Genomic DNA, 144,179 nt, shown 5'->3' with positions numbered 1-144,179 from the left:
GTTTGACAGGTGTCCCCGCTACCCACGGGTTCGGGTTGACCATTTTATTTATTATGTGATATTTTATGTTAAGAAATTGAGGGTCGTTACACCTATACATGTGTACTTTTAAATTGAAAGTCATTCTAACTTGTGCCTCTCACACGTATTGAAATTCATATCAATAAAGGCAATATTGGCTTAGCTCACTTAAAGAAATATCTATTGTGACTTTTTGGTCCGCTAAGCCTATTCATCCAAAGCCAAGCATATATCATAAAAAATCTTAAAACACTTGGCTAAAGAACTAGAATGTGAAAAAGACATAAATTGAATAAGTGCATAACTTAGGGGGAGCATTATCCTTCATATCTATATAAATGAAAATGCTCTCATATTCTCACATCATTTATGTCTTTGTGCCTTAATGAATAACCATGCTATACTAAACTCATAACTATCCACTGTTGTGTATTGTTTATACTATATATTGATGGATAGTGATTTGAAATTATCTAGTATTGTGAACTGTTATTGAATATGTTGTTTGATAATACTGGATTGCATGGAACGCCATCTGCAAGGCTGTTGCAGAAACTTATTTACTTGCATGCTTGTATGGAACGCAAACTGCATGGCTGATGCAGTATATTGTGTAGTGCATGCTGGTAGCATATATAGGTTCTCGCATGCTTAAACTGAAATATTTTGAATTGATTGCTTAAATCTATTAGGTTTTGGTGCATGAAAATTTGGGAAATGTCTGATTCATAGACAGCATGCTACCGAAATTTCGACAGGATTTTTCCCAAACCAAAACCTTATGTTAAAGATGATTATGATGAAATTAACTTTAAAATATTTTTGAAAGGATGAGTGAAAACTCAAGTAGATAATTAATCTTCATCCTAGCATAATCATCAATTGTTTAGAAAGGCTCAAATCCATCCCTATAGGAAGCGCATAAATGATCCATATGCATCACTTTCATTTATTGACATCAGCTAGTTATACATCCTAGGCAAATTTCAGTATTATCAGTTATATCAGACATTTCATGATCAGTATGAATTATTAGAAATTATGAAAGTATATGATTATTCAGTATGTTATGATGAATGTTTTCTAGCATATGAAATGTACTGTATATGTATTATAGCACTAAATATTTATGTTGCCACACAGCTGTATGTAGTTTATTTTCCCTTATTGAGAAGTGTCTCACCCTCGAACATTAAATAATTTTCAGGAAACCCAGAAAGATCAGTAGATCGAGACTGTTGTTGAGATAGTATGTTACTACCTCGTTAGGAGGGTAAGTTTTGATTTAAGAACACAAAACGTTTTGGGTTTCTAGATTTGTATCCATTTTTGTATTTTTGGGGAGATTGTATATAAACATAGTGTTTTGGATTATAGTTGACTCTGGTATTATGTATTTTGTGGTTATGAGAATGATGATTTACATTTACTGCTGTCTAGGTTTCGCTGTGTATGATAGGTGTCCCCGTTACCCATGAGTTTGGGTTGATTATTTTATTTATTATACTTTAATATATGATAAGTTAAGCAGGTCATTACAGTAGGAGGTGTTGTTCTCCTTTATATTGGAATGAGCTAGGTGAGAGGCGAGTTTTGGGGCTAGAAATAGTGCAGCAGGCGTACGATAAAGTTTGACTTATTCGAGATAAAATCAGTGTAGCACAGAGTCGAAAAAAAAGCTATGTAGATACTCGCCGCCGAGAATTGGAATTTAAAGTGGGTGACCATGTGTTTTTGAAAATAGCACCACTGAAGGGAGTTATGGGGTTTGGAAAGAAGGGTAAGTTGAGCCCTAAGTTTATTTGCCTATTTGAGATACTTGGGAAGATTGGGTCAGTTTCCTATCGACTAGCTTTACCACTAACTTTGTTCAGAATACATGACGTATTTCATGTTTCTATGTTAAGGAAATACGTACTAGATCCTTTCCATGTCATTAGTTATGCAGAATTAGAATTCAGTGATGCTCTAGTTTATGAGGAAGCTCCAATACAAATCTTAGACAGAAAAGAATAGGAATTGCGCAGTAAGAAAATATCACTAGTAAAAGTCCTGTGGAGGAATCATGCGATGGAAAAAACTTCTTGGGAGCTTGGAGAGGAAATCAGACATAAATACCCACACCTGTTTAGTGGGGTGCAATAGTGATTTGTAAAGTTCAAGTATGATAGTTTTATTTTGTATAGGGTAATGAATGTATAGTTGTATTTTAGATTATAGGGTAGGCAGTGTTTTGGTTTTGGGATAATTTTATTTATACTCCTATGAGTATATTTGTAATCTTCCCGAACCCTAAATGTAACCACGGTATTCCTCCATCATAAATGAAAGTAAGTAATAAAATAAGTAGCCTAGTTTTCTTAGTGGATGGTGTTCAATACAGATAGAAAATTTCAAAGACAAAATTTTATAAGGAGGGGAGAATGTAGAGACCCAAAGAATTATAGTAATTAAACAATAAAATAAAAAAGGAAGAAAAGGAAAAATTACAAAAAGGGACTCACAGGGTCTTGTTGACGAACACAGGGTTCTCGTCAACAAGCATCCTTCTTGGGCTCGTCGACATGGACACATGTCTCGTCGATGTGGACACGTGTCTCGTCGATGAGAATTTAGTAAAAGGGGGTTTAGAAGAGCTTGAAGTTCGTCGACGAGGAATTCGAGTTTGGTGACGAACTCCCTTCGTGGACTCGTCGACGAGGTGACGTGTCTCGTTGACGAATCCAGGATTATAAATATGCCTAATCTGGATTTTCCAGCTAGAAATCATGTAACAAACTCCTTCTCTCTCTAAAAACTGACCCTCTCCCCTTTTCTCTACTTTTTCGGCTTTGCTTTTCACCGGTTCAACGATCGGAAGCCGCCACGCTACTCCTGCGAAGATTCTCTTCAAGTCTGCTGGAGTAGATCGTTGGTTAGGCCAACTTGGGCATCATCCCAAAATTTGGGTAAGTTGAATATTTGAGTATTTTCAGTTGTATCAGGCTTATTTGAGTTTGGATTTTAAGTTATATGGAAATATACTGGAGTTTGGTGGAATAAAATTAGGATGTTATGATTCCAGGACTTGGGTGTTTTTGGGACCCTGCATGTAACGACCTACTAATTATATATATATACTGAAATTTACACTGCTCTAATACCTTCCGATTTAAATCTAACCATCAACCTAAGTAGCAAGAAGTTGAATATATAAAAACATATCCACACATATATTACGATACCAGAGTGTTAGAGTATTCCTCAAACTGTACATACACAACTGTTCTCCAAAAGTACTCCCTACTGAAACTAAGGATGTACAAAATAACTTCCCAGAACACTCACCCTTAGAAAGGGTAGTACTGTAGCCTCTCTACCTGCAAGCTTGATCTGCTCGCCTAGTTGGATCGCCTAAAAAATATTAAATCACTTGGATGAGACAACGCTCGGTAAGACGAAATATGTTATTGCTAGTGTGTGGCAAATGAGTCACATTTATGTAAAAATTTGATTTGAAAATATCATGAATAACTGAATTTGAGAATACAAGTATAAATAACATATAACACTGCTTTTATCTATGTTGCTTAACATATCTGTCATTACAAGTTTTCTATTCATAATACTTCTAATATACATAGGTACATCCTCTGTTTTTGTAAATCTGTATATACATATAATAACTAGAAAAACTTCCCTAAATGCATAACTATATGTCATGATTTAATCCCTCATGACGGGGTTGTGCGGCCCTTAGGCGAGACCTAATCTGGCTGGCCGACTAGGGTAAGTCATCTGAACTCCGACAGTCAGATCGGCCCCCTCAACCCATATCTGATGAGGAGCCTATTCACAACGTAGGCACGATCGACTTCTGAATTCCATATACTATCTGAGTAATGTGGTTGCACTCTGAACTGAATATAGCTACAGTACCGAACTCTGCTGACTGAATCTGGTCCATTAGGATCTGATACTATATAAGCAACTAATATCTCTAAAATACTGTTTTTACCATGATTTTAAAATAACCATAGCCCCATAAAATTTATTTGAAAACCTAAATAACTGACTGAATATTTGGTTTCTGTGTAACTGAATAGCTGTCTAAATATCTGAGTATTGGGGCATTATATTTTTGAGTATGCTGTATACTGAAAATTCATCATTTTATAAACATGCAAATATCATGATATTTCTGCTAAAAATCTGTAAACATGGTATTTGTAATTTGTATAAATACTATATTGTTCTATTACCAACTCATGCCACACAAATAAATATCAAAGTTATCAGGCTCTGAAAACTATATTTATGGTCTAAATAATAATCTGTTAAAAACATATAATTTGTACTAAAATCATACCAAGGTTTCCTAACATATCATATTTCCCTTACCTGATTCCTACTAAAGTCCCTTACTGTGACCGATCCTACACCCGCAGGGTTTCCCACTCAACACCCCGGAAATAACATCTTCCAGAATTAAATATCATTATTTCTTTGACTACTACATTTTCTACAACTGCTAGAAAGCCAAATATTGAATAAAAGACCTTACCCTGAATTTGGGATGAAATTCAACTCAGTCCCACCAACGATCCGCTCTAGCAGACTTGGAGAGAACTTTCCCAGGAGCGTCGTGGTGACCTCAGATCGACGATCCTGTGAGAAATGGGATCGGGATTGAAGAGAGAAGAGGGAGGAACCGTAGAGGAGAGAGAAAAAGAGGATTTTACTGAAAATTTTGCTAAAAATTCGAGATTAGGACTATTTATACCCTGGCCTTTGTCGATGAGCCATGTCACCTCGTCGACGAGGTCAAGAAGGAGGTTCGTTGATGAATGCCTTCTCTTCATTCATGAAGTTCATAACTTGGAAGACAGCCTCTCGGTATCTCCTCATCGATGAAATGTGTCCTCGTCGATGAGATCCTTATGTACCCTTGTCGACGAATCCCCTATGTTCGCCGACGAAGCCCTGATTAAATTTCTTGGGTTATTACACTGCAGGCATGAGTTGAGGACCTAGTGAATATTTTCAGGAGTTCAGGTAAATTATAATTCAGAAAATTTATGAGTATGTAGGTTCGGGGAAATATAGTTGATTTATTGGAAATATGTATATATGTATTATCTCAGGATTTTAGGGATAGTACGTTGTGAGCGTGAGGATAAAGTTGGAGGCGAGCCTCCCAACCAGTTAGGTAAGGGAAATATACTATGTTAGGAAATTTAGAAATGCTATTAGTAAATTATAGTATTTGTTTATTAATAAATAGGGTATAAATTATACAATTTTGTAGATTTCAGAACATGAGTTTTATTAATTATGTGACCTGAGTAGATATTTGTTAAGTACATAATATATATAGTTTTTCAGTATATCATGATTTATAGTGTATACATAGATAGATATATTTATATAGACATATATCTTCCAGACAGATATTTTACAAATATTATACAAACAAGTATTTTACAGTATTTATAGAATGCCATGTTTTCCAAAACCATAACACTTAAACATTACAGATTATTCAGTCAGATATAACAGTTAGATATTATCGTATTTTCATATCAGATTTATAATATTATGGTTAACTTGGAATCATGATGAAAATAGTAGGATATCTATAGAAATAGTATATACAGTATCAGACCCTGATGAATTAAGTTATGTTCAGTTAGCAGAACATGGTACCGTTGCTATTTTCAGATCAGAGTGCAATCACATATCTCGGATAGTATGTGGATTTCGTCAACCGTGTCTATGGAGAGATTGCAATCTATCCAGTATTCTGGGTTGAGGAGGCCGATTTGACGAGGTAGTTACTAGTTTCGAGCCTAGGAAAGGTTGTAGTTTGACTAGACTGAGGATTGGTAGAGTACAGCTGACTTACCTAATAGGCAAACCATGATTAAATCCCACCTGTGGGCCGCACAACCCTATCATGAGGGGTTAAATCATGACGTATAGTTTTCCAGGGCAAACATTTCAGTTTTACAGATTTACAGAATATCATCAATATAGTATGATATTAGAAGTATGAAAAAGTAGAAAACTCAGACATTACAGTTATACTTTAAACTATGATAAATACAAGTTACACTGTATATTGATTTACCAGCTTTTACAATTCCAGATCTTGTCAATATAACATTTATGAAATTCAGTCGCCGCACACTAGTAATAACATATTTTCTCTTACTAAACATTGTTTCATCCCAGTGGTTTAACATTTTTTTTCAGGTGATTCAGTTAGGCGAATAAATCAGGCTCGCAAATAAAGAGATCTTTTGTACTGCCCTATTTTAAAGGGTAAGTGTGTTCAGGGGAATGTATTTTTGGAGTAGAGGAAACTGGGGTGACGTATAAACATGTATGTGTGGTTTGGAAACAATGAATTTTGGTATTGTAAATATGAATGTATGACTTTATGTTTTCCGCTGCATAGGTGTGTTGATTTATGTACAGGGATACGTCAGTGTCATCTGGGCCCTGAGATGTTATAGTAGGTATTACAAGGGTATCAGAGTAAATTATATATATAAAATGGTATAATTTTTGGGTCGTTAAATCACCAATTAAACATTCAAATAATAAATCAAATCAAAAACCTCAATTAACTTAAACAAATATTTAATTTCAACATACTAATTAACACACTAATAACCGACCAATCATTCAGTTTCAACTCTAACTTTATTTGAAAATGACTAAACTCTCAACATTAACCCTAAGTGAAGGCGTACTAATCTTAATAATGAAATTAACTCAACTAAACACTTCGCACACTAATTAACTAAAACAAAACTCATATCCCAACATCAACTTCACATGAAGACAATAACCCAATCAACAATGTAAACGGAAATTAAAATCAACCCAACAATAAATTTGAACAAAAATAAACTCAATATCTTAACTACTAAAATGGAAAACAACATACTAAAACACAATAATAATTAAGAGCTTCAAATGAACTGAAATTAAAAATAAATATAACCCAACAATTATTTAAATTGAAAAGAGAGAATTTAAAGAGAACAAAATTGAATATAATAATAAGAATAATCCCAACCTAAATCTATTTCAACAATGATATTAAATAAAAAGAGGAGATAAACTGAACCTAATAATTATAACCCAACAAGAATTTAAAATTCCAATAAAAAATTTTAAACAAAACACAGCTAAAAGTAACAATAAAACAAGTATTAAAATGCGAGAGAGAGAGAGAGAGAGAGAGAGAGAGAGAGAGAGAGAGAGAGAGAGAGAGAGAGAGAGAGCAACAGAATTAGAGGTGGCTGGCTCGGGTCTTCAAGCAGCAGCTGCTCGAGTCTCCATGCTGTCCAACGGCGCAGCTCCCAAAGCACCAGCAAAAAGACTCCCACACGCCAACTCTCTTCTTCTAAACCCTAGCTCTCTACTCATTCAACGCCCTAGCCTCAAAAGCAACCTCCTAAAAGCTTCATTTGTTTTTCATTTTCCCCAAAAGCCCTCCAATGCCTATTGCCCTTTAGCACCTACACACGGCCATATATTCCTCTTGCATGGCCGGGTCACATCATAACCCGACCTTCACTTTTCTTTTTTTTTTTTTTCAATTTGGATCTTGTTCGGCATAGCATATACACGACTTTATCAGCCCACTTACGCATGTCAGTAGCTTAGCTCACTCTATTTTCAAGCCCACACACACCTCATGGGCTCCAATGTTGTACACGACCTAGCGCATCAAGCCAGCTACACTAAGACCCCCACGCACACACACAGCAAGGGCTCCCCTTTTTGTTCTTTGCATGGTTGGGTCACATCAACACCCGACCTCCTTTTTTTTTTTTTTCCAATTCCAGCGTGTACACGGCAAGTAGCCCTCTCTTGGTAGCCAAAAGCCCTTACACAAATTAAGCCCAGCGCACCAACTGTCCACGTAAGACCCAATCCGTTCCTTTCTTCTTTTTCCAGTCCACGGTTCTTCACTCGATGCTCAACTTCTTGTTGTATGCGCGGCATCTCCTTGTCACGCGCATGACTCATGTAGACGGTTTCTCTCACGCACGACTTGTGTACATATTTAATGTCCAAAAATTGTCCTGCAATAATAGGACACAAATGGTCGTAAATTTATGACAAAAATAGGCTATTTATCTCAAGATTATCAAATGAGCTTGATATTAAAATATTAGACATAATTAGGCATTTAATTAAAATTATAATAATCAATGCATGAATTTAAAAGCCTAATTACGCATATTTGACGTGTAATCACTAACCCCCATTTCTCGGCCTTTTCCGTCATTTTAAAGGTGGCATAAAGGACTTTATACTCATCAGTGCAGTGCAGCACTGCCAATATCTTCTCCATCTCTGAATCCAGTTTTCCATAAGAATTAGATCAGCTCCTCTCGCAAAAGTTGGAGGGTTCATATAGGTGAACTGCTTAATACCGCACCCTTAGTCGGCAAGTGGACAGTTCTGTCCCCAAGGGTTCCTCATAATTTCTACCATCACCTGGTGGACTAGCCCTTGTAACAATGGAGTAGAATCATTGTCACTCTCATTGATGGTCCCCACATTGTTACTTTCTCCAACATCCACATCCTTACCTCTGGGATCCATCCTGAAGATAGGACAAAGATCCATTTAGAATCCTAACGTCATAACACAATCGACACAAATATCATACTAGGAATTCAGAAGATATTCAACATACTAAACAAGATTACATAGACTCTCTTTTAGAGACTTCTCCCTCACAAATCAATCCTATTAACATTCAAGTGCAACTTTTCAAGTTTCCGTCTCACCGCTCAGAAACAAAACCGTCTATGGTTTGTCGTGACTTTTCTAAAATTTTCGACTACTTCAGAAAAACCACAAAAGCCATTAATGGATTTCTGTCTCCAAGCTACGAAACAAAAACCAAAACCTTCCAACTTGACCTACCCATTCCTACCCTCATTATCATTCATACCTATACTCTAGTAATAATCATCCCTAGAGTTTACAGAACCTATCAACCTAAAGCTTTGATAGCACTTGTAACGCCTTGAACCTGAAAGTGGGGTCCAGAGTGTTATTTAAATAGTTATAATCTCTTATACCACGATAATCCAACAAAAGCAGCGAAAATAATTTAAAACACCTTGAATACATTACTAGACTACTATACTATCACAAACAATAGTATCTCCAAATAGCATTATTACATCCCAAAAATTTAAAATAAACATAAAAAGTTCCATATCTTATAACCACTTATTGTAGTTGCAATAACTAAACCCTTCCCAAAGCTTTCTAAGTGTAATCTCCTGTAGGACCTAAAAAGTTAAATATTCAATGGGGTGAGACACCTCTCAGTAAGAAGGAATAGATTATCATCAATGTGTGTCTAACATGAGTTTTAGTATAGAAAAAATATAATCATTACTTTAACCTTAATTAAAAATGCATTTATAAACTGTAACTCACACCTACATAAATAAGTAAACTTACTTTCCATTTCATTCATAATATAGTTCTATAATTATACATAGAAGAACCTCTCTATCTGGAAATCATGTAACATCATGTATTCACCCAACATGATTGGGTTATGCGGCCTGAAGGCTGGACTTAACCCAATTGATTAAACCAAAGTTAATTCAATTAAGTTCTGTCTATAAGTACGACTTGCCAACCCTATGCTGACCCGTATATCGAGCGGATACAATCTCATGTTGACCCAATTACCAGGAGGGTACAACCCCATGCTGACCCGTATACTGGGAGGATACAATCCCATGCTGAGCCGCTTATAAGGAGGGTACTTTACTCTTCACAGGCCAAGTCGATTATCCCATACCAACACTTTCACACCAATGTGGCTGCACTATACTTCCTCTAGTAGCTTCGGTACCGAGCTTTCACGTGATCCATGCATTACCGTAATCATTTAATGTTTCCGTGGTCCATACAGCACTGTACCATTTATTATGCACATATGCATTTTTTAGCAATTCTAAAAAAACCAGTATACTACTATACATTTCCAATATAGCATCATAGAAATCACTACAGACTTTATAACATAAATTAATCTCATGCCACACGATTTGGATATTAATTCATACTTCCATAAATTAACCTGAGAAAAGGATATCATAATATACTCGTAAATTCTGCTGAAAATATAAGAATGATCATCTCCACAATTTAATTTAACAAAGATATATTTCGAATGAAAATGGAGACAATCAACCCTACTCACTTTAGTCTTTCTCAAATATACTTATAATAAACCAAGGTCCTCATTTCTATATGCCCGATTTATTCTGAAAGTCATTCATAGTATTCATGTAATCACATACTCTATTTTAAACGGTTCAATTTCAAAAATAAACTAATATAATTCAATTTCTTTACTTATACTCAACTTTAATCGGTTGGTTTTCCTAATAAAACTATCATAGTATTCATATGACCCTATACTACAGTTTAATTGGTTCAATTCAGAAAAACAACCTGATATAATCTATTACCTTTACCTGTTCCTGAAAATATGCCTATTGCACTCGGAAGATGGAAACCCTAGCTTCTTGAACTTGCCGCGGGAAGTAAGCCGGCAAGCCGAGAGGAGGGAAAAAGACAATCGGGGAGCGAGAGCAGACTCCGGATGGCCTTAGGAGAGAGAGAAAGACACGTGAGGGATGAGAGAGAGAGGGGGCAATTCGGAGCCCTAGGAGAGAGAATGAAATTTTCTAAAAAAAATGAGGTCACTTCTATTTATAAGTGAGCTAGCATGTGCGAAATTGTCGACGGTTTTCCTGAGATTTTTGAAACCGTCGATGGTTTTCCTAAATCTCCTGAAACCATTGAAGGTTTAGCCTGTTCCAAACCCACTTTTTTCTTTTCTTTTCTTTTTCTTTTTATTCATTTCTATTTTTTTTAATTTATTTTTCTTTTATTTTTTGGGTTCAAGTCCCTACACTTATACGGAAACTCAAAATACCCTTATATGGCATACTGTTATATTATGCCCTAACTCAAATGTATTGTAATATACCATAGGGGGGCTTTGCCCCCCACACCCCACTTACATTAGTTTAAGCAGATAGGAAGATCTCACACATGAAGCACAAAAGGCGAGCCCTCCTATTTGTGTTAGCTTTCAAGTGGATACCCCGTGAATATGAGCTCCAACTCAGTAATCTCCACCTTGGCGAATATTCATTCCTTTGGAGCTTCGAATTTGTACCTTTACTTGAAGTTGAACATGATTGATTCAGCTACTTGGAATATGGAGTAAGTTCAAGCAATTCAAGAGCTTCTCTTTAGTAACAATCTATCTTCAAGAGACTCCAATGTTCCTTACTTGAATTTGCCATAAACTTACTTACTATACTAATTGCAAGTGTAAGATTTGAATGAGTACAAACTATGGCACACATCAAGAAACCCACCACCTTGGCCTATAATACCCTTGACATCTCCTCCACATCCTCCTCTAATTGTAGACAATATATTGAAGATAGCTTGAAATAATTTGCAAATGGGTTAGACACTGGCGTAACATTGCTCATGCTAAATTTCTCCAACGTATTCTATATATAAGCCTTTTGAGAGATCCCAAGCTTCTAATCTTTCTTGTCTCTCCATAATTCCATCCCAAGGATCTTTTTTGTAGCACCAAGATTCTTTATCTCAAATCCTTACTTAATAAGGACTTTAAGCCATTGTCATCATGAATATTCTTTGTAACAATTAATATATCATCAACATATAATAGTAGAAAGATAAATGAACCATCAAATAAACTTCTAAAGTAAAGACAACAATCATACTCATAGAGGGTGTATCTATTACTCATCATGTATGAATCAAAGTGCTCGTACCATTGCCTTGACGATTACTTCAGGTCATATAATGATTTCCTCAATCTATAAACATAATTCTCCTTACCAAGTTCCATGAAACATTCTAACTGTTCCATATAAATTTTCTCTTTTAAATCACCACAAAAGAAATGTTGTTTTAACATCCAACGACTCTAACTCTGAATCAAATTGAGCTACCATGACCAATAAAACCCGAATTGAGGTACGTTGGACAATAGAATAAAATACTTAATCATAGTCTATCCCTTCCCTATGAGAGTGCCTTTGTTGTTTACCATCTCTTTCTTAAATATCATCTTTCTTTCTAAACACCCATTTACATCTCATTGTGGTCCTTCCCTTAGAAAGTTCCCCAAACTCCCACATCTGATTTTTATGCAATGGTTCCACCTCTTTTATTATAGCTTCAATCCACCTATTTCTCTTTGGATCGAAAAACTGCATCTTGGAAAGAATATGGATCTCCACTGCCACTAACTTGATCAAAATAGATCATATCCTGAAAACCATATCTCTGCAACGTATGGTTAGTGCATCTAGGTCTATTTGTAGCTATATTGTGGTCATCTAATTGCCACTATTCGTGCTGCTCAACTAAGGGCACCTTTGGTTGATGGTCATGAAGTTTACCAAGCTCGACCTACACCTATGGATCCTTCTTGTCAACTTTATTCCCTTGTCCATCTTTTTTGTATGTCAACATTAATGCCTTATCAAACACCATATCTCTACTTATAAATACCTTCTTATCATATAGATACCACAACTTGAATCCTTTAACCCCCTTTTCATAGCCAATGAAAATGTACCTCTTGGATGTAGGGTCTAATTTATATCAAATCTCACTAGGAATATGAGTGCATGTTGGACAATTGAAAATCCTTAATGTAGAGTAGTCAACCTCTTAATCTATCCAGAATTTCTTGGCCACTTTACTATCCGGTTTTATAGAAAGTGACCTGTTGATAATATAACAAGTTGTACTAATTACATTTACCCAAAAATTCTTAGAAAATTATGCATGTAGTCTTATACTCCTAACTTTCTTAAATATGGTCCTACTCATCCTTTTAGCCACCTCATTCTGTTGTGGAGTTCAATGAACCATAAAATGTTTGACAATTTCCTCAGGCTTGAAGAAGTTTAGAAACTCTTTAGATTTGTACTTTAGCCTATGATTTGATTTGAGACACTTTACTGATTTTCCCTTTCTTTCTCAACCTTTGCCTTCCATTGCTTGAATTTGGAGAATAACTTTAAATTTTTCTTCATGAAGTATCCCAAAGCTTTTTACAAAGATCATTAATGAGACTAACAAAATAGTAAGTTTCGTTCCAAGCTTACCTTTACAGACCCCCAAACATCACTATGAACATTATCCAGAATACCTCTGTTATTTTGAGAAGATAACTTGAATTTTACTCTGCATTGTTTACCCAAACAATAATACCTGCAAAAATTGACTTAGCACTCCTTCAACCCTTTCAACAATTTTCTCTTATGGAGTTCTATTATACTCCACTCTCTCATATGTCCCAAGCGTATATGCCAGAGCTTAGTGTCAAATGTGTTGGTATTCGATGAAGCGACTACTGTACTACCTACAACTGTATTGCCCACTCTCTCATATGTCCCAAGCACATATGTTCCAAGTGCATATGCTAGATTTTAGTGTCAAATGGGTTGGTTTTCAAAGTGACTACTCTACTACCTACAACTGTATTGCCTATTAGCTTATACAAATTGTTATTCACTTGTTTACCATTCATAACAACCATAAAACCGTTTGACACCCTTAGGATTCTACAACGTATTTTCCAAATGACCTAGATAAAGCAGGTTTTTCTTTAGTTTTGTAGCATGCTTAACATTTTGAAATACTTTAACAATGTCATCAAACATTCTAACTTTCACAATGCCAACTCCAATTACAAGACAATGATTGAAAGTTAAGGTGTAGTCCCAAGAGGGGGGGGGGGGTGAATTGGGTTATTAAAATTTTCTTTTAGTTCCTTATATGAATTTTTAACCTCTTGTTAATTTGACAATTACACAACAAAGACTTATTTACTTATTCAATCCACAAACCAACAAACACACCACAAGTAATCACAACTCAATCAACCAAATAACCAATCAAAAATTTAAAAATGAACAATCAAACCCAACTAGGATAATTTGTAGCACTTAGACAACTTTTAGCTTTTTTTGCAAGAACTCTTGTTTGCAGCCCTGTGTTTATGTGTAAGCCCTGTATTTGAATGGATTTGTTTACACTTCTTTTAACAAAGATTTCCTCAAACGATTAAATAACGTACTCCCTTTCTAGGTTTCCGCGAACGTTTAATCAAAATGTACTTTTTTTTATTAAGAGTCTTCTTGTTAATCTCAATTTTTAACTTCAATTACCTGCACTTTGCACACACACACAACAAAATATATAGATGCTGAAAATAAAGAGTAGGGAAAGAGAGACATCGAGATTTTATGAGGTTTGGCTTATCCCTAGCCTACGTCCTCGCCTTTCGCCAATACTGCCAAAGGATTCCACTATTGCACTCCTTTCCGGGCGGAGCAAACCATTACAAGTGATACCCCACACTTAGCCACTCCTTCAATAGGTTAGAGCAACGCCTCTCCAAGTGATACCCCACACTCAGTCAATGATCCAACAACTTGGAATCGTCCAAGAGCTACAAGAAACAAGAAATAATTTCTGCGTACAAAAATACTCTCACAAAGAGCAGATTAGTACAATTTCAAACACTAGATACTTCAATATTCAAATATCAAATTGAAATAAGATTGAAGCTCAAGTAAGAATTCACTAAGTTCCTTCTCCAGATGAGAAATCAGCAATGGGAACTCAGAGAATGATGATCAGCAATTCAGAGATTTAGAAATTTAGTTGAGCAATAATTTGAGCAAGAGAGAGCTTTGTTTGCAAGATAGCTTTCAGCAGATTTTTCAATTCTTGGTGTGATTTGATTTGTAAAACCATGAATTATAAACTTCTAAAAGTAATTTCATGTTGCCCAAGATTACTTGGAGTATCTTCCAAGTTTTTAGAAAATTTGGGGCACAAGAAACCATTATTTGAATTTAAAAACTTTTAAAATAATTAGCCATTAACAGTGTTCAAACGACTGAACTATCGGGTTCAGTCTTCTGATGTTCCTTAACACATTAAAAAATTTGAACTAGATATAGGGTCAGACGACTAAATAGAGGGTTCAGACTTCTGAAGTCCCAGATCAGACGACTGAACTGAGGGTGTTCTGTCTGTTCTATGTTTCAACAAATAAATCTTCAGTAGACTGAACTAATTCTTTAGTCTTTTTAAGAAATTCTTCAGTAGACTGAAATAAAACTTCAGCCTTCTGAGGTACATCTTCAATCTTCTGAGGATACACCTCAGTCGTCTGGACAGACCAAATTCTGTTTTTTCATTTTAGTTTTCAAAAATCCTTTTTGCTCTCTTACTTTGGAATCTTATAAAACATTTTTCGGGGTTTACAATAAGGTCTCTAAGTCCATAATTAACCCTAGAAGAGCTTCAAAAATATTTCATAAGATATTCAAAAATGAAGTATTTACATCATGGTCCTGAAACTTAAAACTCTATCCTCCAAGCCTTCCATGAAATTTTGTTTTTTGTTCCTTTTGACTTGAGCTTTGAGTTCAGCTTTAAGTGTCCACATATTTTGCTCATGTTGGAGTTGCTTTGAGCTATCTCTTGAATCTCTCTTCACGTGAATAAGACTTTATGAATCCTTGAGCTTTCATTCTTTTCTCTTTGAACTTTGTCTTATAATCAATCCTAAAACATCACCACTTAACTAACACATATTAAATTATTCTTTATTTGTTATCATCAAAACAAGATTGAAAAGCCATGTTAGGCCAACAATGATGATCATCCCCAAGAACTACCAACCCACCATCACATTCCCTGTAAGCATCAAACCACTCTCTATATGGATAATAATGAAAGGAGCAACTAGAATCCATAGTCTAAATGTATTGAACAGAATTTTTACCTAAAGCAACCAACAAGAGCTCTCCATCGTCTGAACTATCTGCCAAAGCACTTATAGAGCTTGAAGGTTGGTATTTCTTTTCTTCCTCTTTCTTCCAAAACGACAATCCTGTTTATAGTGCCCTTTTTATTTGCACTTGAAGAACTTAACTTTCTAGCCCTTGATCTATACTTCAATATGCCCATTTGCTTATACTTCTCCTTGGATTTCCCTCTCCTATGCTTAACCTTGTCAATTTAAGCCCTCTAGTTCATGGTCCTATTTGTCGAGTCTTCTTCTAGAAACGTTTAACCCTAAGAACCCCAAAAACTTCTTTGTAACTAAGAGTGTATTTCCTATAAAGTAGTCTCATAACCAAGTGTTCAAATAAAGAACATAGAGAAGATAACAATATTAGCGTTTTATATTTATTTTCAATCCTCAAATCCACTTTAAGCAAATTTCTAGGAATTTGATTAAACTGATTCATACGCTAATTCAGATATCCACTCCTTGGGTATACGAAGAAACAATAATGACTTCTTCAAGAGCAATTTGTTAGTTTTATTCTTCGACATATCCAGACTCTCTAGTTTCGTCCACAAACCCTTGACAATTTTATCTTTTATTACATTGAATATGGCATAATATGCCAAACAAGATCGAATAATACTGAAAGCAATTTGTTCTAGTTTCATCCAATCATCTTCATCCATATTCTCCAATTTCTCTCTTGTCAGAGCCTTGTAAACCTTCTCTTGAACCAATAGATCTGTTACCCACATTTGCCATAAGTTAAAGTTTGTTTTACCATTGAACTTTCAAATCTGGTCTTCATCACACTCATCCTTGCTACGATCCAGATTCAAACCCTAAAAAATTGAACACAAATCTTGTTCTTTGGTACCAATTATTGTGAAATTACGTCCTAAGATTATGTGCGCACATACACAAAAAATACAAAAAAAATAGAGAAAATGAAAAAGGAGAGAAGAAGAATACAAATTTACGTTGTTTGACAATGTGCTTACGTCCATAGGATCCCTATGCAATTTTCACTACCAAACAAAAAATTGTCATAGGGTTTCAACCCTTAAATACAATATGTATATATAGCCCCATATGAAAACCCCAAAATGTTCTCATGTGATATATAGTTTGATTGTGCCCTGACTCAACATACTATACCATAATCCTGGGAAAGGGGGGGAGGGGGGGGGGGGAGGAGCCTCCCTGCACCCCCTCAATGCACCCCACTTACATTAGTTTAAGTAGATAAGGAGGTCTCATGCAGGGAGGGCCCCTGAGCCTATTTAGTTGTAACAACTTTCAAGTGGATACCTTTTGAATATGAGTCATAACTTAACACACTCTAATTTTGACTCTCACAAAAGTCTTCAAAGAATACACATTCCCAAAGTCACTACCTCGTAACAACTTGTTAGGCTATTGGCGGGATTAAGATATATTTCCTTTAATGGATTGATTATGTCTTTTTTGGCACCCTCCACCTCTTGATGTCTTCTATACCAGAATAATATTGGAGGCAACTCTCCACAACATTATGAATTTGAGTCTAAAATTGCACTATAGGTTTTATAAATCATTTTAGGATTTAGTCGTAGAATTAGTAGTAAGACAACAAATGCGAATAAGACATCAACACATTCTCAATACTATAGTGTCAACAATCTATTTCATTCCTATTCCATTTCACTCTTAAATACCAAATGAGGTGTTATATTTATGAAAAAGAGAGTACATAAAGAAAATTTGATATTTTGAAACGTACCTTCTGACCATATAAATTGATTTGTTTTTGTGTACATCTAAATCAATTTACTCATGCACTATACAAAAGTTACCTTGAACATTAAGTTTAATAAAAAAAATCCTAACTTTCGTGTCCAAAAAAATTTCATTTATTCATTTGTATTTTGCTTATATTGGCTCGTCTTTCTATCTTTGATTGAAATCAAGGATTGCCAAATAGTAATTTATCTGAACATTACAAGTAGAATTAACTCCCATGAGTGCGAAATAAAAATCCTCAAAACATTGTTGGCAATATTGTGATTTGAAAAGTTGATTATCTTCTATATTTATCATTTTATAGCCATGTCAATATCACACTACCATTATGTCAAATTTACAAAAGACTAAGTCGTTATGGTGCCAAATTAGTAAATTTAGTTTTGAAAAATTAGGAATTTTTTAATCTTATTTTTTATTTTGTCAATTTTCATTTTCATCACAACATAGTAAAAAAACAAGTTACAACAATAATTTTGGTTGTGTTTACTAGTTTTTATTTTTATTATTGGTTTTCAGTCGTGCTAACAACTAAAAGCAACATTTACCTTACTTTTAATTTTCAAAATTAAATTTTGTAGATTAATTTTAATTTTTTTAAAAATGATAAACCAGTAAAAAAAAATATTATCACTATTTTTAACGATCATATACAGTCGGGCCATTATTTGAATACTAGAAAGTGAATTAAAAAATATATTGTTTAGCTCAAGTAATTATAACTAATTGATTTTGTAATATATTTAAACTCATAATATCTATATTTTATTATTTAATCATGTTATAAATAATTAATTGTTCCAAGACTAAAAAATAAAAATGCATTAAATCGAGTTTTTAATTTATTTAAATTTAAGAAAATTAACCAAACAAGTAACCACTTCGTAATTTTGATTAGTGATACCAAATAATTGTGTTCTATATATAAATGTACAATTACTAAGCATGGGCAATATTTGAAGGAGGGATTCATGTGGCTATATTTGGTTACATTTCTATTTTTAATTATTTGAATAAAACTTATCAATCATAATAAGTAGATAATATGAAGATTATGCCAATTGTTGATAAAGAAAGAAAGAGGCAAAAATACATAACATCATAAATATCATAGCTTGACAAAAATACAAAATATAGAATGTTAAAATTTTGCAAACTATCATTAAGAACTTAAACTTTTAACTAGGTGTCATACTAATTGGTCGGAAAATACAAGAAATCTTAGTTAAGCAATTTATTTAATTATTGAAATGCATTGATAAGACCTGATTAGTTTTTAGTCGGTATAATCTTAAATATCCTTTTTTTTTTTCATGTGATAGAAAAGAGAATGTTGGTTAAAATTTTCATGTTATTAGAGGGCTAAAATAAAAAGATTTTCTGAGGATAAAAAATAAAAAATAAAAAATTAGTGAACTCTATATATGTAATGGCATAAAATAGGAAAATAAATAATTATCGATATTAATAATTAATGAGTTTTAAAGTTTCCAAACCCCTTCACATATATACTCGGTGTTTTGTTGTATGACTTGTGTGATGCCCCAAGCCTGGTGGGGTTAGGGTGCCACTTTCCCTAAATAAATTCAAATGTAAGCAGCGAAAATAATTTAAATCTCAAATATCATACCTGTAAGAACCCGAACTGTGATCAATGGGTTAATTCTAAAGAGAGGGACATTTTGGTAAAAGAGCAAGATTCATCGACGAAGCCAGATTTCGTCGACGAAGCCTTTGTTCTTCTCGTCAACAAAATTCAGGGGCTCGTCGACGAGGAGAAGCCGAGGAGTCTCGGAAAAACCAGAGATGCCAGATTCGTTGACGAGGCCACCGATTCGTCGACGAAGTCAGTGAAAGATTTGTCAACGAAGGCACCATTTCCTCGATGAATTGGACCGGGTCAAAGGGCTATAAATAGGAAATTTCATTACTTCTTCATTAAGAAACTTCAAATATCTCTCTCTCTCTCTCTCTCTAAACCTCTCCCTACTCTCTCTCTCTTTAGATTTCTTCGCCGATCATTGATGGAATCAGAAATCTGAAGTTACCACGAGGATCGTGGATGGATTCTCTACAACTTCTACGGATCGGAATCTCGTTTCAGAGATTTTTGGGTTTTGGCGTAAAATCGAGGTAAGACTCGGTTATCAATTCTGATCCGGTAGTTTCGTAGGTAACTGTCTTGTGAGCATATTTTGTACTATGATTTGTAGATTTTGGAACTCGGTTCACTGTTTAGGAGCCTTGGAGTTCGGGATTTGGTATTCGGGAAAAAGGTAAGGGGAATTATGTTTATATTAGTTATTTTTGAAATCGGACTCGGTGGAACTGTGGTCCATGGTCCTGTGTGTGTTTTGACTACTCATTTGGGGTGATCTAATGGGGAAAACTATGAGTTTTTCATTATTATAGTTTTGGGAAAAAGGGGGCGACGGACTGCATCCCTGGTTTTGTTGAAAACCGAGGGTATATGTTGATTTATACTGTGATATTGGGATGACTGTGCCTTGACTTGTTTAAACTGTATTTGTTTGAAAAACCATGTTTTAGATTACCAAATGGGTGTGGTTTGTTTGGTTATATGAGCATGCATGTGTGTATGATATGTTAAATGGCTAGTAGGAACGGGGTTTTGAATTGTCTAGGTACTGAGAGTGTCCGGCTCTATATCCGAGGGCGTGTTTATTGCCTTCCACGTAGGCAAGGGTGTCCGGCTCTATATCCGAGCGCATGAGCCTATATCGAAAGATCAGGTTAAAGGGTGTGGATCCACCAGTTAGCGCCGGTACGATGCCATGGGAGTCGAGGACTAACCATGTGCCGGTGGCGCCGTGCTTCGCGGGTTGGCTGGGCCAACGCCGGATTGTCGCGGACCGGCTTCAGGCCGAAGGGTGTGACGACACCGAGATTGCTGATCATGTGTATGTGTATGTGTGCGTGTATGCACTGTGGAAACTGGTACTGGATTGCATTTAACTGCGTGTATGTTGCATCATGATAACACTCAAATGCCACACACCGATATAACTTGTGTTCTTCCTTATTGAAAGGTGTCTCACCCATGTTGTACATACATTTTTACAGGTCCTTTGAGTAATCGGAACTAGCGTCCTGGTGTAGGGAGCGTAGTGGCCGGTGTACTGCGTTAATGCTTGGGTAAGTGCTAAGACTGTATATTTTGTTGGGTTGCCATTTTGAGATGTACTTGGGCACCCGTTTGTATGTTTTGATAGAGCCCTGTGTTGCTCTTGTATAGACTATGATATGGTACTGTATATGTTTATAGAATGACATTTTTCCGCTATGTATATGTTTGTGATTGGATGTGTTTAGGGTGCCTAGGAACCTCACGGGGTTGGGCCCTCATCCTTTGTACTGTATATTTAGATGTTTGATCGGATACAGGGACAGGTTAGGTTACATTTTCACCATTGGGTCCCATTTCAGGGTTCGGGGCATGACAGCTTGGTATCAGAGCTAACCAAATTACTAGATCTTATAGACTTGGTTAGGCTTAGTTGTGAGTATATACCAGAGTATAGGATGTGGATATGGGTAGAGTTGGTTGAGGGTGGTTCGGTTGCTAGACCGAGATTCGTCGACGGTATTCTATGTTTTTCCTGGGATGATGATTCCAGTTAGAGCAGGGTAGATCATTGATGACTTTCGTGTCGGTGTGATAGGATAGACTTAGACCTAGCAGGGAGTAGTTAACGCAATTAGTGTTGATTATTCGGTGTTGTAGGGATACTGATAAATTCCTATTGTGTTGTAGCATGGAGCCCAAGGATAATAACCTGGGAAGTGGCTTCGAAGAGACTGCGAGTGATGAGTCTCCTTCTGTGCCTCGAGGTTTGACGAGGCAGGTATTACGGGAGATCGGGCGGAGTGTGAGGAGACGCGAGCACTCTCCTACTGCTGCGGGGTCCACCATTGAGAGGTTCAAACGCATGCACCCTCCGACGTTCTCTGGAGGACCTGACCCGACAACAGAAGAAGATTGGATGGAGAAGACTAAGAGGATTCTGGAAGTCTTGCACTGCACGGATAGGCAGTGAGTCCTCTATGCTACTTTCCAGCTGTCTGAGGCGGGTCGATGGTGGACTGCGGTGAGTCTGCTAGAGAAGCAGAGAGCCAGTTCTGAGGAGATGACGTGGAGCCGTTTCAAGGAGGCGTTCTTCAACAGATACTTCCTGACTTCAGTACGTGATGCGAAGGCAGATGAGTTTTCTGTGCCGACTCAGGGGAGTTTGACGGTGTAGGGGTATGCGGCTCGATACATAGAGCTGTCCCCCTTTGCACCATGTATGATCTCAAGCGAGTATGAGAACACTCAGAGGTTCGAGAAGGGTTTGAGGAAGGATACCCGTAGACTGGTGGGTATGCTTCAGATCCGTGAGTTCTCGGTGTTGGTGGATAAGGCCACGGTGATTGAGACCGGTATTCGAGAGGACGAGGTGGATCTGGAATCAAGGAAGAGGACATTACCTTCTAGTTCTCAGACAGGATCTCGTCAGGGATTGTGGAAGAAGAAGGACAGGTCGATTTGGATATGCATTGATTACCGTGAGACTAACAAGGTGACTGTGAAAAATCGCTATCCTTTACCGCGTATAAATGATCTCTTTGACCAGTTGCAGGGAACGCGGGTCTTTTCGAAGATCGACTTGCGGTCAAGATATCATGAGGTGAGGGTTAGAGCAGAGGATGTAGCGAAGACAGCTTTCTGAACCAGATATGGCGACTATGAGTTCTTAGTCATACCATTTGGGTTGACGAATGCTCCGGCGGTGTTCATGGATCTGATGAACAGGGTTTTCCATGAGTACCTAGATCGGTTCGTGGTGGTGTTCATTGACGACATTCTGGTATACTCGAGGAGTACGGAAGAGCACGTGGAACATTTAAGGTTAGTGTTACAGACTCTGTGGGAGAAGAAGTTGTATGCTAAATTGAAGAAGTGTGAATTCTGGTTGAGTCAGATTGCATTCTTAGGCCATATGGTTTCTGGGGATGGTATATCAGTTGATCCTAGCAAGATTGAAGCTGTGGTCAACTGGGTAAGGTCGAAGAATGTGTAGGAGGTTCGGAGTTTTCTAGGACTGGCAAGTTATTTTTGTCGGTTCATGGAGGGTTTCTCTAAACTATCTAGACCTCTGAAACGACTGACCAGGAAGGGAGTGCAGTTTGAGTGGACCAGTGATCGCGAGTAGTGCTTTCAGGAGTTGAAGCACTAGCTGGTTACTACTCTAGTGTTGACCATTCCTTCAGGGGATGGTGGGTTTGTGATTTATAGCGACGTGTCTCTGAAGGGCTTGGGATGTGTGCTTATACAGCAGGGTAAGGTAGTAGCGTATGCTTCTCAGAAACTGAAGGAATATAAGAAGAACTACCCTACGCACGATTTGGAACTGGCTGCTGTTGTGTATGCATTGAAGATCTGGAGACGCTATTTGTATGGGGTGCAGTGTGAGATCTTCACTGACCATAAGAGCCTTAGGTATTTCTTCACGTAGAAGGAGTTGAACATGAGGCAGAGACAGTGGCTTGAATTGATTAAAGATTATGATTGCACGATCAGTTATCACCTGGGGAAAGCTAATGTGGTGGCTGATGCGTTGAGTCGGAAGTCAGGGCCTAGGGTTGTATCTGCGGTTGTAACTTAGTGTCATATCAAATGGGATTTGGAAAGGTTAGGTATAGAAATGATGGTGGGTGATTATCAGGCTTATCTTGCTGGTTTGGTGGCCCAACCGACCTTATTTGAGCGTATAAAAGCCGCGCAAGCTAGTGTTGTAGAGTTGGCAGAGGTTATGGAAAAGGTACAGTAGGGACTGACTACAGAGTTTAACATCTCTGAAGGAGGTGTGTTGAGGTTTGGGACCAGACTGTGTGTTCCGAACGATGATGAGATCAGAAAGATGATTCTAGAGGAGGCACATCGTTCTATGTATATGGTACATCCTAGTAGCACGAAGATGTATTGAGACTTGCGCGAGACCTTTTGATGGTCTGGTATGAAGATGCAGATTGCTCAGTTTGTGGAGCAGTGTCTAACGTGTCAGTAGGTGAAAGCTGAACATCAGAGGCCGGCAGGGCCGTTGCATCCTTTGCCTATTCCGATGTGGAAATGGGAGCATATTTCCATGGATTTTGTGATCGAATTACCGCCAGTACTTCACGGCCAGAATGCTATCTGGGTAATCGTGGATAGATTGACGAAATCTGCTCATTTTATACCGATGAAAGTTGGCTATCCTTTAAGTAGGCTAGCAGATTTGTATGTGCATGAGATTGTGAGAATGCACAGAGTACCGATGTCTATAGTATCGGATCGGGATCCAAGGTTTACTTCTCGATTCTGGATGAGCTTGCAGGAGGCACTGGGGACGAAGCTTACTTTCAGTACAACGTTCCACCCCCAGACTGATAGACAGTCGGAGAGGACGATACAGATATTGGAAGATATGTTGCAAGTTTGTGTGTTGGACTTCGGTGGTAGTTGGATACAGTTTATGCCGCTTGTAGAGTTCACTTATAATAACAGCTTCTAGTCTAGTATCGAGATGACACCGTTCGAGGCTTTGTATGGTCGGAGGTGTCGATCTCCCTTGTGTTGGGATGAGGTTGGTGAATGTCAGGTGTTAGGACCTGAACTCGTGTAGTAGGCGTCTAAGAAGGTGGGTTTGATCTGGGAGAGGATTATATTAGCTCAGAGTCAGCAGAAGAGTTATGCAGATGTTCGCCGCCGTGAGTTAGAGTTCGAAGTGGGAGGTAAGGTATTTTTGCGTATTGCTCTAATGAAAGGGGTGATGAGATTCGGCAGGAAGGGCAAGCTGAGCCCGAGGTATATCAGACCATTCGAGGTACTTAAGTGAGTGGGTCCGGTAGCCTACAGGATTGCATTACCTTTAGCACTTTCGAGGGTCGACGATGTGTTTCACGTATCCATGTTGAGGAGGTGCGTGTTGGATCCTTCACATGTTATTAGCTATGATGAGTTGGAAATTGGGGATACTTTAGCATATGAGGAGATACATGTTCAGGTACTGGACCATAAAGTTCAGAAGTTTCGTACCAAAGATATACTGTTAGTGAAGGTATTGTGGCGGAACCACGAGGTTGAGGAAGTTTCTTGGGAACTAGAAACGGAAATACGCCGGAAGTATCCACAGTTGTTTTGAGTACTTGTACATGATCCTACTATGGGTTAGGATAGGTGGTTAGTCGTCGGGAGTGTGTGTGTGTGAATTCCTGAGACCGTTGTATATGTAACCACGGTATTCCTCCACAATAAGTGAGGGTATGTATGTGTATGCGTATGATGAGACTGCACTGTAGTGGTCGCCAGTTTTTTATTGGTAGTTCGTATATGTGTTCGATTGTATGTATGAATCTGGGAATGAGAGATGACAAATTTCGAGGATGAAATTTTTGTAAGGAGGGGAGATTGTAAGAACCCGAACCGTGATCAATGGGTTAATTCTAAAGAGAGGGACATTTTGGTAAAAGAGCAAGATTCATCGACAAAGTCAGATTTCGTCAACGAAGCCTTTGTTCTTCTCGTCGACAAAATTCAGGGGCTCGTCGATGAGGAGAAGCCGAGGAGTCTCGGAAAAACCAGAGATGCCAGATTCGTTGACGAGGCCACTGATTCGTCGACGAAGTCAGTGAAAATTTCGTCGACGAAGACACCATTTCATCGACGAATTGGGCCGGGTCAAAGGGCTATAAATAGGAAATTTCATTACTTCTTCATTAAGAAACTTCAAATATCTCTCTCTTTCTCTCTCTCTCTCTCTAAACCTCTCCCTACTCTCTCTCTCTCTAGATTTCTTCGTCGATCGTTGATGGAATCGAAAATCTGAAGTTACCACGAGGATCGTGGAAGGATTCTCTACAACTTCTATAGATCGGAATCTCGTTTCGGAGATTTTTGGGTTTTGGCGTAAAATCGAGGTGAGGCTCGGTTTTCAATTTTGATCCAGTAGTTTTGTAGGTAACTGTCTTGTGAGCATATTTTGTACTGTGATTTGTAGGTTTTGGAACTCAGTTCGCTGTTTAGGAGCCTTGGAGTTCGGGATTTGGTATTCGGGAAAAAGGTAAGGGGAACTATGTTTATATTGGTTATTTTTGAAATCAGACTCGGTGGAACTGTGGTCCACGGTCCTGTGTGTATTCTGGCTACTCATTTGGGGGGATCTAACGAGGAAAACTATGGGTTTTTCATTATTACTGTTTTGGAAAAAAGGGGGCGACGGGCTGCATCCCTGGTTTTGTTGAAAACCGAGGGTATATGTTGATTTATACTGTGATATTGGGATGGTCGTGCCTTGACTTGTTTAAAATGTATTTGTTTGAAAAACCATGTTTTAGATTACCAAATGGGTATGGTTTGTTTGGTTATATAAGCATGCATGTGTGTGTGATATGTTAAATGGCTAGTTGGAACGGGGTTTCGAATTGTCCAGGTATTGAGAGTGTCTAACTCTATATCCGAGGGCATGTTTTTCGCCTGCCACGTAGGCAAAAGTGTCCGACTCTATATCCGAGGGCGTAAGCCTATACCGGCAGATCAGGCCGAAGGGTGTGGATCCACCAGTTAGCGTCGGTACGATGCCATGGGAGTCAGAAACTAGCCATGTGCCAGTGGCGCCGTGTTTCAAGGGTTGGCTGGGCCAACGCCGGATTGTCGCGGACTGGCTTCGGGCCAAAGGGTGTGACGACACCGAGATTGCTGATCATGTGTATGTGTATGTGTGAGTGTATGCATTGTGGAAACTAGTACTGGATTGCATTTAACTGCGTGTATGTTGTATCATGATAACACTCAAATGCCACACACCGATATAACCTGTGTTCTTCCTTACTAAGAGGTGTCTCACCCCTGTTGTACGTACATTTTTATAGGTCCTTCGAGTAACCGAAACTAGCGTCCTGGTGTAGGGAGCGTAGTGACCGGTGTACTGCGTTAATGCTTGGGTAAGTGTTAGGACTGTATATTTTGTTGGGTTGCCATTTTGAGATGTACTTGGGCATCCGTTTGTACGTTTTGATGAAGCCTTGTTTTGCTCTTGTATAGACTCTGGTATGGTACTGTATATGTTTATAGAATGACCTTTTTCTACTACGTATATGTTTGTGATTGGATGTGTTTAGGGTGCCTGGGAACCCCATGAGGTCGGACCCTCATCCTTTGTACTGTATCTTTGAATGTTTGATCGGATACAGGGACAGGTTAGGTTACATTTTCACCCTTGGGTCCCATTTTGGGGTTCGGGGCGTGACAATACCGGAGTACTAAAACACCAAGTTTTCATGGGTATCTCCCTCATAACAATATTTACATCACGTGAAACATAAGAACATATTTAACTGATATTACACAAACACTTATTAAAAGCTATATTTTCTAACCCTGCCTAGAAGCTTGCTAGGTCTAATCTTTGGTATGTCCTGAAATATGAATTAATTAATGGAGTGAGACACATCTCAGTAAGTAAGGACTAGATTATTATCAATATGTGGCTAAAATGAGTTTTAGTGTACATAAAAATAATTTAATAATCATTTTATTTGAATAAAAATTTCATTTGTAAATTGTAGATTACATATTTAAATAAATATTCGTACTTTCTTTCAAAACATCATTTATGCCTATTAAAGGCTATAATCACATAAATATCCACATATGTATAGAGGATTCCTTTTTGGCCGATGCATGTCATGTTTAACCCCCATGATGAACTGTGCGGTCCAAAAACTGGACTTAGTTTGGTTGGTCGATCAAAGTTAAATCAAAATATTACGTTTGTAAGATCGATTAACCTACCACATCCTGGTCTGGAAACAGGTGGGTACAACCCTACTTAGGCCAAATGAACTATCCACCGTCAATACTTTCACAATAGTGTGACTACACTAATATTCCTCTGTAACTACAGTACCAAGCATTCACCACATCCGACCCATTAGGGTTCTTAAAATATATAATTGTAATTTATGCAATTAAAACAATATCATAATCTCATCAATATTCCCAACATAAAATTTGTACAAAAATATCATCCTTATTCCCAATTTTATCAATATTTGCAATAAATCACATATTAAACATACACCGCAAAAATTCTCAACTTGCTCAATTATGTGATAAAATAAACTAAACTCATGTCACACGATTTGTATAATAATTACAATTTCATAAATTACCTGAAATTTTTTTATAAATATATATATTTATATACGCAGTAAATTTAAATAAAAAAGCAGGTATGATCAATTTCACCTATTTAATTTAATTCCAATATATTTTCAAAAACTAGATTTGTTCAAATTCCCGCAATTTAATTTAATTAAATATATTCTCAGAACCCGATTTGATCAAATCCCCGTAATTTAGTTTAATTCAATTATATTTCCAAAAACCCGATTTAGTCAAATCCTTACAGTTTAATTTAATTCAAATATATTACCAAAACCCAATTTGATCAAATCCTCGCAGTTTAATTTAATTCAAATATATTCCCAAAATCCAAAATGATCAAATCCCCGCAGTATAGTTAGTTTAGGTCTGGCATATGAAAATAATTGAATTCACATATTTAATTTAAATCAAGAATATATTTAAAATAAACCCTGATATAATCTAATCTACTTACACTAGCCCTGGAGTGGTACTTATGACGTGCAAAAGATGAAATTTCTTCGATTAAATCCTTGAAGAGTGGAGTTGGGATCTGGGAATGATGTCTGTTCTTCAATTTCGCAGAGAAATGCACAAAAAATTGAGAGAGAGAGAGAGAGAGAGAGAGAGAGAGAGAGAGAGAGAGAATACTGTGGTTTATTTAGTGTTAGGCTAATTGTATTATGTCCGTTCTTCAATACAATATCCACATGTATATGTTGTTATGTTTTTTCTCTATTTTCTTCTTTTGATTGGTGTAAGAAATGGAGACGTTGCTACAATAAAATAAAATAAAATAGGGAGAGAGTAAGATTCTTAGGAAGCTTTGAAGTTATTGTGTCTTTTCATTTGAGATTTCAAAAGTACATACACATCTTTGAGAGATTATTTTTTCAAAAAATTAGTTTCAAAAGTGAAAATTTAGGGATTTGTCAAATGTGAAGATGAAAACAACTCATTATGCTAATCCCATTAGAGGTACAAGGATAAGGATAGTGAGACTTGTAGAAATTGTAGGAGGAAGAAAAGCGAGAGGAGAAAAGGCTCAAATTTGAAGAGGTAAGGAGGGATATAAAGGGAAGAGACTAAGGGAAGAAGGGAGAGAGAGAGAGAGAGAGAGAGAGAGAGAGAGAGAGAGAGAGAGAGAGAGAGAGAGAGAGCACTATGGTTTATTTAGTGTTAGACTAATTGTATTATGTGTGTAAATTGGTTGAGTGATCCTCTATCTTTCTCTACAAGATAAATTGTACACCTATTTATACTCCTTTGAAGCCAAATATTCATCAATTCTAAGTTTACAAATGATAAATTATAGCCATAAATCCTAATAATTAATTAAATTCATAAAAAAACATTAAAATCCACTAATAATTTGAAATCGTTTCATAACATTAAAGATCCAATTTATTATAGTTGACACGCTTGCTTGATGCTTGCTCGCCTTGTCACCTAATGACTAGGTGACCTTCGCCTAATGATGAGGTAACCTTCACCTAATAACTAGGCGACCATCATTGCCTTGTTGGTCTCTGTTGCTTGGGTGGCTATTTGATGTTCCTGATCTCCTAGGCGAGAAGTAATTCACCTTGTCTGGGCAATTTTCTCTTGTAACTCATCAATCAATTCTCCTAATTGGATGATTTCCTCCATTCTACAAAGGAGTGCACAAAGACTAAAGGATGACCCTTGCTAGACTCAATGTTTTTGCTAATGAATTTAGAAATCTAAAAATTAGTCTTGAAATCATTTTCATTCTTAAGACTGCTTTGACCTTTGGCAAGCTCTAAGTCATTAGCCAAAAAACAATTCTTAAATTCATCATTTTGTCTAAGCTATAGTTTTCCTCCTTCGTAATATTGTTGACCACTAAGGAGTCTTCATAATTTTCAAGTTCGGTCGAAAAGAAGATTTTGTAATCTTATGTTTGGTTGAATCTAAATCTTCTTTTTGTTTAGTATGTTCAACCACTAGGGAATATTCATAATTCTTGTTGGTGGTGAGATTGACCTCTTCGTCTTCTTTTTTATAATTGAACAATAGATAGTCTTTAGGACCAATGTTATTTGTAAAAAATCTGACCACGTGTTGTGTTGTTGTGCTTGGTCTCATCAAAAGCAATGGTTCGAGCGAAAGGAGATTGTGGGGAGAATGATGTTTGCCCCCTGGTATCCACCTATAAAAGGGAAAGTTAGCCGAATCCATCATTGTAATTATAAGCGACAATTGTCATACCCATAGGAGAATTGTGGTGAATGACAATGGAGGCTTTTTATAGGTGTTTTGATGGTGAATCCCGAACTTTAAACATGTATTTTCCTGTGATTTTATCCAGGATCTCATCTCACTCTTCAAATCTCCTATGATTATTTTTATTGTGGTTATCACCTCGTGAGAAGTGTCGAAATTGAATGAAAACTTTCTTCGACAAATTTGTCTTAATTGTTGCCAAATTTGTGATGGTGAGTCTAATTGGCTTTGGCAACATATTTTTTCACCTTGTACCTTTGGTAATTGTTAGCATAATGTGTCCCGCGCGGGTGTGCCAAATTATTTTTCAAACAATTAGTTCCTATAGTGAAAATTTGAGGATTTATCAAATGTGGAGGTGAAAATGGACTCATTAAGCTAACCCCATTAGAGGTGCGAGGATAGGGATAAAGAGATTCATAGAAATTGTAGGAGGGAGAAATTCATATTAGAAGAGGTAAGGAGAAATAGTGAGGCAAGAAACTAAGGGAAAAAGGAAGAGAGAGAGAGAGAGAGAGAGAGAGAGAGAGAGAGAGAGAAGGCACTAAGGCATGTTTAGTGTTGGGCTAATTGTATTATGCATGTAAATGGGTTAAAAGATCCTTTACAAGATAGGTTGTACCATTATTTATACCCCTTTACGTTAAATTTTCATCAATTATAAGGTTAAAAATGATAAATTCTAGTAATAAATTCTAATAATTAATTTGATTCATAAAAAAATATTAAAATCTAATAATAAATTGGGACCGATTCATAATATTAAAGGTCCAATTTATTATGATTGACATGCTTGCCTAATGCTTGCTCATCTTGTCGCCTAATGATTACGCAACCTTCGCCTGATGACTAGGTGACCATCATCATTTTACTAGCCTCTGCCACTCAAGTGATTACTTGATATTCTTGGGTCACCTACACGGTAAGTAATTCACCTCATCCAAGCAATTTTCGATTGTAATTTGTCGGGTGATACCATTCTACAAGAAAGTGTACAAGGAAGGTACAAAGACATATATAAAAAGTCGTCCCACATCCAAAATTTTAGAAAAGAATGATATGTTTGTATCGGTATATGTGTCTTAAATAAGTATGACTAATAGGCCTAGTCACAGATAGTCCAATTGGGTCACATAAAACAATGGAAGCATGCCAAACAAGTGTGTAATACGAGCAATGAATATATGTAAAACAATAGTTACACATTTTGTCACTTTTAATAGAGCACTTGGCACATTTGCATCATGCAAGGCTTGAGCTGTGAACTCTGTATAATTTTTGGTCGTGGTTCCATTAATTTGGATTTTCAGTTTACAATGTGTTCCTTTCATTTAAACATGGGCCTTGTTGGGTTATCCCACATCGGTTATGGAAGGGGCTGGTGGTCGGTTATTAAGTGTGAGGGAAAACCTCACCCCTTGAGCTAACTTTTGGGGTTGAGAAGGTCCTAAACCTCCCAACATTGGTATCAGAGCCTGGTTCACCAACATTCTCCCTAGTGCATCGTGTCACGGGAGACCCCAATGATTGCCTTGCCAGGAGAGACCCTGATGTGTGAGGGGGAGATTATTGGGTTATCCCACATTGGTTGTAGAAGGGGCTAGTGGTTAGTTATTAAGTGTGAGGGAAAACCTCACCTCTTGAGCTAGTTTTTGGAGTTGAGAAGGCCTGAAACCACCTAACATGCCTCTCAGTGATATGATTTTCTGTTGTGTTATTAGTCCACAATTTAAGGCAATCAATTTATGTTTAAATTTGAATTTCCTTTTTCTTCCTAACTTTCAAAATTGTTTCCCAACACCCATTTCTTCTAAATGAAAATCTATTTTCCATATATACAAATTTTCAAAGTAATGTGCAATATTTAAAAAAAAAAAAAAAGCTACCTTTAGACATATGTTATATCTTGGAGATGATTTGTTGTAAGACCTTTCTATAGTCTAGTAAGGCGTGAGCGTGAGCATGATCATGAGCATCATGCTTGATTTATAGAATAAAATGAAATATGAATAAAATCAGATAAAATTTTGAATGAAAAGAATAGAGAAATTAAGGACTCGTATAGTTAGAAAAAATAGTTTTGATTTTTCATTTTAATTTTCAAAATAATTATGAAAAAAGTTAGCTAGTTATTATTTTTGTGCATTAGTAGTAGATAATTTTGATACAATTTGCTTGTGAAAATAATTTTATTTTTTATTCTTAATTTTTCAAATAATTATAAAAATGTCATCTTGTTTTGTCCAAAATTTCAAGTTTATATAAGGTCTATTTGGATCAAAAAATTTGGTGGGAAAAGGAAAGGAAAGGAAAATGAAAAGGACACTCATCTTCCATTATATTTTTCTCTTTTTAACAAATAATTCTAAAATTAAAAGTTTGTTCTAATATAATTAAAAATTAAGGAAAATTAAAAGTAAACGGTATATAAAACCAAATTTTTGTTCATTTGATTTGATACATTTTTATTTTTTTTTTTCAATTTCCTTGATGACCAAACATGAAAAATTAGATTCTTTTATGCTTTCCTTTTCTTTCCTTTATATTTTCCAAGGTCCAAACCGGAGTCATAGAAAAGTAGAAAAATATCTTTTCATCACTTTTCTAGATTTCTAACTTTTTCTTTACATATAAGAGCACATAATTTGGATCTTTGTAATGAATCTGCTAGTATGAGCTGTATGAATGGATCAATTTCAATAGGAAAATGAAATGAATGGATGAATTTCAATAAGAAATTAGAATGAATGGAATGAATGATTGAATGGAGATTTACTAAATGCAATAAAAATGGAAATGAAGTTACAAGTTGGCTGGTTCGAGAGAGCCACTCTCCAAAAGAAACAAAGAGACAAACAGATTCCCAATTTTCTCCTCCCCTATATTCCCGCTGACTCCTAGCTTTATACATAACAAACTCTAATTAACTGTTCTGGAATACCCCATGCGCTCTCTACTACTGTTGCCCTTTAACACTTAAGAAAATGAGTCGTTAAGGGAGTTCGGACCAGCACCCAGCCTAGCTGCCACGTGATCCACGCCTCGGCCCACGACGACTCGGGCTGCGAAGAGCTGACGCGAATGGCCGACCCGCCCAAACCCCTCACTCGGTTCGGCCTCTTCTAACGACCTCACCTCAGAACCCTCAGTCTGAGCTCCCCTACGACTAGCCATTTCGTTCAAGCCCCTCAAGTCCTCTGCTCGAGCTCCCTTGCAACGAACCGCTTCGTCCGAGCCTTTCAACCTGCTCAGCATCTTCAATCTAACGATCAGCTCGGAACCCTACTATTCGAGCTCCACTGTAACGAGTTACCTTGTCTGAGCCCCTCGATCTGCTCAGATTCCCCTCTAGTTTGGTATCTCCGACCTTATTCATGTTTGGCCCATAGCAATACCCTCCCCTTGAAAGCACCTTGCCCACAAGGTGAGAAAACTACTCCTTCAACGTGTGATACCACTCCCACGTTGCATCTTCCTTCTCCTGCTGCAGGATTTCCTGGCGATGCTTCTTTGAACAACGCCATCTGTCTTCTCTCTCCCCTCTCACACTCACAAACCAACAGTAGCTTTGGATAAGAGAATTAAGTTTCACGAGAAGATGTTTCTCTAGGGTCTTTCCCCTACTTCGCATGGTCGATATAAGGTTTTCCACTACTAAGCCTTTGCTAACACCCTGTGGCTTCACTCCCACTAGGTGTTGACCTGTTTTAACAACTACAGGCTCATTAGTAAGATCACCTTCAAGCGCGCCTTCCTTCTGTTCTATAGAAGAGCCATAAGTTATTTCAGTGTAAAGCTCCATCACAGGTTCTGCCATCTTTTTCCAATCAAATTCCATCATTAATGGGCAAAACTCCCATTGAAAATCCTTAGTCCACCTGTTAAAGGAACCATGCTCTCCTGAAATTCCCAATTTTTCATATGTAGAAAGCCATTTGTTGAGAGAATCCTTCCCTCTACCATTGCTAACAAAAACAATGTTCTTGGGATCATTGCACAAAGCATTCGACACAGTAATAGCTTCATTGCTGGGAGTTTTGTCCACTAAAGATTCTGACATCATAGTCCCATCATAGTCCAAAAGTATCAACCGACTATTTGTATTCACATAGGCACTAATAATGTGATCAACGGAAAGCTTCTTGAAGTTAGGACCCATGGCAACAACCCCATCAACAGGAACTTTTGTTCTTGGAAAAATCTTAATTATCTCATTCCTTTGTATCAATTGAGTGTTGATTTCCATCTCTGAGACAATAGTTCCATCAATGTCCAATATAAGCAGACAAGCTGTCTCAGGGGCAAGATCTGTCAGTTTTGCCAATGCATCTGATGTCCTCCCCATAGCCACCACCTCCAAATATTTTCGTAGGAGAATAAAGGATATTAACATGGCACTAGTCTCAAAGAAATCTTGACCCTCAAATTCCTCTAAAGTCAATGCTTTAATAACTATATGCAGAGAATAGACATAAGCAAAATTGGTTCCTAGTGCGACCAGAACATCCATATTAGCATATCTCCGTCTCAGAGCATGGTACGATCCCCTATAAAACCTTCAGCCAACAATGAACTGCACTGGTGTACAAAGGATCCATCTTAGAAGCATGCCAACAGCGAGCGTGTTGTACACCATATAATCTAACCAGTTGCCATAAGGATGAAGCATGGGAAGTACCATAGAGAGAACAAAAACAGGAACTGAAAATAGGCAGCTCCAGAAGAACTGGTTTCTATATATTTGTATTTCATGCTCCCGCTCTCTTTTTCTTCATCTAGGAGGATGGAACAAGGTTGCATTGTACCTTTTGGTGTCACGCCTAGCTTCCTGAATGCAGTGAAAAAGAGATCTCGGGTCAGTGAGGTTCGGGTCATAACTAACAGTTACTGCACTTCCCTTCATGTCCATTTCAACTTGATTCACACCTTCAGCAAACTCAAGAGAGGATTGAACAAAATTCATTTCTTCCAGAGAACTCACTCCTTCAAGTTTTAGGTGCACTTTGTTAACATCATTGCCAGAGCTTATAAGATCGGCTTCAAAGCCGGTATCTTCTATTGCTTCAATGATGTGGTTAGTATTAGTGACATTTGGATCAAAATAGACCTTTGCTTCTTCAAGGGCAAGACCAACCATAACTTTCTTCACTCCATCAACCATTAAAAGGGCACGTTCAACAGACTCAGCACAGCCAGTGCATGTCATTCCTTTAATTTTTAGCCGGCATGCTGCTATATCTGACTCTGAAAACTCATCAACTTGAAAACTAGAACCTTCTACCCTTGCTTTTATCATTATTGCCTGGTGAATTTTTTTTTGCAGATAAGACGACATAGCCATGAGGTGATAATCATGTATCCAGACGAAGTCCTCATAAGGGTTGTTTAGCACCTCCAAGACCTTATTAGCAAAAATCTGGTTTGCCCTTACATAGGCACGCCATTGAGACTGGTTGAACTGGGCATCATTGATTGGTGAAACAGGCAATATATAATGAAACAGAGGCCAAAGGTAATACTTACAGAATCCATGGTAGAACTTGTCTTGAATTTCATTGGACAAAAAAGTAGGCACGCACCCAAACTTCTTCAGCAAGAATTGGGCAACCTCTTTCCGCTCTGCCAATTCAATCTCCGCCTTCAAACTCCCCACATACAAGACCTCAACCTCCGGTGGAAACCTATCCTTCAGCTGCAACACCAAGGCATCTATGTCCCCATCAAAGCACCACTTCTTGCTCTCGGGATCGTGAAAAGCCCGCACCGAAAGCTGGTTCGCGACCACGATCTACCATTCTGGAACGATTAACAAATCCCCATGTACACAGAACTGCTTAGAAACCTCCACATATTTCTCATCATCTTCATCCTCATAACACATTGTTCCCCTTTTATCCATTTCCTCAGCTACCGAGACCCCGCTAGCAGGAAGCGACTTCGACCCTTGTAAAAACTCCATTGTAGGAGGACCCTTGAACGAAGACATTTCGAAAACCCCCATAGAACTCGCTTTCGAGACACCCGCCGATGACTTCATCAAGGAAATCAAACCAAACACAAGATAGTGAGGTTTATATGATTGCAACCATGGAACGGGGGCGAGAACCTTGTCTTCTTGGTCTTAGCGTAGCTCAGTGATTTGGTGAGCACTTCTATGGTTGTGAGCTGATTTTCGTGAGCTTGCATATGCTTTCTCATATTGACATCTCGCTTAATCCCCTTTCCGCAGATCCCACAGAAGTGGATGTGCTCGGCAAGCGACTCCATAGCATCAAGGTCCACGATCTCGCACTGATCGTCACCGTCCATCTCATCAACCGCCTCCTCGTCAAGCACCTTGCCTTTCATCAGAATTTTTGCATTAGGAGCGCTGGTTCCAGCGACCAACTGTTGATTAGTAGGTGCCTTGACCGGACCCGACGGACTTGGTGCTCCCAGATTCTGAGTGCAGGCGAGTAAAGTTGCATCGTTGATGATGATTTGGTGAATGACAGAGACAAGCTCCGAGGACACCATTTGTCTCTGATCACTGCCAAGCAAGGTGTTGCTGTTGGAATTGTTGGTGGTGAGACTAAGGGGCTAGTTGATCTCCTGCTTGCCAAGCCGCTTCACAGCATCAAAGAGAGCTCCCAACTATTGAGTCACGGTGATAAGTAGCTTCTACTATTCGGCTTGAGTGATTTGCTGCTCTTCTTGTGATCTCTTCAGGGCAGCGATGGACTCTAACATCTGGTTCATGCGAGTTCCCTCTCCCATGGTGATAGGAGTTTGACTCTGATACCAATTGTAATGAATTTGCTAGTATGGGCTGTATGAATGGATCAATTTCAATAGGAAAATGGAATGAATGAAACGAATGGATGAATTTCAATAAGAAATTAGAATGTATGGAATGAATGATTGAATGGACATTTACTGAATGCAATAAAAATGGAAATGAAGTTACAGGTTGGCTGGTTCGAGAGAGCCACTCTCCAAAAGAAACAAAGAGACAAACAGATTCCCAATTTTCTCCTCCCCTGTATTCCCGCTGACCCCTAGCTTTATACATAACAAACTCTAACTAACTGTTCTGGAATACCCCATGCGCTCTACTACAGTTGCCCCTTAACACTTAAGAAAATAATGAGTCATTAAGGGAGTTCGGCCCAACACCCAGCCTAGCTACCACGTGATCCATGCCTCGACCCACGACGACTCGGGCTGTGAAGAGCTGACCTGCGAATGGCCGACCCGCCCAAACCCCCCACTCGGTTCGGCCTCTTCTGACGACCTCAGCTCAGAACCCTCGGTCCGAGCTTCCCTGCAACCAGCCATTACGTTCGAGCCCCTCAAGTCCTCTGCTCGAGCTCCCCTGCAACGAACCGCCTCGTCCGAGCCCTTCAACCTGCTCGGCATCTTCAATCTGACAATCAGCTCGGAACCCTTCTGTATGAGCTCCACTATAACGAGTTACCTTGTCCGAGGCCCACGATCTGCTCGAATTTCCCTCTGGTTTGGTATCTCCGACCTTATTCATGTTTGGCCCATAGCAATCTTGAACTTTAGTTTAGGTGGACTATGTATAGAGTTCTTCTAAATTCACACAAATCCATATTCAAATCCTAAAATCCATGATTCTAAATACTACCTTATATAATTTTTCAAAAATTAAAAAATAAGTTATCTTTTTTTTATTATTATTTTAAAATCTAGAAATAAAAAATAGAAAATTATTTTGCACATTTAAACAAATTTTTTGTTTTTACCTTGTCAATACAAATCTTGAAAAAAAAAAAAAAAAAAAAATTGAAAGTTTTTTAATTCTTTAAAAAATAAAAAATAAATTTTTTTTTTTTGCAAAACTAAATTCTTCCTTGGAGGACATTCTTGAAGAGTTAACCGTATTATGTGGCATTGGCTCTAGTAGCCCTACTTCTATCATGCAAAATGACCTGCACTGCCTGTATCATATATGGCAATCTTTTGCTATAGCCCAAAAAGTTCTTTTAGATGCCAAGCGTAAGTGTTCTAAATCCAAGGTCTCTTTGACAATCTTATTTTCTTTCCATGAAGCTTTGCTACTTTGCTGCCTTGGAAGAAGCTTGGCTCAGTCAACTTGGTTTTCTTTGTTCTGTTTGTATTTGCTCATACTCTTCATATATACTCTCTTACCTTACTTTCAAAAAAAAAAAAAAAAGGAAAAAAAAAAAAAGCAAAAGAAAAGAAACTTCTCACCTGCCAAATGGATGAGAAGAATGATTGGGAAGAATGAAAATCAGCCCACAGAAATCATGAGGGTTTTAAGTTATGTTGGATGATTTTGAAATTCTAAAAAATAAAAATAAAAAAATGAAGCCCCAGCAGTATGATCTTATTGTTTTTTAATGCTCACTACTGGAAAGTTGAAATGCCACTAGGTATAAATGACATAAATGGTAACCTAAGATGCTCCAAATGTTATATTTTTCAACTGTCGATCACAATAATATTAGGCACATTCTGTGAACCAACCGCCCCCCAGCTGTCAACTGAAACACCCCAAAATGCTTTCAAGGCATACATATTTACTTGGCACAGCAAGTTGTTTCCTCAATGCTATTCGCTTTGCTAGTTACAAGGTGTCGATGCAAGTGATAATAGAGGAAAGATAATGACCTCTGTTACTCAGAAATATATGCCCTCCAAGATTTGCGTCCGAAATATTATTTCTTTGAGCAAAGAATGCACTGTTACCTCGTTAATAAATAATATGAGCAGACCCTTTCCAAACATGTATCCTGTGACACTTGTTTGTTGCAAGCTATTGTGTGATGGTTACCTGCTATGTTCATCTCTTGCCCCTTACATGTAACAGAATGGATCCAATCTCTCTTGTCACTCTCACGCTATCTTAATGGGCTAGGAGACTTACATGATGCTCGTGCATATAAGCTTGGTCATGATTAGATTTAGCAAACTTGATAGGGAAGAGTTTCTTGACAAGTACCATACGAACTTGTCAAGTAGAAGGAAACTTGGGGTCCATAACACCAGACCCATCAAATTCAAAGGCATAGGGTCATTGCTTCACACTATGATCCAGCACTACAAATTTTGAAGAACCATAACAAGCACAAACATCACAGCTCGCTCTTATTCATCAAGATTGTGTAGATCCTGTTTGTATAATGCATTCATAAGCAAGACAACATTTGAAAAAAACCAACTTAGATGATTTAGCAGGCTGTAGACTCCAGAGTTTTGTATGCCAATGATGTGCTGCAGTTCTTTTGGCATGGATCCCCCAGACTACAGATAAGGTTAACCTGTTCCTGTGGACCTTCCCTTCACAAAGGACTCCAAAATCAAATATTAGACGCCACAACCTACAGAAACAGATAAAGCAGTGTTGTCTGTTGACACAGTCCTAGTATTTTTTTTTAATTTGACTCCCTGCATGGAATATTAAGCACTGCAACTATCAAGCATTGTTCTTACTACAACATTGCAGACGAGATATGGAGAGAGGTCAGACAAGTTTATTTCTGCATTTTTGGTCATTTTTTGGTTATAAGCAAAATTAACTTGAATAAAATATCCCAATCAAATTTAATATTACAGCACACAATAAATGGGAGATAATAGATTCTGAAGAATTGCATCCTAAACCCAGCCAGGTGGGTTGGGGGAGGGGGTGGAGGAGAAGATAAAACTCTGGACTCAGTTGTTCTGACACATAAGAAAGAACCATAACAATTGAGAAGATGTTCAACAATATGTCAAGTACAACAAACTGTTTTAATGCTCCTCAAAGAAACACTATATAACATCATTGCACACCTGAATTCTGGTGAACATTTGTTAATCATGTTTTGAGTGAAGATCCCAGCTAAGGATCTGCATCGCCTTTGAAAGTGTAATGGAAGGGGAAAAAACTCTGATAAAGAAGATATCTCTAGAAAAAGAACATTAATAAAATGGATTGAAAGCAGTATTAATTAGAAGTTCGAACAGAAATACAGTGAAGAACCAGACAAGAAGATTTGTTTTTGTTTGTGTATCATCCATTTCAGTGACAAGATCAAGCACATCTCAAGTTCCATCCTCTCTTCAGCCTGAGGAAGCTGAAAAGAACTAAAACTAATGGGAGGAAAGTCAGCAAGTAGACCACAATCCATAATTGCATCATACAGACGCTCCACAACATTCAACTCCTTTGGAAAAAATAAAGATGGCAAGGTCTTGAACGTAAATCATATAAAGGATTCTATCATAAGTAAATAAATCATATGAAGGAGATTGATGCCATTATCCTCTCCATTCAAACTGAGTTTGATAGAAAATTCTTATTTTTATTACTAATTGGCCCTCCATAACTGTTGAGTTTTAACAATAAAATAATGATTTCCAGCAAGACTGATGTCCACTTTTGGTTTTTCTTGCCTCTGATCATGCCATTTTGTACCCCCAGACTTATCTTTTGATATCTAATTACTTGATTTCTTTTGCTAACCCACGTAGTTAAGCCTCAAGTATTTGTTGTTGTATCTAACAACGGCAGCCTTTTCAATGACAGCAGTCAGAGGCAGATCCAGGGTTTTGTCGGGGGAAGGGTGGAGAGGCAAGAATAAACTTAGTAACAAAATTTATATCATTCAATGATCTATACAATTTTCACATTTTATTAGCCATTTGATGAGTTAATTATTATTTTGGGCTAAAGCTTAAAATCTTCATATTAAAAAGAATAGCTCTATTTTTATTTATTGAAAATGATATGAATATAGATACTAAATCACACTAATTATTATTATTGTGTACTTTTTCTTTAAGACATTTTATCCTTGTGAAATTGTTGATTTAACACCTAAAATTAAAATAAATACCTGAAGCCATTGAATCCCGAAAAACTAATGAACATATGGACTATATACACATGCGTGCGTGTGCATATAAAAAAAAGAAAAAAAACAACAACAACAACAAAACAAATCCATTAAAAGAGAAATCACATAAACATGCAGAACAAGCATGCTATCAAAATGTTGTTCTAACAATGTTACTGCTAATCTCTAAAATCCATTTATTGAAGAGAAAATGAAAGGTAAATGCTTTATTAAGGATTTCTTTATTAAGCGTTGATTTTTCATTTGCCTAATTGCAATTTATAACAATGTCCTAACCGTTTGAAGTATTAATGATTAGGAAAAGGAGAAGTTAAAACAAATCAAAATTTGACGTATGGAGAAGGATCTGGATTACTGATTGGCAGTGGCGAAGAGAGAGCTCTTCAGAGGGCAGATTGCAGGTTGCCAACAGCTGCAGAAACTGAGAAGAATAGGGTTTGCATTGGCTCCACAACTCTATTACAAAATGGTTGGGTGGACAGGATTTTGCACTAGCAGGAAAATTAAGGGGCTGCTTGGCATCTGTTTTCTATTCTCAATGCTGTAATGTGTTAACTTGTTTTCATAGTTTCTGTCTCCGCTGTCAGTTTTTGCAAAAACTATAAACCAAATCTTAAGGTTTTCAATTGTTGTAAAAACCTGTTGCTGCAGTCTAGCAATCTCCGTCTCTTGTCCTTCCAACCTCTTCAGCTTGACATTCTAACTGTTCCACAGCAACTCCAAACTCCAATTGACTTCTGCCGCAGATTCTCACCACACTTTACACAGAAATGCTCTTTCCTTAGCAACGCAACTTCCCTCCAACATCGAGGTGCGAGGTGCTCACTGCCCTGCACCAGAACTTCCATTAAGGTTATCTTCATTAACTGAATCCACCACCAACCGACGAAGCTCTCTCACAAAACTCCGCCACCTTCTGCCCACCATCTTTATTGTCATGTTTTGATGATAACAACCCATTCGTGGTTCTAGGTGAACTTATCTTTACATATCAAGCTATGATAAGTACAATCTCAAATACAAAGATTAAATAAAATCTAACTAGACATCATCAAAAAGGGGAAGATTGTTAGCCTTGGTGACTTCATAATCATATTTAATGTGTTTAGATGATATTAACCTATTTGTGATTCCTAGTGTATCCTATCTTTGCAGATCATGTTTAGTACAGGTACAAGTGATAAATACATGAAGTACTGGATCAAAGATCGGATAGAGCAAACGTTCGAATAAGGAAAGATAAAAAAGACACTCACTCGAAAGAACTCAAGCACATCCAAGGAAGATTATGTTGAATTATATGTAATGGGGATTGTCTGAGGTAGGAACATTTTGTAACTCTTGCCGTTTTGTTTCAAGCATGATTTCTGAGCATGAGTTGAGCAAAATTGCATGTGCATACTAGGACACATGAGTTTATATGATTTCACTAAGTCACAAACTCAACATTCATAGTTTTCAAAGATAAAACAAAGAGTTTGACAAAAGAATCCTATACTCAAAATATGTTTTCATAAGGGACAAGTTTTTGACATCTGGGTATTATGAACTTTTATATACTTGGTTCCGGTTGAGTCAAAACTTATTTTATGTACCTAAAGATTCAATTAAATCAAGTATATTTTTTAAGGACAAATTTTAAATCATATTAGTGTCATAATCTTTTACAAACTTGGTCCTGGTTGGGTTTAAAACCTCAGTTATGCACCTATCAAATTTCCTAAACACCCTTCGGTATTTGGGGCATAACTTTTGCTAGAAAAGTCCAAAAAGGACAATCTTGGCATCTATGGAAAGCTAAGAAAAAATCTCACAACTTTCATGTCGATGACTTTTTCTAGTTTGGGGTAATCGTCGACGATTTGGGGTAATTCGTCGATCATTTCAGGTAGAATGTTAATAGTCGATAAATTGGGGCAAATAGTCGACAAACTGGGTCAAATAGTTGACGATTTGCATCGGGATTCAGTCCCCAATGGCTATAAACGGCTAGTTTTCAATTTAAACATATAATATATCATCCCAACGGCCATAAAACGGCTAGTAGCCCATTTTGCCTATAAATACAAGTCCTTAGACTTGATTACACATGGTTTTAATGATTTTTACACGAGTTTAGTGATTAACATCTTTTGAATACAAAACCTAAGCACTTTGCATTTTAGTTCTTCATATCAAGTGCTCAATTTCTCTCTTACTCTCTAAATCTTGTATGATTCATTACTTGAGAGATTAGTGTGAGGTTGTGTTGTATTTGATATCAACTCAATTAAAGGAGCATCATTTTGTATCTCATCTTCTAGTTGTAAAAGGATTGGTTACTGTATTGAAGGTTCTTGGTGAACTGTTGTTAAAGGTTCTTAGTGGACCGATTTGCAAGGCTTCTTGGTGAAACTTGCGGCTCTTGGCGAGCATTGCGGGATTTGTTCCTGTGTTGTAAGGCTTTTCCGCCGGTGAAGGAGTTTGTTAGTGGATTGTGGAATCCTTGAGTTGGTCTCAAGGCGTAGACGTACACTTGGTGCCGAACCACGTAAAAATACCGGTGTTAAGCTTCTCTATTCTTTACTCTTCATTTCATATCTTGTGCATGATTTACACTTCATATATTATGATATAATTGCTTGCATCTTGCCAAGATTATTATTTTGTAGAGAAAAACAAAAATACGCGAAAAAGTCTATTCACCCCGCTCTTGACTCTATACTCCCGAGATGACATTGACTATTCCACCCAATCCTAATTCCAAAAATTTTCCCTTCCTCATCAATCTAATCACCATCCAACAATCCACCTTCCCATATTTTGTTTAACAGACCCCCCAATCACCCAAACACAAAAAGGCCGACAATCAACAAGCCATTGCACTGTCGCCAAAGGCACCCTAATCCATCAATTTTGAAGGGGGTTCCTTCGAAACAAAAAAATGAAAAACCACAATTCCTTACTCTCTTTAAACACATCTAAGGATTTCCCTTCAATATGGTTAGTTCGATAAGGGCGACCTTCTCTCTCATGGTGAGTGGGAGTCATGATGGAACACAAACCAGACAAACCCAAGGGCTATGTGAGATGGTGAGAGGAGAGAGAAGAAAGGGAGTGCATATACATTTCTTGATCGCATCAAGTTTACCTTTGCCACATAAAACCTTCAAATAATCTTCATACTATTTCGAAATATATACCGAGGTAAGAAAATTTGAAATGAAATCTTTTGCTTTGCATTCTCTGCCTCTTCCCTCATTCAGGCCACTCCAAGTCACAGATTCCTCATTTTGCACTATGTTTCAGAATCTCGGGGAAATGAAAACTGATTTCCCCTTTTTAGCATAGATATAAACCCATCCTGCTAAGTTAGCCAAGGAATGATTAAATCATCATAACTCATGCTCCCTTAGACCAAAATATAATCAATGAATCTCGAAGAAAGCTCCCAAAACATCACCAGGACTATAATTTTTTTTATAAAAATACACTAAAATGTAAGGAATCTTGAATTAAAGTCGTCTTCACTTAAGCACTTCTAGTCACTTGCCTTCTAACTGGTCCCCAAGTCCAGGTATGCTAATGGAATGTTCCACCAATGCCAAGCTTCACATTGAACAATCTAATTAAAACTTCTGCATAACAGTTATTATTGACTACATAAACGCAATACAAGCCTACCAAGCCAATGAAAAACCAAGATGCTGCATTCTATTGGGCAATTTTTCGAAGAATGGTCACTAAAGTATGTATCCTTCTTCAACATTTCTATGTTTCTCATTTGTTGAGTTTGATAAGACTTTGTTCCCTTTGACAAATACAGCATATTCTTCACTCAGCAAATCAAGGCAAACAAACTTCATAGCTGGTTTATCCAAAGACTGCTTAGCAAAGGTCGAAAAGTCAGCGTTCTTGCTCTTGTATCCACCAGTGTCAAGGGCCACGACACTTATCAATGGAATGCTTCACATTGTTCATGGCCTAATTCTTCTAACAATTTAGTCACCTATTTACGGCTGCATCACCTCTAACTCATGCAGCAGTTTATCCATCTTGCTTCTGTGACTGCCTGACTCAAAAGAGCTGATGCTGTTCCATTGTTTCTTATGCCTCTACTCATACAATTTACATAAATTCATCCAAGAGAAAGCCCAATACAACATTTAGCTTAACAGCAACTTTATAAAATATGGGGGAAAACAACTTGCACCAGAAGAGAATATTCAGAAACTATTACGCACTGTAATGGAGCAAATGGATAGCTTTCTTTAAAAAATAAAAAAACAAATGGAAAAACCAGTCACAGATAGAGATTCCAGGTACATAAATTGTAAAGAAAAACCCACTCAAATGATCATCTGACAGGGACCAAACACTAAAAAAAATTATGTCTTTTCTCACAAAAATCACCATTCACCAACTTTTCAAAAAGCCGAACATAATAATATAGCTAAATATTGAAAAATAAAGGGCTGCACTGAAATCAAAATTTAAACCATGGAGACAAAAATCAAAGTGATTAACTATCGTTAACATAAGGAAAATATTTTTCCTGCGGAAATCAAAAGTTTATCCATGCCATCTTCTGTAGTATACAGAAGAGCAATGTAAAATTAGTTATGCATATACACTTAAGGCTAAATATTGTAAGGCATTCTTCCCCAACTTTTCCTTGCCTAAAGAAACTATGACCAGAGTAGCATCAATTATCATGTTACAACATGAAACAGGATCATCAGCATGCACAGAATTAGAAAAGCTGGGCAAAAGTTAGGGCCTGTTTAGTTGTAGAATAGTTTTCCTTTTCCTTTTCCAGATTTTCAAATAGTTACAAAAAAGCCACTTTGTTTTCCAATTTCAAGAAATCTTCAAAACAACAAAAAATGTCTTCCAATTTTTCTAGGTAAATTTGAAAAACTGAAAAAAGAAAAAGAAAAAAAGAAGGTGGTATTTACATAATTATTTGAAAAACTCAAAATGAAAAATTAAAATGTTTTCCTCAAATAAACAATCCCTTATTTTATTTTATTTTTTAAAATAAAGATACTGTTCAGCATTGTAGCAGTTAGAGTAGTTAACAACTATTTGGTCTCATTATAAAGTGAATTATTTGAGTTTTTGTATGCAGCTTAAACTTTTACATTATAAATTTCAGTCTTTTGCCTTTTTAAGTTCTCTTAAGAACTCAGGCAACATTTGGAACCCAGAAAGGGAATGAGTGGGAGTCAAATCCCAGTCTAGTGATTCCCATTCCTAGAAAATGGGAATGATTCCCTTCCACACATGTTTGGATCATTTACATAGGATTCGAAAATATTAGGAGGTTCCCTTTCACTCATGTTTGGATCATTTATGTAGGAGTCAAAAATATTAGGAGGTGTAAGGCTGTAAGGTATCTTTATTTTCCTGTTATTTCAAAAAAGGGGAATATTTCTATTTTGAGTTATAAAAACCCACAACACCCATCTGGATTGGCATTTCCATACCTCCTCTATCTTTTCAATCCAAATTTTCAAGAATGGCAATTTGGGTTACCAATAAGACCCACTGCAAATGACTCTAAACATACCATAGTTGTCAAATCGAGATTTGAACTATGAATCGAAATTCCAATTTCGGGAACCAAGAATTGAGAATCAAATTGAATCATTAGAAACTTCCAAAATCAATTCTAAAAGACATGCATTTATTGACATATGAACAACAAGCAACATAGTAAAATACTTTCAAATTTTGACAATTAAAAAAATCATATTTCATGTGTAAGCTTTCCCTAAACAATGAAAAGGGAATGTGTCAAGAAATATTAATAAAAAAATGAACTTTATGCAGTTTAAGGGAATAATTGAGAAAAATTAATAAAACACTGAACTTTTAGTGTTTATCAACAATTAAAAATAATAATATTTCACGTTTTTTTTTTGGAAAAAAGAAGATGAAAATAACTAACTTAAAAAAATTATAATTATTAAATATACTTCTAAAATATTAGCTTTTAACAACACAACGAAAGACGAGTATATCTTAGACGATAAGTGTTCTACCCCTTCTTCTCAGTGGCAAAATACTAAACTCCTCCAAGAGCAATGAATGGTTTTTTAAGGCAACATAAGACCTAAAATTCTTTTCTTACCTTTTTCAGCACAAAACTGATGTAGACAAGGAAAGGAAGGTAAAACATGAAAATAAAAGCAATGAAAAATAGAATGTAAAATGGGATTCTAAACTAGTAGGGCTTTGTCAGGATATTATAGGTCTAGAGAATCATGTGAATCAATACATTTAGACTCACGAGGTAAATCGACAGATTTGGCAACGATTAGGTTGTTTTTAGATTTGCTAGTAAGATTTGAATCAATTTGGTGCGGAATTGATACGAGTCACATGAATCGAATTGTGAATCGTAAGATTCTACCAACTATGCAACATACCAAATCCAAATGCTGGATTTATTTCCAGTCCAAGTGTACATTTCTTACGGACTGATTCCTGCACACCAAGCATGGTCTTAACGTTTGCATGATTAAGAATAATGAATTTGTTTTCTCTTTGTTTCCATCTGAGAATTTGGGGCACTATGAGCATGCTAAGTAAATCCTTGGGTCATTGAAATCCCAACCATCACATTAAGATTAATAAAATATGCACATGCACGAGTTTACAAAATTGGAGATCTCACCAACACAGCTCCTTGCGATGTAAAAAATATATTTGAATATGCCGGAAAATCATTGTAGATGATATTGTCTTGATTGATAAAATTAGAGATGAAGTAGAATTGAGTTAGAATTATGGAGAGAAACTTTAGATTCTAGAGGTTTTAGGTCAGTAGAAAAAAGACAAAAAATATGAAATGTAATTTTAGTCATGGTAGGAGAGATATTGGAGAAAAGATTAAACTAGTTAAGAAATTAAAGCACAAGTAGATTTCAACGCTTTGAATTTACTATGCAAGCTCTAGAAAAAATCGAAGAAGATATAATACATAAACTTAAAGCTTAGTAAATGAAGAAGTGTTTTGACCTTGTTGTATGATTGTAGGATACCCTTAAAATTAAAAGGAAAGTTTTATCAGACAGCTATAAGACCAACTATGCTATATGGATAAAAATGTTGGACAACTAGGAAATAACATATCCAAAAAGTAAAAGCAGCCAAAATGAGAATCATGATTTTAAATAACTGTAGCAGGTAGAGTAGCGTAACGGAAACAATAACGGGTGTAGCAAGAAGTAGTAGTAGTGGATGTCACATTACAGGAAATGGGTGGAACCATTGTGAATTTTTTCAAGTGCGCACAACCTTATGTATAGTAGTATATTTGCATGTTTTAAGCTCTTAAGCCTTCTTAGAAAGAGTTATAGTATATTTTGGATTCTTTAGTTCAACTAAATTGTTTGGTAAGGACAACACCTATCACATTTGTTTTTAAATAACCATTGATTGAAAAACTTTAAATGTGTGTGCGTATTTCTCTTTTCATTATTCTTATGTGTGATTAATAAAATAAAATACACTAAACACTCCATTAATCTATTAGACACATAAGCCATATGAATAACAAAAATATACAATAAATTAAACAAGTTCTATTATTCATTTGTTAAAGTAATAAAAATTTAATAAACTTAGGCTAACAAGTTATACTATATAACTATAACCTAAGCTTTAAAATTATAACATATAATCATAAAATTCCAATTTGGTGCTACTTCAGTGGGTTTGAAAGGCTTGCCTAGGTTGGAGTTCCGGCCGGGTCATTAAAAAAAATATACATATATATAATCATAAAATTTATTATTAAATAAACAAATAACTGGAACACAACAAAAACTAGAAAAGATAAAAAAAAAAAAAAAAAAGGAAGGTTGAAGTTGAAAAATATAGAATAGAAATATCAAATTACTAATATTATCAAAATAAAATATTTTTTAAACAAATTTGTATTATCAATTTGCTAATTAATTCATCTCTTATGATTATTTAGAAAAATAGTAAATTTTGCATCATCACCGTCTTCATTATGATCTTTCCCCCTCTCTTCACATATAATACTGAGAATGATTTATGGATGGGGGAAAAAAGGTGAAAAGAAAAAGTAAAAAAGAAAAATAAATATTCTTTCAGTAGCAGTCTTGTAGCGGTTACATAATGGCCATCTTGGCCTTTATGTAATGGCTGCAGTTTGTAACAATTGCTATGGCTATGAATTTTTTGCCCACCGATTCGTAGTCTATAACAGTAACAGGAACCCCAAAAAATCATTACTTAATAGGATTATGTAACAATAGTAGTCACTATTTAAAACCATGATAGGAATGTTAAGATGGATAAGTGGTATAATATTATAGATAAATTAAAGAATAAACAAATTTGCAATAAGTTAGGGATAGCATAAGATAAGATATGGGAGGGGTAGCTCAGATGGTTTGGGCATCAATAACAAATAGTACTAATGAGGAAAAGTGAGCTATTACTAGCAGTAGAAGAGGTAAGATAAACTTGAAATAACTTGAAATAAGCTAGTGAGGATTTAATAGTCCTCAAATTGTTGGAAGAAATTGTCTGCTATTGTGTAAATTGGCAGAAGGATTTAAGCAATTGACTTTCATGTAGTAAAAATTAAGGCTAGGTTTGTTGTTGTTATTGTTGTTTCTAGATCAACTATAGAAGGACTTGTTCAAGCCACAACCAAACAACTTTTTTAAATAAAAAAATAAATTCAGTAAAATTTAAGACACGAGTTTGATGCATTATTTTTTGTATTTCTTCAATTGAGAATGAACTGACTAGCTTTTGGGCCCTGACCATACAAGGAAATGCAAATACAATGGTTTATAGAATGTCAAACAAAAACAAGCTGGCTGTTACCCTTTTAGCCCTTTTAACTTCCAATCCTTTATTTCATCATCTTCTCAAGAATTGTAAGGGATACCATGGTAAGAAAAAGCTAGTACGAAAGAAATAAAATAAAAAGGAACGTGAGGGTAATAAACGTACAAAGGTGTTTGTACCAATTACTGAAATCATAATTCCAATTTATCATATAATCAAGAATGTAAAAGTCTCAACACCAAAAAACAACAACCACAATTTTGTGGAATAAATATCCCTCGATGTTCAACATACAAACTCTTCTTCAATATGGCAATCAGAATTTTTCACAACCATTTAATATTTTTCAGCCCAAAACTAATATTACATCCACGAAATCAACCTACAAAGGCATATAGAATTGGGGGAAAAAAAAGGAAAAAAGAAATAAGAACAAAAGTTTCCAATATTACTTGAATAATTCTTCACTTAAAACAAAAAGCACTCACTTCAATAGGTGCCCCTGCTATTGTTGAGAATGGAGCCGAGCGTGCCCAGTACCGCAAAAGCCAATAGCGGGCTAACATCGAGCGCATCGAACAAAGGCGGAATGATGTTCCGGAACAAATTCAAGTATGGATCACAGAGGTCCCGAATGGCCGATAATGGCTGACGCTCCCAAGGTATGTTGGGGAACCAACTGAGCAAAACCCTGACCATCAACACACCACTGTATATGTCAAGCCATTTAGAGAGGCCGGAAGCCACCACCGTCAGCGGCGTATTCAGGTACCCGCTGGGGCGGTCCTTGAGCGCCGCGAAGAAGAGCGGCCCGGCGGCGCAGACCAGGGACCCGCTAAGAGACCGGATGCCCGCAAGTTCTTCCGGCGTGGGCTGGCCTGTGATTTCAGCGGCTTTGAGCGCGAATTGGCGAACGGCGCTGACGAGTAGTTTGGAAACGCAGAAGACGGAAGCGAGAATGGCGGAGACGGTGCGCGTGGAGTCGGAGAGAGGAAAAGAAGGTAAGTTAGGTGAATTAGAATTGGAGGCGTAGACTCTTCCTCGGAGAATTGGCAGTGGTTTGGATCGAAGGATAGTAGCAGAGAAGGGCTGTTGTCTAGGAACGTGGAGAAGAGAAGGGAGTAGTTTTGGGGAGGGAGAACGCAGAGAGAGAGAGATGGGTATGGGGCTACGCTGCCGGGAAGAGAAGGGTCGTGAGGAGAAAGGAAGAAGGGGAGAAGAAGGAGAAGGAGAAGGAGAAGGAGAAGGAGAAGGAGAAGAAGCAGTAGCAATTGGGGCAGTGATGGACGCCATGGCCGGCTGCTGAATAAGGGAGAAGGTGAGCTACAGCCTACGGAGAGCCAGTTGGTGGCCTTAGGGCTAACTCTTTGTGGAGATGAGCTTTAAATTGCTATGTTGCTTTTTCGGGTCGATTGGTTTTGTGCGAGACTTAGTAGAGTTGAATAGAGTAGATGAAACTTTTCAAAAATAGTTTTTATTTTTATTTTTTCTTAAAACTTCAAAATATAATTTCTAATTTTATTAATTATATAATAATTATGAAACCCTAATTATAAATTATATAATTTATATTTAATTTGTAAGGCCCCAACTTGGGTCTACTAGGAATACTGCGTCTCTCCTCCACTTGACTCAGACAACAGGGGGGTGGGTCTTTACCTTATCGGACTAATGACTGGTTCTACAAACCAACACGTGTCATGTTCAGTGTGTTTTGTCCTCATTCACACACTTTTTGAGAAAACTTTTTAAAAGGTCACCCATCCCAAAATCACTTCAAGCTAAACATGCTTAACCATGGAGTTCTTATGAGAAATATCCCAAAAAGAAAGGTACATCTTGTTGATATGGATAGTAACATCAAATCTTTTTTAAACTTTTCTTCCACTGAATATCACATTCTCCCTCACTTACAGAAAGCAACATTCTCATTGCAAACCCCCATTTCTAAACTCAGGCGATGTGAATCTCATCACATTTTCGCCTAGGTAATTTTTCTGATATCATTATCTAACGCCCCAACCTGGGTCTGTTAGGGAGCACTGCGTCTCTCTTCCCCCACCTGGACTAGACAACAGGGGGCGGGCCTTATTAAACTAATGAATGACCCCACAAACAAAAAGAACAGGAGAAATATGATCTTGATCTTCAAAATGGAGTACAAAATATGTTTGGGAATCAAAGAATATGCAAGTATGCTCCCAATATGTTTTTCTAACAATTTAAAAGTTATTTAAACTTGTATTTATAGGTCAAACCCAAAACTAACCGTTATATGGCCCTTGGGGGAAGATATGATATTTTATTTTGAAAACCTAGTTGTTTTCGCCCGTTGGAGTCATGTTCCTAATACGAATCATCAATGAGTCACAATCAGTTGTCAACAAGTGACCTTCAGTCATCGACGAGTTAACCTCTTTCGTCAACGAGTCACCTGATTTGAAAATCATTTAAAGCTATTGGAGTTTTTCGTCGATGACTCCATTACCATTCGTCGACGATTGACCTAGGCAAAAACTCAATAAGACTACCGACTTACATTAGTTGACCAGTGTAGTGCATTAGTTGACGATTACTTTGTTTTTCCACCTTAAATGAGCTAGCCCCATGCTAGGACAAGTGTATATAAATTATATCAAATCTAATGGTGATTTAAACTTGTCCAAATGATTTTTGGCCATAGTTTTGATTTCAAAACTATTTCAAAACCTTTTGTGTAATTTTAGACATTTTAAATAAAAAGGTTTTTCATGTACATTTGGTCCTAAGGTCAATCTAAGGTTAGGTGATGAGCTTCAATTTAAATCAAGTGATCATGCATGCACAATTGAAAATCTAATTACTATTACAACTGAAAACAACATAACTCTTCAAGCTTTGACTCTTCGGTTCTCATAAAATGCGCCAAGGTATGTGCTTGATTAATTGCTTTATGGCTTCCATTCTGCATCTGTCATTTGTGTTTTTTAAAAGATAAACCTATTCATAAACTTAACACACAAATTGAGATGCTGTCATTTATCATTATCAAAATGGGGTAAGACTCAAAAAGTCAATGAAAAGGAAAAAAGAAATTTTCATTTCACATTTGTTTTAGAACAAAATCATTTATTCTACAACATGCTCTAATGATTCCTTCAATGATGACCATCAAAAGTAATTTCTTCAAAACTATCCTTACAAGATTAGAGAGCTCAATTCCAAGGGAAACTTCTAAATGAACAGTTAATTATGACATGTTCACTCTAATTTTTAATATAGACTAAGGTTTCTCTTTTCGGCAAGAAAAATGCAAAAATTTTCCATTAAATAAGACTTAATTTAAAAAATAAAAAAAAATTGGACCATGCAACTACCGCCAAAGAAAATGACTCATTATTGCACATATCGAACACAAAAGAAAGTCCCTCAAAAGCTCCAAATTTCACTTCTCTTTGTCAAAGAAAAACTCAACTGCCATGGAGGTATTGTGTTCCCTCCACCAAAATCATACCATGTAAGCTTAAGTGAGGTTACATTATTTAGCACACCTACACACATATAAAAAAAAATTATATATTAAAAGTAATGGGTGGCGAGTGAATTGTTAACATCATCGTGTAGGACTATTAAAAAATATTTTAAAGTAGAATCGCCTCAAAAATTCGTTTCAAGCCTAACAAAAAATTCAATTAACAAATTTGTTCGCCTAGTTTCTATCAACCTTTCTCACAATTTTTGAATATTAGTATGAGTTTAGGTTTTAATATTTATGAACCAATGGTTACTTAAATGGAACTAGTATATGTATTTAAATATATATATATTATACAACAATATTATTATAGATCATAAAATTAAAAAATAGTATAAATAGTATGCACAACTATTTTTTAAGTGGCTGACCTATATAAATTAAGTGTAATTGTACATGCTAAATCAAAAGATCTATTTAGAAAAAAATGAGATATTGTGAGAATTGGCTCAAATCAGATATCTAAACCAAATCATTAGTTAATTAGACTATTGATTAGTTGATGAGCTTAGATTTATTTCAATGGACAAATACACCGAACTAATATCATTGATTCTGTTCAATTTTCAGCACTTTCCTTCAAGCGATATTAAAATGTAAGTACTCTTAATGTCATGTATGGTTTGAGCATATTCATGCTATACCCCAACAGGGGGCCAAAGAGAAAAGAGTAGAAAGTGAAAAAAAGAAAACAAAACACTTAAGTATGGATTGTAAGATGCAAAAATTAAAGAGCGTAAACTCCGTCAACAACTTATACGTGCACTTATTATAATACTTTGTGTAAATTTCTTAATCTAAAGTTATGCAGAGAAAGGGACTGAAAAATGGAAAATCATATGTGGAGGTTGCTTTTGAAGGATCCTACGGCTTTAATGACTGCTGCTCTTAGAATGTGACACTAATAAAATGTTGCTATTGCTGCCTCGTATGAATGGCCAAACCCAAGATATCATTTCAAGTATACCATGAATCTCCAATCAACACAACTATAAAAATAGAGTTCAACATTATTTAGGTGATCCTAGGCCTTGTCTTTGTTGTATATCATTGCAACTTCCAAACTTCAAGCTAGGTTGATGCTTGTGCTAGTGGTTAGAATCGTGGCCTGGTGAACCATAAGCATAACAACTATAATTGGGAGTGGTGCTAACACCCTCACTCACTATTCAAGCACCAAACTTAATTAACCAAAAGAAATAAAGAGAAAAATATTTCAACCAATCAAATAATAGTTTTAGAAAGCGAGACAGAGAGAATGAAAGAGGAAATAATTAAATTTACATTTAAGAGGGGCAAAATTAATGATGAAATTAAAGAGGCAATGATTTATGGAATCAAACATGTACACTGAATTTAAATATAAAGCCTACAGGTGTAAGTTACAGATAAAACAACACATTTTAATTTTATCAGCCAATAGCAATAACGAAAAAATAGATTTCAATCAATCAAAAAATAGTTTTAAAACATTAAAATTTTTTAAAAATAAATTTTCATTTTGATTAGTATTTGGTATAGAGAAAAAATATAGTTTAAAAAACAAATTCCCTTCATATGTTTCTTTCCTTTTCTTTTCCCAGCCTCCAATTCTTAATCCAAACAGGCCCCAAATGTTGAGGTACTCTGTATTTAGTTATGTTTAAGATTAGAGCGGAAAGTCCAATCTGTTCTTTTAGCAAGGCAATTCTACAATCCCCCATTGTAAAAGAATCTAAAAGGGCATCCTCAGATCATAAAACTCCCGCTTTGAAAAACTTCACAGTATTCTCAATCTTATCCTTGCTTCTATAGAGGGACAGTTTCTTTAAACTCAGCCCATGACCAAGGCCAAATTTCTACACAGGAACATCCTGATTGTAGTTGCTCCCACTACCACAGTGAAAATTGCAGTTTCTTTAAATCCTGAAAGTTGCAGTTTAACAAAACTGTCCCACTGCAAACTACGAGAGCTAAATAAGACTGGTCCTTCAAGCTGCAAAACCAGGAAAAAATAATTTTCTCATGCATGTTCAAAAATCTTGAAACATCGTCATACCCAATTTATCATAATTTTCTAAGATGATCAGGGAGACTGCAAAAGCTCTATCCAAGCATACAGATCACAAAATTTCAAAGAAAGATTGAACTACCTAGCTTGTAAGGCAGAGAAATCCTCCTAATATTACAGTTCTCAAAGGAACATGACAATAATGTATAAATTACAGGTTAAAGACGCGGGGTAATAATATACAAGCTCAACAAAGGATCTGTTCACAAAATCCAACTAAGTAGGACCAGCAGTTTTGGATGCCTTCTTTTTCCTCTTGTTCTTTAGCTTCACGGCATCTTTCAAAGTCTTCTGTCCATTTGTTTGAGATTCAGTTCCAGTTGGCATAGTTGGTGAAGGCGCAGGACCAAGCTCAGCTGTTGGTTCTTCCAGCTTAGTTTCTTCACAGGGCATTGTATCATGCCTCAATTCTGTTCGTCTTTTATCAGGATTTGGCATTCCTAAATGTTTCATAAGGAAAAAGGTTAAAAAACTTTTTCTGAACCAAACACCCCTTCCACCCCCACCGCACCCATACACAAACCACACCACCACATGCACTACCAACACTTCAAACAATAAAAAATTATTGCCTGATAAATTATAAAACCATTCCAAGACTAGATATGCCAGACTGCCGGTAAACTTTGCCATTTTAAAGGATAAGCACTAGTCAAAGAGCTGATGTGCTTAGAGACACTTAGTGTACATGAGCAGAACATGCAAAGATATTATTCAGGTTCCCTGCATTTTCCAAAATCAAATCAACATTTCTGCCAGATTTCAATGCACTAAACAAAGATACGGATGGATTGCCATACCAAATATCACCTTTCATAGAGTGCTTATTGGCGTCTCTATTTTTTCAGCCTTCAAATACACCAGTCAAATAAAAAATTCTATTTATTATTAAAAGATTTCCATATTAAAGATCAACTATGTTGAGGATATTTATATTTTTCTAAATATCAAATAATTTAACCTTAGTTCAATACATAGTGCTTAATAATCATTTCAATTTTTAAAAAATGGGAATTACAGCCCTTAGAGACAAAACTAATTTCAATGAATGTTTCAAAATAAATAAAACAGGGCATAGCTCCATGAAAAGAATGAACATTAAAAACTTACTGAGAAAATGACAGTTAAAACAAAATCACCTGAAAATGCTAATAATGTAGAGTATTAACAATAAGTACAAATTTATAAAAAACATGCTGCATTTTTTGTTCTATAACACCTAATTTAGCCACCTGAAGCTTCAACTGTGTATTTTTCAAACGATTTAGACATTTTATTAGAAACATGCGGCATAGTCTCATTATAATTGTTTTGAGTCATTGTCAATCTACTTTATCACAGGCAGTCGCATTTAAAATTTAAAAACACCTCAACATCCACTCCCAAATATACAAGTGTCATAGTACCATCCTTTAATTCCACGTCAATATAAGCATTACTCTATTGTCCAACATGTGTGTTTGGAATCTCATTTCTGTTCAACAAACCAAAACATTTTGCATTCTAGGTAACAGCAGACTTTAGATGTAAAATGGGGTAAAAATGAGGTTTGAGACTTGGATTTTATTGTTGGCCCACAACATAACTTAGTTTTCAGGTCTAATGGAGAAACAGCACCAAAGTCATGGTTTCCAAGAGCTGCTGGGTTCAACTATTGTTGCTAGTGCTCATCATTTTTTTTTTTCTCATTCCCATATTCAATTAATTATTTGTTTACCTGTCCACTTGCAATTGATTTGCACATGCTGGGGAGTGTTTGTCAAAGTATTGCGTGAATGGCCGAACTTGTCTGGCCTTGAGTATTGTATATTATATATAGACTTTACAAGAATGCTATACATGGAAAGCAAATAAGTTCCCGCATGATTCTAGCTCTATACATGTAAACTATAATCTGTCAAATAATGCATGCTAACTGTACAGAATAATGAATGGAGAAACAAGGAAATAATTGTGGGCTAAAATAAGGAAAGAAAGTGTGGATAGCAAATCTTTGGCTGTCCGTTGACAGCCCCCCTCAAATTGATGCGGGTTGATCAACAAGCATCAATTTGCTACTTAGGAAGCAATGTCGATGACGAGTGAGAGCCTTGGTGAAGATATCAACAATTTGTAATTCAGTAGAAATATGTGGAAGAGTGATAACACAAGCTTCAAATGCTTCACGGATAGAGTGACAATCGACTTCAATATGCTTCGTGTGCTCATGATAGACAGGATTGACCATGATCTAAATAGCACTCATATTATCAGCATGTAGAGGTGTAGGATCGGTATCAGAAAAATCTAGCTCAACAAGCAAACCTCGAAGCCAAATAATTTCAGAACAAGCAAGAGATATCGCTTGGTATTCAGGTTCCGTAGATGACTTAGAAATTCTGTCTTGCTTCTTACTCTTCCAAGAGATCAAAGCATCACCTAAGAACACTCACCAACCAAAGATGGAGCAACGTGTATCCGCACAACTAGCCCAATCAGCATCACTATAAGCAGAAAGGCGAGTAGAGTTGCCTGCAGGGAAGAATAAACCACGGGCAAAAGTGCCCTGCACATAGCTTATGATCCTACAGACAGTAGCCAAATGAAGATGACAAGGAGTCTGAAGAAAATGGCTAACTTGCTGTACAGAAAAAGAAATGTCCGGTCTAGTAATGGTGAGATAAACAAGGCTACCCACCAACTTCTGATATAAACCAGGATCAGCAAGTAAGTCACCTTCCTCTTTGCAAAGCTTGACATTTAATTCTATGGGAGTAACAACAGAAGTAGCCTCCTGAAGGCCAGCTGTAGCCACGAAGTCACTAGCATACTTATGTTGATTGAGTGAAATACCAAAGGGACTACGATGCACCTCAAGACCAAGAAAATATGTGAGAGACCCAAGATCTTTCATATGAAAGGACTCTGAGAGATGAGTCTTGAGCTCACCAAGTAAAGCAGAATCGGAACCAGTGATCACAATATCATCAACATAAACCAAAAGAACAACAATACCCATGTCTGATTTTCAAAGAAACAATGACGTGTCATACTTGCTCTACTTTAATGAAAATTGTAATAAAGTGGTGCAGAATTTATCAAACTAGACCCTTGGAGCTTGTTTGAGACCATAAAGAGACGACGAAGCTTACACATGTGAAGTCGGAGAGGGAAACAAACCTGGGGGTGGCTTCATATAAATACACTCTTTAAGATCCCCATGAAGAAAAATATTCTTGAAATCCATCTGATGTAGTGGCCAATCACTAGAAGCAGCAAGAGCTAGGATCGTACGAACAGTAGTCATCTTAGCCATAGGAGCAAAAGTCTCTTCATAATTAACACCATATTCCTGATTATTCCCAAGTGCAACAAGGCGAGCTTTGTAACAATCAAAACTTCATCAGATCTAACCTTGACTGAGTAAACCCATTTGCAGCCCAAAGGAACAATGGTAGGGGGACAAAGGCTCAATGTCCCAGGTGTGATTGGCCTTCAGAGCGGCAATTTCTTCCTGCATAGCTTGTCGCCAACCATCATGCTTGACAGCGTGTGAGTAGGATGTGGGAATATCAAAATTCAACAATGCAGCAGTAAGAGCTAAAATAGAATTTCTACAACTAGAAAAGGCAAACCCATACCTATCTAGGGGTACAGACACTCGAGGAGAGCGATGTACCAAAGGCTCTAAAGGTGCTGCAACTGCTGAATTTGGAGCTTGGTAGGATCAGATATTGGGTGAGCCACCAGAAGAGACTCTGGGTGGGAGTGTATCGTATACACAATGCTTGATTTAAAGCGAGAACTAACTTGATGAAGAACTGAGGACTGCTACTCAAAGGAGGGGAAAACCACATTAGAAAAGGAAGGCACAGAGGACATAGGAAAGAAATGTTGATTTTCAAAGAAAATAACATTCCTAGAAATGCATGTACGATGTAATGTAGGATCATAGCAAACAAATCCCTTTGGATACACATTATATCCCAAGAATGCACATCGAACAGATTGAGTAGATAATTTATGTCGCTCATGATGTAAATGAACAAAGATACACAACCAAAGGTACGAAGGTTATCATAACTAGGTTGCTTAGCGAATAAGCGGAAATAGGGAGACTCCATGAGTAGGACTTGAGAAGGTAAACGATTAATCAAATAAGTAACAGTTTTCAGAGCCTCAACCTAGAACATGAATGGAATAGAGGATTCTAGCAAAAGAGTACGTACCACATCTAGGAGATGACGATTTTTGCGTTCAGCTACTCCATTCTGTTGGGGAGTAGCGGGACATGAACATTGATGAATAACCTTTAGAAGCCAAAATTCCTGAAACTCAGTAGACAAATATTCACCACCGGAATCTGTGCGTAATGTCTTAATAGAAGTAGAAAATTGATTGTCAACATATGCTAAAAACTCAGTGAAAGTACGAAAAACCTCATATTTATAGCAAAGAAAGTAGACCCAAGTAAATATGTTATGATCATCAATGAAAGTCACATAGTATTTAAATTTTTCATGTGAACTAACCGGGGAAGGTCCTCAAACATCACTATGGATAAGATCAAAGCACTAAGAGGCTCTACTAGCATGCTAAGGGAAGGGAAGAGTTTGCTTTTACCAAGTTTGCAAGAAGCACACTTAAAAAAGATAAAGAAGAATGTTCTTTATTACCAAGTAAACCAGAGTTCAATACATGAGATAAGATCTGAGCATTGGGATGGCTTGCCACGCCATACTAAGATCTGCAACATTATTACAAGCAGAATACTTAATAGAAGAAACTAAAGAAAGTGCTAGAACAGGCAAAAGTAGTGGAAACAAGCGCCCCACTCTAGGTCCCTTCGCAATCAGCTCCTCGTTACCTCGTCCTGCACAACACAACCATCACTAGAAAAATTAATAGCACAATTGTTATCAACTAATTGACCAACATAAATAAGATTCGTGGAAAACTGAGGAGCAAGAAACACATTAGTGAACTTAGAAGAGACATCTCCGATAGCAGTTATTGGCAAAGAACTGCCATTGGCAGTCTGAATAGTAGATGACCAGCGTAGGGCCGAACATGACACATAGCAGTGGGATTATTCGTCATGTGATTAGAGGCACCTGAGTCCACGTACCAGAGTTTAGTAGAATTGTTACCGTGGAACCCCATTGCTAATAATGCCAAAATTAGCATCTGTTGCACCATTTCAGGTATGCAGTAACTCGCTGCAAGATTTGCAGGAACAGGGGAGTCACCTGGAAAAGAGTCAGGAGCTGCAGAAGTCACTGTCGGGGGTACAATAACAGAAGTCTGAAATGCCAATGTCTGACGATTCTGAGGGCGGATACGACAGTCTTTGATAATGTGACCCTTCTTGCAATAAGATCAATATTTCTTGGAACAATTAGCAGTGATATGCCCAAATTCCTTGCATAAAACAAAACTGCAAGGTGCTAGAATTCGCAGGCGGTCCTCGTCGTTGAGCAGCATAAGCCACAGGGACAGACTTGAACTACCATGAGATTGCTCCAAAGTAACTTGAGTACTAAGGCATTGTTCTTCACAAAGTAACTCACCAAAACAAACATCAAGAGAAGGAACAAGAGAGCGATTTAGTAGAGAAGAGCGAACACATTCATACCCGGCACAGAGTTTCATAAGAAACTTATCACGACGACTAGTCTCGTGAAGACGTTGAATAATGGAAAGAGAGGCAACAGGAACATCCGCTGTAACTAGATCAGAATATTCGTTCCAAAGAGTTCAAAACGCTGAATAATAGTCTTGGATGGAACGATTGTCATGTTGAAACATGGTAATTGCATGCTCTAATTGAAAACGACGAGCACCGTTATCTTGATGATATACTTTCTTTAAGCAAGTCCACATGGATTGAGCGGTGCGATGAGGCCGCAAATTGGGGACAATATGTGGCTCAACTGAGTCAAGAAGCCAAGACATAATCCGAGCATCAAGCACAACCCATGAAAGAGAAGATGCTGAAACCTTGGATTTATCATGAATGGGTGCACAATCCGTGCCATCAATATGACCCCAAAGATCTTTTCCCTCAAGAAAAAGTTCAAATTGAAAAAACCACGTAGAATAATTGTTGCTCGTAAACTTGGCACACACAGGCGCAGAGTCCATGCTAAATAAAGAAAAAAAAAAAAAAGGCCGAGACAAAAAAAAAATTTATTCCGAAAGACAAACAATACTAGAAAATCAAGAAACCCAAAAAAAATCAACACAGATGCAAAGAAAATTGAGATCAACCTGCCTGCACTAAAAAAATAAATCGCGAACCAAGGAAATGGCAGAGGGACGTCGCACAACACCTCCAATACTCTTAGATTACTATTCCAAGAATCACAAGGACAGAGAGTCACTGGAAACAACAACAAAAGGCTATTTCGACAGCCACTTAGCCACAGAGTTGCCGAGAAATCAAGATTAAGGCTGCGCCAATAGCCACCGAGCCTTAGAAATACCGAAAACCAGAGAACCAAAAAAAATTCCAGAAGAGAATAGACCCATGACAGCCACAGAAATACCAAAAAAAAATTTTTGGGTGCAGCATTGGTCAACATAGACCTGACCGAAAGGCACAAGAGACACCTACGAAACTAAGAAGACAAAAATATTCAAGGGAAAAGAAAAAATTAGCAATCGGCTCTAATACCATGTCAAAGTATTGTGTGAATGACCGAACTTGTCTAGCCTTGAGTTCTATATATTATATATAGACTTTACAAGAATGCTATACATGGAAAGCAGATAAGTTCCCGCATGATTCTAGCCCTATACATGTAAACTATAATATGTCAAACAATGCATGTTAACTCCACAGAATAATGAATGGAGAAATAAGGAAATAATTGTGGGTTGAAATAAGGAAAGAAGTGTGGACAGCAAAGCTTTTGCTGTCCGTTGACAGTGTCAAGGTTTTAATATACACGGTTGGCCTTTAGGTCAAGTGGCAATCTAAAACAAAACCATAATGAGTTGCGCAGTTGTGCTAATGGACAAATAAGGCACCCAATTATAACATAACAATGATAAGAAAAGGAAAAGTATGACATACGCAAATATGAAAGAAAAATCATGATGACATTGAATGCAACTAGTCTAAATTATATCTACAAAGTATATTTAAAATATATCTACAAAGCATACACTTAAATCAATGGTCATGATCCACAAGCTAGTTTCAATTAAGCACACAGTAAGGGGTAAGCAACCTTGCCCCAAGATGAAGGTCCGAGTACAAGCCATGCGTCCCACTAAGTAATACCATTGCAAACAAGTCATGCCAATGCATCTATAACTCCATATTTTCAATGAAGTGCATGGTAGGGGAAATTGTAAATTGGATGATAAAAGAAAGTAAAATATTTTCAGTTTTGTGAAAAAAAAAAAAATCAAGATGCCAATGCAACATTCTATGAGTACAACTTCCCCCCAAATGACATAAAGCATGCATTTTTACATATAATTTGAAGAAACACATACAGATTCCATTAAAAGCATAGGATGCGAAGCATATCATAAATTAAACAAAAAACTTTCCCAAAGAAATCAGAGAAATATCCACTTTAAAACAAAAATAATTGATAACACGTAAATTAATAAACCAAGTAAAATAGAACACATTTTTTTTGTTTAAATATCAAATAACATAATGCAAACACAGGAAAGAGATGATCATGGTGCTAGTTACATAAAAGATAGAACAATTTCTAGACATCGTGAGGGGAACATACTAGAATATGAGAAACTCAAAAAGATAAAGAAATTTTTTTTTTGTTTTTTTTTGGAGGGACAAATGAGAGAATATGAGAAGAAAAAGCTACTTGGAGAGAGGTTGTCAACATACTATCCATAAACACGATGCAGAACAGATATAAGAGGTATGAGGCTAAGAAGCACTTGTAGTGTGAAGCATCCACCCAAAATAGAGCAAAATTAAGTTTATAGGGAAATTCTTTGGATTATGATCTACGTAAGCCATGAGAAGTACTTTAGTGTATGAGCATTACTTTATATTTGACAACTACTAGTTATGAAATTTATTTTGTTGGGTTTAGACAATATTACTCAGAAATAAAAATTTTCATTTTACTAAAAATTTCCTATTTCTTAGAAGCTCCCTACCCTGTAACACTTTTTAGTATTATAAACGTCTATTGTTTTCAAAACCCACTTGAAGTCCAATTGGGAGAGTTTTCCAATGGGGTAACCCAAGTAAGAGTTGGTCTCTTTAAAAAATTTTCTATTTCATGAATTCAAGTCTTTATTTCTGTTAAAGCTTGATATATGCTTTTGGCTTAAGCTTTTAGGTAAAGTGGTTGTCTAACAATTTCTACGAAAGTTTTCATTGTTTAAGAGGTCCTGTCAATTGGTCCTGCCAAAATGAGAAGAGTTTGATTGTGTTCAACCAGTGTGCAACACCTAGTGCACACAGCTCCCACAACAAATTGGGGTGGGGTGGGATGGGGGTTGGGGGTTGGAGGGGTGTGGTGTGTTTTAAGGCCATTTGTTCCTAACTTGAACCATGAAACTCAGCTTTGATTGTAACATACTAACATCCTTTAGCATCCCCTAAGGGTAGCCATATGACTTTGATTCATTCTTGTTAATCTTCCCACTTCATATCATTTGTCCTTGTTTAGGACTCCTATGGATGTTTGTGGAATGAGAAGCTAATGAGAAAGGGGGTGGTGGCCACCTTTTCCTATGGGTAGCCACATTACTTCATACTATTTGTCCTTGTTTAGGATTCCGATGCAACTAAGTGTTGTGGTTGGGGGGTGGGGTCTGTACACAACCTTAAATCTACATTTTAATGCCATTTGTTCCTAGCTTGAACCATGAAACTCAGGTTTGATTGTAACATATTAACATCCTTTACCCTCCTGTATGGGTAGCCATATGACTTTGATTCATTCTTGTAATCTTCCCACTTTATATCATTTGTCCTTGTTTCGGATTCCTATGGTTGTTTGGAATGAGAAGTGATCAGTGGCGTATATTAGAATGATTTAACACTTCTTAACTTTAAACTTTGGCATAATTTTATTTCATTTTTGCCGATTGTAGGTCTCATTGCGGGCATTTGATTTTATTGCAGATTTGAACAAAAGAAAGAAAATTTTTGGAAATTAAATCCGAAAATTAAAAAAATGTGGGAGAGGTCGTGCTCTATACAAGGAGACGTCGCATGCATTACGCGAACCGTAAGCATGAAGAGGTTCCGTGTACATGAGCACCAAAAGTACGGGCCAAAGGGTCTCTTGGACATTTTAAAATATATATATATATATATTTATGAATATATATATATATATATATATATATGTAAATATATATTGTGCAAAGAGTGAGCTTCAAAGTTAAATCAAGGTGGCCATGCGAGTGCAATGTGAGTTGAGAAGGCATTTAGATGGAAATTCAATTTTGAAAAGTCAAACTTAGTGCCTTTGGGTTGGAAATTCAAAATTGAATAGTCAACAATGATGGGCCAAATTTGTGTTAGCAATGAAGAGAATAAGAAAAGAAAAAGCCATGCATGTGGGCTTTTAGAGAGGGCTGGAGCAACACGGAAATAAATAATAAAAAAAGAGAGAAGAGGTCGGGTCATCTGATGTGACCTGGCCATGCAACACGCATAGGGTTTCAAAGGGGGGCGACGGGCATAAGAAGAAAAAGGGGAGAAAATAGAGTTTTGAATAATTTTTGGGGAAGCGCACAGAGAGGCCGAACTGGGGGCTGGGAGTGATTAGGTTGAAGGGCTTCTTTGTAGGAGATAAAGGGAGAGGATTTATTTTGGGAGGAACACGCATAGGAGGATTTTTTGTGGGAGATATGCAGAGGAGGCCATGAGCACAAGGAGGCATCCGGGGAGGTCTTCTTGGAGGCATCCAGGGAGGTCTTTTGAGAGGCTTTTGGAGGCGGATGCCGAGGAAGGTCAACACACACAGCAGCAAGGGAGGTGGTTGGCGGTACGCTGAAAAATTAATATCTTTTTGGGAACCGGAAAGCGGCGAACAACAGCGGTGCTCGGGGTGTTGTTTTGTCTTCTACTCTTCAAATAAAAGAAAGCATGGAGAAATCGTTTATGTTTGATTTAATTTTCGGTATGAACTAATTTTTGTATTCTAGGAAAACGATGTAGCCTAGTTTTAAACTATGCTTGCTCTTCGATGCTAATCTGAAGTAGTTTTCTTTAATGTTTGTCAGAGTTATTCTACGCTTAATGCTTTTAATTAATTGGTCATTAATTAGATGATGTTGGTCTTGTGATTTGCTACCGAAAGGGAGAATTATAGGATAGATCTTGGATAATTCAGTGTAGGTGAATATAGAAATCGAAAGACTTGTATGAACTTACGTAGTATAAAAAAATCGAGAGTCTTATTACGTTCTTACGTTATTAATTTGCATATTCTTATGTTAAATAATAAACAAAAATAAGTTCTGATTGACTATCGAAAGAGGCTTTTGGAAAAATTGGAGATTTGCTAACAAACAGAGAAAACGAAGTTGAATTAGCTAGATGAGTAAATCATAGTGAGAAACTGGGTAAAATCGATTTCCTAGAAGTTTTTACCCTCATTAATTTGATATGTGGCAACTAGTTTTATTTTCCTTTGAATAGTTTATTTAAAGTAGCCTTATTTCAATTTTGCATTCTAAAATTATTAATATTTCTAAATAAAATCAAGATTAGTATAATTTCGGTACTTGGTAAAATTAAGACACCAATCCCTGCAAACGATACTCTACACATCACTATATTATAAAACTATGATACTGTGCAATTGCAGTTTTGCAACGATCATATTTTTGGCGCCATTGTCGGGGATTGAGTTTTTCTTATTTTTGCCAATATCGATACAAAGTAATCTTGGCTTTAATTTAGAATTTTATTTTTATATATATATTTTTTATTTCTTTTTATTTTATTTTATTTTATTTATTTTAGGTGTTTTTTATGTTGGATGCGTCGTGCTAGAACCCATGCCATTATTCCTTTTGATCCAGAGATTGAAAGAACGCTCAGAGCACTAAGGAAAAAAAGGGTACTAGCTATGGATAACGGACAACAAAATGTGCAGCCACGTGCCTTGAAGGATTATGTATGGTCAGTTATGAATGACAACTATTCGGGTATTAGACGCCAGCCCATTAATGCCAACAATTTTGAGCTCAAACCCGCATTAATCAGCAAGGTGCAGCAGGGCCAATTCAGTGGATCACCACTTGATGGTCCCAATATCCATCTGGCGATGTTTCTGGAGATTTGCGACACTGTAAAGATCAATGGTATTACTGAAGACACCATTAGACTGAGACTGTTCCCTTTTTCTTTTGAGGGACAAGGTAAGAGATTGACTACAATCTTTACAACCGGGACGTACCACTAGTTGGCAGGACATGGCAGAAAAATTTCTAACTAAATTCTTTCCACGTGCAAAAACAACTCAACTCAGGAGTGAGATTGGTCAATTCAAGCAACATGATTTTGAATCACTTTATGAAGCTTGGGAAAGATATAAGGATTTGATTCGACGCTTCCCACAACATGGATTGCCGGATTGGTTGCACATTCAGATGTTCTATAATGGGTTAAATGGGCAAACTCGGACTTTAACTGATGCTGCATTTGGGGGAACTTTGATGTCAAAGACACCTGAGGGTGCTACTTCTCTTTTGGAAGAAATGACCTCCAATAACTATCAATGGCCAACCAAAAGAACTATGACTAAAAAAGTTGCTGGGATTCATGAATTAGAGTCGTTTGCTGCCCTTTCAGCTCAAGTTGCTTCTCCATCCCATCAGATTTCAGCTTTGACAACCCAGAGGATACCACAAAGTGCAGAATATGTGGCAGCTACAAGTAGGATAGATTTGAGCAATGAAGCGAGTCAAGAACAGGTTCAATACATCAACAATCGGAACTACAACTATTAGGATAATTATGTGCCACAATATTACCATCTAGGGCTTCGAAATCATGAGAATTTGTCTCATGGAAATACAAAGAATGTGCTGCAACCTCTTCTAGGACTTGAAAGTCAACAAAGCGAGAAGAATATGTCACTTGAGAAAGCCATGATATCATTTATTGAGGAGACAAAAGCAAGGTTTAAAAAGACTGATTCGGTTGGATAACATTGAGACTCATTGCAGCAATATGGGAGCCACTATGAAGAACACGACTAGTTTTCTTTAATGTTTGTCTGAGTTATTCTACGCTTAATGCTTTTAATTAACTGGTCATTAATTAGATGATGTTGGTCTTGTGATTTGCTACCGAAAGGGGGAATTATAGGATAGATCTTGGATAATTTAGCGTAGGTGAATATGGAGATCGAAAGACTTGTATGAACTTACGTAGTATAAAAAAATCGAGGGTCTTATTGCGTTCTTGCGTTATTAATTTGCATATTCTAATGTTAAATAATAAACAAGAATAGGTTTTGATTAACTAACGAAAGAGGTTTTTGGAAAAATTGGAGATTTGCTAACAAACAAAGAAAACTACATCAGATTATCATCAAAGAGCAAGCATAGTTTAAAACTATGTTACATCGTTTTTTCCTAGAATAAAAAAATTAATTCATGCCGAAAATTGAATCAAACATAAACGATTTCACCATGCTTTCTTTTATTTGAAGAGTAGAAGACAAAACAACACCCACAGCACCGCCGTCGCGCGCCGCGAACACCCCGAGCACCGCCGTTGTTCGCCGCTTTTCGGTCCCGAAAAGATATTAATTTTTCAGCGTACCGCCAACCACCTCCCTTGTTGCTGTGTGTGTTGACCTTCTTCCGCATCCGCATCCGCCTCCAAAAGCCTCCCGAAAGACCTCCTCGGCTACCTCCAACAAGACCTCCCCGGATGCCTCCCTGTGCTCACGGCCTCCTCTGCATGTCTCCCACAAAAAATCCTCCTGTGCGTGTTCCTCCCAAAATAAATCCTCTCCCTATATCTCCTACAAAGAAGCCCTTCAACCGAATCACTCCCAGCCCCCAGTTCGGCCTCCTCTTCGTGTGCTCCCCCAAAAATTATTCAAAATCCTTTTTTCTCCCCTTTTTCTTCTTATGCGCGTCGCCCCCCTTTGAAAACCTATGCGTGTTGCATGGCCGGGTCACATCAGATGACCCGGTCTCTTCCCTTTTCTTTTCTTTTTTATTTCCATGTTGTTCCAGCCCTCTCTAAAAGCCCACACACATGGCTTTTTCTTTTCTTATTCTCTTTATTGCTAACACAAATTTGGCCCACCATTGTTGACTATTCAATTTTGAATTTCCAACCCAAAGCCACTAATTTTGACTTTTCAAAATTGAATTTCCATCTAAATGCCTTCTCAGCCCACATTGCACTCTCACGGCCACCTTGATTTAACTTTGAAGCTCACTCTTCGCACAACATATATTTACATATATATTCATAAATATATATATATATATATATTTTTAAATGTCCAAGAGACCCTTTGGTGGGTACTTTTGGAACTCACGTACATGGCACCTCTTCATGCTTACAGTTCGCATAGTGCATGCGACGTCTCCTTGTGTAGAGCATGACCTCTCCACATTTTTTAAATTTTCGGATTTAATTTCCAAAAATTTTCTTTCTTTTCTTCAAATCTACAATAAAATCAAATGACCGCAATGAGACCTAAAATCGGCAAAAATTAAATAAAATTAGGCCAAAGTTTAAAGTCAAGAAGTGTAAAATTATTCTAATTTATGCCACTCATCAAACACCCCCAAACTTAAAGCTTTGTTTGTCCTCAAACAAAAGGAAACAAAATAAAAGACCACTAAAGACAATATCAACTAGACCCCGTAGAGTAGTATCATCACTCACCAAGCCACACTCTGAATTTAGATTTCATCACTAGCATCTTACTCTTTTAACATCAAAGATGGCAGGAAAATCAATCAAAAATTTTGCAATTTGTCAAGCAAGAGTTAGGTGTTTACTTCAACCTAAAGCTACGACCTTGAGTGTGTGTGTGATATAGTCAATTTAACTCCAAACCACCAACAAATTCAGATAACAGTAGAACAACTGAAACCAGAAGAATTTTCCCAAAAATTAACCCCATAAGTCCAATTTTCAGAAATCCTCTCCACTAGTGTAGTTAAACGCCAAAATCAGAGATCAAAAGGTCTTTAATCAAGGTTGTAATGACAGGCCACTAGGTGAGGGCTATGAAAAAAATGGATAAGGAAAATTAAAGCAAATTGGGAAAAATACTTGGTGGAAAGAACAAATAAAGCGATATCCATAGGAATCAAACCATACTCTCTCTTGACAATATGCTCATACTGATGACGATATTGTTGTTGTTGTAACCAATGAAGTAGTATCAAGTACACCTTTAACAAAATCTAAAGTGATCCATACTCCACTTATTAAGTCTTCTCTCTTTCTTTCTTTTTCTTTCTTTTCTCTTCTTCTTCTTCTTCTTCTTCTTCTTCTTCTTTTTCTTTTCTTTTTTTCTTTTTTTTTTTGACAAAAATTACTCTTTAAATGTAAGTTTCCACCAAAGTATTTTCTCAAAATGTAAACGTAATTTCATGGTTTTTCAGGCTTAGAACGGGAATGGTTTATGTGGTTAAAAGAACAAATAAAGGCTTATGTAGCATGAGGCTCAAGGGGGTTGACTATGGAAATACATCATGCAATGATGGCATGATAATCAGGATGGCTGGGAAAGCCTTTTTTGGTTATGACAAAAACACAAAAATTTTGCCTAGATCATTTCTCTAATATTTGGTATCAACTAGGATTTCGCCTCAAGGATTCATCAACGGATTCTAGAGCAAAGCAAGATTGAACTCCTCTGACCCAATCAATTCTACTTATTCTCTTTATAAGCAAAATGGAATAGAGAAAAAGAACGACTATGTACGCAATTTATGTTCAAGGACAAAGATTTAAATCAAAGTACCCACAAAACTCAGCTTGACAAAAAAGAAATTTTTGAAAATTTTTCTCAATCCCATTCTCAATCACAAATTTCAGAGCTATAGGGAAGTCAATCATACTCAAATACATGCTTGGTAAGAGAATTCAACAACTCAAGACTTATAAGATCACACGTAAAGAAAAAATAATCACAAGAAAAATAAATAAACATAACTAACAATCAATACGACCAAATCAAGAAGCTAGTGAGGAAGGAGGGTGGTGGCCACCTTTCTTTATGGGTAGCCGCATTACTTCATACTAATTGCCCTTGTTTAGGATTCCTATGCAGCTGAGTGTTAGGAATGAGAGGCTTATGAGGGATTTCTGAAGGTTTGAAGATAGAAACTAAGAGAAATCAAATTACTAGTTGGGGGAAAATGTAAGTCTAGAAGAAGGGTGGTCTTGATCTCAGTATTTAATGTGGTGTTCAAAACAGAGGTCCTGGGGGAAAATGACCTTGGCAAATCCCTAAGTCTAGGCTAATTGATAGTACCAATGACCTCCCAAAAAAAAAAAAGAGAAGAAGATAGGATTCTGATGCTGGTATTATTGGTCACTGAAGTGAGCCCCTCAAATCCATTTCTCAGCTCTCATAGGCTTTCTTTGTGTAATACAAAGTTGGCAATGGTGTGAGAATAAGGAATTGTAGGAAGGTCTAGGGTTTCCCCTTGCCTTTACTGTTATAATCTACACAATGCTCCCATTTCTAGTTTTCTTGCTAGTGAAGGGAGTGATATTTCTTCAAGTTTGGGGTTTGGAAGGACCTTGAATGAAAGAGACTGATGATCTTTATTTGCTCTTGAATACGCCTGATTATTTATAGTTGCCTTCCACATAAGATGTAGACGTTGGACCCTCTCCACTTTTCGCTGTCTTGCAGCATCTTTCTATTCTCATTCGTTCCATGCACCAGTTCCTTTTCCTTCGACTGCTTTTGCTTGGAAAGGCTAAGGTTATTTCTGAAGTAAAAGACTGACGTTTGCACAGCTATTGTTCATAAAATTAACACTAATTTGCCGCCAAAGAGGCAGCCTGACAAGGCATTATCCCTGAATGTTTGTGTTCTCCATCATTGTAGCAATGAGGGTAGCTCTCATCCTTACAAACTGCACCACCACTAGATGCGATTGGAAATAATTTATTTGATACTCCTGAATTTCAGCAGGTGTGCCCATACTCTATAAAGGACTTTTCCCTTAAAGTATGCAAGCACTTTGAAGGAGGTACAGAGGGCAAGATACTCAGGTATTGTGCTATTTTTGCATTTGGTGTATTTGGTTGAGTATAATGCAAGGGTTTTTAAGGTTCAAGCAATTTCCATCGACATTTTGTTCAATAGAATTGCTTTTCTTGCTTCTTTTTGGTGTTTGGCTTCTGGAACTTTTAGAGGAGAGCCCTATATCCACATCCAGAGAGTTCAGAAATCATTAATTCATTAGTTTGTTTTGTACTTTTTTCCCTTATTTTTTAAGAAGATATCTTAACACCTCTATTGTAATTTTCTCTCTCTTTTCAATAAGGTTCATTTTTTATCCCCCCAAAAAAAGTGTCATCCTGCATCAATGACTACTTTACTTTATCACTTACTCGTCATTCTTTTCTTCTTCCCAATCGTCTATAGAAAGCTAGAAGTGAGTTTGACCCCCCTTTTTCCCCCAACTTCTCCTTTTTAAAAGTAAAATCTAGGTATAACACATTCCATAAACAATTTTTTTAGCTTTTAAAAAGCCAGCTGATGTAGGACAAAAAGCAAGACCTTGGAAAGATCATTGTTGGAGAATACTTGAAAAGAATCAAGTAGAGAATTGTTGGGTTTAGTCATGTAATGTGATATTAGGGTTATATGAGTTTCACGTGAAGAAGCTTTCTTATAAATAGTGTGTGAAAGCCATGTTGTAGGAAGTTGTTGAATTTGATCTGAAGTAAACATGAGTTTCCCCCTTGTATCTCCCCCCTCCTCTCTTCCCCCCTTTCCTCTTCAATTTCTTCTCGTCTCTCCCATGGTTGCAGATCCTTGATACTGCCCCTGCATCATTCGGTATTCAGAGCCAAACCACGATCACACCATTCTTCCATTTTCAATTTCCCCCATCTTCACCTCTTCTTCTCTTCTTCTATGTTGCTCACCCTGATTTCTTTCTCTCTTCTCTATTCTGCTCTGTTCTTAATGCAGTACTGCAAATCTCTCTCCTTCTCCCTTCTTTTTTTCTTCCTCCTCCTCCTCCATCATTATTCTGCCTGTTCTGTCTGCCCTTCTCCATCCTATCTTTATCTTTCTCTACTCTGTCCAGTCTTTTTCTTCCTCTTATTCTTCTTCTCCTCCTCCCATAATTCTCTCAAATATCTCTGATTTTTGGGTTCTAGTCACTGCCTTACATTAACATCAATGAAAATTCCAGAAAGCAGAGGCACTGTTTATCTGTTACTTCTCCAAAAATTACAGCCATTCACCTTTATTTTGAAACACTAATTTCCAGACATGATCTTACGACACCACATCACAATCAGAAACAGAGCCCACCAAAAGGCCTACCTGCAAATTTTCATCGGCATCCAACCACATGTGTGGTCCCATGTGCTGTCAGAAGGTTGACCAGCTGATGGCCCTTCGAAAATCCCAACCTCCATTACTTTTATAATCACACCACCACCACCACCACCATTGTAACCTCCACCACTTGATCTACCTTCGCCAGAAATCTCATTGCCGGAAGACCCTCACTGGAGTCTCAAGTGCCCCATGCTCCGGCAATGCGCAAGGAACCTTGTCACTCTGTCTGCAATTTCCTGTTGTGCGAGAAATTGTCCGAGTCTCATATTTGGGTTTTCTCCGCGATATTTTGACATGCAACAACATATTTTGATTATATACAATATATTGTATGCAAGCGCAATAATTTGCTACAAAAAGCAAGAAATTGTCGCTGCCAGCATCAAGAATCAGGTTTTATTGCAGAAATTTGTGAATTTTATAAGTGAATTTGTTTATTTCTACGTGATACTCAAGATTAAAGGTGACTTGGTGATATATAGATTGAGAATTGAGGCCAAATTTTGTTAAGTACCTCTGGTGATATATATTTGCAGCGGGTATATGTATAATTCCAGCTATATGGTGACAAATTATAGGACAAAGGCATGCCATTTATCATACCCTAGGCAAAATTTCAAGCTTTTTCTCACCTTCCTCAAGTTTGGAGGAAATGTTTGCAAAATCATCATTGATGGGAGATGCCCTATGAATGTGGTTTCTACAAATTCCACTTATATGCAACTTCATCCAAAACCTTACCCAAAGCCTTTTAAGATATCCTAGATTGATAACACTATCAATCATGTTTGTGGAAGATGTTTGGTTCGTATCTAAATGGGTGACTATTTTGATAATGTTTGATGTGATATCATACCTATGAAGATTAGCCATTACTCCTTGGTTCTCCTTGGTTGGATGATTTTGGTGTGGCTCTAGGGCATGAGAACACATATGTCTTCCACTATAATGGTCATAATATCATTTTGAAGTCCACACTACTAACCAAACAAGACAAAGAATCTGTTAAGAGTTACTCAACTTGAAGACACTACAAGCAAGGAAATGAATTTGTTTGAAGACATCCAAAAGTTTTTCAAATATTCCTATCCTAGAGTTTGTCAAGTTGGATGAGTTCATCAATCCCAACTCTCAACTCAAGTCTACATGCTGCCAAAGGATTGTGGTTTTATGTATCACTCAAAATTTGAGGCCAATTTTTTTCTAAATGGGGGACATTTGATGTAGGACAAGAAGAAAAACCTTGGGAAGATCCTTGTTGAAGAATACTTCAGAAGAATTGGATCGAGGATTATTGGATTTAGTTAGTAGTTTACCATGTATTTAGTTTAATTAGTATTACATGTATTTGGGAACTTTTACAAGGTCCTTTTAAAAAGGCATAGGGGCAAACAACACTGAAACTCCTTTCTCCTAATGTATGCATTGAGTTATGCTAGTAGTGAGGATCATGCTCATTTATTTCTTTCATTGCTTGGTCAAATGCAACAAACTTTTCAAGTTGTTTGGCAAGTCTTGGGTTTGACTTGATTATTTGGAGGATTTCATGCGTATTGATTTTAGAGGTTTTGGGAGGCATAAGAATGCATGACTTATGTGGCAAAATGCTTTTTGCTATTTTATATATATATATATATATATATATATAAAGTAAATAAAGGTAATTTATTGAAAAGGCATCAAGGAGATGCTGGCCCGAGTTACAAAAAATCAACCAACCTAAAGGGTCTCACAAAGATCAAAGATCACATTAAAATCATATACAACATTTCCACTATGCCAGCTAGTAGCTACCTTTAACCACTACTCTTTGCTTGTTTGAAACGCTGAGGTTGAATTACGAAACACTCTCTTGTTTTTCTCCTTCCATACACACCCAAAAATTGCAAGGGGAATGAGAGAGAAAGCCTTCTTCTTCTCTTTTTTTTTTGCCCAAATCCCTCTCCAGGCCCAATGCCCCCCACCCCCCCATGCCCCCAAAATAGAGTTGGTGGTGATCCACCGTTGTCCAATCAAATTCAGAGCCAAATTCCACAGCCTAGTCCAAAGACAATGAAGGAGGATATGCTCAACTGATTTAGAATCAGCCATGCAACGGAAGCATCTATTGGTAACAGAACCCCCTTCTCTGCAAGTTATCCAAAGTCAGGATCTTACCATGAGTTGCTTCCCAAGCAAGGAAGGCAACTTTTGTGGGGGCAGCGGTGTTCCAAATTTGAGTCCAAGGAAAAAGTAATAATGCTAGACTCCAAATGATAGAGATTCTAGTAAAAAGATCTAACAGTGAAGACGAAGACCCCCTTCCCATCTAAGGTCCAAATTGGCTGATTTGTGCTATTTTGAATTTTTGATGCTGGAAGTTGTAAAGATAGTTGTAGAAGTCTGTGAGCTGGTGGAGTTCCCAATCTTCCAGATTTCTAAAGAGGGGGATGCTCCAAAAGAGCCCCTAAGCTGAGGTTTGGAGGTGTTGGCAGATGCAGGCATCTTTGTCGGAAACCAAGTTATAAATGGTTGGGAATAAGACACTAAGGGCCTCCTGATCGTGCCACACATCATGCCAAAAGTAAATGCTGTCCCTGTTCCCCCCTTGGAATCTAATGCAGGAAAAGAATCATCTCTTTTCTGATGAAGTTCCACACCCCTACACCATGCAGTCATTTGCCAGCCTTTATGATCAAGCTCATATTTCCTGGCAATCATTCCCCAGAATCCCCACCAAAGGTGTTCCTTCTTAATCATGAATCTCCATAACCATTTCTCAAGTAGGGCTTTTTTGAAAAAGTTTAGGGGCTTCAAACCCAAGCCTCTTGAACGAATGGGTCGTTTCACCATACCCATTTGACAATGGTGGAACTTGAATTCCGGCCCCAAGCTCCCCTGAAGGAACCTCCTTTGAATTCCCTCAAGTCTCTTGGCACCAGAAACCGAGAGGGGCAAGAGGGACATGAAGTAAACAAAAGATTTGTCAAGGTGCTTTTATTGAGGGTGAGTCTGCCACCTTTTGACAGAAAAATTCCTTTTCCATCCTACCACCCTTTTTTTGAATTTTTCAACAATGGGATCCCACACTCTTTGTCTTAGAATTCAGCGCCAAGAGGTAGCCCAAGGTAATTGACAGAAAATTTTCCATATTACATACCAAAAGGCCAGCAAAAAGAGGCCTATCCGCAGTTCCACCAAGATACATCTCAGATTCAGAATGTCGAGATGGTTGTCCTTACAAAAGATGATTGTGTCATCTGCAAACAGGAGACGTGAGACCTCTAGGCCCACTCCTGCCAACTCTTAGGCCTTTCATAAGCCCTTATCTGGTAGCTTGTTCCAACATGAGGCTCAAAACCTCCATAACAACAATGAACAAGAAGGGGGATAAGAATCCACGTATTAGTCCTCTAGAAGAACAAAAGAAGTCAGTAGAACATCTATTGATAAGAATTGAGAAACTTGGTATGTTGTTGCAATGAGCGACCTACACCAGCTCTTCCCAAAGCCCTTTTTTCCTTAGAAGATAAAGGAGAAAGTTCCAGTTGACGTGATCAAAGGCTTTCTCCATGTCAAGCTTGCACACCACCCCATTTTTCTTTTCCCTCCATTTAGAATCCACCACTTCATTGGCAATGAGGGCTGCATCCATGATCTGCCCACCAGCCACACAGGCATGCTGATCTTGCCCAATGACTTCCCATATGGCTCTTTTGATCCCGTGTGGCAAAGATTTTGGCAAGAATCTTGTAAATGCTTCCCACCAAACTGATTGCGCAAAGCCACTTTATGTTGGCAGCCACAGATATTTTCAGAATTAGAGCTAGGAAAGCGGCATTGATGCTGCTCAAAAATCTACCTGACATAAAGAATTCCTCAAAGGTGTTGACAAAGTCCTGTTCGAGCATGCCCCAGTTTGACCAAAAGAACAATAGGGTGAACCCATCTGGCACTGGCACTTTGTCTCCATTGCATTCACCGATGGCATGGAGAATTTCCGCTTCCTCAAAAGGTCTCTCTAGCCACTCTGTAGTGGAGGATCTGATAGATTTAAAGCTGATACATTCTCCATGCATTCATCGATGGCATGGAGAATGCTTTTTGCTATTGTATGGGCACTGGTTGGAGAGGATTTCTGGGTTGGGAACACAATTATTTTTTCTGGTTCCCATGTGGGTTTTCTCTAGAGGGTGTTTTGGTTGCATAATTTTTTCAGATATCCAGCATGATTGCGTCGCTCTATTAGTTTAATTTTGTTTGCTAGTGCATTAGCTTTTTTCATTATTTCATTTTTCCCTTTGAGGATTTCTAATCCTCCTTGTAAATTCAACTATGTTAATAATTTTAAAGTAAAAATATATATATGGATGCAAAACAGAAAATAAAATCCAGACAGGCCTTTCTATGATATTATGCCAATATTGCATTATCAATGACATTAGTTCAGACATTATTACAATACCTTCATTGCAGAGGGAGTCATATAAATACAGCAACCAACTTGATACTATACATACCAACAAGCATTAGAAGCAGAAAGTGAGAACAAAAGGTAAATTTTTATACTCCTTAATGACTAGAAACATTTGTATACCATGTGATGCCAGAGTAGCTTTCAGTGAATCTGAATCCGCCCCTTTTGAGTATGGATCCCTGAAGGGGGAGAAAAAGAATAAGGTAAAGGAAAAATGAATCAATCAAAACTGTTTGGGCTTCTGGCTTATCCCCAATTTACTTCCCTGGATCCACAGAAATCCAGATGTTTATACAAGGAAAAAAAGCAAAAACAAAATAAATAACAGATGGAAACGTCAAGGAGATAAAAATTTTCGGCTATTCTCCCTGCAGCTACAATAGACATGAATTAAATGATTATTCTGCTACTCCTGCAAACAGATTACAAGTGTAATCAAATAGAATCAAAACCCAAGATATCAAGCCCAGTTTAACAAAACGGATGTAAGTGCCAAGCTAAAGTTTGGCTCGAACAGTAATCAAGACATTTGAGTTCAATACAAAAGTTCAAAAACCTGTCGAGAAAATATTAAAATAATACATATAATACTATGTAGGATACTGATTTTGTGGAGGCAAATTAGTGGTATTCAAGGTCTGAGTAATGCAACAAATCAGCCAAATTCCTAAATAAATACAATCAGTACGGAAAATTTTTGAACTGAAACCAAACCAAAATCAATGGCCAACCAAAAGTGTGGTTAACTGATGGTTTGGTCAGTCCCACTGTTCTTTTCTCATTTTTCTTTTTGGGGTCCCCTTTTTCCCCTTTAGTTTAGGTATGGATTTTTTTTTAAAAGGGAAAAAAAAAGTTATTAGAGCCACTAATCAAAATAGGCAAGCCCTAGACCATCACTTTTACCCCAATGGCCAAGGACACTGCACAGCAGGGAGATGAGAGCTTGAAGAAATGAAATGGAGGTGCAGCGATGAGGAGATGTGTGTATGCGTGTGTGTGAGTGCACGTGCGTGTGTGTATATGTGTGAGAGAGAGAGTAAGAGAGAGAAAGAGGATATGAGATCTGTCACAGGAGATTGAGGGTCTCAAGAGTGGGCAAAAGTCTGAGGATAAGATAGAACTACATCTAGGTTTGAACTGGGTTTGTTCAGTACTTCACTACAGTCTATTCTTGTATATTACCCATTAAACTACTGCTTTACATATTAATTACCATATAAATACATAATTTTTTCATGGTTTCAGCAACTGCAGTTTATTGAAACTAAAAACCGAAACTGAAATTAATAACAGGAAAAAAAGAAAAAAATAAAAACAAAGAAAAGCTGAAACCGAACAGAGCAAAATGGTCACCACAAATTCCTATTCATTGTCTTTTGGGATATTGGGATATTTTTTAACACCACCAGTGATGCACTCACTGTTCTAATCTTTTCAGAAATAGCTGGTCCCAACTCAGGGTAAAGGAGGAGGGTTGCATTAGGTAGCTGACAACTAGCATTAAACTTGTCAAATCACTATAATACGAATCCTTATCGATTATCAGCTGGGGCATCCCCTCCGAGTGATTCATAGCAATTATACTACACAGGTGTAGCGAAAAGCAAGCAAGGATCTAGGACGTTGCCCCAAAGGGAAGCGCAGTGTCGGTGCCCAGGTATAGTGTCAAATATGCAAGGGTTTCGGCATCATTCTAGATGTGGCCAGGTAAAGAAGTTAGTTCAAGAGACTAGGATGTGAAGCGCAGTGTCGGTGTCCAGGTATAGTGTCAAATATGTAAGGGTTTCGGCATCATTCTAGATGTGGCCGGGTAAAGAAGTTTGTTCAAGAGACTAGGATTAGATTAGCAACTTAGAATACAAGGACACTCACAGGTAAAAGCATGGAGATAGGGGACACAATGATTAGAAGAAAAATGAATGCAATATGCCTTCAAGAAGCAGGCAGGGGAGAAAGCTAGCGAAATTAAAAAATCAAGATTCAAAATTTGATATACTAGAAAAGAAAAACATAAGAAAGGGGTAAGAGTCGGAATAATTTTTTTTTATAACAAAAGAAGATTTCATTAATAGATAAAGAATTTACAAAAAGAAGAATGAGACATCTCCCGAGAAAAAAATTGAGACAATCCAAAAAAAATAAATAAATAAAAGAAAAGAAAAACAACAAAGAGGGAAAAGAACATCAAGTCAACAAATTCCTCCTTTGAAACTCTTGAAAGCATTTCCCTCTAAAAAAATCCATAACCCACACATCACAGTGTTGTAGGAATCAATGTAGACAAAGACTTAAAAGATAGTATTGTAGATGTCCAAAGAGTACAGGAGAATCATAAAAATAAAGATGGTCTTAGGCCAAGAGATAATAAATGTCATTAGTGCCTATGATCCCCAAATAAACTCAACAGAAAATCTTAAGAGACAATTTTAGGAAGATATAGAATCTCATTAAGGATTAAGAGCAGATTGAATGGACATGCTGAAAGAATAATGAAGGTTATAAGACAATATATGGAGGACATGGATATAGAGATAAAAATGAGTCTGGGGATATAATCTTAGACTTCACCAATAACTGCTTGCTTTAAAATGAGAGAACACTTAATAACCATCAAGAATGGACAAAATAAAAGTAAAATAGATTTTTTTTCTTAACTAAGAGGGTAGCATGTAAGGATTATAAAGTATCCCAGACAATGTTTTAATAGGTGAAAACATAAGGCGAGGTGTTCTAACCTTTACAAGGCGAGGTGTAAATTTTAAGGCATTGAGGTGTAAGCCTTTCGAGAATTTTTTTTTTTTAGATAAAAAAATGTAAATAAACTACGTATATTTTACAAATAAAGAAAAATTAAAAAATCACAAATTTAATGTAAAAAAAAAATCAAATATAATTTGCAAACTACTTGAGCATTGAAATATTGCTAACTTCAATTCATTACATAAATCATGACAAGAGATAGCTATAACATTACAAAGTTCAAATTATTTTCAAGATCTAATGTACATCTCTCAATTTTTTTTAGAAAGACTAAGGTTCAAGAGTTTTAGAAATCAACTCATATTATGACATTCCTTTTAAATGTACACGAAGCTAAAATTTTCTAGCCAAATCTAGCTTGAGATTCGCCCACTCAAAATGCGTAAGCCTCAACTTAAAAGAGCAAAAGGCATGCCTTTTGTACTAATGTGTAAGCCTTAGCGTGTAATGCATTAGCCTTTTTGGGATTTGACAATTTGGATTGAGCCTCAAGGCATTTTAGATCTACCTTGCCTTGAGGCGAGCCTTGATTGAGCCTTTTAAAACATTGATCCTAGGTGAAAGCTTAACTACACAACATAGAGTTTTGGTGCAAGATAACTATGTGGTGGAACCTAAAGGGAGAAAATATAATACAACTTGAAGATTAAATGATCAAAGATGGTGAGTGGACAATAGAGGATGGTGTAGAGAGAAACACTCTTTGGAGTAGGATAGCTAGCTCTATTAAAAAGATAGCAAATGAGATTTTCAGAGAATCAAAATAAAGATTCTCAGATAGCAAAGGAAGTTGGTGGTGGGATCAAGATGTCCAAAAAGCTATAAAGAAAAATAGAATTTGGTAAAAAACATGCAAAATGTAGAAACATGGAAAACTTTGAAAAGTATAGAGTCATTTTTAAATTATTTATATCTACATTAAATACTAAAGAAGGGGAAATAGTCATTTTTAAACTAGCAAGAGCTATAGAAAGAAACAGCAAGGATCTAGGTAATAATGTTAAATGTATAAAAAGTGAGGATGCTATTGTGTTGGTTAAGGAAGAAGACGAAAGAAAGGCAGCCAAGTTACTTTAGTAAGCTATTTAATGAAAATCAAGTAGAAGACTTAAACTTAGAATTGGCAAATGAGGAAAAGACTAAAAATATGAGATTCATTAGCAAAATTAGAGTTAATGAAGTTAAGTTTGCATTTAAAAAGATGAAAAATGGAAAATCTATGACTGGATAGCATCCCAATTGAAGTTTGGAAATGCCTGGGTGATAATGAAATTATATGGTTGAATAATTTATTTAATACAATTATAAAAACTAAGAAAATGATAAATAAGTGGATGGAAAACACTTCAATATCAATATATAGAAAATAAAGAAGATATTCAAAATTGTAATTACTCTCGGGGAATTAAACTTATAAATACAATGAAACTATAGGAAATGCAGTTGAAGAAAGATTAAGGTTAGAAACAAGGGTCTCAGAAAATCAATTTGGTTTTACGACTATAAGATCTACTATAGCAGCTATACATCTTTTTAAGAAGATTAATGGAAAAGTTTAGGGAAAAGAAGAGGGACTTGCATATGGTATTTACTAACTTGGAGAAAATGCACGATGAAGTACCTAAGAAAGCTCGATGGTGGGTTTTAGAAAAATAAAAAAGGGGATGGGGGGCCCATGTATTAGGTACATTGATGTCATTAAAGATATATATGATGGAGCAATGACTAGCATTAGGACCACAGGTGGAGAGGGTCAGGAATTTCCAATCATGATAGATGTATGAAAGGATCTATGTTGAGCCCTTATCTTTTTGCTCTTGTAATGGATGAACTTACTAGGAGTATACTAAATGAGGTTCCATGGTGTATGTTGTTTACCTTGGATCTATTATGCAAGTTGAAGTAGAAATTGAAGAAGATGTAATTCATAGAGTTAAAGCAAGTTGGGTAAAATGGAGAAGTGCTTCAAGCATGTTGTGAAATTGTAAAATATCCTAAAATTAAAGGAAAGCTTTACAAGATAGTTGTAAGACAATTTATGCTATATGAATCAAAATGTTGATCAACTAATAAACAACATATCTAAAAATAAAAGTTGCTAAGATGAAAATGCTAAGGTGAATGAGTGGTATAATGTTAAAAGACAAATTGAGGAATGAACATGTTCGCGATAAGTTAAACGAAGGTGTGGAAGATAAGATAAGGGAGCAGCAATTCAGATGGTTTGAGCACTTGCCACATATGCCAAATAGTGCGCTAGTGAGGAGGAGTGAGCTAGTTACTATAAGGGGCAATAGAAAAGGTAGGGGTAGGGTCGGTAGACATAAAATAACAAGAAATGAGATAGTGAGTAAGGATCTAATAGCCTTGACTTTGTCGGAGGAAATTTTCCATAATCATGTAAATGCACAAAAAAGGATTCATGTAACTGACCCCACCTAGTGGGACTTAAGGCTTGACTTGTTGTTTTTGTTCATCTTTTGGAATATTTTTTAATAGCCACACAAAAAAGATATTCTCAAGGATGCAGAAGACATCAACGGAGAGTACTCCATCACAATTATATTCAAATTCACAACTTCAAGGCATGGGTTTTCACTAGCATGTCCAGGAGAAGGGGAAAGGGTTACTCAAAGACACAAGTTGTGGTGGGCAATAATGTCTAGGGGAGAAAAATATAGAAATGTTTGGTATATTACAAATGATTTTAATCTTGTCTACCACCCCAAGAGAAAGTGATGGGGAGAATGGGAGATAGTATGAGTTGCCAATGATGAATTTGAGGACTACATCCACTTGGAAGCTCTTATCGATCTCCCTTCAAGGTGGTGATTTCACACAGTCTAAGTTAGGGATGATACCTGTTCTTACAAGATCAAGTAGGTTCTTAATTTCGTCTACTTGTTATAAGTAATATTCAGGTTCAAAAGTTTCTCCCTAGACCAATCTTAGTTTGTCATACTATTATTGATTTTATTAATTCTTTCTCCTACTGATTTTTATTTTCGTATTTGGGTTGTAGCCCACTGGTGCTCATATTGTCCCTTTTTCTCATTTAAAAAAAAAAAAAAACACATTTGTTTCTCTTGCTCTTCCCTTCTCTCTTTAATAATTTTTATACTTCAATAAATTGTCTGCATGTATAGTTATGAAAATAAGACATTCATTCACATCCCTCCCCCCAAAAAAAATGTTGGGTTCCCCTACGTCAACATATTTATAACAAGTTCTTCAATATCCAACTATGAAGATATCCAAAATGATTGTAATACTGAATTAGAAGCAATGTCATGAAATTTGAGATAGAACAACTCCATACCAATTTGAAGGCCCACCAATGAAACTTCTTGTGTCGCATTGTCTCTTGTTAGTTCCACCTTTTTCAGAAAATTGGGTTTTGCTTTCAATGTTATTGCTGTCAGTGACACAACTTTCATCCGATACCAACTTCAATCTTTCCATATGATGCCTTGACAATTCACCGACTCCCGTCTCATCAACAGATTGACTCTGGATCCCCCTTAATTTAGCACCTGATCCACTAACATCCAAAGCAACAGAAGAGGAGTGGCGCTTGATCTTCCTTAATGCTCTTTCTGTGTTGTAAGATTCAACCTACAGCAATTGACAAAGGAAGAATAAGTTCTGAATAAAATACACCAAATCTAAAGGCAAGATGTTACCGAAATGTGCAAATTTTGGAAGAAAGTAGAAGATGAATTCAAGCACCAAACCAATGTTTATTTTGTTTATTTTATTTATTTTTTCACTCATTAAAAGTGAATTACTAGAAGCAATCAATATTGTTTCAGACATCCAATGCCAGATTGTATGTTATTAAATTAAATTAATCCATAAGGGTTTGTATGGATGCACAATCTGTTTTCCAAGCTATTGAATGCCTGAATATAAAACAAGTCAGCAGAAAAATACTAAGAACAGCAGGATTCTGATCATTGCACTGTTCTCAAACTTCTCTGCTCCTTTTGAAAAACCAGATATTGTCTGCTTCTGCTAAACCCAAATTATAAATTTTTATTGTGCCTAATTTTGAGCTCAACTCATAACCATTATCAAAGCTATTAGAAGGCCAGGACACTCAAGAGGACAGAAAATAAACAATGCAGCAGAAAAAGAGTGAGGCAAACTATGCCAAGCCAAAAAAAAGTATGAAAACTACTATAAACCCTTCTTTACCATTTCCTTTAGTCTAGGGCAACAAACCCAAGAATAAAAGCATTTCCAACAAGAGTTTCTTAATGGATATGTGATGTAGGACAAGGAAGAACTTGGGATGATTCTTGTTGGAAAATAATAAGAAGAATTGGGTAAAGGGATTCTTGGGTTTAGCTAGTAGTTTACCATGTGTTTGGTTTAATTAGTATTGTACGATATGTATTTGGGGGCTTGTTTGAGATATTTGTGTATTCTAGGGATATGTTAGTAACGTTAATAACATTATGTTCTTTTAGGGGTTTATATTAGTTTCATGTAAATAGGCTTCTTATAAATAGAGTGTGAAAGCCATGTTGTAGGCAGTTGCTGATGAATTTGAATTTTAATGCAGTTTTAGGGGTTTACATTAATTTCATGTGAAGAGGCTTCCTTCTAAATAGAGTGTGAAAGTCATGTTGTAGGCAATTTCCGATGAATTTAAATTTAAAGTGAGTATGATTTTTCTCCCTTGAATCTCCTCTCCCTCTCTTATCCTTCCTTCTTCTCTTCAATTTCTTCATCTTTCTCCCTGTGACAGCAGATCCATGATGCTGCCCCTGCATCATTTGGTATCAGAGTCCAACCACGATCTCCACTCTTCCATTTCGTTTCCCCCAACTTCCCCTTTCACTCTTCTACTTCCTTCTCTTCTCTGTTCTGTAACATCTCTCTCTCTCTCTGTTACTCTAAACTTTAATCCCAGATTTCATCCTCATCAACCCTGAATTTTCAATTAAAAAAAAAAACCAAGCAGTTCTGAACTTTTCTGAAAATTCCAGTCGTGTCCACAATCTTTCAAAGACATCTTTCCCAGAAGATTTTCAAGACACCTCCATGACCAACATAATTAGAAACCCCCTGAAATCCTTCCCCTGAAATTTTGTCATTTTCCGACCACTGGATGTCTCCTACGTGCCATCCAAACAGTCACCAGCCGTCAGCCCCTCAAAATCCCTAACTTCCTTCTCTTTTCTCATCACACCACCAACGCCATTGTACTTCCCATTCCTTGATCTCCCTTCACCACTAACATTCCAGAGGTCTCCCACACGCCATCTAAACATTCTACAGCCATCAGCCGCTCAAAATCCCTAACTTCCTTTTCTTTTCTCATCACACCACCAACACCATCGTACTCCCCATTCCTTGATCTCCCTTTGCCCAAAACATTTTACTGGAAATTCAACGAGGGCACTCATGCAGTAGTGATGCACATGAGAAAAGATGCTGGAGTACCCTGCAACTGACAGTTTCTTGAGGAATTGCCTTCAGCCAATCATGGGTTTCTTCCATGATAGTTTGATATGCAGCATGATATTTTGCATGTGGACTTGATAATTTGCTAGTGTGATAATTTGCTACAAAAAGCAAGAAATTGTCACTGCCAGCATCAAAAATCATGTTTTATTGCCGCAAATTGTGAATTTTTTAAAAGAATTTGTTTCATTTCTATATGATACTCATGAAGTCCCTTGTCGTTTTACACATATAGAATGAGAATTGTGGTCAAATTATGTTAAGGACTTTTGTAATACATATTTAGAGTGAGTATATCTACAAATCCAGCAATATGGTGACAAATTAATGGACGAAGGAATGCCATTTATCACACCTTGGGCACAATTTTAAGCTTTTCCAAACCTTTCTCAACCATGAAGGAAATGTTTGCAAAATCATCATTGATGGAAGATGGTTTCTATAAGGGGTCACTAGTATGCAATGCCATTCGGAACCTCACCCACAGCCTTATGAGATATCTTGGTTGATAACTCTACTATACATGTTTGTGAAAGATGTATAGTTCCTATCCAAATGGGTGACTATTTTGATAATGTTTGGCGTGATATCATATCCATGAATATTGGTCATGTACTCCTTGGTTCTCCTTGGTTAGATTTGGGTGTGACTTCCAAACATGAGAACATGTCTTTCACCATAATGATAAGAAGATCATTTTGAAGCCTGCTCTACCAATCAGCCAAGACAAAGAATCAGTTACAGTTACTCAACTTGAAGACACTATGAGCAAGGAAATGCAAGTGTTCAAAGACATCCAAAGTCTCTCGAACATTCCTATTGTTGAGTTTATCATCCTTGATATGTTCATTGATGCTAACTCTCAATTCAAGCCTATAATGCTACCAAAGGATCATGGTTTCTTGCATGACTCAAACACCGGCTTTTGAAGAGTCCAAGTTTGCCTTTTAATCCTCCAACATCTCAAAATTCGAGGGTGAAGTTTTTTCAAATTGGGGGAGATTTGATGTAGAGCAAGAAGCAAGACCTTAGGAAGATCCTTGTTCGAGAATAATTAAGAAGAATTGGGTCAAGGGATTGTTGGTAATAGTTTATTATGTGTTTACTTTAATTAGTATATTATTATGTGTATTTGAAGGCTTGTTTGTAGTAATGTAATCTAGGGGTATGTTTGTAACGTGATGTAGTTTTAGGGGTTTGTGTAATTTCATATGAAGAGGCTTTCTTACATATAATGTGTGAGTGCTGAGTTGTAGGCAGTTGTGATGAATTTTAATTTGAGGTGAACGTGAGTTTTTCCCTCGTGTCTACTCTCTCCTCTCTTCCCCTTCCTTCTCTTCAATTTCATCTTTTCTCCCCATGGCTGCAGATCTTTGATGCTGCCCCTGCATCAATATGTCCTAGGAAAAAAAAAAATTAACCACTGTGTTAAGAACATGAACACAAGCAAATTGCTTGGAGTAAAAGAATATATTTATCATTTGTTATTTGGCTCATTTTGAGAACTCCAATGTGTGATTAACCATTTGGGTCATCCCAGTCATTCAACTAATTAACCTGCAATGACAGATCTGAGTAGCTCAATCTTAGAAGGCAGATAGTTGATCCCTGCGGACTCCAGGGGCTAGTGAATTGTCAAGGGCTCTACATATACACACAATTCAAACTTCAATGAGTTCATGAGACAGCATGTCACATTCTCAGTTTGTCACCAATCAACTCAGCATGTCACATTATGAATCTTATTTAAATTATTTAAAAATGCATCTCCCAATGTTCTGTAATTAATTATAGAGGTAAAACCCATAGACGTTATATGCATAAAATGCTAAGAAACATTTGAACCATTTTATGCTTCAAATTTAATTTCTAATACGAAGTGAAAGGTATCTAGCCTCTCCCTTCCCTTAAATATTATACAACCAAATTTTCAAAAATTTAAAAATTGTGTTTACCATTAATAATTAACTATCAAAGTAAACTTATGCTTTGCTTCCCCCACTCCCCCCAAACCATCTCCTCCAGTCCTCAAAAGGAAAAAAGTTCTTCATCCACTGCTTTTACTCCTTTTTTTTTTTATGACAGAGGGGATTACTAGTCTTCCATTTAACTTCAGTAGTATATATATATTAGCATTATTTTGGGGCATACTTTGTGACAATCCAATTATGTTCATTATGCAACACTTCATGGATTGAGAATGCACCTAGCCCCCATCTGCTATCGACCTTCAACATTTGAAAACCTAGCAAAAGCAGCTATGGTTTAAGAAGTGAAGTTGAAACCAATAACCCCATAAGCAATAAGAATGCAAAGAATGTCAAAGTAGTAATGGCAAAGAAGAAAGGACATCCACCTTGAAAACAAACAGTAGAGTGGCCTAATGTCAAAGTCGTAATGGCAAAGAAGAATGGACATCCACCTTGAAAACAAATAGTAGAGTGGCCTAAGCGCGATATGCACAGATTGTGTTCCTTGTTTAAACACTTCCCATTCTTTGTAGACTCCATGTCAATTCCAGTTGTTCCCCCCTAACGTACGGTTCTTAACAACCAGAGTGTAAGCTCAACAAACAAAGATGAAAAGCCTTAGAATTAAATCAGTACATAGCCTATCAACTAGTTTTCAGCCCCATGCAATTGCATGGGCTAGGAAGCACTGCTACTGACACGGGACATGGATATGACAAGATATTATATGGTCAATTCAAAAAAATTGAGGATACGACACGGCAGGGGTACGTTAACAACTGATATCTAAAAAATAAAAAAAAACACACACACACACACACATATTTAGGCATGTTTTCCCATTAAGATAACAAATATTGTTGTAACTAATTTAAAATGAAATATAAGCACAATTCATGCAAAATGATCGACTACACATTTTTTACAAACTACACTTACACAATCATCAACTACATTCTTATTGCAGAATACTCATCCAACAACAAAAACAACTCAAGGCGCATATATGTATAAATATAAAAGCTTAATAGAGACTGGCAGACTGACAATGGTTTTAGAGAGGGGAAAATTCTGGGGGCTGGAGGTCTGATGGTGCTCTACAACTAGTGGCACTAGGTCTCCAAAGTACAACCACTCCAATATCAAAGAACCTCTTGGCTCTTAGTCTATCATCTTCTCCCTTTTCTTTCTTTTTTTTTTTTTTTTTTTTTGCATTTTCTTAATAGAATTAAACAGAAGACAGTGAAGTGTTAGGTGTCCTCAGTCCTCACCGTGTCAGGAAGTGTCTCATCCATGTCGAAACATAAAAATAAATTAATTAATTTCCAACTCATGTCTGGGAGGTGTCGGTATCTGACACAAGTTAGACACTGACACTTCAAGCTTCCAGAAGTGTTGGTGTTTCATATTGCAGTCATTATGCACTAAAACAGCCTAAATATCGTACATTACTAATTATCTCATATAAATTAATTAACATGTAATAATGTACGAGGTTACATAATATTCACAAGGATCTACAAGAAACATGTAGAACAGTAGAAGTATCCTTTATTAATGACTAGAAATAAAAAATGCTGTACAATACTGATATCCATATTGAATCATCATCTGCGACTCAGAAACTTTTATATATAACAAATACAATTTTCAGAGAAAGAATTTGACAATGTAAAAAGAAGAAGAGTTGCTGCAAGTTGTCACCATTAAAAAACAATATTAAGAAAAAAAATCTGAACATGACTTTGATAGTTTAATTTCTACATGTAACTATTCTTTTCGAGCTACAGCTAATTCAGTCATTGCCCACCTAAAGGTAATATCTGCACTGTTTGTGTTACATCATTACAATCAAATAATAAGTTTACTATTGATCATGATCCTGCAACATAATAGAACAGCCCAGTTCAATTCTTTAAAAAGGAATCAAATCCGAAAAAATGGAGGCCTTGTAAACATGATAAATAACTGATTATCAAAGGTATTTTTAAAAGATTTGAAATACAAATTAACTTTCCAAGCATATGAAATGAATCATATCATCCCAATAATTGCACCAAGAGAATTATCTGCTATAAGAATGTGGATCAGAAAAGACAGCCTTTTGCAACATTTCTTAATGACTGAATTATGATATAATGATATATAATTCTACCAATTTTAGGGTATATAAATATATCTTGATTGCTGGGAAAAATTAAGAAAAATTCTAATATGAATGAAAACGGGTTACATAACTTTTAGAAATGCAGAATTGAGGCTCAAAACATGGGTTTATAAATAAATTCACACAATTCAAAATTCAAGGTTAAAAATAAAATATTTCCAAACAACATAAATTTTTAATTGAAAATTGAAAATATATGATGAGATAGGGCAATTTCTTTTAATTTTATTAGAGACAAATCTATAATTTTAGAAAGTTGGCAGATAATGCACATTCATTATTGGTGGGATATTTTCTTTCTTTCTTTTTTCACGTGACCGAATACATAGTTTCAAATTATTAAAGAAGTAAAGAAAAGTAAAATTTAAAAATATAATCAATGGAATACGTGAAAAGCCAAGGTCAAATTTGGAAACTAACGTAGGAAACCTATTGTGGAAACTGCCAGTTTTATGTAAGGGGTATGGATAAGAACCTTTTTTAAAACACAGCTGTCTAAATTCTGTCTTCTCTAATGACAAGCAAAAAAGTGTGTCTGAAAATTGACACAACAGGAAGTCACCCAAGCATAACAGAAATGGAGGCTATACAATCATATTACAGCCACAGAAGTAATCATCAACGAACTCCACCAGAAAAGCAAAATTGTTACAATAGCAATGATTTATCCAGAAGTACATAATCCTCTATAAAACATCAAGAAATTTCCAATTCCTTCAAAAGCCGATCCCTTTCCCTTCCTCCAAGTGATCTAGAAAACAGCTTGAGGAATAGCTTCCCACAACTCCTTCCACCCCATACTACAGTCAGACTCTCTCCAATTTCAAAGCTTTGACCCCCACTTGATCTGCCACAATCCTGTTTATATTCCCCAGTTTATTCCCAGAGTAGAACCAGGCTAAATAACACACAGGTCCATCTGCAATAAAACATATGGTTCACTTCTTCCCCCTGCACTTTACTAAAAAAACCACCAAATGAGTGTATAAATGCCCCTCTCATCAAATTGTTGAATGTTAAGATTCTTTCACAAGTAACCACCCTACCCAGAAAAAAAAAGGCTATCTTTGAAGGAACCTTTATTTTCCACACAGCTTCACACAAACAAAAAGCACAGAATAAATGTACAAATGCCCCTCTCATCAAATTGTTGAATGTTAAGATTCTTTACAAAGTGACCACCTTACCAGGAAAGAAAAAAAAAATCACCTTTGAAAGAACCTTTATTTTCCACACATCTTCCCATGAGAAATTAGCAGCTGCATACACCATCTGTACCCCCAAATCCAAGAATAGAAGGATTTGACAGAGAAACTACTATTCTTGGAGTGAATCCAAGCAACCTTGAAACTACTATTCTTGGAGTGAATCCAAGCAACATTGTCTTCTCCTCTCCCTTTCACATCATTTTCATGTGGCACCTTCATAAGGTCCAAACAGTCTTCAACCTACTCTAAAATTCCTCCTGAAATTCAAATCCCACCTTGCCTAATTCCCATCCCTTAGTAGCAATTTATCATGAATTCATCCTTGTTCAAAGCCCAACTGAAAAATCTCGGGAATGACATTACAAAACAGAATAACACCAGAACTCGTGCCAAAAAAAAACTCACAGACCATCACAAACAACAAATGCTTTTCCAACATTTACTCAAATGTTAACAAATACCTGATCTATGATAAATACCAGCCTGCACAATCCACCCATTATGACTTGCCACACATTCAGCAACAACTTTCCTCCAAAATTTATCCTTCTCTTGAGGGTGAGCCTTGACTCAATGATAAGGGCATTACCTCCAAACCTGAACAGTCTCTCCAAGCATGGAGGTAAGATTGCCTACACCCCCCCCCCCCCCCCACACAAACCCCCAATAGCATAGGAGCCCTGCACACTGGGTCTTATATTTTGAGTACCTCCTAACTTCCCAAGAAGGGCTCTATTCCTCATGTCTCTCAAGGATCTCAAAATCTTACAACTCAAAGTTAAAAGTACTGCGTCACAAAAAATGGTATTCAAATGTGTCATCTCTACTGCCTCCAAGGAATCTTATCCGATACTCATAACTCTTCTCAGTTATCACCGCTGGGGTGGGGATTAGGAGCATAGAAATAAAATATAAAGGCAAATTAACAAAGAACTCTGGACCAAAGTTAACCTGCCTCCTTTGAACAAGGATCCAAACCATTTTAAAATTATAGAACTTTTGGTTTGTTGTGCATAATTTCAGAAAATTTTCCAGCAAATAACTTCAAACAAGAAAACATTTCAAACAACATGTAAACATCATCCAATGTTATGAATATCACTCCAATAGCCATTTCATTTTCTTTATCGGAGTGGATGTATGGGCGCCAGCGCACACTGGTGTCCCATTTTGGATTCGACACTACATAATAGAATTATTTGTCAACTATTTTGGTGCAAGTGTATTTACAAATACATTATATTAAAGATCATATATTCAATAACATATGAATTATAAATTGAGAGAGGTGTAAACCTCAGCACTCATTCTGAAGTCAGAATTGTTTCAACCGTCATCTCCAGATCCAATTCAGTTTTTGATTTTAAAACTTGAAGAGGATTCAAAGGCATTTGATAATGCTCTCTGAGATTCATGGTCAAACAGTTTGATTCTGCTAACAACAGGAAAACTGTCTTCAGTGATGCAACAGCATTCATCCACATCTGTGATGCTTGGTTAATGTTATACCTGAAATCTTACCCATAATACTTAACTATCACGTCAGCTGAGCTAGCAACTAGAAGCTAAAAAAATAAAAGAAACATTAATGAACATTAGATTGGGAAAATGATCAAAAACTGAAGGGGTAAAAAACCATGACACTTACTGCTAAACAATTAAGTTTAGCCCTTGGCAATCAAATCTGAGGTTAGAAGGTATGATGTTAATTAGCATCAGATTGTACGCGTGTGTGTGTGGGGGGAGGGGGTAGATTTAAAAAAAGAAAAAATGAAAATAGTAGCAACTTAACCACACAACAAAAAAATTGTTTTAGCTCTGAGGTTAGAAAGAATAGCCACAAATCATATAATCACACACAAGGAGCAAAGATAAAGCAATCAGATTGAGACTTCTGGTTTTTCCTGCAGTATCTAAGATGTTTATTTTTCCCCTTTTTCTTTGGTAGTGGTGGCCTCTTTGGCAAGGTTCTGCAACTGCTTACAGCCACATATAGAACAGAAGGGACAGCTAATCAATCAAAGAGTGGGAACTTTTACCTGCACAGGATAAAGTGCTGGAGAGATTATTTTCTAATTATGGGAGTTCCTTACCAATTAATGGTTGGGTGGGAAAAAGAATACCAAGGGAGGCTCAAATCTTGGTTCATGTGACAGTTAAGAGTATTCTTAAGCATAGGAGAAAGAGGATCCCCTTGTCTAATCCTCCTTGTGGCCCTAAACCAAGATTTAGGCTCACCATTCACTATCACCCCAAAATTCACATAGGAAATACAACCTTTTCATCCATTTACCCCATTTTTCTCCAAACCCCTTCCTCACTAAAATCTTATTGAAAAAAATTCCAGCTCACACCATCGTAAGCTTTTTCAAAATCCAACTTAAAAACAAGCCCTTCTTCTTCCTCCTCCTAATGTCCTCAACAGTTTCAATCGCAACCAGAATTGCATCCTCAATCTGTCTTCCCCCCCACAAATGCACTCTAGGCCTTAGAAATAGTCTTATCAAGCACCACACTTAACCTATTAGCTGGCACTTTAGTGATTATTTTATAAACATTAGAAGCTAAGCAAATTAGTCTATAATCAGAAATCTTGATGGGCTTATTTTTCTTTAGCACCAAAGTGATAAAAGTAGAATTAATACTCTTACTTAAAACCCCATTCCAATAGAATGCTGGGATTGGGAGGACGTGCTGAGTTTAGTTCGTTGTATTTTATTTTTTGTGTTTTCTTTCATTTTATTTTTTGTTTTTCTGGGGATTCCCAGATTTCATGAAGGAGATGTCTTCTCTCCTGATTTTTATAATGAATTTCCATTTCTATCAAAAAATAAATAAATTTAAACATAGAAATGGGCAGAATAGAAAATGAGAACCCTATTCTAGCCCTATATTTTCCATCAAAACTGGGCCTTAACTATATTATTTTCAATTTACTGCTGTAGACACCTCATTTTTTCCAGGGCTTATATAACACAAATTGGGCAAAATTTATTAATGCAATAAAGTGAGAAAATAGAGGAAAAATAAAAATACAGGGAAAATTGATTTTTACATTGAAAAAAAAAAAACAGAAAAGGAAAAATGAAATAAAAAGGTGGGCCTGATTCTACATGCTTGCACCTGCACACACACACAAAACAATGTCAGTTAAGAAATCAGAATAAAGGTTAATTGGTTTTTTTAAATGTGATTGAACAATTTAAATTGATTAATCAGTTTAATTAGCCAATTAGTTTTAAGTTTGATCGATCAATTTAAAACTAATTGATCAATCAAATTTAAATCCAGTTGTTCCTTAGGCCTATAAATAGAGAACTTCAAAAGGGGGGAGGGGAGAGACGGAAATAGAGAGTAAATTGCAGAGTGGAGAATTCAGAACAAATGGTGAAAGATTGGCAAAAAGGAATTCAAGAAGGCTCAGGCAAAGGAAGCTGTAAAAGTCAGAATTCAGGGACAGAAGTAAACCCTGATTAATTTGTCATTGGTTTTATTTCAATATTTGGAAAATGCTGAATTTTGAACTCAGGATTCAATAATTAGAGTTTAAATTTAGACAAGACAACAATTTAGATTTTTTTTCCAAAAAATTCCAAATAAATTCGGGTATTTGACCCCAATACAAAATATTCAGACCCAGGTGTTAACCCGAATCCAACCCAAAAACCCAAGTCAATTGGACCCAAGACCAAATCAACTGACCTAAATACCCAACCTGGGTCAGACCCAAACTCTTTGACCCAAGTTAATGTTGATTTGGGTCAACTTAGCCCATTTCCCTTCTCTCATGACCCAAGTGGGCCTGATTTTAATTTAACCCATTCCCCAATCAGCCTGCAACCCAAACGGGCCTGGTCCAACTTAAGCCCAATTGCATTTAAGACCCAAGGCCCACTTCTATTAACCCCAATCAGGCCCAATTGGGCTTGAGACAATTCAGCCCAAACATAAACTAAGCCCAAATTGAGCTTAACCCAACCAAATCAGCCAAGACCCAATTGGGTCGGATGTGACCAAGCCCAAACTCAATTAACCTAACCCAACTTAAACCTAACTAACCAAACCCTCAATCCCTGTTTTGATTGACCTGGGTCCTAATCCAAGTTCGATTCAAACTTAGGTTCGGATTAAGATTAGGGTTTGGTTAGTTAGGTTTAAGGTGGATTAGGTTAATTGAGGTTGGGCTTAGTCACATTGGGTCCGGCCCAATTTGGGCTTACGTTATGTTTGGGCTGAATTGTCTTAGGCCCAATTGGGCCTAATCTGGGTTAATAGAAGTGGGTCTTGCGTCTTAAATGCAATTGGGCTTAAGGTGGACCAGACTTGTTTGGGCCTCAGGCTGGTTAGGGAATGGGTTAAATTAAAATCAGGCTCACTTGGGTCATAAGAGAAGGAAAATGGGCTAAGTTGACCCAAATCAACATTGACTTGGGTTAAACAGTTTGGGTCTGACCCAAGTTGGGTATTTAGGTTAGTTGACTTGGTCCTGGGTCCAGTTGACTTGGGTTTTCGGGTTGGATTCGAGTTAACACCCGGGTTTGAATATTCTGTATTGGGGTCAAATACCTGAATTTATTAGGAATTTTTTGGGGAAAAAATTTTGAATTGTTGTCTTGTCTAAATTTAAACTCTAACTATTGAATCCTGAGTTCAAAATTCAGCATTTGCCAAATATTGAAATAAAACCAATGACAAATTAATCATCGTTTACTTCTGTCCCTTGAATTCTGACTTTTGCAGCTTCCTCTTCCTTTGCCCGAGCCTTCTTGAATTCCTTTCTGCCAATCTTTCACCTTCTATTCTGAATTCTCCACTCTGCAATTATTCCTTTTATCCAAACCTCCCGAATTCCCTTTTGCCGCACTTGTCCCTCGAACGACCCTTCCTTTAACCTTTCCGCTATCAACTCCCAGCTCTTCTTGATCCTCACAATTCTTTCAAAAACTCTCAATAAACAATTTATTCTCTATGTTTCTGTCTCTCCCCTCCCTTCTTTTGAAGATCTCTATTTATAGGCCTGAGGAGCAACTGGATTTAAATTTGATTGATCAATCAATTTTAAATTGATTAATCAAACTTAAAACTAATTGGCTAATTAAACTAATTAATCATATTAAATTGTTCAATCACATTTAAAAAAACCATATAACCTTTATTCTGATTTCTTAACTGATATTCTTTTATGTGTGTGTGCAGGTGCAAGCATGGAGAATCTGGCCCACCTTTTTATTTCATTGTTTTACACTTGAGTAAAAGGATAAAATAAAATATATGCCTAATGAGCCTTTTAGAAAAAAAAGCATACCCCATCTTTAAGATCTTATGTTCCTGCAAATTGTTGGGTACTAATATTTTATGGTATGCTGGTAACACTGGTCCAGACTTCCCTGAATTGGAAATCTATACCCGAGTTTGTCAAACAACAACAACAACAACAAAAAACTAAGTCTGATATTCCTGTCAAAAATTAAGAAAAATAAAAACCAAGAAACGAAAACTATAAACCAAAGGAAAACTAAAACTGAAACCAGCAAACCGATTAATATTTCTAAAAAACTAAAATAAATTATTTTTTTATTAAACAAATGCTCATTTTTATCTTTGAATAATAAAAATTTAAAAATATAATTAAATTAATAAAAATACAAAAATAATACAAATGAAAAAATATTATATAAAAATATAAATTATTATAATTATTTTACTTAATTATTATATTTAAAAACTCATAGTTTAGTGCTATAAGAACAATCTTATTATACATGACAATTAAACCTGTAGAAATATTTTAAATGACATCTATTATTTTTTAGAAATTTTTTAGATTTTTTTATTTTTTATTTTAATTAGATTTAAAATTCACATGATCATTTTACTTAAATTTTAATAAAAAAAATACTGTATAAAGTTAAAATTCAATCGACAAAAGTTAATTTTGGACATGAAACAAATAAAAATCATAAAATTTGATTTTCAATTTTCGGAAACAGATGAATCACCGCCAATAGAAAAGAAATTGGCAAAACATAAAACAAGCATGATGCCATGATCTGTTTCTTCCGATGTCATGATCTGTTTCTTCACTGTACGAAAACAAAAATAGCAAAAAGAAAACAGAAATGATACAACGCTAAGATTTAAACTGTAACACTCGAAATACAATAATCAAACCCATAAGTGTAAAGCTGCATGTAAAAATTTCAAATCAGGAGCAATTTGTTTGTCACTAATGTGTATCAGAGTCTGGTAAATAGCAATTATCCTGCACAGTTTTTTACCGAAATTATCCTGCACTAGTACACTGCTATCACTAGTTTCCACAATTAACTTTTAAAACAACTCAAAACCGTCAAAATAATCCTTTGAACATTAGTATCTCAAAGACACATGAATAACACTTTGAATCAAATATGACTCCAGACAGTGAAAAGTAAAACATAAAAAATAAGAAGTTAAAAATTTGCCCAGAAAAAGAAGTTCATGAACAGCAGATATAAAACATGAAGTCCTCTTTATTGTTTAAGTTTGCCCACTGCCAGTCAAAATTGTGAGAGGCCCATTCATAAATTAAATACAAACACGTGCAAAAACCATCATTCAGAAACTGAAGTACAAAGAATAGAGAGCAGCAGAACAGACACAGAAGGCACCTCAAGATCAAGAATTGAAAAACAATTTCATACAGAAGAAACTCACAGCAGTTCTTATCTTGCTCGTTATATCAGCAGCCTTCACAGAAGCAATCCGCAAACACTGCATAATAACACTTTGCATGACACCCACACCCCCAGCTTTTTGAATAGCACAAACATCACCAATTGAATTAAGTGTGGCCGTCATTCTCCCCCCCATAACATTTTCTTCATGATGTGTTGGATCAATCACCTATGCAGCACCCCATCAGATTAGAAAGAAAATTTAACAATGAAAACCAGCTCTCCATAAAGAAGCTTAATTGAGATAGTACAGAAATATTTGAGACTCAGTTTGCATACCACAAAGTTCTCATTACCAATAAATCCAAAAGTCACAGCTATTGGAAGATGGTGTACTATCAAAGGAAGTGGCTCCCTCACCTGCCAAAGTGCAACATCCGATTAAAAACTGAACAAGGCAATTGAATCAAGAACCCTAAATCAAAAATAAAGATAGAGGCAAAATTTCTAATGACCACTAAACTAAACCAATCTAAAAGTTCAACTGGAAAATGTATACCAAAGGGCATATTTGGCACGAAATAAAATAAGAGCCTTTTGGACTTCAAAAAAATTAATTTTGATATGCTACACAGAGTTTGGCAGTGCAAGGCACAAAAATTTTTTAAAATAAAAATAAAATTATCCAGTTAGTGCCTCTGTTCTAATATTTCCAAATAAACAAGAAGTTAAAAAATGAAGCTTGCACCTATAAGATGCAAAACTATAGAAGAAACAGATGATTTTTGCTCCACAAATAACAGGACATAGCAAAAAGCAAACGATAAAAATGGACGCATCTTGACAAATGCCTTAAAGATACAATAGCCTCCATAACATTATCCTAACTTGCTTCAAATGTGTAGCAATTTAAATGTTGCTGACATGCTTTGCTTTTGACCTTTTTGTATAGCTAGTTTTGAGGAATTTAGTGACTAAGAAAATGAGTGCCTAAATTGCCTTTCTTTTTCATAGTCCTACTCTTCTAGAATAGTTAAAAAAGATCAAGAGAAGGGTTTTATTTACTATCAAACTGCAGTTAAAAACTCTCTAAACAAGTACTGAAAATTTGGGGGAAGATGAAGAAATGAAATTGAAAGAACTTTGTCCATTTATGTTTAATAACCTTGAGAACATGTGATTCCTCTGGTGTTTTAGAGGGGCTTTACGATCAGTAGTTGTTATAGTTGTTGTCGTCATAGTAGTGATCTCAAAATGGTAGGAACAAACTTGCTACTAGCTAGTCTATATGACTTTGCTAGTGGAGTAGCTGAAGCCTAAACATAATCGATGCTTCTTTAATTAGGTGGAAGAGCTGAATCGAAAACATGATTTGAGAGGCTTAATGCTGCTTGTATGCAATTATTATTGTTTTGAGAAAATTCTGGACGTAAGAAATGTGTGCAAAGATAAATTATGTGTTTGAAATGGAAGCTCTGCAGGGGTAGATTATGTGCTCAATGTGCCTCGAAAGTTACGACACTTTGCAGCATGAACAAATTCTGTTCTCCCTGGGCTGAAAGGCCTTAAACCCCCAAAGGGTATTCTGATTTGTGCAGTGGTTGGCCAAGCCAGAAATTGTAACTTATTGGAATTTTACAATGTTATGTTGAATGGGACACGCTACTTTAAAAGTTCATTATGATGATAGTAACAAATAAAGTTCCTCAGAATGTTGGTTGAGTTCTGTTCATGTGTGAGATCTTCGTGAAATGGTAAGAACCACACGAATAAAAATATATTAAAGTTATCTACCAAGCTTGCATTTGCTCATCCAGAAAAGCAACACTTCGTAAGTTTCTTAGAATTCCTTCCATCCTTGTATAAAAAATCTACAGAATAAACAAGATGTTAAAAATGAAGCTTGCACCTAGATGCAAAACTACTGAAGAAACTAAAACGTTATTTACTACAAATAGCAGGACAGAGAAAAAGCAAATGATGAGAATGTATGCATCTTGACACATGCTGTAAAGATAAATAGCCACCATAACACCATTCTAAATTGCTTTAAACATGCAGCAATTTAAATGTTGCTAACATGCTTTACTTTTGAACTTTTTGTATAGCTAGTTTTGTGAGATTTAGAGACTAAGAAAATGAGCCTACCAAAATTTCCTTTCTTTTTCATAAATCTAGTATTCTAGAATGGTTAAAAAATCAATAGAAGAGTTCTATTTATTATCAAACCTTAAATTAAAACTCTTTAAACAATTCTGAAAAATAGGGGAAAGAAGAAGAAATAAAAATTGGTTGAACCTTGTCCACTTACGTTTAACAAACTTGAGAACATGTGATTTCTTTAATGTTGTACAGGGGCTTTAGGCTTGTCATTGTCATTGTAGCCGTGTTCTATAGATAGTTGGAATGAACTTGCTACCAGCTAGGCTACATGACTTTACCAGTAGAGCATATATTGAATAGGTGTATCTTTGATTAAATGGAATAACTGAATTGATTGAAAGCATGGTTTGAAAGGCTTAAAGATGCTTGCATACAATTATTATTGTTTTGTTCTGGAGATAAGGTACACAATGACAAATTGACAAATTATGTGTTTTGAAATGGAAGCTGTGCAGGGGTGAATTATGTACTCAATGTGCCTCAAAAAGTTGTTATAACTTGCAGCAAGAAATAATTGTCTCCCTAGGCTGAAAGGCCCTAAACCTCCAAAGGGTGTTTCTGCTTTATACAGTGATTGGCCAAGCCATAAATTGGAACTTGATTAAAATATTATGTTGTTAGGTTGAATTGGAGTACTACTTGAAAAGAAGGTGACGACAATGGTAGCAAATTAGATTCCTAGGAATTTTGGTTGGATTTAGTTCCTATGTAAGCATTCTTCATGTGATAGGAAGAACTACGTGAATAGAAGTAGGAAGAACTACATGAATAGAAGTATATTAAAGTTATCCAGCAAGATTCTGTTTGCTTATCCCATTTCTAACAATTTCAGGTTCATCGAGGGTAAAAGAAAGTAACACTTAGTAAGTTTCTTAGATGACCTGCCATCCCTGTACATTCTACAGGCTGGCATAAAGGTAAAAAATTCTTTTGTTTTCTAGAATTGCATGTTTTGTATGTAAAGAGACTAGTGCAACAGCACTGCAACCACATGTAAAACAAGTTTGTCCAACGAGTGTTAATGTACATATTGCTAGAAAAGCCCAATGAAATTAGCTTTTTTTAAATCAAAAAAGAGAATTAATAAGAAGGGCACCAAGGGGGTGCACCCAAGTACAATAAAAAGAAAGTGTGAAGTCAGCTATCCAAAAAACAAAATCAAGAATTGTGTCGTCCAGAACATGCAACCCACTAAACCAAGTAAGAGTTGTGAGCCATCTGCCCTTGAGGGTTGTGAGAGAAGTAATTGTTCCTTCGAAGGATCTTGTGTTTCTCTCTCACCACACAACCCCAAGAGTGGTAAGAGGGACCAAAGATTTCTGATGTAGCCCAGGGCTGGCCGTCCAGAGCAGTAGCCAGGGGCCCACGTTCCTTAGACTTAGGTTCAGGGACAATGAAGCAGAATGTGGTCCACAGATTCAGCGTCATCTTTAAATAAAAGGCATCTGCTAACCATAGTAATTCCCCTTTCAAAAGGTTATTAAGAGTCAGTATATTCCCAAAATTACCTCCCAAACAAAAAAAAAATATGCAACTTTGGTCTGGGGTGGAGTTCTCCAAAAAAGCCTTCCTGAGGAAGTTTAATGCTGGCATAATAGGGTTCAGGGTTGTCCAGGTTTGTGTAGAAGGAACTAACAGTGAACTAATCACTTTGTTAAGCCACAACCTAGACACATTCAGGTTGGTCTGATGAGGGAATTACTGTATAAGAAACTGTAGAAATCAGCAAAAATGTCAAGCTCCTTGTCATGGGCATTTCTCACAAAGGAAATGTCCCAAGCTGTTCCATTTATGGAGTGATCAGCATGCACACACTAACAAAACATCTTTATTGCAGGCTAAATTGAAGATGGCAGAAAATGGAGAACAAAGGGAGAGGAATCACACCAGGTGTCAGGCCAAAAGAAGACAGTCTCACCATTTCCAACATCAAATTGGATGAAAGTGAAGGAATTTTTTCATCCATTTCCAGACTTCCTAGCCTCTTTGAATGTCCACATTGAGGTACACTTGGCAGTAATCTCTCTCCAGAAAAGCTCCCTCCCACTCGTGAGTCTCAAAATCCATTTGCCAAGGATGGCATTATTTGAAAACATCAAAATTTAAGACCCAAACCACTTTTTGAATAAGTTGCCAAACAATTCCCCATTTAACTGAATGGAATTTAAAAACCACCTCCATATTTCCCCAAAGGAATCTTTCTTGATTATCTCCAGCCTTTTTGGCCATAGAGCAAGGGACAGGGAAGAGGGACATATTGTATGTCGGATGGTTAGAGAGCTCATTGAATGCAAACTCTTCTTTGAATGCAGTATTAAACATTTGGTATTCTTCCTATATGGTTCTAATAACTTTTCTCTTATAGCCTATTATTCTCCTCTAAGACTTCTATGCATTGATCCAAGAAACAAAAAGTTGTTTCCCTACGAAAGGGAGAAGAAATTTTCAGGAAACAGATCTAAAATTTAACTATTAAAAACGATTTTCATTATCAACTTCTTTTCTAGGCCTAACGTGTCCATTGGATCTAATCTCAATAAAGTCACAGTGAGTCATACAATTGAAAAATAAAAAAAGTTGTCAAGAGACTAGCTGAACTTCTCTATCAAAGCCAGACAGCCTGTTTAACGGATACAGCTCCTTCCATCATACAAATACTCTAACCACATGCCTCATGACAGTCATCAACTTAGATTTACCCAAATATGGAGATGGTAATACACTAAACCCAGCTCGTATTTGTAGCAGCAACAACCATGCACCTCACCTTCTTCACAGGAATGAGCTTGTTCTTCCCTAAATTAATTTTAAGCCCCAAAACCAGCAACAAAGCAAACACACAGCTGAGAAAATCGCAGTGTTTGGTTGGGCTGTTGGGAAGAATTGGGAAGAAGAGGAGAAAAGAAATGGATCTCTCCACTTCTCTTGTTTGTCTCACCAGGATGGAGAGAATAGAAAAAGAAGAGAGAGAAAATGGAGAAAATGGTCACTTTATTTATCTCCCCAATTGGGAAGCAATGAAGAAAAATTAATCAAAAAGAAAAACACCTTTAGACAGTTTCAAAAAGTGAGCTTGTAGGAGGTATTGTTGTAAATAATGTTGACTTTTTTTTTCTCTCCTCAGATCTTTCCTGTGAAGCAAACAGAGAGGAGAGAAACTAGTTAGTTTTCACCTCTTTTATCCAATAAATTTCTTCTTTCTTCTCTCCACTTGTCTCCAACGGAACAAAGTTTTAGCTGCTCAATCCATGCCTATAGAAGATAATTGTTTAATTTGCAAAGGACTATGAAACCAATATCTAGTTACCTAGCAACATCCCAACCATAAATCCTCCCATCATACCCTCCCTCCACAGCCCTACCCACTCAAAGCCTTCATAACGAGAATAAAAATAAAGGAAAATATATGGTGTCCATGTCTCAAAAGCCCTCTATTATGCCATTAATCAAAATTGAGAACCTCAAAGTAGAAATCCAAGTTCATATCGACTTCATCCTCTTAATAGATCTCAAACTCTCTAACATGCAAATCAGGAAACTCCAAAGAACATGATCAAAAGCATTTTCAATATCCAACTTGCAGATTACACCAGGACCATGCCTGTATTTTGCCCCCAGTGCACCAAACAGTCATGATCTGTCTTCCCCAACAAAGGCATTTTGTATATCTAATATCACCTTACCAACAATATCCTAGACATCAACGAATGTACTTTATGTGATCAGATTGTAGACACTGCCACCAAGCTGATGAAGTCCCATTTGCAGTCTTCACCCCACTTCACACCAAGGCAAGGCCTCTCCAAGCACCCACGCTCAAACAACCATTGAAAAAAACACTCCCATAACATCTCTTGAGATGATACTCCAAGACTGTCCACTAACAAACATCGTTCCATTTGGCCATGGCTCCATACCCATAACAGTTCTTCAGTGCCTCCAACGGGTGTTTCCAACCAATTCCTATCCTCTACCCTAATAGACTTAATCTGTAAGCCATCCAAACAAGACCATTAACCAATGTTCTTCATATAAAGATACTAATAGAACCCGAAAATTCCTTGCTTTGTATCTCCTCATTAGACAAGAATTCATCTCCATTAATAATTTCACAACCATGATCTGCTGTTTTGTGGGAATTTATCAGTCCAGGAAAGAATTTGGGGTTGGCATCTCCTTGCAACCATAAATTTATAAACTTTGATATCCAACTGACCACTTCACAATGGCCAATTTGCTAACTCTGGCTTCCTGTCCCCCCTAGCAGCCTCTCTTGATCACAAAGATCCCAGCTTTCTTTCTTCTCATCTAGCTCTTTAATTTCTGCAACCATCCTGGCAGTCCTATATTCAACCCAGTCTTCCCTGTTCAAAACTATTTGTTGACTCACAAAATAGCAGCAATTTTCTAGTGCCTCAAACTCATTGAAATGAACAAAATCCACCAAACAAAATATCAATCGATTTGAATATTCCTTCAGTGTTAGTACACAATAAATACCAGTCCTTCAAAGTGAAAATCATGTGGGTGGTTGGCAGTTATGCTATTGTCAGCTTTGGGCAATGAAGGGAGTTCACACTTGAAAAGAGAGGGAAAAAGTTATCTTTAAATCTACCCACCATTTTTTAGCTCCTGTGGAGCAAAAGAAACAGACTTAGGGGAGAGGAAAATTCTTTTTTTTTTGTTTTCAAAAATAGATGATTGCAGAGTTTGTATAGTGGTTGGGACGGGTACAGGGGGTAGAGGGTAGATATAATGTCATGGATGAGGCTGGATTTTTTGTCTTGTATATGATATAGCTTTTATACTTGGGTTTGCAACCCCCCCTTTATGCCTCTGCTAATACATCCTGATTAAATCATTAATTGTCCAACAAAAAATCCTCCCAAATAAGCATCATTTTTATTTCTTGACAATCAGCTCTATCGTGATGGTGGTAAAATCACAGGTATTATAGATTTTGTAACTTTAAAACAATATTCACGTCATTGAATAAGGATGATCAGGGCAAACTCACCAACATCATCAATTCATTATGTGGCTAAGCATTACAATATTTGATTGAGATGTCAAACAAAGACACATAAGGACCAAGGTTAACGCCAGTGTTAAAACACAAACCAGAACCACTTGTCGACACATCTACACAACCTAAGAATCAACTCATAAAATAAACTGAATGAAATTGGAGAATAAAATAAAACTACAATAAATTGGTAAATTCCTAATGAACCCACATTGACTTAACGAGGAAGCTATCTATACAGTAAATTTCAAGGATTTGGACAATTTGCAGATGTAAATGGAAAAAAATAGTGCGACTACAACCATTTTATCTATTACATTCCCCTGAATAGAATAGAAATTGCAACAAGCTATCGCCCAAAGAAAAATGTTGATCATATGAAAATGTCAAGAGAATTGAATATCTCTAACTAAAGAAATTTCTCTATAGTAGCAACTTCAAACTAAGCGCCCCATAATATTCTTCCACCAGTTCAGAACTACCATATGTTAATAATTTAGTTAGATTTTTGCACAAATACACCAACATTAGTTTCTAATTTCCAAGGAGAAAGGGTGGACAAACCTCAGGTGGATATACTATCAATTCCTGACCGTCTTCCCCTCCAAATGTACATTCAGGCCTTCGGAATGTCAATAGAGCAGCCAGAGCAGCAATATTAGAGGCATCCACAAGATTTCTGTTTCCATCAATAGAAACATTTTCATAAAAATTTAAAGCCTCGACAGATTAGTTGGCAAGTAAGAATCAGGGACAATGGATAGCATCTAAAGATATTTTACAACTTACCCCCCATTATCTAGAATGTGGAGATCAATACGGATGGCCCACACTAACTTCCCAGAAAGAACACACAGCGACTCTGTATCCACTGCCCTGCTTTCCCTGCAAGACCACTTTCAAACTATAAAATAAATCCATTTCAATACAAACCTGCTCTTGGAACATCTTTAATTCTTCTAGAAGAGCAAAAATAAGCTCATGCGAGAATTTTCTTTTCTTTCCTTTCTTTTTCTCCCCCTTTTGGTGGCTGGGCAGTTCATTTGATGTAATCAACTCAGCAAAATGCTTTCTCATTATTTACACATCACTGGAAGTTACAAAAAAAACAGGCCATAAATGTGATAACCGTACCATATAATACATGTTGAACCTATTTACATTGCTTGGGTTTTTGTGATTAGATATCTGAGGTATTGAATAATTTTAAGAAGGAATTGATGTGTACTCTCCTAGTTTTTTAATCAGCATAGAATCACACAAGTAGTAAACAAAATCAAAAACTATATGTGCAAAATATAAAAGCCATTAAACCAGCGAGTAATGGACCTAAGCCACCTATCTTTTAGATGATTAAGAGATGCATATTTTCCTTTGAAGGGTCTTCTGATTCTCTCCCTCCACACAATCCAAAAAAAACAGTGAGAGATCACAGACAGAGCTTTTTTCCTGCCTGCACCTGTTTGGACACCACTCCCATGCTCATATTTCCTTTTCCACCACTTCAGCTGTATCCCAGAGGTTTTTGATATAAGGACAACACAAAAAGATGTGATTCACAGATTCATCATATCTTTACCCAGAAGCATATATCAACCACCATTTTCCCCATTTTGCAGATTGTCAACAGTCAGAATTCAGCCTACAGATGCTTCCTAAGCAAAGAAGGCTACTTTTGCTGGTATCCCTGTTTTCCAAATGGTCTTCCAAGGGAAATAAACTTGCTGTATTGTTGAATCTACCAACCTACTTTATAGAATAAGTTAGCCCTGAAATAGCCATCATGGGCCAGCTTCCACGTAGACTCAACTTTGTCACCCTAACGAGGGGCTCAAGTGTACAGGTAGTCAAGAAATTCAGCAAAAGTTCACAAGTTTCCAGTCTTGAGCATATTATACAAAGAGGATATTCCACAATGCACAATTTCCCAACGATCCTCATCATCAACTCACCAAATCTTCTCTTATCTTAGGCATTAGGCAAAGCCATAGAGATCTAGAATTGGGACTTCAGCATGGAATTACCCATGTCAAGAATCATCCCAAGAGAAGATGTTGCTGCCATTGCCCACTTCAAAATAGATGAAAGTAAAATAAACCTTCCCCCCCTTCCTAATGCAGTCCCAAACTTCAAAAGAATAAGGCTCCTTCAGCTCATTAGATACCCAACTGTTATTGTTCTTATTGAGCAACAACAATATTCCTTCAAAGATGTTGGTTTCAATCATGAATCTCCAAATCCATTTACCAAGGAGCACTTCATTGAGTAAGGTAAGGGATTTTAGCTCTAAATCAACCAATTGTGTATGTTGTTTGACAAACTCTCCCCATTTAATCAAATGGTATTTAAATTCCTCTTCAGTGTTACTCCAAACTCATAGTTGTCAAATTGAGATTCAAATCATGAATCAAAATTCTACTTTTGGGAATCGAAAATCAAGAATCAAAACGAATCGAATTGTAAGATTCAGTAAATTTTCCAAAATCAATTCTAAATTACATGCATATATTGATATATAAACAAGCAGAAAAATAATTAAATACATTTATATTTTGATAATAAACGAATCATACTTCATGTGTAAGCTTTCCCTAAACATATGAAAGTTAAGAGAATAATTTAGGAAATGTTACTAAAATAAACTTTTAAGGGAAGGAATCAAGAAAAAATAATAAATAATAGAATTTTGGTGTTTATCAACAATTAAAAAAATAATATTTCATGAGCATACTATTTCTCAGATTAAAAATAAAAAAACAATTAGCCTAAAAAAATGAGAATAATTGACAAACTACTGAAAGAACAAACTTTAGAATCTTAACAACACAATGAAACATGAGTACCACCTTAGTTGGTGAGTGTTCTGCTCCTTAATGGCACAGCACTATACTCCTAGAGCGAAGAATGGTTTTGTGAAGGCAAGATAAGACCTAAAGTTCTATTTTCTCCTTTTAAGCACAAATTTCCCATAAAACAACCCAAAGAGCAGGCCCTCAATAACTTCCCTACATCTGTACCCTTCCCAAAGCCGGCAAAAGAAATATCCAAGAGCTCCTCCATGACACACCACACCCCACAAAGAACCCCAAATAATATATTCCACAAATCTAAAGCAAATCATCAGTGTAGAAACAACTGGGAAACATTCACCGTCACCGAAATACCCCCATGCAAGAAATGCACACAAGCCTTCACAGGCCTTCTACTCTGTATCAGATTGTTGATGTTAATTCTATTAAGAGCAGTCAAAAAAACGCCTTTATCTTAGAAGGTACGTAACCCTCCCATATGCAGCAATAAAGAGGAAAAAAGACATCAGCCTTGACCAAATGAGGAAAAAAATTCTTACATGAACAATTACCCGAAGAATCCAAACAGCACTTCCTACAATCACTGCAACTAGAGATATAACTACCCTCCAACACAATAAGTAGAGAAGAAAGATCCTCCAACACCCTATCAATCAAATCTCTTCTAAAATGAAATCTTCAAGAAAATGAGTCACCATCATAATTAAGAAGGGAGGGAATCACATAATTATGACAAGAAGAAAGACTATGAACGAGCAAAGGAACAAGACAATGCATCAACACCCCCCCCCCAACCCAAACATCTTCCCAAAACCGATGCCAATACCTCTTCCCAGTAGGAACTTTGTTAGAGGAATTAAAAAAGGGCAGCCTGGTGCACAAAGCTCCCACATATGCAGGGTGTGGGGGAAAAGGTGGACCCACAATGGGTCTACAATACACACCCTTACCTAGCATTTTTGCAAGAAGCTGTTTCAATGGGTATATTGCGAAATGAACCTCCAAGAACTCTCAAATGAGCATCTATGACCTGACCCAAATTAGCATCCACCCATTCTCCTTCAAGTCAAACTTACTCTTAACAACTCTATGCCACAGGAAATTTGCCAATGAATGGGTCACACATAAAAGTTTTTGGTATCTACTCTTAATTTTCTTAAAATTAGTCTGAACGAATTGGCATATTCTTATATCTAATTTGGTGAGAAAATTCAGGCGTGGCTTTTCCATTTGTACCTGTGAAAAATTAAAATGACAAAAAGCCCAAGTAGTAAATGCAGCCCTATCTCCATTTCACAATCCACATTGCCATCTTCCACCCATGTAGCACCTCCGACGCCTTTTCTCGAAGCCCTTGTCAGTCCCCACCCATGTTGCTATTGACATCAATTGCACCATTGGCTCCTCGGCGCTGCTGTCGCATCCACCAACCTCTTTCATGCCTTCTATATACTTTCACCTCATTAATTAATTTATACATACGCATATTTTTGTTCAAGATTAAATTATATTATTTTTATTGATAGTGACTAAATAAATATATGACAAGAAAAATATTATTCATACAAAATTAAAACTTTGATTTATGCAATTATCTCTTAATTTTACCAAACAATTTAGGTATAGACAATTGAAAAGGTTAAAATTGGATAACAACACATATTCAGATTTGATACCAAACATCAAAACAATTCAACATTCTGATTTGGTGAATGGTTCAAGAGTTCAAGTCAAAATTCATAACTAGTTCACAAGATCAGGTTTGAATTATGCGTTCAGGAATTTTTTTTATAGCAAAAGAAATTCATTGATAGATTAAGAATGTACAATCAAGAGAAGAGACACCTCCAATGAACACAAAAAAAGAGAAACTGTAAAGGCATAGAAACAAAACAGGAAAATCAGAAGAGTCTGATAAGTCAACAAAGAATGCCAATTGTGCTGAAAATCCGAAAAGCACATATCCTTGAAGTTTCCACTATCCACACACCAAAGAGAAGCCAAATAATGAATCTTCGCCCACACCAACAGAAATAATATCTTCTTCTCTGAGCATATATGCGCGTTATGTTCCTTCCAAACAACGACAACAACAACAACAAACCTTAAGTCCCACTAGGAGGGGTTGGCTACATGAATCCTTTCCCGTCAATTCACCCGATCCATAGCATTTCCTCTATTAGCTTAAGAGCTATTAAATCCTTCATCACTACCTCATTCCAAGTTATTTTAGGCCTACCCTACCCCTTTTCAAGCCAAAAACCATAACTAACTCACTCCTCCTCACAAGTGCTCTACTAGGCCTACGTTTCAAATGCCCAAACCATCTATGTCACCCTTCCTTTATCTTGTTTTCAACCGATGCTATGCCTAAATTATTGTGTATATGTTCATTTCTTACTTTATCTTTTAATGTTAAACCACTCATCTACCTTAACGTACGCATTTCATCAACTTTCATTTTTTGTTACATGTTGTTTCTTAGTTGCTCAATATTGTAAGTCATAAAGCATAGCTGGCCTTATAGCCGTCTTATCAAACTTTCCTTTTAATTTTAAGTGTATTCTACGATCACACAACACACCTGACGCACTCCTCCATTTTACCCAACCTATCTTAATTCTATATATCAGTGTTTTAAAAGGCTCAATCGAGGCTCGCCTCAAGGCAAGGCATGCTTAAAACACCTTGAGGCTCAATCTAAAATACTAAATTCCAAAAAGGCTAACGCATTACATGCTGAGGCTTACATATTTTTGCAAAAAACACGCCTTTTGCGCTCTTTTAGTTGAGGCCTACGCATTTTTGTGTGTGATTCTCAAGTTAGAACTACATGTTTGTACAAAAGGAATGTCATAATATGAGTTCATTTCTAAAACTCTTGAACCTCAACCTTTCCAAAATAACTGGACTTGTATCTTAAGTCATGAAAATGGTTTGAACTTTGTAATGGTACAGCTATCTCTTGTCATGATTTATGTCATGTATTCAAGTTAACAAATTTTGAATGGACAACAAGTATTTTGCGAAGTACATCTAATTTTTCTTTTTTACATTATATTTGTGATTTTCTTAATTTTTATTTATTTTAAATATATATAATTTATTTAACAAATTTTTATCTTAAAAAACAAATTCTCAAAAGGCTTACACCCCAACGCCTTAAGGCTTACGCCTTGCCTTTTGAGGGTTGAAACGCCTCACCTAACACCTACGCCTTTTAAAACATTGCTATGTATTACATCTTCATCAATTTCCCTTTCACATAGCATAATAGATCCAAGATATCTACATATATCAGTGTTATTTATCTTTTGATTATCCAATTTAATCTTCTCTCGTTGCTACTCCTTCCACAAACCCCAAAATACTGCAAATAATGTACAGTTCCATAACGCTATTTCTTCCCTTTTCCTACCAAAACCAAAAGAAATTGCCAAAAACTCCTCCACTGTCTCTAGACAAACCAAAGTTTCTTCAAAATAACAGAATAGTTTTGTTCCAAACCCTTCACGCAAAAACACAATGCAAGAAAAGATGTGGACCAAAATGTTGGACAATTAAAATAAAGCGCACACATATCAAAAGAGAGAGCCCTTAAAGACCTCCTAATCTACAACAAGTTATAAGTGTTGATCCTATTAAGCACAGCCAACCAGAGAAGCTTTGATTTTGGGGGGACTTTGGCCTTCCAAATAGTTTCGTAGAGCGGAAAGGAAAAATCAAAGCTAGTCAAAAACTCACAAAAAGATCTGCAAGAATAAAACCCCATGGGATCCAAACACCAAGATTGACTATCAACTTCTGTAGTTACCCGACAATCGTTCAGCAAGACTAACAAGGAGGATAATTTTTCCATTCCCTATCATTCAAAGATCTCCTAAAGTGAAAATTCCAAGAAGATAAAGGACCGCCCAGATCAAGAATAAAAGAAGAGAATCATTCTGCCCTAAGCTCAAGCAAAAGAGTCAAGGAAAAAAGGTGGACAAAATAAGAATCTCCAACCAAAGGTCTTTGCAAAAACATATATTACAGCCCCTAACCAACAAATATTTAGTACGAGGAATAAAGAGAGGATAAATCTTGGAAATAGCTTTCCATGGACTTTCCAAAGAACATCTAGAAACCAAATTAGGATCCCATCCATTCTCGCCAAGTCTAAAACTTGCTTTTAACAAATTCATGCCATAAAGAAGAATCCTCTAACAGGAACCCCGCCACAGCCATTTGGACAAGAGAGCCACGTTTTTAGACACCAAATTTCCAAGACCAAACCACCCTCCCATTTAGACCTACAAACCACCTCCCATCTCACCAAATGGTCCCTACAGCCCCCTACCCTTGACCATAGAAAATCTCTCATAATTCTCTCAATCTGGCCAGCAACTCTTGATTCAGAGTTCAGGACTTAACACTAAATTTTACCAAATGTCTTTTCTTAAAGGAACAAAGAATACGTAAACTGCAAAATGAACCCCCAAGGACTCCCAAAAGATCATCTAGGACCCAAATTAGCATCCAACAATTCTCCTGCATGCCAAAGTTACTTTTTATAACTCTATGCCATAGGGAATTTGCCTCCAAGGGAAATTGCCATGCACATTTACCCAAAATAGCTTCAATTACCAAGACCAAACCCTCCCTCCTTAGACCAACATGCCACCTCCTACAAAGTTTATCCGAATGTATTTGATGCTAAATGCCCCTTCTTTTGTTAGGAACCGATGCGATGGGGATAGAGAGAGACAACACAAATTACGATTTGCATGGAACTCATCAAAACCCTTAGGGCAAGTTTGGTTCATAGCATCTTTCAAGATTCCTAAGATTAAGAATGTGATGCCCATGACATCTTATTCCCATGTTTCGTTGAGTGGGAATATGATGCAGCGAAAATGTTCACATTTCTAGGAAAGAAAAGATTCCACAAAACATGGGCATCCTATTCCCACCCTTCCCCATGGGTAAGTTCCTTAGGAATCCCATTCCCAAGGAAATCCTACTTTTTGGACCAAATTACCCTCATTATTTTAGCAAGTGGAACAACAATGTCCCTATAATATAGTATTATCACACTCTTATTATATTTTAAAAAATGAATTATTAATAAAATGAAAGTAACATTATTATTGTGTTATGATAATTTACAATAATAACAACCTTAAGTCCCACTCAGTGGGCTCAGCAAGTGAATCCTTTCCCACCAATTCACTCGATCAAGGGCATTTTCTTCAACTAACTTAAGAGTTTTCAAATCCTTCCTCACTACCTTATTTCAAGCTATTTTTAAGTCTACACCTCCCACTTTTAGTACCATAAACAATAACTAGCTCGCTCCTCCTCAATTGTGCATTACTTGATCTGCATTTCAAAAGCACAAACCATCTAAGTCGCCCCTCCTTTATCTCCTACTAAGGCATTTTCTTCAACTAACTTAAGTGTGTTACGATAATTTAATAAAGTCAATATTTAGACACTATATTGCCCTTAATTATTTCAGCTAATTGATTAAGTGTTGCATTTTTAAATTTTATGATTTAGAAAATTTTTGAACATGGATTTAATCAAGTACAAATTTATAGTAGGTTTTTCAGTTGAAAAAATAATTACTCTTCTTATATTGGTCACATATGTGTCAAGGGTATAATGGCATCTTTTTAAAATGGTTGTTTAGGATTCCAATGTTGAACTAGAAATTGAGACAAGAATCTTACAACAAAAACCAATCAAAAATATTCTGATGAGGCAGGCATCCCTTTCCCAAGGATGAGATTGGGAATATTTTTATGCCGCAAACCAATTGCCCTCTTAAGTATATTGGGCCGACTTCCTATAAAAAGGCTTAAAAAAAGGCCATTGTGAAGCCATCCAGCCCTAGACCCTTATCTCCATTACATCCTTCAAAGCTATCAAGATTTCTTCCTCAATAAAGGGGTGTTTCCAGGTGCCTTGCAGTGGCCATGTTAGCCTGCTTGATGATGATACCATCCACATAGGGTTTCCAAGCAGCTAAGTCAAGGTAAAGGTTCTCATAGAACATATATATACCTTCCTTCAATTCCTCTACTTCCTACAGCACCAACCCTTCAATCTCCACTTTATTTAAAGCATTGAAACGTCTAGATTTGTGTTTCCAAGCAATCTCCTACATATGGATAGTGTTACAGCTCCTTAAGTCTTTCATGTTTGTCTTCAATAGAGAGCATAGGGAGCAGCTCAGTTTCATCCAGAGCATTAAGGTCCCTCATAAAAATTTGTGTGTGTGTGTGTGTGAATGTGTGTGGGTAAAATCCAAAAGATACCACTTGAGTTTTCTGAATATGAGAATACAAACCGTGTGTTTCGGACAATTACCCCCAAAAAAAAACTGAAATGATTTATAGGATGAAAAAATTAAGTGGAGTTTTATTTTTCTAAACAAAACTATGGTCTTGGGGAGTTCATTGGTAGGTGTATAAAAACTTGGGGGCTCTAGGTAGTTGTCAAAAACTTAAGGATGCAGTCTCATATTCCAAAAACTCAAGAAGTATATTTGTAACCGCCGGGGGGTGTGATTTACATTCACAGAGTCAAAGAATTCCCTCATTTTTTCCAGTACTCCCACCGCTTCTTAAGCAAGGGAAAAGCAACATGTTAAAGTCGCCCCCCATGACCCAGTCAGATTTGCTTGATGACCTGTAGTCCTTTTCTTATATAGAAGTCATTTTCCTTAATTACAATATATCCCTTAATTACAATATCTCCTAATTAAAACAATGGTATATATATCCCTTAATTACAATATCACCTAATTACAGCAATGGTATATATCCCTTAATTACAATATCTCCTAACATTAAGGATTGACCCCTAATTCAGGAAAGATATTTACATATCTGTTTCCTAAATAACTATACAACAATTTATGGTAGGTTTGACAGACTTGTTTCCTAAATAAATGTAGAACAATTTATGGTGAGTTTGTTGTCTATCCTACTAACATCCCCCCTCAAATTGATGTTGGTTGATCAAGAAGCATCAATTTGCCAACAAGAAACTGATGACATAGTCATGTCATAGCTTTGGTGAAGACGACCGCTATCTGAAGGTCGCTTGAGACATGTGGAAGAGAGATAACCCGAGTATCGACAGCTTCTAGAATAGAATGGCAGTCCACCTCGATATATTTGGTATGCTCGTGATAGATGGGATTTGTAGCAATCTGAATAGCACTCGTATTATCAGCATGAAGAGGAGTGGGAGTAAACTGAGGAAAATCTATTTTAGCAAGTAAGCCACGGAGGCGCACAATCTCCGAGCAGGCTGCCAACATGGCACGGTACTTTGACTCGGTCGAAGATTTAGAAACACGATCTTGTTTCTTACTCTTCCAAATGATAAGGGAATCACCAAGAAACATACACCACTCGGTGATAGGCTAGCGAGTATCAGGACATCCTGCCCGGTCAGCATCACTAAAGCCACAAGGCAAAGAGGACTACCAGTAGAGAAGAACAAGCCACGGTGAGAGGAACCCTAGAGATATCGAATAATTTGACTAACTTGCTGGACAGCAAAGGAGATGTTAGGTCATGTAATAGTGAGATAATTGAGACTACCAACTAACAGTCAAAACACCGTGGGGTCAAGAAGGAGATCCCCCTCCTCACGTCGATACTTGACATTCACTTCCAAAGGGGTATCCACTGAAGAGGAGTCCTGCAAACCAGACAAGCAAATCAAGTCCTCCATGTATTAATGCTGATAAACAGGAGTGTTGGAGAAAGGCCATGCAGGAAGAACTTCAAGCTCTTCAAGAAAACCAGACTTAGGACATGGTCCCTTGTCCTTCTCATATCAAGCTAATTGGGTGTAAGGGGGTTTTTTCTGTGAAACTTCGGCCAAATGGGTCTGTGGACCATTGTAAGGCTTGTTTGGTTGCCCTTGGTAACCACCAAGAGTATGGGTTGACTATGAGGAGACCTTTGCTTTTGTCGCTAAAATGACCACTGTGCGTACTATTATTGCCATTGCAGCCTCTCAGGCATGGTCCCTTTGCCAGATGGATGTGAAGACGCATTTCTTCACAGCGATTTACAGGAAGATGTTTACATATCGCCTCCTCCTAGCCTCTACTCATCATCGACGTCGAATGTGTGTAAGCTGAAGCGCTCTCTGTATGGTTTGAAACAGGCTCCTCGGGCCTAGTTTGATAAGTTCCGGGCTACCTTACTTTGGATTTCTTTCATCCAAAGCCAGTATGATTCCTCGTTGTTTCTTCGTACGACTTCTGTTGGTATCGTTCTTCTTCTGGTTTATGTCGACGACATTGTCATCACTGGGACTAATTTTGCTCTCATTGATCAGCTCAAGCAATATCTTCATGATTCCTTCCATATGAAGGATCTCGGTCCTCTCCGGTATTTCCTCAGTTTGGAAGTTCAGTCCGATTCATCTGGGGTTTTCCTACATCAGCATAAATACACTGAGGACTTGATTTCCTTGTTTGGTTTGCAGGGCTCCTCTTTAGTGGATACCCCTTTGGAAGTGAATGTCAAGCATTGATGTGAGGAAGGGGATCTCCTTCCTGATCCCACGGTGTTTCAACAGTTAGTCGGTAGTCTCAATTATCTCGCTATTACACGGCCTGACATCTCCTTTGCTGTCCAGTAAGTCGGTCAATTTATGCAGTCGCCTCGTCACCTTCCTCTTGCAGTGGTCCACCGAATTATTCGATATCTCCGAGTTCCTCTCACCCTGGCTTGTTCTTCTATACTAGTACTCCTCTTCACCTTGTGGCTTTTAGTGATGCTGACTGGATAGGATGTCCTGATACTCGCCGGTTTGTCACCAAGTGGTGTATGTTTCTTGGTGATTCCCTTATCTTTTGGAAGAGTAAGAAACAGGATCATGTTTCCAAATCTTCGACCGAGTTAGAGTACCGTGCCATGTCGGCAGCTTGCTCAAAGATTGTGTGGCTCCGTGGCTTACTTGTTGAAATAGATTTTCCTCAGTCTACTCCCACTCCTCTTCATGCTGATAATACGAGTGCTATTCAAATTGCTACAAATCCCGTCTATCACGAGCGTACCAAACATATCGAGGTAAACTGCCATTCTACTCCGGAAGCTGTCGATACTCAGGTTATCTCTCTTCCACATGTCTCAAGCGACCTTCAAATAGCAGACGTCTTCACCAAATCTATGACACGACTACGTCATTAGTTTCTTGTTGGCAAATTGATGCTTATTGCTTGACCAACATCAATTTGAGGGGGGATGTTAGTAGGATAGACAACAAACTTACCATAAATTGTTCTACATTTATTTAGGAAACAAATCTATAAATATCTTTCTTGAATTAGGGATCAATATTTAATGTTAAGAGATGTTGTAATTAGGAGATATTGTAATTAGGGGATATATACCATTGCTGTAATTAGAAGATATTGTAATTAAGGGATATATTGTAATTAGGGAAAATGACTTCTATATAAGAAAAGGACCACTCGATTGAGGGTCATTGAGCAAATCTGACAAACGGACATTCCCCCGCCTTTGATACCAAAAAGTTCATTCACTGAAGTCCTACTTGTCTTTGATACCAAGGGGCATACCATCTGGCATTTCAGCCCCTAAAATTTCACTACGATATCAGTTTTCCCTAAAAAATTCACCAATAACACCAACTGCTGCCAGCCTCCACCAAGTATGAAATTCCTCCATTCTATTCATCATTGCTGAAAATTTCCAGTTGTTTTAAGTTCCTTATTAGCATTCTCCTCTTGGTTGCCCTGTTGGTTTAGATTCAAAATTTGAATGTTATAACTGAAATTGTTTTAAATTTTACACCTCCGAAATTCAAAATTTGTACACAATTACCAAAATTTAATACCAGGATACCTACTGATTATCGCTGAATAAAAAATCTACAAAAGACGCAGTGATTACATGTACTGATTGTGCCTTGAAATGATTTGGAATCCAGCGTAGAAATCATGGCAACCTTGGGGAAAGACCCTAAACATCCAGAGGGAATTTCTGCTTTACGCAATCATTGGCCAAGCTGGAAATTAGTGCAACTTAAAAATCTTGTGACAATATTTAGCGAAGAAAATTCCTTGGAATAATGACCATGTTCATGTTTTTATCAAACGCACAACCAGACATACAAAATTTGATGAATTCATGTTCATTTATTTCATGTTTATGCTCATGGAAATGAGTTTGGCAAATACAAAATTTCTTCCAATATTATAGAAAAAAAAAATTATCTTCCCTAACTAAACATATCCAATGTATTTCCTATTTTAGCCTTCTATGTATTGATTCAAAATGCTACTCTCTACAAAAGGAAAATCCAAAGAACATATGTAATATCTGCAATTAAAGATGATTCCCAATACCATCTTCTTCCTACACCCAATGCGGCCACAGATCTAACCCACATGAAGTTACAGCCAATCACGTACCAGGAAATGGGGTGTGACAAAATAAGTTTCACGTTGTAATGGATATTTGACAATTTAAAAAGCTTGTGACAATTTTTAGCAAAGAAAATTCCTTGGAATAATGACCATGTTCATGTTTTTATTAAACACACAACCAGACATACAAAATCTGGTGAATTCATGTTCATTTATTTCATGTTTATGCTCATGTAAATGAGTTTGGCAAATACAAAATTTCTTCCAGTATTATAGAAAAAAATTTTATCTTCCCTAACTGTTTATCCAATGTATTTCCTATTTTAGCCTTCTATGTATTGATTCAAAATGCTACTCTCTACAAAAGGAAAATCCAAAAAACATATGCAATATTTGCAATTAAAGATGATTCCCGATACCATCTTCTTCCTACACCCAATGCGTCCACAGATCTAACCCACATGAAGTTACAGCCAAAGTTACAGCCAGTCACGTACCAGGAAATGGGATGTGACAAAATAAGTTTCACGTTGACAATTTATTTTCAATATATCTCCCATTAAAATCCCCATAGTCAAACTCCCAATCTAAAACAAGGAGTTAAATTTATTGCCCCCTGTGGCAGCAAACCTTTTTTTATGAAAAAGTTATCTTTAAAATAAAAGAAATTAAAAAAAAAAAAACTCACCTTAAACCACGATCAATTATACGTCCCAATTCCACTGCGAATTCTCCAGGTCGACCTGCTTCAAATGAAGGATCAGCCATTGGAGAAAACTCAGTATAAATTGACAGTGTCCCTTCATTTGGTCTGTCTCGGTAAGGTTGAACCAGTTGGGAAGTCACAAAACCCATAACATGAGTTTGGCCTAGCTGCACCTCTGATGATCCATCTTCTCTGCAAAACCAACACAATTAGAGGCTATCCTATTCCATTCAACACATTTAAAACAAATAAAATATATAATCACTCAACCAAGAAATCTGCTCATATAATTTAACTAACCGATCAAATACAATAAAGCATTAAGTAATTGTACATATGTCGATCTGATTATAGTCACTTTTGATCAAAACAAAAATTTTGCACTTAGACATTAACAATTGAATTAGATGAAATCAAAAAATATTAAATCATTACAATTTAGCATTTAAACTTTTAGAAATTGATTGCCACAAAAAAATTCTAAAAATAATTATTTATGATATTATCATATAATACTTCATTATACGGTATACATAAACTATTATCTTCGCATCAATATATATAAATTATAAATCATTCCATGAAAAAGGAAAAACATATTCCTCTATATTCAGCATTATGAGTTTTATGAGAATTATTATAGTTAAAAACAAAATTTAGAAACAGATTACCACCAAAAAAAAAAGACTATTTCTCATCATATTTTATACAAACAGCATTATATCCATACGTATCATTCCATGCATAAAATATATATATATATATATATATATATGTAAGCCAAAACAAAAAAAAGCAACCATTTAAATCATCTTTGAACTTTCTTACTTCAAAAAAAAATTTCAGGGGAATGCATTTTATTTATTTACATATTTGCAACAACCTCCAAGCTCCATAATGCCTATCAAAGATTCAAAGGAATAACAACCTTCTCTAAATGATAGATATGTGACTTCAAGAAGAACACAATGGTCAGGTCAACAATACTTGCCTGCCAAACTTGACAGTTAGTTGACGATAATCAAAGGGACGACGACCATCAACTCTGAGTTCCGAGAGCAATGCAGTCTCAATGAATTTCTTCTCATTCACTGTCATTCGCCATGTATTAGATAACCTCTCCATTTCTTATCCTGCGAGAATTTTATCAGAAGTTGAAATTAGAAAACAATGTAAGGTTTGACAACTTTTCCTCATGCATCTTCCTAGACTTCAAAATTTGGAAGGTAGCACCACAATCAAAACACGAAGTCAACAACAAAGAAAAAGTCCAAAGGAAATTAGAAACAGATGTGCAAATCAGAAATCAAATAATTAAATGGCCATGCAGAATAGTTTGGGCAGAATGAAACTTGCAAATAATGTTCTGAAGCTGGCCAAATTCAATTTGTTTACCCATCGAGTCTAAATAAAATGAATTTGAGACCGGAAGTTTGCAACTCTAACCGTTGAAATGTCACTAAAAGACAGATGATTGTTAACCTAAGATGTAAATGAATGAGCACTTATGAGGTTTTATCATCGGATCAACTTATCTGAAAGAACTCAGACTATCCAGGCGGTCCACTCACCCGCGGAGGCAATTTGTAAAGATAAGAAAATAATTTCATTTTCCAATTTAAAAATCTTCTTGTTGATCTCTCTCTCTTTAAAAAATGCGAAAAAAAAATTAAATGAAAAATAATGGGTTATTCAATAATGGACGAAGACGAGGAGAGCACGCCTGTGCTCGGCTACCATACACTATGTATGGCAGCTTGTGAGCATTCCACAGAGGCCGAGAAGAAAAAGAGAAAGTAGAAACTACTGGAAATCAAAATGTGTACAATGTATCTACCTACCTATCGATTGCCATCATAAGTCCATTACCCATTATATAAAACATCAACCAACCAAACAATTGAAACAAACTAGTTCCGGATTCCACAAGAATATTATTAAATTAAGATTTAGTAGGAAGAAAGGAACTGGCAGAGTGGAACCTGGAACTGGAAGAAGTGGGAGCCGTGAAGGAGACGGCGGGCAGAGCAGGCCTGCAGCACCCACCGCCGGGCGGAGCGGCCGAGAGGGCGGAGGGCAAGTCCGGAGCCGTGAGGCGGCGATGAGGATCAGGCGCAGCGCTGAGGCCAAGGGGCGAGGGACAGAGGACGAGGAAAGTTAAAGAAGGGAGCGAGGTAGAGAGAGAGCTGAAGGCAGAAGGCTGAAGGCTGAGGGGGAAGGAGGGAAAGGGTTATTCAGGGTTTCTCTCCATGATCCAAGGAATTTTAAGCTTGGTGTTAGGGTAGTTTTGTCCTAAAACTTTTGTTTGGGCCAAATTTGGATCAAGTGCCCCAACCTACAGTTCATTCGATCACCCAATTGCGTAGTGCCACGCGAATGGTTGCCACGTGACCCTAAAATTTGAAAATTATGTTATAAGGTTTATAAATCATTTAGTATAACTGTCAAGAATTATAATAAAAAGAATTAAGAACATAAAATCAATTATATGTTTGGTTATATTTTTAAAATTATAATAATTTTAAAACTTAATTGAATAAATGTTTATATTTGTCCTTGGATCAAGTAATAATTTTAAAAATATTATTAAAATAAAAAAAGTACAAAATAATAAATTAAAAATATTATCATGAAAAATAAGATATTACAATTATTTTGATTAACTATTATATTTCAAAATTTACAATACAAGAAAATTTTGATTGAGCATGACAATTGAAAATTAATAAAATTATTTTTATATGACTTTTATAAATTTATAAATATTTTTCTCTTGGTTATATATTAAATTCTTATGATAATTTTACTTTTATTTCAAATATATAGTGTGTATAAAATGGATGAATTAATTCACAAAAGTTATTTTCGGGTATTAACATATTTTGCTACTGGATTGTAAAAATAATTGAAAAAATTTTGGCTTTCAATTTTTTTTTTAAAAAAAAAAAAAATAGCTAATAATGGTAATAGAAAAATAAAACTAACAATGTATATAGATGTGATTTCATGATTTATTTTCCCTATACTTGAACAAAAAATTTAAATAAATGATATCAAACATATCCTTAAAATGTCATATATATACTTTGTGCATTAGTTTTATGTAAGTGATTATATCATTACTTTTCAAAATGTGATGCTGATATTAAGTTAAGATAGTTGTCATAGAAAAGTGTTTGGTTAGGTAAGTTGAATTCAAAATCATTTAAAGGAGACACACGTCAAGCACCACAGACTAGGCACAAATCGCCTAAAAGGTATAACTACTTATTATCTGTTGGGCGGTCAAAGGTCATTTCAACCCTAAAAGTCAGCTCATGAGATGAGGTTTCCCTTACACTTAATAACTGACCACCAGCCACTTCCACAACTGATGTGAGATAACCCCAACAATTTCCCCCACACATCAGGCTCCAAATCGACGGCACCATGTGCTCGGCATCCCTGGGAGAATGTAGACCCATGGCTCTGATACTAGTATTGGGCGGTCAAGGGTCATCTCAACCCCAAAAACTAGGTCATGGGGTGAAACTTTCTCTCACACTTAATAACTGACCAACAACCCCTTCCACAACCGATGTGGGATAACCCCAACATTACCTAGCCAACAAAGAGCATAGTGTGACAACTCGAAAATTTCACTACTTTGATACCTCCTGTAAAAATATTTTCATACAACAGAAGACCTCCATAATAATTACCAGAGTATTAAATTATCCCAATACAACATCCATATCATTTCTAACATCACAATTTACATATCCTTAAAAGAATAGTCTGAATATATCAAAAACATAATTTAATTAAATATCTATTCCAAATAAAACCTTCTATCACACCCACACTTCCACTACGCTACTCTGATTACTGTTATGTTCCTCATGGCATCTAAAAAATATTCGATAATGATGGGGTGAGACACCTCTCAGTAAGAAGGAATAAATTATTATCAATGTGTGGCAACATGAGTTTTAATGTATCATAACACATTCATTTAATAATTAATTTAACTTAGAATTCATGAAAAATGTACTTATAATCATATATATACATTTGCAATCATATATTTTTCTCAAAAAAATGTTCGTGCTTAATAAGTTTTTCTGTGTACGAAATACAACATGTCTGTTGATGTAGAATCATCATGTCTGTAATGAGAAACCAAACTAAGTGGACATTCTCATATCATCGTCATGTAATAACCCCACATGATTTGGTTGTGCGGCCCAAAAGCGAGACTTTAACCATGGCTGCCCTACCAAGCTAAGTCAAACTATACACGTCGGTAGTACGATTGGCCTATCGCAACCTACTCCGGACCTAGGGGCGGTCAACATCTCTCTGCAAGCCCAATCGACTTCTAATACCAACACTCTTCCCGAGTAGTACGGTTGCACTAACTCATTCACTAGCAATGGTACCGTGCTCTCATGTACATCACTGGTCTATTAGGGTTCTCATTTCCACATCTTAGTATAAAAACTGTCATTTCTATCATCTTATTTCTCGGTATAATACCGTCATCACATATCTTAGTATCAAAAATATCATGTTTGTATTTCAGTATAAAACCACCATCACATATTCTAATATAAAATCATATTTCATCATTTCGCAATATTTGTCATATTTTCAATTTTCCCATAAACCAATATAAATCACATTTCATCATAAAGATATTCCCACATGTTTATTATACTTTAGCAAAACTGTTGACTTTTTAAGTTCGTCTCCTGTTTTGATTATGACAAACCACAGTATATCATCTGTGTGTTAAGCGTATGAATAGGTTTACTTTTCTAAGCACTGATGACAGATAAGTGATGGAAACCAAGACGCACTTAAATGAGCACATCTTTCGATGAAATCCATGGAATTGACGAGGAATAGAGCATGAAGCCTTCGTTTATTTTAAGTTGCATTTTAACATTTATTTTCATTTTGGGTCTATAATAATTATCGATTTGTAATAATTTGCATATCATGAATGGTAGGGACTATAAGCTCAAAACCATTGAATGACCTTAGGGATCACCCTTCGGTCGACCGACGCCAGGTTTTTAGGTGTACTTGAAAAGGCCTTAGAAAAGACCCTAAGTCCTTGCACTAGCTGTAACGACCTGCCTAGTTTACCCTCTTTTTTTTTTCCATAATAACATTCAATATAATAATCCTGTACAACTGTAAAACATAATCAACCTGAACCCGTGGGTGCCAAGGATATACCCAAAATATAACCCTTATACCTAATAGCAGGAAATGTAATCACATACATATTATACAACCAATCACAGTACTAGAGTTCTACTAAACCTATTATATATACATTCATCCATCAAAAGCTAGAAGTACCCTCGGGTCTCAACCCAAAAATAAACTTGACCCTAACTCAACAACTCACCCTTCAGACAAGGTAGCCCCACCGGTCTCTACTGTCGCGGAGCTTTATCCACTCCTCTACCTGGATTTCCTGAAATGTTTATATAGCTAGGGTGAGACACCTCTCAGTAAGGGAAATAAACTAATATCAGTATGTGACAACATGAGTATTTTCGTGTTATACATAATATCAGTACATACATCATATCTGGTAAAAAATGTTGATATCATACCTGAATAAAACATGATTCCTTGTAACATAATATAATGTACTAAATTACTAACATGAAAATCATCTTATATAATTGTACAATACTAAATCACACCTAGGATAGATAGCTAGTTGATGTCATGTCTTACCCCCACATGACTAGGTTGTGCAACCCGAAGGCGGGACCTAACAATAGCTGGCCGACCATGCTAGATCAATTATAAGTCTGTAAGTACGATGGACCCACCCCTACATGGTCCCAGGACTGCTAAGGGGACTACTCCACTTTACATTGACGCCACATCGACTACCATCTCCCGCACTACTAGTCATGTGGTAGCACTATCATAATTCTGAACATATACCTACAGTACCGTGCTTCTGAAACTGTACTAAACCATGCCATCCGGGTTGTGATATCATATAATAAGTTCCATATACTGAACATAGTTGTTTCGTATTTCATAATAATAACCGTTATGTACATATTTCATAAAATCTATTTTATCATACATGATTATGGCATCTGCGCCAACATGAATCTCAGCATCTGCGCCGGTATAACATAACATGAATCATGACATCTGCGCCGGTATAATATAATATGAATCACGACATCTGCGCCGGCATAACATAACATGAATCACGGCATCTACACGGGCATATCATAACATACTGAACATAATTTTTCTGCACTGTTTAATATGTAAAATCATGATTCCTGTTCTGTTTTATAATTGCCCTAAAAACTATCATATCATGCTTGATCTGGGAAAAACATTCTATACTGTCATACACAATTATATGGAAATTAAACTCATGCCACACAAAAATAGGGTAATCTCCTAAATGTAAAATTTGTTCCAAAATCATATTTTCTAATTAAACACGTTTAAATCATATTCCTGTTCATAACAATATTTTCCAAACATAATTATATAATATGTATACTTTCCTGAATTTAATGCTGTAAAATAATAAATAACTTCATGGAAGATCCTGACTTAGTTTATCTCCTTACCTGACTTACTGAGAAGCTCTCACAAAACACTCAATTCTACACATGTAGTGTTTCCAGCACAACACCCTGAAATTAACATTTTCCCAACAAAACTTTAGTATTTGCTTTCCTAACATATTCTCCTCAAAACAGAAACTCCAAATACCCAATAAAATTGAAATTAACTAACTTACCCAAATTTTGGGATGGTTTCCAAGTTAGCCTAACCAACGATCTACTCCAGTAGATATGAAGAGAATCTTCCTAGGAGTAGCGTGGAGGCTTCGGATCATCAAACCGACAAAAACCCGAGCCAGAAAGTTAGAGAGAAGGTAGAGGGGATGGATTCTAGAGAGAGAAAGGGCTACATGCAAAATTTTTTGTGCTGAAATCTAAATTTGGCATACTTACACCTACCCTCATCGAGAAGACACGTCACTTCGTCGACAAGGCCAAGAAGGGAGTTCGTCAACGAACTCATAACTTTCGCCGACGAATTTTAGGCCCTAAAGTTGCCCTCTCAGTAATTCCTCGTCGACAAGACACATGTCCCCATCGACAATCCCAATAAGCCGCTTCGTCGACGAACACTGCTATGACCCCCCTTTTACAATTTCCTTTTTCTCCCTCTTTTATTATTTAATTTCTATAATTCTTTGGGTCTTTACACTAGCACTTAGGAAAGTCCTCATTTTCATATATGCAATTAGGGGAAACTATTGATTTAAAATGGGACTTAAGGTATAAAAATTATAGGGCTTCGTGCGACTGAACCTTGGTGTTCAAACAACCTTGGTCAACCGAACCGTTGAATAGTCGGTGTGTTGACCTGACTACGGGCGACCGAACCAAAAGGACTCTACCGTCCTCGATCAATCAAACATTAAACTTGACTTTTTCCAACAATTCGGGAGCCCAAACTTCACGTTCAAAATAACCCGAGTGACCAAATGTTCAAGTTCGGCAAACCGAACTTAAGACCAGGCGATCGAACCTCGGACAGATTGGAAAATCTTCTTGGTCAGCAAACCGAACCCTCATTTAGGCACCCGAACTTCAAAATTGACTTTTTCTGTTGTGCTTGTTCAGGCGACCAAACCTATGGCTCAATTGATCGAAACTCTTAGGTTAGCCTAAATTTTATCGCGGTTAATTAGGGTTATAAAGGGTTAATTTTCTTAAACTCTTTTAAAACAAATTTAATTATTCCCTATGTATCCCCAACGGTTATAATTTAGGTATTCTCTATATATAGGGGTTTATTTGCTCAGATTAGTAGGGATTAACACTTTGATTAGCAAGATATCCTCTTTATTTTTTAGAGAGATTTTTCCAAATACAAACCATATACCCTCACATACTATCATTCTTTTGCTAAACCAAACTTTGTGAGAGTACTTTGAGTGGTTATTCGTCATTCTCATTTGCTAGAAACTCTCATTGTATACATTGTTTGTTTGAATTTGGATTGAGAGTTGAGCATAGATTTTTACCCTGATTTTAGTTAATAAATCTGTGTGTGGGAAAAATCTTGTAGTTAGTGAGTCTTTGCATCTTCATTGCAAGACTCATTAAGCTTATATTTTTGAGTGTGCAAAAATATTTTCACAAGCTCATTTTTTTAAAATATCCCCCGTGCTTGAATATTGAGAAAATATTTTTTAGAGATATTTAGAATACTCTTGGTACAAATCTTTGAAACTCTAAACTATGATTGAGATTTACATCTATACATAGTTTCAAAGATTAACTTGTTGATTCACTCTTATGTTTGATTGAATATAGATATTACTTTGAGTGTTGATTGCACACATATAGCACTGAGCTTATAGTTCTTACATTATTTGCGTGTGTTGATTAATACTGGTACAAATCTGCTTGGTTGAGAAGCATATATTTTGTACACATCTTATATTGTAATTGATTATATTTCAGGCGTGGGCCTGAAGAGGGAGACTTGCCCTATGAAAAGTCCCGGATTGGTTGCTTTGACCTAGTTAGGAAAGTTAGGTGCACCATCCTAGTAAGGTGTTGTAAACGGTGTCGCTCCACCTGTTAAGTGAGCAGTAGTGAAAACCCTCTTGCTTGTGAATTCGAGGCGGTGACGTAGGCAGTATTGGTCGAACTCCGATAACATTTCTTGTGTTCGCTTTTAATTTCCGCAAGTTAAATTTCAGCACTTGAATGTTTGTGATTTATTATTGTAAATGATTAAGTTTATAATTGCATAGACATACCCTTAGTTGTATATATTGCTGCTGGATAGTTATACATAGGCATAACTTTTTTTAAAATATCCAATTCACCCCCCTCTTAGGAATACACCAATTCCAACAAAAATCATTTTTCATGCCACACAAATTTTAAGTAATATTTCATAATATAATAATTGCCTACAAAAATATATGATAATCCAAAACCACTATTTTCATATGCATAATAAGTTAGAAAATCATACACAATATTTTCATATTCTCATGCTTTAAATTAATCAGTTAATTTTCAAAATGTCTGACATAATTTATTCCCCTTACCTGTTTACCAAAGATATCCCTGCAGGGATCCCGAAACGATGCTTGCAGCGTTCGGAGCACAAAGCCATGTATTCATATACTTTAGTTTAATTGGTTCAACTTTGGAATAACAACTACTATAACATCCTTAGGCTCACATACTCCAGTTTAACTAGTTAGATTTGAAATAACAACCAATCCTAATATCCATATATTCTCATTTTCCAATTTAATCATTTAATCTTTAATAATAACTGATGTAATTTATTCTCATTACCTTATCCTAGGAGTGGTGCCTACGACGTCCCAATGACAAATCCACTCCAATTAAAATGTTCATGGAAGAAATTAGAACCCAAGGATATTTTTTTGTTTTTCAATCGGTGCACGTTTTGTTGAGAAAATTGAGAGGGGAGAGAGAGAGAGAGTGCTTGAGGAGAGAGAGAGAGGGCGCTGAGAGGGCATCTAAGAGAGAGTTCGTGAAAGAAGGGGGGGAATTCAATTGATCCTGAAGGAAGCTTCAAGATCCTTTATATATATATATATATTAACCTATTATATTAATATATTATTATATTATATTATTTAATTAATTATTAATAATTAATTAATTAATTTAATTTTAATTTTAACTTTAATTAATTTTTTTTTTTTAGGATCACTTCCATGCATATTATTTTCTGGAGCGTTACATTCTTCTCTCCTTATAAAAATTTCGTCCTCGAAATTTGTTACCTACAACTCCAAATAAAATTTATCGCTAACCCAATGAGTTTTGAGTTAATCTCGTAAACAACTCTATTAAGACTAATAACCATTCCTTGATTATGACACGACCCACAAATTTCGTAGCTGTCTCGAACTCACAGTTTCCGTTCAGCATATAACTAATGTTCCCGTAATGTTTGTAAAATTAATCACCAATGTTGTTTATGCTCTTCTTGAGTCTTTGAATGTATCAAAAATCATCTATAAAAACTCAAACAAATCGATCCAATTATGGTTGAATAATTTGATCCATCATATCCATGAAAATGTAAGGTGTATTGGTAATCCCAAATGGTAACACAAGAATCTTATAGTGATCATACAATGTACTAAATTCTGTCTTTGTGATGTTTAATCCCCAAATCTCAATTGGTGATAATTTGATTGCAAATCCATCTTCAAAAAATTTTTGGATTTTTCTAATTGATCAAAATAGTCCACCAATTCTTGGAAGTCGACACAAGTTCTTAATGTAACCCGATTCAACTTCCAATAATCACTGCATAGCCTCAAGGACCCCTTATATTTCTTAGCAAATAACACGGGTGCAATCCATGGTGATACACTAGATCTAATAAATTTCTTGTCGAGGAGATCTTCTAATTGCTCTCTAGGTTGCCTTAGTTCAGCTAATGTCATTCTATATGAAGTAGTCGACATAGGCTCCGTTCCTAACACCAAATCAATATTAAATTCAATCTCATTTTGGAGGCAGCCCCGGTAAATCATCCAAAAAAATATCTAAAAATTCATGGGTAAATAAGTTTGGGTTTCAGTAACTTGTGTATTTTCTTTCATTGCTGTTACAAACCCTAAACATGTGCCCAAATTCCATATTAGTAAGGGATGCAACAATGTAGGAGTGGGTAGAACCCAAAATCAAATAAAACTCTTGCCTAAGTGTCATGTAAAATAATCATACTTCAATTCCTCAGTGTTGACTAGTTCTTGGCAAAACCGTGATAATTCAACAAATTTGCTTTTATATTATTAGCTAACAAACAAATTCCTCTCACTTAACTACATTAATTTCTGTAATTTGGCTTCTTGGAGTGTTTTTCAAAAATATTTCCCATTGAAAACTATTTTAAAGTCAGTCCTAACTCATAGCCTCAATCCTTAAGATCTCTTACCCGTTGCATAGATTCCCACTAATGGTCAGCCTCTCCTTTAAACAGGAAACTTGCAATGATGAATTTATACTCATCAAGCACCATACCTACTAGGATATCTCAGATTGGGATGCGTAATCATTTGTCTGTCAGATTAAATATATAGAAGGCACTTCAAAACTCTCATCATAGCTTTGTAATTCATTTGGACAAAAATTATATGGGTTTCTAAGCATTCCTTGGAATTTTAATCACCCAATTATTTTTCAATGCCAAATTGATGCATAGGCTTACACTTTTCAATCAACATTTTTGGAATCCTACTATCATATAAAGGACAAGCATGAACATGTCTAACAACTTCAAAATACAAAATGGCCTTGTTTTAGATGCCACATAATAGAACACAATGTCTAAAGAATTTTAGGCGGCACCGCTTCAAAGCCGTTCCTCGAAAAAGTTACAACAATACACTAGCTCAAAATTCAAAAACTTGACAAAAGGTACTCTTAAGACATTTTACAATGTAACTGATCACACTTGCGAACACGTTTTCTGGTTTCTTCTTAACCGTTAAACCATGTCATGTCTGTCCTAGTAAGCCGACATGCAATCTTTATATACATTCATTGGAGAAAAATTTTCAATCATATTTTAACAATTGGAAGAACAATAACCCTTTTTGAATACCCAAAAAGGTTTGAATGCAACTTCCAACTTGTTCACTTCTCTCATCATACCTTAGCTAAAAGGCCAAGTCCATTATCAGATGCTTGTGCTGCTAAACATTCCACCAGAAAACACTAAAAATCTCAGGTATTTGAAACATCCAAACACCGTAATGCCTATGTTCCTAGCTATTATGGATAAGCAATTAGACTTTCTTAGAATATATACATCTTAGTGCTGCCAAGATGGATCATGTATCTAGAATGAAGTGCTTCTAGTAAGACTTCTTTCAAATCATGTGAAACACAAACCTCCCCAAATCACAAAGTCCCCCTATGAAAGATTTTGTCCACCCTTCAAAGTGTGTACCTACTTCAATACCTCTCAACAAAACTAGGGGTCCTACTCTTGTCCTTTGGTAATTCACTCCAATAAAGTTGGTTGTGCCTTTGAGTTATATATACAAACTTTATCTCCTTTATGGGTCATATGAAAGTTAAAAGAATCTATTGTCTTCAACATTTTCCACCTGTTTAATTTAAATTTATTCCATTATCGTTGCTTCATTTTCTTTAACCACTTTAAAAGATCCTCGTTTCAAAATCCCATAAGTTTCAGTTGAACAAAACCTATGAACATCAACTTAATATCCAAACCTATAGCAAGTCAAGGAACTGACCTTAAAGAGGTTGGTCAATTACCCTTTAACAGTTCTTGGTAGTTTGCCTGAAATCTCAGTCAGTCGACTGACCCTGCACTAACACCTCCATAATCCTAAGTTATAATTCATCAGGTGACTGAGGACTCTGTCTCAGTCGACTGACAAGCCACTGTCCCTCTAAAACATTGTTCTCCAAACCAATGGTTGACTTATAAGAATATGGAAAGATTGAATATTTTCTTTAAGCACAAGAAATACGAGGAGAATAGCATACACCAAATAACCATAAAGAGCTAGGAATATACTCTAATGTGCAAAGGTGCGCACATTCCCCAAAATGCACAAAATTCTATTTCATATATTCCAATATTGCAAATGGTAGCTCATTCTTTGCAGTGACTAAGATCAGAGTGCAGCATTCCGAAAGAAAAATGTCAATGGTTTGCCGTGACTTTTCAAGAACCGTACATTGTTCCAGAAAAATCACCGAAAAAATTTCTGCTTTTGGCTGCAAAACAAAACTCCAAAATCCCAATTTACTTGTTGTACTTTACTCCGCTATGCATCCTATATCCGATCGCTCCTACAACACCCAACCTACCCATTCCTATCCCTATCCTACTTCATACCTATACTCTGGTAATGATCCTTCCTAGAGTCTACAAAATTTGTATCCTAGGCTCTAATACCAACTGTGACGACCCAAAAATTTCACTACTCTGATACCACCTGTAAAAATATTTTCATACAACGGAAGACCTCCATAATAATTACCAGAGTACTAAATTATCCCAATACAACAACAATATCATTTCTAACATCACAATTTACATATCCGTAAAAGAATAGTTTGAATATATCAAAAACATAATTTAATTAAATATCTATTTTAAATAAAACATTCTATCCCACCCACGCTTTCATTGCGCTACTCTGATTACTGTTATGCTTCTCATGACATCTGAAAAATATTCGATAATGATGAGGTGAGACACTTCCCAGTAAGAAGGAACAAATTATTGTTAGTGTGTGACAACATGAGTTTTAATGTATCATAACACATTTATTTATTAATTAATTTAACTGAGAAATCATGAAAACTGTACTTATAACCATATATATATATATATATATATATATATACACATTTGCAATCATATATTTTTCTCAAAAAAATGCTCATGCTCAATAAGTTTCTTTGTGTACGAAACACAACATGTTTGTTGATGTAGAATCATCATGTCTGTAATGAGGAACCAAACTGAGTGGACATTCTTATATCACTATCATGTAATAACCCCACATTATCGGGTTGTGTGGCCCGAAGACAGGACTTAACCATGGCTGACCTACTAGGCTAAGTCAAATTGTATGCGTCTGTAGTACGATTGGCCTACCGTAGCCTAGTCCGGACCCAAGGGCGATCAACATCTCTTCGCAGACCCAATCGACTTCCAATACCAACACTCTCCCTGAGTAGTGCGGTTGCACTAACTCACTCATTAGCAATGGTACCGTACTCTCATGTACATCACTGGTCCATCGGGGTTCTCATTTCCACATCTCAGTATAAAAATTGTCATTTCTATCATTTCATTTCCCAGTATAATACCGTCATCTCATATCTTAGTATCAAAAATGTCATATCTGTATTTCGGTATAAAACCGTCATCACATATTCTAATATAAATCATATTTCATTATTTTGCAATATATGCCGCATTTTCAATATTTCCCATAAACCAGAATAAATCACATTGTATCATAAAATATTCCCACATGTTTATTGTACAGTAGCAAAACCATTTCTCATGCCACACGAATTTTAAGTAATATTTCATAATATAATAATTGCCCAGAAAAATATATGATAATCAAAAACCACTGTTTTCATATGCATGATAAATCATAAAATCATAGACAATTTTTTTCATATTCTCATGCTTTAAATTAATCAGTTAATTTCCTAAATTCCTGATATATTTTATTCTCCTTGCCTGTTTATCAAAGATATGCCTGCAGCGATCCCGAAATGATGCCTGCAGCGTTCGGAGCACAAAGCCCTGTATTCATATACTTTAGTTTAATTGGTTCAACTTTAGAATAACAACTATTATAACATCTCTAGGCTCACAAACTTCAGTTTAACCGGTTAGATTTGAAATAACAATCAACTTGATATCCATAAATTCTCATTTTCCAATTTAATCAACTAATCTTTAAAAATAACTGATGTAATTTATTCTCCTTATCTTATCCTAGGAGTGGTGCCTATGACGTCCTAATGACGAATCCACTATGGTTAAAATGTTCGTGACAGAAATGGGAACCCAGGGATATTTTTCGTTTTTCAATTGGCGCATGTTTTGCCGAGAAAATTGAGGAGAGAGAGAGAGAGAGAGAGAGAGAGAGAGAGAGAGAGAGAGAGAGCGTAGAGAGGGTGTCTTAGAGAGAGTCCGTGAAAGAAGGGGGGGATTCAATTGATCCTGAAGGAAGCTTTAGGATCCTTTATATATTATTAACCTATCATATTAATATATTATTATATTATATTATATTATTTAGTTAATTATTATTAATTAATTAAAATTTAAATTTAAATTTAATTTTTTTAGGATCACTTCCATGCATAGTATTTTTTAGGGCGTTACACATAGAGTCAACAGGCAACAGTGGTTGTATATGTCACCACTAGAAGTTCATCCAAAATATTTGACGATGATTGTCGCCTAACTCATCAAATGAAAGTCACTTGTCACTGAGCAACAAGACAAATAAACATTAGAAAAACATATCAACTATAATAATTATGAAATGGTTCCAATTTATGATTATATTTTAAATATTTTATAAACTTTCCCTATTTTTAGGATTTATTATTTTGAATTTATACTTGTAACCATAAAATTAATGTAGGTTTTACCTCATAAGGGTAAAAATTTGGGTAATGGTTATTATAAAGGGGTCTTCAACTCAACTCGACAAGTATCATGGAATAACCCCCTAAATAAGCACTAATGCATTTCATCCCTCTTATCTCTTTATCTCATCTCCTTCTTTTTCCTTCCCTTAGTCTCTCTTATATCTTTTAATCTAAGTCTTTTTATATCCCTTTTTTCTCCCTCATTTTATGATTCTTATAATTTCTACGATTATATTGTTATCCTTACACTTCTGATGAGAGTTAAGAAAATGAGTTCATTCACAACCAAGTCACCATCTACCCATCTAAATTCACACTATCACTTTAAAAGGTGTTTTATTTTTTATCAAACAGTAGGGGTTGCACATGAACCAAATTGCTCAAGAGCAACTCGGGAGCTCGGCCCAGTAAAAGCTCATCCATACTCATGTATTGTATAAATGAGCTATTTCCAAACCTAATTTTCAGCTTGTTTAGTAAACAAATCGAACCTAAACATAAATGACCTCAACTTGGTTTGGCTCGCAAATAACTCAATTGTATATTTTGTTTATTTTTCTTTAATAGTCTTGAATTATACTCATTTTATAGGTATGTAGTAGGGTAAAAAGTACAAATTGTTTCAATATAAGTTTATTTATCTCAAACTCCATAACTTAGATTTAGTAACAAGGCAAATGTCCAAGAGTAATTGGCTCTAAGGTAGTAAAAGTAAGGGCTCCCTTTTACCTTTTTGCCTTCACAAAACCTTAAGAATCTCCAATCTTTTAAAATGAGAGGTTACAAAAAAAACCAAATCGTTGATCAACATCTTGATAATACGAGCTCATTCAATTGCATTAAACAAACTTGAGCAAGTGCATTAAAGTTCAAAACACATGTCCCAACCAACATCAAAACAAAGAAATATTTAAGTTCAATAGTTACATAAATAGATGAAGTTTCAACGTCAAACTTCAAAACCCTTGAGCTTGTGCATAATCACACGATTCTTATATTTTATTTTTGCTAAATAATAACAATAACAGTAGTTTAGCGTATGCCAATGCAATAAATTGTCTTGAATATATGCAATGGTGTATTAGGTATCTTTTACAATTAGCAATTGGTTGCAACTAAGGGTAGAATACGAAAAAAGTGCTTAGTTTGATGACATGATCGCTGCCAATAAACTAATAACTTTTTAAATTGAGTACCATATTGCTATAACAAATATTCAAATGTGTAACATGAAAATTATATTGAATCATGATAAGAGTACTTAGATAAATGGTAAAATCAATCAAGGTCTTGTAATTGTTTTTCCCCTAGAGATTGACTTGTATAAACTTTGATGATACTTTTGGGATGCATAAGTTTTATGTTTTATGTTTTAAGTCTTATGAGTTGTGAATACTAGAAGTTGTAAATTATGTTTTTGGAGATATGTATATATGTGGATACAGGTGGATGAATGGTTTATTTTGGAATATAGATAGATGTAGAAAACTCTGGTATTATATTGTTGGAGGATTATATTTATGTTTCTCGCTACGTAAATGATAATAGAATGTCAGGTATTAGGTAAATGAATGGATGACATGGCACCCAGGTCTCACCAGGTGGGTTTGGGACGCCACGAAGCACAGTTTATTCAAGTATAACGCACCGAACCGGGTTTTCGGGTTTGGGGCGTTACATTAAGTTTGTAGGTAAAACATATTCGAAGAATCTTCTATCTAAAAAGACTCTAAAAAATTATACTAAACTAGGATTTAATGATCTACATATTGGTTGTGTTCAAATAGGACTTAAACTAGTGGTAAAAAATGGAGTTAACAATTCTCTCCTTCTAGTTTTAAGAGATGATCAAATTCCGGATTACAAACAATCTATAATTGGAATGGCAGAAACATCTTTAACAAATGGACTAGTATATTTTATGTGTTATCCAAATTTTACAATAGGAATAAATGCTGACGATCATAAAGAAAGATGTTTAATAATAGATATTCAAACTCACAATTACAATTTTTGCCATGGCTTTTCGCCATATAAACTAATTTATTGAATCCATTTCAGAATAATGACATCAAGATTAATTCCATCATTTCTACCCCCAAATACCTCCAGGACAAACAATATGCTTTGAAGCAACTAGTCAAAGTAATATAATGGTTCCAAGAGTTTTGCATTGGGAAGAAATTGACCTCCCAAATCAATGGCTTAAATCACAAGTTTCTGCTCCAAGATTAAGAATTCCAAGTAGTAGTTTTGGAGGATTTATTGAATACAACGATGGAGACTTAGGAATTACATTCCAACGAAACAAAATTATGTTTTCTGAGCTTAGAACTGCTTATTTAGCTACGTATATGTGAAAATAAACTGATGAAAGTGGAAAGTATTTCAAGATAATTATGTAAGAAATGAAGGTATATTTTCAATAAATAAACGTTAAATGTTGGTTGGCTTATTTTACAGACAATGTATGAACTTTTCTACTAAAATGTGTGGCATGAGTGGATAGTAATGTTGTTTGAACGTATGTATGATGTATGAGATGCAGGCTATGTAAGAAATGCACAGTTAATGAAATTTTATAAGGACCATGTTGCTTGTGTTTGATAATACAACCATGTATGCAATGATAGTTAAAAGGAGCTGTAGACTAATTAATGACATCTAAAAGGAGCTGTGTTAGCAGATTCAAGTGCATATCTATGTGGACTAACTGATGTACAGCTAAAAGGAGCTGTAGTGCGAATGAATGAAATGGAAATGTGAATGAAATGGATATGAAACGTAAAATGTGAAGTTGTAAAATGTTAAAGGTTACGTAAAGTGAAATGCCAAGAAATGCTAAAGTTATGAACATGAACAGATATAGATGGTTGAATAACGACAAACAGAATAATGTATTATGGTATTATCAAATATTTATGTTAGTAAAACATGTCACGCTAGTGAAGGGCAAACTCTTAGCCTAAGGGCTTGCTAAGAAAGACAAGTGCACTAGTAGTATCAAATGTAGCAATAGGCTGCATAATGCACTAGGGCAGAGGGAAACTACTTGTATGGGCGGGTAGATTTGCTTATTCTCGGGGGCCTTCGTTGGTAAACTTTGTATGAATTGTGTGAGTACGAGATTAAATTTATCACTTGAGGGCTTACTGAGTAAGGTGAGTGCCCTGATATGCTTCAGTTATGATCTTTTGGGTTCCTTATGTATTAGGACAGGAGGGGTGCTTCTTGTATGGGCCGGTAATCACCCGTATCCTTGGGTAGTCTCGTGGGTAAATATTCTGCATGTGTTTGAATAGGATCCGAAAATGTTTTTAAGAATTTATGTAAATGGTTTGAAAATGATATTAAAATGTTGATTATAATCTATTATTGACCACACGCTATTTTAATATATATTATTTTTTTCCCTTACTGAGATATGTCTTACCCGATTACAAATTTATCCTTTCAGGACCACCACATAAATGAGCTTAGGGAAGCTTGAGGTTGATAGCATTTTTTTGGGTTCTAGATAAAGAAAAGGGTATAAATATTTTTGATGATATTTGGGATGTAAATAAGTTATGTTTTATGTTTTAAATTTTTCTGAGATATGAATGGTTGTGGAACATTCTGGTGTTTGTGAATACTGTATATTTTTGGAGATATGTGGGTATATGGGAATACAAGTGATGAATGGTTATTATGGAATACAGATATAATTAGTAAACTCTAGTATTTATTTTTATGATTGAGGATCATAATTATGTTTTTCGCTACGTATGTATGATTTAATTATGGATTATCATAATTTAGTCAGGTATAACGCAACGGACCGGGTTAAGGGCTTGGGGCATTACATTTTGGTATTAGAGCAATGATTTTGGGATTTTGAGAACTAGGAAATGATTTATACCAAAGTATAGGAAACAATTAGGATAAGGATACTAGATGAAAAGGTTGGGTGTTGAGAAGTAGGTTTGGTGTAGGTAAGTATAGGATTTTTTCTTACAGCTTGGAGGAAGAAATCCCTTGGCGGACTTCTGTGATTTTCTGATTTAGTCGACGATTTAAGAATACCGCGGTAAATCCATCGACGCTGATGTTTCTTAGCCATGAGATTGGTCCTTATATGGAGATTTTTTATTTTTATTGGGTTTAATTTAATGATTATAATGTTTGGAGTTATGATACAGAATTCTTATCTTTTTTTTGTCCTATTTTCTGGATGGACTCTGGAAATGAGAATATAGAGGTTGAAGGAAGGGAAGGTTCAGATACTTCCAGTGAAGAGGACATTGATACCTCCAAGGTGCTGCGGGGTATAGCCCGCCAGGTTAGGGCAGTGATGAAGAAGGAACCTAAAGAACAGAACTGCCCACTTGCAGGTCAGGGCTGCAGCATTAAGGAGTTTATGAGGATGAATCCTCCAACTTTTGTAGGAGGACCTGATCTAGTGGCTACAGAGATTGAGTACATGAAATAGAGGAGATCATGACTATACTCGACTGCATGGACGAGCAGAAGGTCCGTTATGCTGCATTCATGATGATTGGAGAGGCGAAACGTTGGTGGCTTTCTGTGAAGCTACTAGAGGACTAGATGCTAAAAAAAGATAGCTCTTACCTGCGAGAGATTCAAGGTGCTCTTCTTTCACATGTATTTTTCTTCATCTGTCAGGGAGGAAAAGATTGAGGAATTTACTAATATGACCCAGGGGGAGATGGTCGATGCATAATATGCAGCGAAATTTGTGGAGCTATCACACTTCGCATCATTTCTAATCCTGAATGAGGCAAGAAAGGCCAAAAAATTTGAAAAAAATCTGAGATGTAGAATATACGAGCTGGTGGTGGGGTTTCAGGTTCAGATTTTCTTGGAATTAGTTGATAAGGCTTTGGTGCTAGAGAAGAGTATCCAGAGCTACACAAAACTTTTAGAGCAGAAGAAGAGTCTTGTACCATCTAGTTTTCAGTCCGAGGCCAGTGAGGGATCAGGGAATAAAGGAAAAGTGGCAGTGGACTTTGTATGCTAGAAATGTAATAAAAGGCATAGGGGCAAATGTTGGTTTGGCACTCTGAATTGTTTCAGGTGCGGTAAACTAGGGCATATCAAGAAAAATTATCGGGAACCATTGCCTATGGTATTTGTTTAGAACCAGGATCGGGGAATACTGCAGGTACCGCTTGGAAGAGGTGCTCCCCCCCCCCCCCTCCCGATTATATACACTTCAAGTTGAGGAGGATGCCATTAGAGAAATAGGTATGGCTTTATGATTAAGGAATTTATAACTTAATTTAGTTATGGATGATTGAGTAGTATACATGATAATCTAAATGTTTATGATGATATGATTAAATGTAAATAATGTAGGGAATTGGGTGATATACATATCGAATTGTACGACTTAATGAATTCTAATGATGTGAAAGGATGCTTAGTAGGTAAAATTTTGAGGACGAAATTTCTTAAGGGGGGAAGAATGTAATGACCTGGAAAATTTTAATAATAAAATAATTGGAAAAAATAATATATGAAAAAGATAAATAAGGAATAAAGAAAATAGGGAAAAAGAAGTAAGGGAAAAGAAATTTTAAAAGGGATAACAAGTAGGTGCTCGTCGATGAGCAGGATTTTCTCGTCGATGAGTGATGTTGTGACCCTCATCGCCGAGTAAGTATGTCCCATCGATGAGGATTAACCAAGAGAATTTGGGCTATTTTGACGCTCGTCGATGAACTTACGACCTTGTCGACGAGTGTTCTTCAATGGTTCGTCGACGAGTCTTATCTTCTCGTCGACGAGTCCACGTGGCAAGGTCAAGTATAAGAAGGTTTGGGGAAACTTCTCTGTGAAAGAAACTTATTTTCCTTCAGTTTTTCTCTCTTTAAGCGATTCCTCTCCCTTCTCTCTAAGAATTTGGCCCGAATTCAGCCCGAATAGCTAAACGGAAGTCGCTACACTCCGAATTCAGCCCGAATCTCTAGGGAAGATTCTCTACACATTTAATGAATCAGTTTCTTAAAATGGGCTTTTTGAGAAACGCTCCTAAATTGAGGTAAGGTTTTGGATTTACAGTTTTGGGTTTTTAAAAGGTTATTTTAGGTTTATAAGTTGAGAAAATGTAGAAATAATAGCTTATTTGGGGTTTATTTAATCAAACTAGGGTTTTTGAGCCAAGGTTCGGTTGAGCATCACAGGCATCAATTTGGGATACCTGTTGGTGTAGTTCAAGGATTCGTGTAAGGGAGAAATTTATATTAGGTTTTCATGAATTAAATGATAATGGATTAAGTTTTATTTATGTATGTATGTTTTCATGTGAGTATAAAATACCAACCATGTAAATTATGTTTTATGAGCGTATGACTGCTTATTTAGCTACGTATATGTTAAAATGAACTAATGAAAGTGGAAAGTATTTCAAGATAATTATGTAAGAAATGAAGGTATATTTTCAATAAATAAAGGTTATGTTGGTTGACTTATTTTACAGGTAATGTATGAACTTCTCTGCTAAAATATGTGGCATGAGTGGATAGTAGTGCTGTTTGAACGTATGTATGATGTATGAGATGCACGCTATGTAAGAAATGCATTGTTAATGAAATGTTATAAGGACCATGTTGCTTGTGTTTGATAATGCAACCATGTATGCAATGGCAGCTAAAAGGAGTTGTAGACGAATTGATGAACTCTAAAAGGAGCCGTGTTAGTAGATTTTAGCGCATATCTATGTGGACTAACTGATGTATAACTAAAAGGAGCTGTAGTACGAATGAATGAAATGAAAATGAATGAAATGGAAATGTGAATGAAATTGATATGAAATTTGAATGTGAACGATATAAAATGTTAAAGGTTACGTAAAGTGAAATGCCAAGAAATGCTAAAGTTATGAACATGAACAAATACAAATGGTTGAATAATGACAGACAAAATAATGTATTATGGTATCATCAAGTATTTAAGTTAGTAGAACATGTTACGCTAGGGCGAAGCAAATTCTTCGCTTGAGGGCTTGCTGACAAAGGCGAGCACACTAGTCGTATCAGATGTAGCAATAGGCTACATAACGCACTAGGGTAGAGGGAAACTACTTGTATGGGCGGGAAGATTTCCTTATTTTTGGGGGCCTTCACTGGTAAACTTTGTATGAATTGTGTGCGTACGAGATTAATTTATCACTTGAGGGCTTACTGAGTAAGTTAAGTGCCCTGGTATGTTTCAGTTGTGACCTTTGGGTTGCCTAATGTATCAGGGCAGAGGGGTGCTACTTGTATGGGCGGGTAATCACCCGTATCCTTGGGTAGTCTTGTGGGTAAATATTCTGCATGTGTTTGAATAGGATCAGGAAATGTTTTTAAAAATTTATGTAAATGGTTTGAAAATGATATTAAAATGTTGATTATAATCTATTATTGACCACACACTGTTTTAATATATATTATTTCTTTCCCTTACTAAGATGTGTCTCACCCGATTACGAATTTATCTTTTCAGGACCACCACGTAAACGAGCTTAGAGAAGCTCAAGGTTGATAACATTTTTGGGGTTCTAGATAAAGAAAAGGGTATAAATATTTTTGATGATATTTGGGATGTAAATAAGTTATGTTTTATGTTTTAAAGTTTTCGGAGGTATGGATGGCTGTGGAACATATTGGTGTTTGCGAATACTGTATATTTTTGGAGATATGTAGGTATATGAGAATATAGGTGGTGAATGGTTATTAAGGAATACAAATAGAATTAGTAAACTCTGGTATTTATTTTTATGATTGAGGATCATGGTTATGTTTTTCGCTGCGTATGTTTGATTTAATTATGGATTATCAGAATTTAATCAGGTATAAAGCACCGAACTAGGTTTAAGGATTTGGGGCGTTTCATTTTGGTATCAGAGCTATGATTTTGGGATTTTAAGAACTAGAAATTGATTTATACCAGAGTATAAGAAACAGTTAGGATAATGATACTAGATGAATAGGTTTGGTGTTGAGAAGTAGTTTTGGTGTAGTTAAGTATAGGATTTTGTCTTATATCTTGGAAGCAGAAATCTCTTGGCGGATTTCAGTGATTTTTTGATTTTGTCAACGATTTAAGAAAACCACGGTAAATCCTTTGATGGTGATGTTTCTTAGCCGTGAGATTGGTCCTTATATGGAGATTTTTTATTTTTATTGGATTTAATTTATGATTATGATGTTTGGAGTTATGATATGGAATTCTTATTTCTTTTCTGTATTATTTTTAGGATGGACTCTGGAGATGAGAATATAGAGATTGAAGGAAGGGAAGGTTCAGATACTTCCAGTGAAGAGGACGTTGATACCTCTAAGGTGTTGCGGGGTATAGCCCGCCAGGTTAGGGCAGAGATAAAGAAGGAACCTAAAGAACAGAACTGTCCACCTGTAGGTCAGGGCTGCAGCATTAAGGAGTTTATAAGGATGAACCCTCAAACATTTGTAAAAGGACCTGATCTAGTGGTTGCAGAGAATTGGGTACATGAAATAGAGGACATCATGGTTGTACTCGGCTGCACGGACGAGTAGAAGGTCTGTTATGCTGCATTCAAGATGACTGAAGAGACGAAATGCTGGTGGCTTTCTGCGAAGCTCCCAGAGGACCAAAGGCTGGTAAAGATAGCTTTAACTTGGGAGAGAAAGGAGTTGTTCTTTGACATGTATTTTCCTTCGTTTGTTAGGGAGGAATAGATTGAGGAATTTACTAATCTGATCCAGGGGGAGATGACCGTTGCGGAATATACAGCGAAATTTGTGGAGCTATCATGCTTCACACCATTTCTGAACCCAAATGAGGCAGGAAAGGCCAAGAAATTTGAAAAAGGCTTGAGATGCAGAATACAGGAGCTGGTGGTGGGGTTTTAGGTTCAAACTTTCTCGGAATTAGTTGATAAGGCTTTGGTGCTAGAGAAGAGTATCCGGAGCAGTATAGAGCTTTCAGAGCAATAGAAGAGGCCTGCACCATCTAGTTTTCAGTCTGAGGCCAGTCATGGATAAGGGTAGAAATAAAAAAAGGCAGTGAACTCTGTATGCTAGAAATGTAATAAAAGGCATAGGTGCAAATGCTGGCTTGGCACTGCAAATTATTTCAAGTGCGGTAAACGAGGGCATATCAAGAAAAATTATCGAGAACCATTGCCTATGGCATATGTTCAGAACCAGGATCAGGGAAAACAACAGGTACCACTTGGAAGAGGTGCTCCACCCCGATTATATATACACTTCAAGCTGAGGAGGATGCCATCAGAGAAGCAGGTATGTCTTTATGATTAAGGAATTTATAACTTAATTCAATTATGGATGATTGAGTAGTATACATGATAATCTAAATTTTTGTGATGATGTGATTAAATGTAAATAATGTAGGGAATTAGGTGATATACATATTGAATTGTATGACTTAATGAATTCTAATGATGTGAAAGGATGATTAGTAGGTAAAATTTCGAGGACGAAATTTATTAAGGGGGGAAGAATGTAATGACTTGGAAAATTTTAATGATAAAATAATTGGGAAAAATAATAGATGAAAAAGATAAATAAGGAATAAAGAAAAGAGGGGAAAATAAGAAAGGGAAAATAAATTTTAAAAGGGATAATAAGCAGGTGCTTGTCGACGAGTGATGTTGTGAGCCTCGTTGCCAAGTAAGTATGTCCCATTGACGAGGATTAACCGAGAGGGTTTGGGCTGTTCTGAAACTCGTCGATGAACTCATGACCTTATCGACGAGTGTTCTTCAGTGGTTTGTTGACGAGTCTTATGTTCTTGTTGATGAGTCCACGTGGTAAGGTCGAGTATAAAAAGGTTTGGGGAAACTTCTCTGCGAAGGAAACTTATTTTCCTTCAGTGTTTCTCTCTTTAAGCGATTCCTCTCCCTTCTCTCTAAGAATCCAACCCGAATTCAGCCCAAATTGCTAAACAGAAGTTGCTACTATGATCTATGGAAGATTCTCTACACATCTAGCGGATTAGTTTCTTAAAGTGGGCTTTTTGGGAAACACTCCTAAATTGAGGTAAGGGTTTGGATTTACAGTTTTGGGTTTTTAAAAGGTTATTTAAGGTTTATAAGTTGAGAAAATGCAGAAATAATAGCTTATTTGGGGTTTATTTATTTAAACTAGGGTTTTTGAATCAAGGTTCGGGTGAGCATCACAGGCATCAGTTTGAGATAGCTGTTGGTGTAGTTCAAGGATTTAGGTAAGGGGAAAATTTATATATTAA

The 144,179-nt window shown here is 36.3% G+C and overlaps 2 protein-coding genes and 1 non-coding gene across 5 annotated transcripts; all 3 read right to left on the bottom strand.

The window, feature by feature from the left end:
* Positions 1–50,079: 50,079 nt before the first annotated feature.
* On the bottom strand, positions 50,080–51,277 carry LOC131148592 (ylmG homolog protein 1-2, chloroplastic-like). The gene has a single exon (XM_058098404.1). It carries the CDS (start codon positions 51,125–51,127, stop codon positions 50,324–50,326), a length of 804 nt encoding a protein of 267 aa, XP_057954387.1. The 5' UTR covers positions 51,128–51,277; the 3' UTR covers positions 50,080–50,323.
* Positions 51,278–55,369: 4,092 nt separating this feature from the next.
* LOC131148591 (exosome complex component RRP45A-like) lies at positions 55,370–120,969 on the bottom strand. Of its 3 annotated transcripts, XM_058098401.1 has the most exons (11): positions 120,693–120,969; positions 119,702–119,843; positions 118,693–118,902; positions 105,579–105,674; positions 105,354–105,468; positions 97,940–98,020; positions 97,641–97,829; positions 83,447–83,742; positions 77,488–77,546; positions 77,356–77,400; positions 55,370–55,838 (listed from the first exon to the last, which is right to left on the bottom strand). In XM_058098401.1, the coding sequence occupies exons 2-11, from the start codon at positions 119,833–119,835 to the stop codon at positions 55,615–55,617; spliced, it is 1,449 nt and encodes a 482-aa protein (XP_057954384.1). In that variant the 5' UTR covers positions 119,836–119,843; positions 120,693–120,969; the 3' UTR covers positions 55,370–55,614. The 3 variants fall into 3 exon arrangements, with proteins under 3 accessions (XP_057954384.1, XP_057954385.1, XP_057954386.1); XM_058098402.1 differs by lacking the exon at positions 77,356–77,400; XM_058098403.1 differs by lacking the exons at positions 77,356–77,400; positions 77,488–77,546 and having other exon boundaries at positions 120,693–120,954.
* Positions 66,856–66,962, bottom strand: LOC131149934 (small nucleolar RNA R71). The gene has a single exon (XR_009135326.1). It is a non-coding gene; the product is annotated as a small nucleolar RNA R71 (small nucleolar RNA).
* Positions 120,970–144,179: the final 23,210 nt, after the last annotated feature.

This window comes from Malania oleifera, chromosome 2 (genome assembly GCF_029873635.1).
Source record: "Malania oleifera isolate guangnan ecotype guangnan chromosome 2, ASM2987363v1, whole genome shotgun sequence".
Lineage (NCBI taxonomy): Eukaryota > Viridiplantae > Streptophyta > Magnoliopsida > Santalales > Ximeniaceae > Malania > Malania oleifera.
Note: the sequence above shows the minus strand (reverse complement) of the source record. Positions and strands in the feature narration are given on the sequence as shown.

What these genes read in the sequence shown, in the direction of transcription:
- LOC131148591 (XM_058098401.1), bottom strand. Translation starts at nt 119,835, where the DNA reads ATGGAGAGGTTATCTAATACATGGCGAATGACAGTGAATGAGAAGAAA. An exon ending in ATAATTGATCGTGGTTTAAG is followed by an intron (nt 105,675 to 118,692) that starts GTGAGTTTTTTT and finishes GTGGTCTTGCAG; the next exon opens with GGAAAGCAGGGCAGTGGATA. An exon ending in CACATTCTAGATAATGGGGG is followed by an intron (nt 105,469 to 105,578) that starts GTAAGTTGTAAA and finishes TGATGGAAACAG; the next exon opens with AAATCTTGTGGATGCCTCTA.
- LOC131148592 (XM_058098404.1), bottom strand. Translation starts at nt 51,127, where the DNA reads ATGGCGTCCATCACTGCCCCAATTGCTACTGCTTCTTCTCCTTCTCCT.